The sequence below is a fragment of the Zootoca vivipara genome, chromosome Z (genome assembly GCF_963506605.1).
Source record: "Zootoca vivipara chromosome Z, rZooViv1.1, whole genome shotgun sequence".
Lineage (NCBI taxonomy): Eukaryota > Metazoa > Chordata > Lepidosauria > Squamata > Lacertidae > Zootoca > Zootoca vivipara.
This window is the reverse complement of record NC_083294.1, coordinates 11,310,946-11,453,225: the sequence shown is the minus strand read 5'-3', so window position 1 is coordinate 11,453,225 and position 142,280 is coordinate 11,310,946. Positions and strand designations below refer to the sequence as shown.

The window sequence follows — 142,280 nt, the reverse complement described above, 5'->3', positions numbered from 1 at the left end:
AAATAGGTACCGCTGCGACAGGAAGGTAAATGGTGTTTCCATGCACTCTGGCACTTGTCATGGTGTTCTGTGCGGCAGTAGCGATATAGTCATGCTGGCCACATGACCCGGAAAGCTGTCTGTGGACAAATGCCGGCTTCCTTGGCCTGCAAGGCAAGATGAACGCCGCACCCCATAGTTGCCTTTGACTGGACTTAACTGTCAAGGGGTCCTTTACCTTTACCTATTTTTGAGTAGAACTTGGCTGGATACAACTCTCTGCCTTCCTTTCGTTTGGGATTTGGTAGTCAGTTTGCCAAGGTAAAGTAGGCAAGTATTGTGGTTGGGAATATGGCCTTTTCCACACCACAGTGCATGGGTTTGGGGAGTTTTCTCTCATTCTGAATCCACCATTCTCTAACCCCAGGATTCTTACTGCTTTGCAGGCAGAATTGAGCAGAAGCGCTGAAACCACCCAAGCCCTGGAGGAGACGCGAGGGCAAAGGGAGCATCAACTGCAGCAGGAGGTGGGCTCACTCCTTTGGCACCCCACAGTGGGTGTAGCTGGCCTTGTCTTCAGGATTGGCCATGGCGGGAGGCTGCATCTGAGTTGTCTGCTTACTGGGTGTGACCTTCATCCCAGCCATTCATTATGTTGATATTGAGAGGTCAGATCAGAGCCAATGCAAAGAAATTAGTTCTGGCCCACCACAAATGACTGCAAATCAGGCAGTGATAGGGGACCATTTTGGAGATGGGCAGGTAGTCTCCATAATAGCTGACAATCTAAAATGGATGCTTTTGTCTTGACTTTACGGCCTGGGTTAACTTAACTGTTCCTGGTAACCAGTCATTTCAGTGACTAAGAAAAATCCCCTTCTGATAGAGTCCTCCCCCACCTCTTTGGTTTTGCACCTGCTCCCTGCTGTTTATGAAGTGGGGGTTGTGTTTGGACAGAGCTTTTATCCAAAGCAGTGGCTTTGGGGACCAGGGCTTGTTCTGCTATGAAGCCAGAACTTTTCACCATAGAAATCTGTCACACTTCTTCACGGAGGCTCTGGAGCAATTTTTACCTTTGATCCTTCTTCACCTGTTACATATTCCTCTAGCTCCAGCAGGGTGCTGTAGAAATTAAGTCTGGAAATGGTGGGTTCTTACCCCGCAGATTTAGGAAGATACAGAAGAGGTGTTGATTTACGTTTGGAGGTTCAGCAGAGTTAATGGTACAATCAGGATTAATCAAGACAAAGAGAATTTTGAGGAGAAACAGCTTAGAGAGGGGAAAGGGGTTCCAGATATTTGGGGGTAGGGGGCAGTGTAGGGGAAATAGATGCTTGGGTGAGCTTGTGAGAGGAGTGGGGGGAAACATAAGAACAACCTGCTGGATCAGGCCAGTGGCCCTTCTAGTCCAGCATCCTGTTTCCTTAGTGGCCAACAGATGCCTATGGGAAATCCACAAGCAGGACCCGAGCACAAGAGACCTCCCCCCTCCCATGGCTTCCAGCAACTGGTATTCAGGGACATTACTACCTGCACAGCCATCGGGGCCAGTAGCTATTGTTAGCCCTCTCCACAGGTGCCCTGTGTTGCTTGCATCTCACCCGTGAAAGTGTGAACAGCCTTTTGTCAAAAAGCACCATGTGTTGAGGTGAGATCAGGGGAGGAGGGGACCTTAACTGTTTTAGATCCGAAAGCAAAGACAGGAAATAGCCACAAAAGCTCATTGTGCAAATGTTTCAGCCAGCCTGGTGCCCTCCAGATGTTTCGGACCACAACTTCCATCAGCTCAGCCAGCACATTGGACTTGAAGTCCAAAACATCTGGAGGGCCCCAAGTTGGCAAGGGCTGACATTTGTCCAGTGTCATAGTAGGTAGCATACGTGGTTGTCTGGACACTTCTGCTTGTACATGCTGTTACACCAGATTTTGCACAATAAGGACACCATCTTTGGCTGCCATCCTCCTTTTATAATATAGCACTCCAGCGCCCAGTGTAAAACAGCCCTCGAGTGGTTCCAGTGATGTTAGATTATGATAAACATTCATTTTGGAATGTCTGAAAAGAATGACTGGGAGCTACATCCCATAACTGTCCATGGCCTCCCTTTCCCCCCCTGGTGGCTTAGCTTGTGGATCTGACTGTGCTGTTGAATGAGAAGGACCTGCTTATTGCAGAGAAAGCAGAGGCACTTCTGAAAGCAGAGGAAGAGCTGAAGCACTTAAGGCAAGGTAAGACCCAGCAAAGCTTCATTTACTTGCAGCAAGGAGGGTGATGTGGCTCTCCAAGTGCTGTTGGCCATGAATCTTTTGCTGGGTGTTGTTGGGCTAGTCGTTTCCCTCTCAGCCTAGCCTACCTTGCAGGGCTGTTGTGAGGATAAAATTGGGGGAACAGACTGAATGCTTCTTTGACTGAGTGCTTATTGATTAATGACTGCATCCCACCCTCTCTTCCCTGCCTCTAAACTGGTTTCCCTTTCCTTCTAGACTACGATGCACTTCTGCTGCAGATGGACCAGTTGCAGTCCAGCCTTGAGTTGTGCCAGCACCAGGCCATGGAGACAGAAGCTGCGGCAGAGAAACGGATGAGTGCTTTGCAAGAGCAGCTACAGTACCAGCAGGAGCGCCTCTTAGCCAGCGAGAAGCAAGTAAGCAGCTTCCCCCTCCTTGGGCAGGGCGAGCCCTTAGCCTTTCTAAAAGCAACACTGTGACTTTTCCTCTTGAATGTTCCTCTCTTCAGTGCTAGAACACTGCAGCAGTGGGGAACCTCCAGCCCATGGACCTCCCCATTTAGTACACTGGAGAATTTCAGATTTCAGCCAAACCATAATGTCATTAGGGGGGAAATGGGACACACACACACACACACACACACACACACACACACACACACACACACCAGTCTTGGTCTGCTGTCATCCACCCTCCTACCTACTTCCTTACAATTGGGGACAGGAAGGGCGGGAACAACTCAGTGTCGCCTCCTTAGTTTTTGTGTTGCCTTGGCAGAACTCAACAAAGGCAAAGGTGGAGCCAAAACTAGAATGTGTTGACTGTGGCTCCACCTACTGTGACAGATTTTAAAATCCCAACAATTTTGTTTTCTTTTTTAAAAAAAAACTGACAAGTTTCCAGCCTTATGGATGCAAAGATGCACTTGAGTTTGTGGGCAATGTCTGATGAAATCTCAGAAGCCAGAAGGGTTGCTATGTAAGATTTCCATGCCCTTTATAAATCCTTAACACTTCCCATGATTGTGGAAGCAAAACACATACGTGTATATGCAAAATAAACACAATTTATGCAGGTTTTCGGAATTTGGGTTACCTATCACAGGTGCGCTGCTTCTACCTTAAGCTTTCTTTAATCTGTTTTGGAGGTGCCAGCACAGCCTTTTGACCCATATTGGCTGCTTGTAGCTTGGTGCAGCTATTATTCCTGTGGTTTTGGTGCTTGCTTATCTCTTCTCACCCACCCTGCCCCTTCATATGTGGCCAGGAGAAACCTACTTGTCCCAAGTCTTTTCAGGTTGTACACTAGCTCTCTTTTTGTTGCCTCTCTGATCTTGCTAAATCCAGCCCCTGTTTTTACCTCATGCTAGGCTGCTACTTTAGAACTGACTTCTGCAGCCCTGAAAAAGCATCTGTGTCCCTCTGAAGATGGGGAAACAGAGCCAAACGGGGAGGTGGCTGCCACTGATATTGTCCAGCTCCAGAAGGAAAACAGAGACATGGAACAGCAAATCGCAGAGAAGAACAAGGTGTGGGTTTAACTGTTCATAAGCCTCTCTCCTACTTTCCCCCTGCTTCCGGTTGTTTCTGATATACCTTGGTTGTTGAACAGCTTGACTCCCAAACAAATTGGCTCCCGAACGCCGCAAACCCGGAAGTGAGTGTTCCGGTTTACGAACTTTTTTGGAAGCCAAACATCCAATGTGGCTTCCACAGCTTCCAACTGAGTGCAGGAAGCTCCTGCAGCCAATCGGAAGCCGTGCCTTGGTTTTTGAACAGTTCCGGGAGTCCAAGTCAAAACAATACCACCAGCACCCAGTTTAAAAGGCCATACATAGGTTGTTTAATTAGCCAAAAGCTTGGGAGAAGAAGGATGTTTTTGCCTGGCACCTAAAGATATGTAATGAAGGTGCCAGGCGAGCCTCCCTGGGGAGAGCATCCCAAAAGTGGGGAGCCATTGTGGAAAAGGCTTGATAGTTGAGGTGAAGTGGCTTTTACTGATGGCCAGACTTGTGAACTGACGTTCTCTCCCTACCCTTTCTCCTCTGGTAGACAATAAAGCAGCTGCAGCAGAGGATGGCAGAGCTGAAGAAAACCTTGCAGAAAGAATTGGTGAGTTCAGCTTATGCTGAATGGCAGTCTCTGTCATTATCATAGGGACTAGTTTGGTGTGTGTCACTGTGTGCGCGTGTGCATGCCATGATTTTAGCATGCAAAGGGGGGGGGAGTGCTGAATTTGGTGGCAGAAGTAGAATTCAGTTTCTTGAGGATGTCAATTTCCCCAAATTTTATTGTAAAGACAAGTTTCTAGCACTTATGGGGATGAATATATGCATCGGTAATACTACTGGTGTTTTGGAAGCCTGAGTGGTGACCTGAATTTTCTCAAGTGTTGTTGGGGACTAGCTAGCATAACTGGAACAAATGATCCAAATTAGTGAGCGCTTGCTGTGAATGAGCTGCCCAGTTTGCATAATTTATGGAGGTTACTATAGTCGCCCGGGGGGGGGGGGGGGCGGGCAGAATTTAATAGTGTGGCATATATGCAGCCCCAGCAGGGCCCTTTTGTTTCTTGCTCTCCAGAATGGCCTTGGGGGATGTGAGGCCTGGCTTCAGGAGTGTTGGACATGACGGCTTTGCCTGTCCCTTAAAGCTAGCACTGGCTTTTGCCCTTTTCAGAAAATGCGACCCGATGGTGAGGTCCCTGAAGTCCCCACTGCTGCCTTGACTGTAACAAACAACTCCGATCTGAATGACTCCCGAGAGATAAACTTTGAGTACCTTAAGCATGTGGTGCTAAAATTTATGTCCTGCCGGGAATCAGAGGTAAGAAAAACATGTTTTACTGACAATGCCATTTTAACTTGTCCTCATCCTCCTGCCCCGCCCTCCAGTTTCCTCCCTCTTTATTTTGCTTTTGGCTGTGAATCAACATGCCTCAGGTAATAAGTTCCATGTGACTTCCACTGAAGCTGAATCAAATGTGAAAACATAAGTTCAAATTCAGAATATTTTTGCCTGCCACCTTGATGAAGCATACATACAAAATTAACCACAGTAAGCTAGTACCTCAGGGATCTCAGCTTGGAACACAGAAGTCTAGTCCACTATTTTCTACTATATATTTTGGAATGTGGTTTGTCCATTTGTTCTCTATGGATTCAACCACCTCTCCAAATACCACATTTTTCCGTGTATAAGACACACCTATGTATAAGACTACCCCAATTTTTTAAACCCCAAATAAAGAAATTAAGTTGTTTAGCTTTTTTGGGGTGGGGATGGGGGAGGTCACTTTTGCCAATCGCTCACCTGCCTGCCCGCCACTGCCAATCGCTTGCCACAGCCACTGCCGATTGCACATTTTGCCGCAGCCGATCGTCTGCCCGCTCACCGCCACCAACAGCCCACTTGCCACAGCCGCCAATTGACTGCCCGCCTCGCCACAGCTGGTAATCGCCTGACCAGTTGCCGCAGTTACAGCCAATCACCAGCAGGCCTTGCCGCAGCCACCAATCACCCACCCAATCGCCGCTGCCAATCTCCTGCTTGCTGCTGCCATTAACTGCACATCCCCCTTCTGCATTCACTATCTGTGTATAAGACAACACCCAATTTTTGCCTAATTTTTTAAAAGCAAAAATCATCATCTTATGCATAGAAAAATACAAAACCATCTCCAAACACAGTACAAAGGTTACTGAGGTGGAGGCAGCAGTCCTTGTCAGTATTTGCCATTTCGAATCAAGATGAAGGGTTGAAACATCACTTTGGACTCTGTCCATTTTTTGGCATAGATTCAGTGCCTAACTCAGCAGGAGGGTTCCCAATGTGGGGGCAGTGGACTTTGTCACCATTTAGATGTCATTTTGACTCAAGATGGCAGATCAGATTAAACCTTAATAAGCATTAGGTTCCCCCACAACCCACACAAATTGATTTGAGACCAGGTCATTGTTCTCCAGGTCAGGTCAGAGCCCTGCGTTGCTGTGTGGATATGTTTTTGTGTGTGCACATAGCCCCCAAACTCACAGCAGCACCAGCATTTCCCACTAGTAGACACTAAGAGTGACAAGTATTCTTCTCTAGCTAGTTGGCTGTACCTCTGTGATCAGATCTGTAAGGGGTATACATAACAATCCATTGCGACTCACCAGCTATTGCATTTCAGGCATTCCACCTGATAAAAGCCATGTCTGTGTTGCTAAACTTCTCTCAAGAGGAAGAAAACATGCTCAAGGAAACCTTGGAGTATAAGGTAAGACTTTGCTTGAACTCTTACAAGTTCACTTGGGCATCTTCCGTCATTTGATGACCCCTATATCAAGGGATAGCTTGGATGCGTGAAGCAGGCATTGTGGGTCTATGTGCCAGAAATGGAGCTTTTGTTGCAGTCCTCCCATCACATGTGCTTTGTGAATCTTCTTTTTTGATTTGGGTCTCAGCCACATTGCCATTAGCATTACAGGGTGCATGCATCAAGTATATTTATTTAAGCTCAGTATATATTTAAGTATATTTAAGTTCAGCCCTTTTTCTAATGTGCTTGTGAATTGCTGCTGCTACATGGCAATGGGTCACCTAGTCCTAGGCCATATCAAGGGTATGCAGCTCTTCTTTGCACTTCTATCAACTCCAGAGTTGACTTCTTTCCATGTATACATACATACAGTACACTGTTCAGAAGTCCATGTCCTGGTGCCTCCTCTGTTCTTCCTGGCTGCTGATGGATTCTTGTATCTGTCCTCAAAGACCCATGCTTAATTTTGTCTGTATTGCATTATACTTAGATTGCCTCCCTGTCACTTTTCTGCATTAGCTTCACACCCCAGCCTGGCCTAGTAATAGCTTTTCAACCTATATATCTTTGTGGAATCTTTCAGGGTATCAACTTCTTGCTCCCCATTTTTGTTCTGCTGGGACTTTGCAGATGCATATAGCTTTATTCAGATTTTCCACCCTCATTTGTCCCTAATGTTTAGCTGCTCAGTTAACGGTGTGTCTTTTTTTGTGTCCTTCTGCCAGATGTCGTGGTTTGGGTCAAAACCATCTCCCAGGGGCAGCATCCGACCCTCCATCTCAAGTCCAAGGACTCCGTGGTCGTGAGTGCCCCTCCCTGACCCAAGGATGTGCTGCCTGCCTCCAGCTGCTTTTTTTTCTATGAAAAGGATGCTGCACCCACCAGCTGAGGTGGTGGTGTCTTTATTGCTGTCACCACAGTATTTTTGTACAAGAACTTTGAAAAATTGTTTACAAAGCTGTACTGTAAAAGGAGTGTCCTTTGCTGCAGCCTGACACCCCCTCTCCCTATTCCATCATTTAGTGATAACAAATGGCCCTAGCTTCTGAGGCCTTGTGGAACCCAAGCGGTTGTGTTTCTGGTGGCAGGAATTAGCAGCATGGGGCAGCTTCTGTCACAAACAGAAATCCGAGTGTCGTATGTCGAGGAACAAGTGCATGTGTCTGTGTTGCACTTACATCATTCCAGAAAGTGTAGAAAACCTTGCTGGGGTGGGGTGGGGATGGGGAGCAATTCTGCTCTCAGACTGATAACATCTCCCTTTCTTCTCAGAACTGCTTCACCAAGGCTGACTGAAACTGCTGGTGCATTCACAAACAGCCCCATCTGCTTCAGCCCAGGGCCAGCTTTATTTTTCTTAAAAGAAAAATGATTAAGTGGTCTTCACAAAGCTTTCATGTACTTGCCTTACCTTTCTAGACGAACATAGCAGGTTGCAGAGCAGAAGGAGGGTGGCGGCCTCTCATTTTTAAAGTAAAAACAGTAAGGTGACGAGGTTGCTTTGAGAGAACATTTTCTGTTTCACCTCTAGCTGAATTTGCTTGCAGGGAAGGGGGCGGCGGAGAGCTGCAGGTGCATCAGCCTCTGACATCATATCCTAGCTCCATTTCAGCAGCAACACTAGCAATCCATGTTGCTTCTTTTAACAGATGGGGAGCTCCTCACATAATCACAGTTAATTTTTTTTACACTATTTGAAGGTAGCAGTCAGTTTGGCTCATTAGAAAGAAGAAACGAAGTACATGACCTTGCTTAAGAATTCTTTTTTTCTTTAGTTATTAAACCAAACAAAAAAGCCCTCCACACCCACCCACCCCTATATTTTTTATTAACCAGTCTATGTAAAGATACTGTCTATTCTGTACAGAACATCAACCATGTTAAGAGAGCAGTTTTAATATTTTGCAGTTTTAATATTGCCACTGCATATTGCTAAGCTACAGTATATTTTTGTTTACAAAGTGCTTATTAAGAAGAAAAAATCAGCCATGGTGGAGTTGGTTTTTCTTAGCAAGAGCACAGCGTAAAATTTCTACTGGTTGATACTTTATTGTATTTTCCCAGAGTCACCTTTTTTTAAGGTATTGTAAGGAAACCCTCTTGGGCAGGACTCTATAGTAGCCTTAGTGTTGAATTCTTTTAAGGTATCAGAGCAGGAATGAGGTGTGTATATTCATTCAACGGTAGCAACCAATGCACTTTTTCTCCTTGTACAAAGAAAACACAAACCACCTTTGGAGTGTATGTAGAAAAAAGCTTTTATGGACACTTGGGAAGTCCATTCATTCTGTGTACATATGGACTGTATTATGTAATGGCTTGTAGAGTCCTAATTGTGGTGCAATACATTTTTAATTAAAACTTGAGGCAACTTAATTATCTTCGTGCTTCATGGTATATACTTAACGTAGCATTGGAGGTTCCAAGCCTTGCCTAGGGTTGCTTAATGGAAAAGTTTTTCACTGGGCATGTGGAATTAGTTCTCTCTTCTCTTTTTAAACATAGAAGAGGCAGGCTTTGTCTTCCTGACAATGTGAACAGTCCTCCTGCCATCTGTCTCCCCATTCAGGGTTAAAAACCCCACATCACCTTTCCTGCCAGGTGCCTATTTCAACTGCACTGCTTTACTTATTATCCCTACAGTCCACTTGCAAGTCTATTGTGCAGGTTCCTGAAAAGAATGGACTCCATTCTCAGCTTCACAGTCGAAGCAGCACTTCACCTTCTCAATTTCAAATTAAGAAGGTACTATACAGTACTGTGTTTTCTCTGGGCTGTAATACTTTACAATACAGTAACAGGGCAACCTTAAAGCAGGATTATAAAACCAAGCTGTCTTGCTTTTAACCAACCTCTAATGGCGCCACACTACCCTGCAAGAACAAAGGGTCCTACTTTGTGGGCTTCCTAAAGGCATCTTAGCAGCTGCTATTATGGAAACTAGGCTTTGATCTGCTCTAGGAAGACTTGTACAGTGTGTTATTTTGACAAAAGACTCCTCTGTCTACCACTATCTTTGGGGGGGGGGAGATGGGCAACTAGTTAGCAGCTTGAGATTAGTGTCTGAATGTGGAAAATCTGGATTCTTTTATATATATATATATATATATATATATATATATATATATATATATATATATATAGCAGACTACTGCTGCCTTGCACCTTATCAATATCAATTTCAGCTTCCTCAAACCCAAATGGTGCATGACTGAAATACAAAAGCTAAGCTTCCTAGGCAAGAATGTATGGAGAACTAAGTAACATCCATGGGAAAAAATGAAAGCTCTACCACACAGTAGCAGTAGGTTATTTTTTTAAAAAAACAACAACAACCTGGCAGAGAGAATGTGTGTGGGTGTGCATAATGTATATGTTTGGATGTATAGGCAGAAAAGAGTACAGCCCACTCCCATTAAAATCCATTGCTAATTATTCTCACCATCCAAGAACTTTATTTTGAAAGAGCAGCAGGCACTTTACATGAAACCAACTTCATACTTAGCCCACCAAGTCTCAACTATGTACAAAAAGCTCTCTTGCATAATAAAACCCTTTTCCAACCCCCAAAACATGGTCTTCTCGTTTTGCATCTGACATCACAGCTCCCCACCCCGCCCCATTCGAAAATCCCAAATAATTGTTAAATTTAAATTAATGTCTCACTCACCCACACACACTTGGCTAGAGCAGTAGCTGCTCTGGAAGCAGGTGCTTGCACACAAACGGGCTGCCCCCACTTCCCTTCACAACACACTCCCCTCCCAGCTCCTGCCTTGATAGTCAGAAAACAAGAATACATAAAACTGCCCCACCACCACCACCACCTCTGTTTAAAAGGACACTGTTCCAAGAGAGGGAGGAAGGACACCCTCGCCTGCCACATACACACACAGTATTTCAGTAGATTGTGGTTCCTAGAAGAGTGGACCAAAGTGTCGGTGTAGCCAGTACTTCCTCCTGACTCCAGCAGAGTTCTTGGTTTCTCAATTCCAGAGAACATAAAGTCTTTTAAACAGTTTTTCGTGCAGTCAGGACTCTGACTATGGAGCCTAGGCCACCTACTGCTAATGCCTGCAATTGGAAGAAAAATAAATGTTATTTTATGGGCCAATTCAAATGAGGCAGTGAGTGACCCCAGCAAATGAGGCAGTGAGTGATAAGCATTTGTGCTCACCCAATCTGCAGAACTTCTAAAAAGGTCCACCACCTCGTCATGTAAGACCAGTTAGTTTTATGGGCTGACTAACCAGGCTGTATAAATCTCTCCTGTTTCTTTTTTCGTTTCTTTTTTTTTTTTTGGGTGGGGGGGGGAGAACCAATCAGTTTTCTGCTGACTTTAATGTTGCTTTTTTATGTGGAGTTCACTGATTCCCCCTTATTGTTAGCCCTTTGGCTCTATGAATCACTTTACCCCATGCCCCAGGCCAGGCAATAAGATAGGGAGAATGCTGTGCTTGAATAGACGAGGATGAGAGCTTCTGCTAGTCTTAATTCAGAGTCTTCTGTGTTTGTGGGATGGGGAAACCATAAGCAAGGCTTGCCTCCCTAACCCTAGAGTTGTAATGGCTTTAGGCAGGTGCAGCTTCTTACCCTCAGGTGGCTGAATTTGCTCTTGGAAGCTGTGAGAAACCGCAGCAGAAGGCAGGCTTCATTTCTTTGCACTTACAGCCCTGCAGAGTGGTGCAAGCAATGGTGCACAAGCTAGGCACTGTACCAAACCTCTCTTGGAAACACCTTGCTGCTCTGAGCCTGGCAGGTCACACAGAAACTCTTCTTTCTAAGCTATCTGATTTCACAAACTCCACACTCCCCGTCCCCGCAACATCAGCCCACTTTGGGCATAAGCTGTCGTTTCCATTGGAAACGAAAGCAAGCAGAAACAGGTTTCATGTTGTCATGAGAACACAAAAGTCGTCCGTCCCCAACCCGCCCACTGGTACATCTGCACCTCTTGAGAGGCAAGTATTGAGTATCTCTGCATTGCCAACCCTGGAAGAGTCACTAACAGAAAGGCTGGTACAACATTTATGTCTTTCTTGCCATCAACTCTAATTTTGTATGTTGCATTTTCATCCCTCCATAGTCTACATTTCTCAAGAGCCCCTCCCCTACCTCGCCCCAATCCTCATCCTCTTGCAGGCAAGAGTGTTTTGTACAGGTGGGCGGTGACAGGTCACTGACCCTTCAAAAATAGACCTGACCAGCTGAACCATGTGGAATAGGACCTCCAAGTTGGAAGAGAAATCACCTACCTTTTCATGCCACTGGAGTAGTATTGCACTGCTATTTTCTGTTGGCTTTTCAAATCCTTTATAAATGTACTTCATTAACAAGTCAATACCGTTGCTGTCTAAGGAGTTCACAGCCTGCTCAATCTCACTGCCTCTAAAGGAGGTCAGAACCTTCAGCACCACTTCCTGGGCCCGCTCCTGGAGAGACAGGCAACAAGAGAAGAATAAGACCGCAAATACAACCCAACTGATACCAGCTGTTTCCCAGGAACTCACTTAACAGCAAAGACAGGATCCAGAAACAAGTCTTTTCATATTACCAAAAAACACACTCGATCAGTCTTTCCCAAACAGGTCAATATTGACCTTATGGGGTCAATAGGGCAGTGAATGAAGATCTAGAGATCAAAAAAGGAGGGGTGGAAAATAAAACACATGGGCATGTATAGAGTGCATCTCCCTTGTCAATGAGAAACCACTGTGTTTTATAAGATTGTTCCACAGTACTACAGTATTATCTTTTACATTTTATGATACCTAGTAATGGTGATTAATGACTAATGGATGTTGATTAAAGGAGGAATGCTCAGAACCTTCTCTGACAAAAAAGATACCCTTAGCTTGGTGAACTTTTGATTGACTGCTGTTATATTGGTGGTAGCCACTGTTATTTTTCTAACAAAAAAGGGGCTGGAACTCACCATGAACTTAAAATGGCAATGGTGCCCACCTGAGAGGTGCCAGAACTAAGTTCTGGTGAGATCTGGCTGAAAAAAGCCCTGGTAGTAGCAAGACATTGGGAAGAACCATGCCCCTAATATGTTGGAGCTGTGGCATCAGGAAGGGGTGGAAGACTCCATTTATGAAGATATATGGAGTAGCTTCTTTACTTATACTGCCACAACTAAGCGTAACTGTAACACAATCTCTGGAAAGATGTTCTTGGAGGATTAAAAATGACACTTGTTCTTCCTCTTCAATGAGGATGTCAAGACTTTGGCAATGTGGGATTTGTTTATGTAATACTGACACTCTTGATGGCTTGTGTTGTTTTTTTAAAAAATAAGTCCAATACAAAAAAAGGGTGCCCTCACTAGTGGGAGACAGCCACCTACATTCTAGTGTTTGTACCCAGAAGGTCTCCAGATTCTAAGCATTTCTGATTATCACGACAATGACCGCCTCCAGGATTCAACTTACCTTTGCTGCATGGTTCTTTGTGTTGACAGGAGAATTCTGTAAAGCCGCGTGGAAAGCTCTGAGCATATCACCTGTGCAGCCACGTAAGTCAAGGAACTAAAGCAATTAAGCTGACCCACACAACACCCACAAAACCAGCACCCTGTACCAGGCCTGGAAATTTAACCAGGGTCTCTCAGCACTTGCTGCACAGTGCCACATTAGCTAGACCCAATGACATCAATTTGGGCACTGGCCAACCCTGAGGAAACCCAACCATTGCCAGGCAGCCTACAATTCCATCTAGTAAAGGAAATGCTGACGACCTGGCTTCTGCCACTACAATCCCTAATTCACCAGTTACAGAACCGAGCATCTGTTGAGTGCGTGTGAGGCAGGCAAAGATGCCCCACAAGGTACTTCACTTATCAAGCAAATAAAGGAAAAACATTGAAGCTGGAACCAGTCTTCCAAAATTAGAACTTGCTCCCCTCTCCCATGCGATGAACACTATTTAGTGCCTTTCATTTTTTGTTGCCCTGAAATTACTCCACAAGGAATCCATTAGAATCTCCTTCACACAAAGCATCACTGATTGCAAGGAAGGCCTCCTCCCATGCCAAGGTCAATCTCCTCTACACTTATTAAAAGAAAGTGCTCACATTGTAGTTGACAGGAAACCCTTTATCATCCAAAGCAGAAGTGACAGCCATCGGATCAGGGAAACCTGATGTCTCAGACATGCTTGGAACTTATCAGTATAACTCTCCCATTATTACAACAAATCTGATTTTGTTAATCTTTCTCCTTAAAGCTTCTTTAAAATGATAATAATAGTATGTTCCACTTATGCGGCTGCCAGGATACCGAGGAATCAGAAAAGACACCAAGGGAACAGTAGACAAAAAGGCTGCATTTATTATTAAATTTCCACAAACATACTAAAAATTAAAAGTTCCCCTTATTTATTTATGGTTGTCTTTACTTTACTTAGCTGAAATCAGTGAAGACTGAACTCACAGCAGCAGTGAGCTGGTGTTACCAGTGGCTGCAAGGCATTTAAACCAGGGGTCCCCAAACTTTTCTGGCTTCGGGCTGGAAGGCGGGGGAGCGCACAGCCGTGTATGCCCATGCGCAAGCGCAAACGCTATTTCTGGCACACTCCCGACCTGGAAAGCACCGAAAATAGCTTGTGTGCATGTGCAGAAGCCTCCTCCGACCCAGAAGTACACCGGAAACGATGCTTGCGCATGTGCACAAGCTATTTCCGTAGCTTTTCCGGGTTGGAAGTGGGTAGCCGCGCCGGTAAGAGTGGGCGGTGGGGGTCCCCAGGGGCCGCATAAAAGAGCCTCGCGAGCAGTATGTGGCCCCCCAGGCCGTAGTCTGGGGACCCCTGATTTAAACCCATACAAAGTTCAAACCTTTCACTAAAATGAATTAGGGCTGCTAAACTTGCAAAGACCCGTCTACACATACACAAACACATGTTTACACCACATACACAAAAAAAGAAATAAATAGCCTGCAACCAGTCTCATGGCTGGCACACGTATAAGAGGACTTCCAGCCTTGACACCAGTGAGCAAGTAGCAGCCTACATACCGGTAGCAACTAAGGCTATATTTTTTTGCCTCTCAGGGAAGTAGCCTCAAATGTCCTTTCAGCTAAATGGTGGTGGGAGATGGACTAGAGTGCACACACACACACTTTCCTCAAATATACCAAGCACCCCACATGAACACCACATACCCAAATTTAAAACTAGCTATAAGAAATTGAAGACTGCTCAACCTTCTTAGTTGGTCTTAGGCTTCTAACTAGAACATTTGCAGCTAGACAGTAGCAAGAAGGTGAAGTGATTTCTTCAATATGCATGAGGCAGTTGCTAAGGTGAGTCCCACTCCCTACCTATACAGTCTTCTCAACTACCTGATACCTGTTTCTTCTCAACACTCTTTTAACCAACACAGGATCTTTCAAATTTTCTTGTACTCACAAAAACAAGTAAAGCTACCATAGAAACATTTTGAGTAAGGTGCTAAAGGTCAGGTTTCAGATCACCAGTTTGGAAGATTAAACTCAAGTTTTTAAAATAGCAAATACACAACCGTACTCCTCGGCACCACAGTTCTAATTTACTGTCACATCCCAGTACACAGGCCAGTTTTGCTGTGAGACCAGGAATTCCTTCAATCCAATCACCAAAGTTATACACTGCAAATGAATTTGCAGGCAAGGGTGGAAAGGAAAACCTCTGGTTACAGTAAGTGGTAAAGAAATTTTTGTACAGACTAAATGAGACAGACATCCAAATACGCTAGCAGCACAGAAAAAGCCTGTGTGACCTATGCATGTTACATAATTCAAATTTAAAAGACATTGACCTCTTGATAAAAGCAACAATCTGGGTTATGTCCCTCGGAGGTTGGCAGCAGAGTTATTCTGATCATCTTTATACCAGTTTAACTCTATTCATTCAGCGAAAAGTTGCAGAAAACAGCAGGGAGTGGAATACTCTTTTCCTGCATGTCTCTCAATGGTTTGATTTAATTCACCAGTAATGGTGATTTCACAACTTGGCAAATCCTGGAAGAACAGCACCCAAAATGTCTTGTTTCATTCACTAAGGGATGAAGACTAGACCCTAAAGCACCCACAACACTCACTTAGTGTTAGAAACTCAAGATATATAAACTAGGCACCAAATGGGTCCTTAAACCAAGGTTTCTGTCTCCAAAACGGAATGTCTAGTTGCCATTTTTGGGCAAGACATCTTGAAAAGTCTTATTTTCCAGTTTTGGACGGACTATGATTATCAGTTAAACATCTGGCTAGTTCAGAGGACAACCTTGAGCTAGGTTAAAAGCTTTGAGAAGTTAAAGAAGAAAAGTCACTTGATCCAGGGACAGTCCACATTTGTATTGGCCTATTCCTACCTCTTTTCTTAATGATGATATGGACCATTCATAATGTAAGAATATTCTTCACAACTGTGAGCAGGGCAGTGGGATGGGCAGTGGGGTGGGGTAAATGAAGACAAGCTACAACAATTAATTATAACATTGTTCACTGCTTCAGCTCAGGCTGCACAGAAAAAGCATTTTGGTTCCTGAAATTCATTCTGATTGTGCAGATAAAATATAACTGATAGAATTCTACAGGATGTGGTATTGGTGTGTGAAAACAGTCAAGAGCCAATGATCCCACGGCATGCACTTCCAGGTGGTGGAGATGTCAGGTCGCAAGTGGCCAAGAGCCAGGTGCAAAATGCAGCTGGCCAATTTCAAACACTACAAAACTACCCTCACGTGCAGCAAACCCATGTTTTTCAAACTTCACACCTCTACATGGAATACCTTCTAAGCAGATCTGTCTGTAAAAGAACCCCATTCATATCTGGTGAAGAATACATTTGCATTGCAGATACGTAATCCTAAAGGTTACTGCACTGTAACCCTGCACTGCATCACTGTAGCCTCACACAAACCTAAGGCTGTACAGTCATACCTCATGATACGTCCACTTCATGTTGCGTCTTTTCAGGTTACGGACGAACCCGGAAGTTTCAAACTTTCAAAGCATCTCATCTTGAGAATCTCAAAGCATTTAACACTTCTGTTCATAATTCTGCCATTGTGAGTCACATCCCCTTCATCTCATAATGCTTATACAGTGGTACCTCGGATTACAGACGCTTCAGGTTACAAACTCCACTATCCCAGAAATAGTACCTCGGGTTAAGAACTTTGCTTCAGGATGAGAACAGAAATCGCGCGACGGCGGCAGAGGGAGGCCCCATTAGCTAAAGTGGTACCTCAGGTTAAGAACAGTTTCAGGTTAAGAACGGACCTCCAGAACGAATTAAGTTCTTAATCCGAGGTACCACTGTATTGTTTATTTTAATTCCTGAATCTATGGGGTTATTCTTACTGGAAAGATACACATGCCAACTACTGATAGCAAAAGCAAGCAAGCGGCTAGGACAAACCCAGCAGCAAATATACTGCTTGAACCCACGAAAGAGCTATTGATTCTGTAACATGCGGCCTTTCCTGTCCTTTGTAGTGCATCAGCTGTCACTGGCCTCCTTGGAATATTACTGACAGTACAAGGTCACACTTTAAATACATTATTTCAGTCTCTCAGCAAGCACTGTCCAAGACAGAGCTGCATCAATTCAGCTCTGGTTACATTTCCACATCCTTTTTTTGGAGCAAAAGCACACACTCATATTTTAACATATTTCTTTCTCTCCTGGAAATGACAGAAGCAATAGCTTCCTGACCTGTTGGTCTCTTAACTGGACTTTCTGCTCCTCATCCCAGAAAGCACAGGCTCCCATTTCACCATTAGACACAGGCAGGGCCACATTTGCCAATTCCGGCTGGCACAAACAAGCCCGCCCCTGTCACCAGCACCCTTCAGAGATCCAGTAAGGCAAGTGCCTTCTTGCCAAACCTGATTCCATGCATGACGGAAGCATGCCTCACGACCCTTACGCATGTTTTTAATTGCTTACACACTGTAGAAAGCCGCGGGGTAGGGCTAACCTCATACCACGGTGACCTGCCCTGCAACGTCACCTGGTCTCTACACACTCATAACCCTTCCCCAACAGAGCATATTCAGATGCACACACACCCATTTTTCAGACAGTGTTTCTGCAGGTATTTGCAGCTCCTCAGATCACTCACACAATTTGCCAGACCCAAGCTGCCTCTCCTTGTAATGACTAGACATGAATGGCTACAATCAGCAACCCTACAAGTACTGTAAAGCAACTTCCAGAAGGCTACAGGCACTAAGGACCAACCCTTAAGACAGTTCCTTCACTAGAGGCTGCTTCACCCTACCCTTGGCAATTTTCAAATGCCAGTTCCATCCATCCCCCTCCCTTTTCAACCTCTGACTTCTTAAAAAAGGATGAGCAGACCCTCTGATGGAAGCAAACATGGTTATTATGAAGTCCATTACTGTACTAGGACTCCCTCTCCCCACTAAATGAAAACATAGGAAGCTAAGGGTTGTGCACAACTAAGTTCTGCTCAGACCACTGAAATGAATGAACCAAGAGTGACATGCACATCAATTTCAATGGGTGTAGGACTAACACTGGATACAACTCTAGATATCTTATTAGACAAAAGGAGAGACAGTGTTCGGATGTGAAGCAAATTCTGACAGGATAGGCCAATTCCAAAAGGGGACAGTCAGAGATGAGGTGTTTAGGAGAATGAATACATTCTCAAGGCTTTCCAGAGTTTCACAGTAGGGTAAATGGCTAACTATGCACTTGCCTGATCTTGCAAAGTCTACATTCCTCCTCAGTGATAGTTGCTCAGAGAGAGAGATTGATAAGCAGTGAAGTGGGCGGAAATATTCTAGGGAGGGGGGAGAAATAGAAGAATGGTGCCTTCTCCATAAGAGCAGCTACAAGAAGAAATTCAACCAACTCCTTAGAATCTATCAGGGAAGGAAAGATCAGGCAAAGGAGGACAGTCTAATACAGTGGCCTTCAAACACTCAGTACCCATTACTGAGTCCATTATTCCCTGTACTGTCCACACTGACTTGCAGCAGATATCCAGGATTTCAAACTGGGTTCTGTCCTAGTCCTACCTGGAGATGTCAGGGGGAAAATATCGGACACTTTGCATGTAAACCAAAGACTCTACCACTGAGCTACAGTCCTTCCCCTATATGGTAAAAAAATGAGGTGCCCCCTCAATTCACATTGCACTTAAAGGAGAATCCCTGTTCTGGGTAAAATTGATGTTTTTTCACAGATTAATACAAAGACAATGGGAAGGAGGAAGAGAAGAAGTGGGAAAGATGAAAGCCCCCAGGCACATGGGGAGAAAAGGGTTTAAAAGAATGCCCCACGAAATACAGCAGGGAGGAGAATGGAGATGAGAAGCAATGGCCCATATGGGAGAAGAGGCGGAAAGGTGGGCAGCAGAGAAATGCCCCAATGCACACTGGGGAGAGGAGTAGTGGGAAATGAAGGCATTGAGGCACACAGAGACAAAAGTGGGCAAAAACAAAGGGATCTCCAAAAAAGTAAGGGTGTGGGGGGGATAGGGGGAGGTTGAAGAGAAGCAATGCCTAAGGCACACGGGGGGGGGGGAGTAAGGCAGCTTCTTACGTTCCTTTTTTATTTAGCAGTCCTTGCTCAAACAACAGAACATTAACTTTGCATGCAGAAGGGCCCTAACTGGATCCTCAACAGCATCCCCAGGTAAGGATGGGAGAGATCCCCCTGCCTCAAACCCTATTAGAGAGCTGCTGCCAGTCCGTGTGGACAACACTGAACTAGGCAGACTGACGGTCTGACTCTGCATTAGGCAGCTTCCTGTGCTTCTATTTAAAAGCATATTTTTATTCAGCACCAACATTTCACTTTATCTCTAATGGGGGTGGACCACAGCTGAGAGGCACAGCACATGCTTTGCTCGCGAAAGGTCTCCAGTTCAATCCCCAACGGCATTTCTAGGGAGGGTTGGAAGACTGGAAGACAGACAGACAGACAGACACACACACACACCACCCGGCTGCCTGAAACCCTGGAAGGGAGCCTTTGCCAGTCGACATCGAGGGGCCTCCGGGGTCGCTTGGGCCGAGAAAGGATATTGCCGCAGCGCCGCCTCCACCTCCGGGCCGGCTCCTCCCTCCGCCTCCGCCGCGCCGGCCCCGCTCCCCGCATCGGCGCCGTCGGGCTCTTCCACGAAGCGGTTCTCGTCGAACTGATCGATGTCGAGGCGGCGGAAGCGCGAGGAGAGCGAGCTCCGCGCCATAGCTGAGCCGGATGGCAGCCGGGCACTCTCCCGAGGCGCCGCCGCCACAGCCACGCACGCCGCCGATGCTACACTTCCCTCCTCAGGACAGCACTGGCCGGAAAAGGAAACCCCACCCGCCCGCCTTGCCAGGGCGAGGGCGGGGCTGACTGACAGGCGCTGCCAACCCATCCCCTGGGCGGGGCCTTGCCTGCGGCGAGGGCGAAGGGCGGGAAAGAGCGAGGAGTCGAAGCTGCCGTTCGGTCTGTGTCGCTCCGCCTCCAGCCGGTCCTACCCACCTCCCCGCTCGGAGCAGCTCTTTCTCGCTCTCGCCCCCTTCCCTTCGATTTGGGATTCGAATTAAACGTGCACCTTTTAAATAAAGATGCGTATGCGTGTCCGCGGCCTCAGTTCATATACCACAGGCATGTCCAACAGGTTGATCGTGATCTATTGGTAGATCACTGGATGGCTGCGGTAGATCACTGGTAGATCATTGGCTTCCCGCAAAGAAGCTGAACAACTGTGGCTCCCCTAAAAAAAGCTCAACATTTTACCCTGGAAAACCATTTTATCCCTGAAACAACTCAACAACTTTGACCCTCCCCTCCCCCAAATGGGCCTTCCTCCTTCCTGAAAAAAGCTCAACAACTTTGACCTGGAAAAGGTGGTAGATCACTGCCAGTTTTTAACTCTGTGAGTAGATCGCAGTCTCTTGGGAGTTGGCGGTTTTGTTAACTTGCCTAATCTCTGCTCATGCACACGAAAGCTCATACCAAAATAAAAACTTAGTTGGTCTTTAAGGTGCTACTGAAGGAATTTTTTTTATTTTACTGCAGAAATGGCAGCTTCGCGGATTATACATGGGCTGTGTCCAGCTGGGTTTGACTCGAGGAAACTCTTGGCCCTCCAGATGTTTTGGCCTACAACTCCCATGATTCCTAGTTAACAGGACCAGTGGTGGGGGAAGATGGGAATTGTAGTCCAAAACATCTGGAGGGCCGAAGTTTGGGGATGCCTGCCCAAAAAGAAAAGTGCCCAACCTGGTGATGAAAAATTAAACAATGCAAGGAGAGAGCTGCAGCCCAATATAGGAGGAAATGTGGTAAGGGTTATTTAAATGAATTCCAATCTTCAGGGTTTGAGGAGCTGCATCCAAGGGTACTAAAAGAGCTTGCGGGTGTAATCTCAGTGTAATCTCTCTATAATCTTTGAGAACTCTTGGAGAACAGGTGAGGTCCCTGCAGACTGGACAGCAAATGTTGTCTCAATCTTCAAAAAGCAGGGGAAATAAGTCCCAGGTACTGTAACTGCCAACCGGTCAGCTTGACGTCAATACCAGGAAAGGTCCTACAATAGATAATTAATTATACAGTGGAACCTCGTTGAGTGTCCAGGATCCATTCCAGAGCCCCAGACACTCAATGAAAGAGACGCTCCAAAGAGCATTGATCTGCACGTGTGTGTGGAGCAGTTTAGCGCTTCTGCGCATGTGCGAAGCAGCAAACCCAGAAGTAACCCATTCCAGTACTTCCGGGTTTGCCTTGGATGTCTGCCAAAATGGACAATCGAGGGGAAGGATGTTCACAGAGGTATGACTGTACTGTACGGTCAATCTGTGAGCACGTAGAAAAAGGTGCTGTGATTACTAAGACACAGCATGAGTTTCTCAAAACAACTCATGTGATACAAATCTGTTTTTTATATATACAGTGGACCCTCTAGTTATGTACCACTCTGGATATGTAACTTTTGGGTTACGAATGCAGCAAACTCGGAAGTGAATACTTCTGGGTTTCGCCGTGTGCACAGGCACAGAAGCACTCCGAGTGCCACACATGTGTGCAGAAGCGCTCTATTGTGCCGCGCACGTGTGCAGAAGCAGCACCTCTGCCTACGGACTTTTCATGTTACGGATGGACCCCTGGAATGAATTTAATTCATATCCGGAGGGTCCACTGTAGTTACAAGCTTGGTGGTTCATGGGGATGTTGTGAACATAGTTTATATTGATTTCAGTAAGTGTTTTGACAATGTCCCCCATTATAGTCTTGTGAAGCTGGTAAAATGTGGACTGTACAAGGTAACTGTTAGGTGTATTTGTAACTGGTTGTTTGACTGAAACCAAAGAATGTTCACTGACATTTCCTCATCATCCTGGAAAAAATGTGTTAAATGGAGTTCTGCAGGGTTCTGTCCTGGGCCCATTCTTTTTCAACATCTTTATAAACAACCTTAAGAAAGGCTTTTAAATAAATTTTAAAATATATTGACACAGGAAATAGGATTAAAACAGCAGTCCACAATGCAGAGCAGGGTTCTACTGTTAAGAAGCTATGTATAAGCACATAGCCATGTATCCTTGTTACCAGGATCAATATCTCATCACTGTCTCATATACTGAATTGTTCACTTAAGCGGAAGTCATAGATATTTTCCACAGCTATTAGCTCATCAGTGTTGATGAGAGGCAAGCTGTGAAGTACAGCAGAGAAGCAAAAGGTCACACACATAAATAGTAGGCAGTGGTCAAGGCAACTATAAAAAACTGACTTGCGAGAGAGGAGTTGGTCCATCTGCAAAAATAGCTTGACCACATTTGTAGAATTAGTGGATTTGGTGGAGCTAAGGTAACTTTCTCATTTCAAAAAGATTTGTAAAAGTGATATAAAGTAAATATTTATACTGTGTGCTTGAATACTTGTATCTTGGTTGAATTTGAATGTGATACTAATGTGATACCAGGAAGGGCTATTAACAAGGAGAAAGTTTGAAATCCAAAAAGTGTGGGCATTCTTCAGTGAGAGCAAAAAGCACACCACATTATTGAAACAAAAGCAAACTCCAGCAAACAGGTGTTTCTACCAAATGTTTTAGACAAGCTCTCCAAATGAAAGCAACCCAGTTGTATTCTGGTGCCTGGAAGCAAACATTTCGGTGTATCAGAAATACCTGATTAAAAGGCAGTGTCAAGGGAACAGTTTATTTACTAGGTAACAGTACCAGCCACACTCCAAAGCTGAAATTTACATCAGGTGACAATAGGGCCCCGCACTTATACGGGACAGATGAACTGACATTAATGCAACTAATGCCTGTCTTAAGCATGCATGATGCAAGTCTCATTACCTTTCAGTAGTTCAACTCATTCAACTATATCACAACTTACAGTTTTGTAACCCCTAAAGGTTTTTAATTATATGGCCCACAGAAAGGTCTGACTTGGTTGCATAATATTACCACTGTACATATTACGCAACCAAGTCAGATGCTTTTGTGGGCCATCTAATTTAAAACATCTAGGAACACAAATGCGTGGAAATCATTTAGCTGAGGAAAAAGAAGTCCAGTATTAGCAGAATCCAAACATTCTATCAATCAAACTCGAACTCTGTTGTTGTTGCATTAGGGAATAGAATTGATTAGACCTATGCAATGCTAGCAGGGCCTTACAAAGTCTTATCAGGAAGGGTTATAGTTTGGCCCAAATGTGTACAGATGTGCTGACTGCTTGAGCTTCCAGAGTTCAAAACAATGTGTTTATGAGACCAGGTACTTGGTAAAACCATAACCACACATGTGAGATTTCTTTGTGAAAAGAAGGTGGGGAGAATGAAAAGACATGAATTCACATCAACAATGTAGGGCTTTATTGTGAATGCTTAACCTAGAGACTAAGTTATGACTTTATTAAAAAGACAAAGTATCTGAGAAAAATCAGAACAATTATTTCACTGTACAAATTCGTTTACCTGTACGAGGCTTTGCATTTTAGTTTAAATCCTAAAAAAATAAAGCAACGGGTGGAGGGAGATCAAGGGCAGCCATTAACACCATTTATTTATGCTGACTTGAAACAAAATATAAACCAGGACATTTTTTTACATCTTGGAAATGTACTCACTAGCAGGGCTTGGACAGTCCCATCATGCACACCAAATACAACTTTGCTGCTGAAATTTTTAAGAGCTTATTAATAAAAATAGCCCCCCCCCAAAGTCAACCCCTCTGAATGAAAGATCAGACTAGTTCTGATGATTTGCTGTTTAGATTTATTTCTTTAAAGGAAATTTAATGTCCCTATTAAGTACTACAAAACAGGTAGGTAGGTAGGTAGGTGGGTGGGTGCTCAGAGACATTTCATAAGCTGGCAAGTAAGGTAGTGTAGGGATAAGAGGAGGGAGAGAGATTTAAATATGCATCCCTATTGACAATATACAACACATTTAGATAATTTAAGAATATAAAAGGCAAGAGGCAGCATTTCAGCAGCAAAGTGCTAAAAGGGTATGTCACAAAAGAAAAGGGCAAAGCCACATCTCAGAGGAAATACGGTGTGGTTGTTCTTGGGGGGATCACACGTTCTGAGTCTGGAACTGCACGGAAGAGCTTTGGTTCCCTTGTATTTACATCTTTAAATACCATGATTGAGGCAATATTTCCACAGCGGTAGCAGTAGTTCGGAGCAGACCACACTGTGACCAACTTCTCATCAAACATAAATTTATAACCTTCGTGCACCAGCTGGTGGGCTCGGCAGATGAGCTTTAAGTTGTTGATATGGACAAACTAAGGTGTAAACAAAAAATAAAAAAGGAAGGAAGTTAAGGAAAATATTTACGGTAAAAATGTTGGAGGTAGTGTGTGTGTGTGTGTGTGCGCGCGCACGCACGCACACACACATTCTATTCCACTGACAAGGAGCCATGGCAACACTTTAGAAGCCCAGCACAAAGACACAGAGCAGAAGGAGGCGATGGTCTTTCTCTTGGCCAAATACTAAAGTCTCCTTTCAGATACTCTCTTGTTCTCTCCCCTTGAACTCTCAGTTTCTCCTTAAGTGGCACCCGTCCTGTGGAATGCCCTCCCACCAGATGTCAAAGAGGAAAACAACTATCAGACTTTTAGAGGACATCTGAAGGCAGCCCTGTTTAGCGAAGTTTTTAATATTTAAAAAATTATTGTATTTTAATATTTCTGCTGGAAGCGGCCCAGAGTGGCTGGGGAAACCCAGCCAGATGGGCGGGGCAGAAATAATGAATGAATGAATGAATGAATGAATAAATAAATAAATAAATAAATAAATATTATTATGAGAGTTGATGCTTCTAAAATGTGATCCTGAAAGCCGAACACAATCTTTTAAGAATATGTTAACCAAACCATCTGAAGAAGTGTGCATGCACACAAAAGCTCATACTAATAACAAACTTAGTTGGTCTCTAAGGCGCTACTGGAAGGAATTTATTTATTTATTTTGTTTTAACCAAACCAGGCAGAGGTGACACAGCACTAAGGCATTTTCCATATGAAATTACATGAAGTGCACCCATTTTGATTACTGTAGCCGGACATCCTACACCAGTGTCGTATTTTCCAATAAAATGTCCCCAAACACAAGATTTACACTATATAGCAGTGTGTTGGAAGAGAACCTAGAAGATCAGAGTTTGAATACCCACTCAGCCATGAAGCTCACTGGGTGCCTTTGGGTGGGTCACAGCCTCTCACCTTAATCTACCTCATAGGGTTGTGGTGGGGATTAAATCAGGAGGGGGAGAACCACATATGTCAGTTACCTTGACCTCTTTGGAGAACAGGTGGGATATAATAAAAATAATAGTACTATTAGCACTTGTACCCCGGAAACATGAATAAGATGGAATGGGCACGCCCAGTCTTAACTTGTCTCATGCAAGTAACAGGATATCAAATGCAACGGTTGTGTGAACCAAAAACAGAATCATAAAACAAAACTGTTCCCAAAACGCAAGCCTATTCTCTGAGGCAAACACAGTCTTAAACTCCCCATCATTTCTCTTTCTCAGGCAATACTTTGATTGCAAGCCAGAATCACAGCTAGAGACATGGTTGTTAAACTGGGTTTTCTTACCTCATTTGTGACTTTTGCCCCAAACAGCCAGCCTGCACCTCGGGGACTTATGGCCCAGGTGTCCACATCTTCTGGGTCAGACCAAACAAGGTCACAAAAAGCTCCTTTGTGTGGGATCTCTTGGTTGCGCTCGATGGTCCGAATCTGGTCCAGTGTTTTTATGTCTGGAGACAGGCCCCCATGTACACAGAGGATTTGCTCATCTATTAACTTGAAGTAAAAAAAGACAGGAGGTAAAGATTTATTAGGACCACAATCCTGAAATTAAGAAAAAACCTTTGGTGAATGTATAATTAGAGAAATAGAGACAGAAAGTCACGTTGTTCACTTAAAAGAAACCCTTACCGCTGCTACTGTGAGCATGTCAAAAACTTTGGTGCAGTATCTCCAGGCATTAGCATTACCATATTTGGTTTGGCATTCATCTATTGGAGAAAGAAGCAGGGCAAAGAGGTGAAGAGAATAACGTTTAAGTGATTATAATTTCTCAGACTAACTAAACTAGACGGGTTGTAGGATCAACAGTGGAGATAGGAGCTCCCATGTTGACTGAAAACCCAGCATTATCTGTTCAGCTAATCAGTTATTTAATTTGGGTTGCCTCCAAAATTCATTATAATCACAATAACCTTATAAAACAGATTTAACTACTTTAAAGGTTTTATCCTAACTGGTTCACATTTCTTGAATAACTTGAAAAAATGTGTGATCATGGAGAAAGAAATGCCCAATGAGCAGATGAACATGGTTTTTACATCAATTGTAAGACTGTGACAGATATTTCTTTTTCAAAAAGTAAATTGAAGAGTATTGCATGCCCAGCATCACTCAGCGTGCCCAACAAACAACCTGCTCCATTTCGAGTCCAATACTCCATATTCTTCCTTCACACACACAGCTATAGATACAGGTCCAATCAGTTGTCCATATCAAAGACACAACATATTTTTTAAGCACTGTTCCGTTCCGTCCCCCAAGAATCCTGGGAACTATAGTTTACTCCTCAGAACAGCAATTCTTAGCAGCCTTAACAAACAACAGTTCCCAGGGTTCTTTGGGTGTGTGGATGCACTTCAAAATATATTGTGAGGAAAATTAACATAGAATCTCTATTTCTAGATCTTAGCACTATGCATCACTCCAAAATTCTAAGGACAGCTTCCTACATTATAAAGCAGAAGCTTATACTTGTTTTAATGACAAACCCCTTGTTCACAAGGCCTCTAAAAATGTTCCAAACTCTACAGGAAGGGTCAGGGACTTTTTCAGCCCAAGGAATGTATTCATACCTGGCAAAGTTGCAGGGGCCACATGCCAGTGATGGGTGGAATCAGAGGCAAAAGTAGGTGAAGCAATTAAGGTTGTTTGTTTGTTTGTTTACTTTTGTATAGGAGGCTAGTTTCTGCACACATTAACTTATCCCTCTCTAGCCTCCATCCAGGCAAGCAAGAGTTATTGTTAGCGTTAAAGGGCAGGCAAAAAGACTCAATAAGGATGTGAAGCAGGGAAGGTGAGCTGGATGGCCTGGGATGAGTCTTAAGGTCCAAACATGAGAAGCTTGGAGGCCACATCTGGCCCCTGAGCCAGAAGCTCAACACCCTTGTTCTACAGCTTTTAAGAAAACAAGCCAACTCATCACAGGCTTATGTTGATTATAATTGCGAAATTGAAGGTAGGGTAGGAAGAGAACTTACCATAAAATCCATATACTTGAGTTATCTGTCTGCTCTCATGATTCCCACGTAAAAGTGTGATGCGATCAGGCCATTTTGCTTTTAGGGCAAGAAGATAGGTAAACGTCTCAAGGCTATAATAGCCTCTGTCTACAAAGTCACCCTGAAAAGTTAAAACAACGTTTCACTATACTGCATGACATGAGACACTCAGGCTGCAATGTTACATGCACTTGAACTCTGAGGCACTTGTATTGGACTAAACATGCACAGGACTGGACTGCTGGCCTCTGCTTCCGAAAGTATATGTTATATACTGTATATCTATACATACACATACACACACATACATACATATACATACAGTGGATGCTCAGGTTGCGTACGTGATCCGTGCGGGAGGCACTTTCGCAACCTGCAGCGCCGCATCTGCGCATGCACGGGTCACGCTTCTGCGCATGCACAAAGCACGATTTATCACTTCTGCGCATGTGCGAGCACCGAAACCCAGAAGTAACCCATTCCGGTACTTTTGGGTTTGGCGTGGTTGCGCAATCCGAAAACGTGCAGACTGTGTGTGTGTGAGACTGTTTATCCACACTTTGTCTTTAAGGTCCCAGGGCACAACACAGGCACATAATTATACAATTAAAGAAAAAAGAAAAGGGGAATAGTAAAACAGCTTACATTCTATTATAAAAACAAGTAATCCCCTTTAGAGGAGTCAGTAGACCAGGTACTGTTTTTAAACTGGGGCAGCCCCCAAATTGTAAAATTTCCTCCCCAATAGGGCTGGGCAATATCTGGTTTTCAGCATTGTGATGTATCAGCAGCTAAATACTGTGATACTGTATAATAATATATCACAATGTCTAAAATGTATCTTGGCTGCTTCTTCCTCCCCACCTTAGGCGAGGAAGAAGCAGCTGAGATACATTGCCCAGCCCTACAGATGAGCAAGCCCCGATACCACTTCAGCTCACGTGGGGCGTAGGGGCTTCCTCAAAGGCACACGCAGGCAGGCAGAACAAGGGGGAAGACACAAGCAAGCACACAGAGAAAGAGAGAAAGGGAAAGCAGACACACAAAGGTGGGGTGGGGAGAAAGAAAAAAAGCAGGAAACTCGGGAAAGAAGAAGCTTTAAGTGGTGCAAGGTTTATTTATTTATTTTCTAAACTCAGAATAACCCCATGGGAGAATACCGATCCCAGCACCTACCAGCCTGCCTAGAAGCGAAATTTATGGCGGTGGCGCCAGAGGAAAGCTCCCAGTCTATGGCTGCTCTGTGGTTTGCTGCCCCCTGCAGGAGGCAGGGGAGAGCTGATCTGGCAGAACAACAGACAAAAGCGTTCTGGCTTTGCTTCATAAGGTTTATCATCGGGGCAAATATTTTGAACCAGCTGTCATGTAGATTTCAAACTGGTTTTCAACGATCTATCACAAAACCTCCCAGGCCTATTCCCCAGAGAGGTGCATTTGACTTCTTCACTATGAAGTTTTCAGCGAGTAAAGGTAAAGGGACCCCTGACCATTAGGTCCAGTCGTGACCGACTCTGGGGTTGCGCGCTCATCTCGCATTATTGGCCGAGGGAGCCTGCGTACAGCTTCCAGGTCATGTGGCCAGCATGACAAAGCCACTTCTGGTGAACCAGAGCAGAACATGGAAACACCGTTTACCTTCCCGCTGTAGCAGTACCTATTTATCTACTTGCACTTTGACGTGCTTTCGAACTGCTAGGTTGGCAGGAGCTGGGACCAAGCAACGGGAGCTCACCCCGTCACGGGGATTCGAACCGCTGACCTTCTGATCAGCAAGCCCTAGGCTCTGTGGTTTAACCCACAGCGCCACCTGCGCCAGTGAGTGCTGAACACTTATTTACCTTGGTGTTTGACAACTGAAATGTGCATTTTTGGATCTGGTTCCATTTCTGTGACCCCAATCTGTTTTAACTGTTTTTAATTCTGAATTTTAGCTTGCTGTCCTGGGACCTGCTGGTGAAGGGTGGGCAATGAATTTAAATAATGAATGATAACAGGGGGTGACAACGATTGAATCTAGGGCAGTAGTTCTCAAAGGGTGTGGTGCGCCACACTGGTGTGGCAGGAAAACTGAAGGACAATCAAACACCTAGACATTTCAGTGTTGTGTAGCATAGTATAGTTAGTATAGTATGAAAATATTTTATTTTAGTTGCAGGGTATGGATAGGTATCTTTTCAAAGCAAGAGCAAGAGCATCAAGTGATACTGAGGACAATCCTAACTGACCCCGTTTTCCCGAAAATAAGATATCCCCATAAAATAAGCCGTGGCAGGATTTCTAAGCAATATAAGCCATACCCCGCAAATAAGACATAGTGATAGGCACAGTTCTGGAGGCCGCCAAGGAAGAGGCTAGGCTGGACATGTAATAAAAAAATAAGACATCCCCTGAAAATAAGCCACCGTGTGTGTGTGTGTGTGTGTGTGTGTGTGTGTGTGTGTGTTTTAAGGAAAAATAAATATAAGACAGTGTCTTATTTTCGGAGAAACACAGTGAGATCCATAATCGGGCTGGAGAATAGTACTGACTATTCTTTCACAGTTCTCCTTGACATATTGTTGTGAACAGGGATTTTCAACTCTTACAAATATGAAAGATCATAAAAGAGAAAGGATTCTCTGTGCTGATGAGATGAGAGTTTGTCTCAAATTACACCTAATATAAATAAGATTACCCAGCAAAAGATTACCTCTCAATGAGTTTGTTTACATACTTAAGGTACTATGAGTCTCGTTTATAATTATATTTTGGGAGTGGTTCATGTTCTTATGTAGCTGCGTTGTTTTATACTTTCTGGATATCCTGTGATCATATTATGAAGTACTGTAGTTGTGTTCTATGTTAGAAACCAGGCACTGCTAGGAGTTATTTCTTTTTGTTTTCCAATATATTTCTTATCAATAAAAAAGATCTGTGTGGCATGAGCAAATTTTAATTATGATTCAGGACCTTTGATGCATTAAGCATGTGCTCTAACCCTGAGCTATGGCCCTTCCCAAGTTCCAGGATCATGACTGTTAAAAAACTGTACTTGCAGAAAACCACAAACTCTGCCCTTCTACTATGGCTCATATAAAATACATTTCAAATATTCTGTTCAGATTCAGAACCTTTCCTATCTCAAGTAACAGATTCATGCAAAGTAGGAATTCACACAAGAATGAAAGCTGCATCAATAATAATAAGATACCCCCTCACAAACAAATCTCTTTCTCATTGCCCTGAAAAGAATTTGAACCATTTTCTACTTCTACCAGTTTTGCACAGCGCTGAGCAAAGGTTTGAAATTTCAGGAACGTGAGCAATCAAGCACTTCAATTCAAGCCTTCATTAATTAGATTATATTTTCTGAGGCGGTAAGGGGGGAAAAAGCAGAGGCGAGACACAGGAAGCAAGGAAACAGGACCAAAATTAAAACATACACACAGCCCCCTGCTTTATCAAGTCACGGATGTACTACATTAAAAAACCTGCTAGTTATTTTTTGAATTTAATTTGTACATACCATAAATATATAGTTTGTGTCAGGAACCTGACCTCCAGTTCTGAACAATTCACATAAATCATAAAACTGGAACACAAAAACAAAATGAAGGAAGGTTTGTATCATTAATATTCTGTGCTAAACCAAGAGGATAACAAATTCAACAAAGAATGGCATAACTTTATAGAATGTATTAAGGAACACTGTAAAAATTGTAAAAACTTTAGCAGGATTGATATAGCACTTGTAATTTGAAACAACAAAGGAGAAAATGAAGTATAATAACTTGGATAAATGTAACTAGATGCAGTTAAAAAAGGAAGATAAATTATGGAAGCCAAGGGAGGGGTGGGGGAAGTCAGGGGGTTCAGGAAACCACATAAAGGTATTGATATGGACTATGGCTTAATGTAAACAAGTGCGTATGTAAAAAAAATTGGTTTTTTTGAAACTCTGAAAATAATTTTTTTAATAAAAATTCTGTGTTAAACCCTAATGACTTAAAACTCCCCCAAAATTTTGAAACTTTGTTTTTTTAAAAAAAAAACAGGTGGTTCTGAAAGGCATCTGAAAAAGACACAGGCTGGACAGACATAGGTGTGTTAAGGGATGTTCAAATGTTAGAATCCCACATTCAAACAACTAAAACGCTACTACTTGCTTGATCCTGGGGTTACCTAAACTATTTGATGCTGAATCAGTGCAAGGCAGACAACATCCGAACTATTCCTGATAAATATTCTGTGTTCTGTTTTAATTATGGGCCTTGGTACTCCTTTCAAAAACGAGTATTTGTTTTGTGGTTTCAATGGTGCGTTGGGAGGAAATAAGTACAGTATTCCACGCATCACTAAGTGATGCTCTCCCTATCATGCCCTCTCTCGACCAACATTTAGTTCTTGCAAAGTACACCTAGACTATCACTTCTAAAGTACTGCAAATGCACCACTCACAATGAAATACTGCCATAACTTTGTAGCACAGCATCAGTGCAAGAACTCAGTTTCTCTGTTTTTTTAATCTTGCAATGCAAGTCATAAGAAGCGCCATTGGTTTTATTACAAGAGAGCTGATCTAAAGGAAGCCTTTGATTTAATCCTGCAAGCTTCCTCTGGGCACAATGTCCATAACCTTTGAACAGAATTCCTTCTGTATTAGTGGCTTCAGGGATAATACTCCTGTTAATGTTAAGCAGTTCAGTTAACTGCAGTCTAAAGGGCAAGAACCAAAACCAATGAAACTTATGTAGCCTGGTTATTCAGAAAATGATTCAAGGAGTAGACTCAGATGGAATCTACACACATATAAAAAAAACGCTGTGAAAATACTTCTTAAAAAAGTTTTGAAAAATATATTGAATTTGCCATAGCTCACCATTGCCATCTACTGTCTTTACAACACACTTAAAATATTTCATTCGCAGCTATATAGCTGAGTCCCCATTCTGCAAAGCTACTTGTTTGGAGGTATAAAAAGGTATAAAAAGGGGAGGGATATTATGTTGCATTGCTGTTTCCATGTCCCCCTAGCGAATACTTGCACATTCTTTTACAATGCAAAAGATTGTTTGCAAGTGTCAATCCTTTATTATTGGAGGGTGTAGCATCAAAGGAACAGTCCATATTAACTCCACCTGTCCATGTATGTCGCCACAGACTGTAACTGGTGTAGACACTGGCTGCACATTAGATTCTTCTAGAAGAAGGTCACAGACGTAGTCACACAAGCGCTACAAAGAGAGAGTGAATTTTGGTCATTAATACAAGATTTCTCTGCATTATGGTCATCACAATGGCACATAGCCAGCTAACAAAGTGTATGAACATGTCAAACCGGAAACTGGTGAAAGGGTCAGCTTTGTAAACATGTACATTGAAGTTACTAACACACAGGAACTTTAAGCAGCTGTCTATAGACAACTGTGTTGTTGCTGTTGTTTTTCTTTAGTCATTTAGTCATGTCCCGACTCTTTGTCACCCCATGGACCAGAGCATGCCAGGCACTCCTGTCTTCCACTGCCTCCCGCAGTTTGGTCAAACTCATGTTAGTAGCTTGGAGAACACTGTCCAACTAACTAGACAACTGTAGTTTGTAAATAAAAAACTTCTACAAAACTGTCCTTCCAGTTTACCTGGTGGAAACTCTTACTTCCTCTAGGACATTAGGTGACACATCTCAGCAGTTAATCCAACTGTGATTTTATTTCCTGTTAATTAAAGGCTTCTGTTTTGTGTAAGAGCCAGTTATCCCAGATTTTATCTACTTTTCTCAGAACTCTCCAATTTCAATAGGTGGCAGAAGAAAGATAACAGTACTGTAGATGAAACATAAATTGACCTCTCAAAAACAATCAGGAAATCAAATGAAAAGGTTCCAAGAACTCGGGCCAGGAAGGAGATTAATTATGAATTCTTCAAACTGTTTTTTGCTTAAGGTAATGAGACAAATTCCAATTGAAATGATTTTCAAATCAAGGACACGGCCCTGTTTCGTTTATTCTTCATCAGCTATAGTTTCATGGTCAAAGTGTACTGTGTTTGACAGTACAGTACCCTCAAAAACAATGGCTTCACAATATGGGAACAGTGTTTCCGTGATAGTCCAAAATAAAATCCACAGCTATTTTATATCTTTCTACCAATATGCCCTGCTCCAATGCAAATCTGTCAAGGAACCCTGAGAAGAGTTTTCTTAGAGCACAGTATGTTAGCTTAGCATTTTTGCTACCGTAAAGTGGATAAGAGAAGGTATCACGAAAGAAAGAAAAAATGCACCCTACTCAAAGTACCCAACACAAGGGGATCACACAAAGACTTAACACACACACACACACACACACACACACACACACACACACACAACCTAATCCCAAGCAGCAAACATAAAACACAATATTAACTACAAGCCCATTTCCTGGAGTTGGCTGCCAGGCAACCTGCCACCAAACTCCCACACAAAGAAAAAGGAACCTACACATCCCTGTCAGTCACTGCCTTGATACTCTGAAGATGAGGAGGGGGACAGTTTGCAGCTTCTCAGCTAATCCCATCAGAGGAAATATTTTTGAAGAGGTAATGTTGACTGGTGACGCTTTCTACACAGAGAAAATAAAAGCGTCAACTGCTTCAGAATCCTTTTATCAATTGATGAAAGGAGCAAGAGTCCCTTACTGCTCTCCACTAAGCTTTGGGTCTTTCTAAAGTAACTTACATCTAAATAAATCTCACTGAGCAAAGAGATATAGGACTGTACCAAAAATATTGATTAGACTGAAGAGTTGGAAGGTACCCCCAAGGGTCATCTACTTCAACCCCCTGCAATGGAAGAACACGCAGATGGCCCATATGGGGATCAAACCCACAACCTTGGCATTATCAGCACCACAATCTAGACCAGTGATGGCGAACCTATGACACGCGAGTCAGACGTGACACGCAGAGCCCTCACTGCTGGCACGCGCCCCATTGGCCCATTTGCTCTGTTGTTGTTGGTTCCCCCCATTTGTTATCCCGCTCCTCTGCGGATCCTTTTTTTTGTTGTTGTTGCTGGTAGCCAGATTGGTTTTTTAACCCGTTCTGTGCTGGGTTTTTTTGTGCTTTGGCAGACTATGTTGGTGCTGTGTGTTAGTTCCAGCGAAGGTATTATTCGTCATTTATTTCTGTTCTCTCCCCCCACAAAAAAGCGCAGCAGCTTTGGGGTACCCCCCCAAAAAAAGCAAAGCAACTTTTGCACCCCCCTAAAAAAACCTCCAAAACTTTGGTCAGCAGCTCCCCCCAAAAAGCTCAACAACTCTGGGCACTTTGTGATAAATAAGGGTTTTTTGGTTTGGTTTGGTTAAATAATTAGTTTTGGGTTTATTAAATACAGTTATACGGTATATTACAATTATACATTTTTGTTATTTAAACTATAAATATCGTGAAATTATGGTTTTTTTCTCGAAGTGACACACCACCCGAGTTATGCTCGGTTTTTTGGCGAATTTTGACACACCAAGCTCAAAAGGTTGCCCATTACTGATCTAGACAACAGAACTAAGTGCCAAATAGCATAGTTTGGTAGCTAGAGGTAGCAAGAGCTGGGGATGGGGAATGTTTCCTGGATGGGGAAGAGGTTCCTGGATGCCACCCGCCATCCACACATCCAATGCTCTGAACTGATGGGAGCTGTAGTCCAGCATCATCTGGAGGGCCAAAAATAACCCACCCTTTGGCCAACAGCTGAGGAGAACTGGGAACTGGGTTCCAGTTTACTTGCAGTTGAAGAAGGGGCAAAAAGCAATTGAAAAAACTCTGGTGTGACCACTCAGGAGAATCAACCTTAGCTTCTTGATGTGGCAAAAATAATTGACAAAGCAGGAAAGGCTCATACTATAGGGCCAGCTATATGCAAATGAGTACTTGGTGAGTCTGCAGCTAAGGAAATCAACACTGTACAGTGGTATCTCAGTTTACAAACGTAATCCGTTCCAGAAGTCCGTTCTTAAACCAAAACCGTTCTTAAACCGAGGCACGCTTTTCCTAATGAGGCTTCCCACACCGGTGCCCTTCCACCGTTCGGATTCCATTCTTAGACCGAGGTAAAGTTCACAAACCGGGACACTACTTCCGGTTTTGCGGAGTTCGTAAACCGAATTGTTCATAAACAGGACTGTTATTAAACCTAGGTACCACTGTACCTCTTTTGAACAACACTGTGAAACGAAGCATATATGATACGTCTGATTATATAAAACAGACACTCATTTGAAGGGTCCAGACTTACAGCGATTCTTTGAGTTACGTGATGAAGTATGACTTTTTCTGATGGATTCAAAATTTCCATGTGATCAGTTTAACAACTTTGCACAGTTGTGTATGGTAGACAACTTAGCAGATGGTTTCATGTGAACACTCTTAACACAAGCTTCCAAGGTAGTGATGTGAATATTTTTTACGTTGAAGGTAAGATTGAGGCAATGATTTTAAAAGTATAGTTATGGGCAAGCTGAGAAGATGGTAGCCTCACCAATATTCCAACACTGGAGACATTTCTGGAGGCTACTGACAAATAATTGATACCAGAAGTAAAATATTATACCACTGAGCACCTGCATGATTTAGTGACTAGCTTCAGAGATTACTTCTCTGTATCAAATCCTGAAAACTCATGGCCATGGAATCCTTTTGAATGTGATGTACACCTACATCTTCTTCACCAAATCTTTATTAGGCATTACAAGTATAAGGTAAAGGTAAAGGGACCCCTGACCATTAGGTCCAGTCGTGACCGACTCTGGGGTTGCGCGCTCATCTCGCATTATTGGCCAAGGGAGCCGCCGTATAGCTTCCAGGTCATGCATGACAAAGCCGCTTCTGGCGAACCAGAGCAGCACACAGAAACGTCGTTTACCTTCCCGCTGTAGCGGTTCCTATTTATCTACTTGCATTTTGACGTGCTTTCGAACTGCTAGGTTGGCAGGAGCTGGGACCAAGCAACGGGAGCTCACCCCGTCACAGGGATTCGAACCGCCGACCTGATCAGCAAGCCCTAGGCTCAGTGGTTTAACCCATCATAAAACATGATGTACAACTAACAACTGTATCAGCAGAAGAGCAAGATCCACTTGTTGACATGACTTGTGAGGATTACAATCATTTTTCAAAGAATGTAGACTGGACCAATTCTGGGTGAAGGTTTTTGCTGATTATAAGGAGTAGGTTGAAAAAGCTTTGAAACATCTAGAAATTAGCTTGTTGAACTAGATTTGAGAATAAAAGTAGGCAATATTGAACTGAATGTGGAAGGAAATTTTGGGGGCCAAAAGAGGCATGATTTCTCCCATCACATTTAGGTTTAGTGTTTTGTTGGGAGCCGCCCCAAGTGGCTGGGGCAACCAAGCCAGATGAGCGGCAAGGAAGCAAGCAAGCAAATAAAATTAAGGTTTAGTAGCTGCTAGACATGTCAAATTTGTTCACTTGTACTATTGTTGTTGTTTAGTCATTTAGTCGTGTCCGACTCGTTGTGACCCCATGGACCATAGCACGTCACTTGTACTATACAGTACGTTAATAAAATAAAATTGTCTCCCCCCCCATAACTAAGTCTTTCTCATTTTTTGTTGTAATATCACAAATTTTACGGTTATTTTTAAGTATACCTAAAATGATTTGCTTATTTTTTTTAAAGTGCTTTGGACAGGTAACTACCATAGTTATCAAAAAAATTCAAAAGTAGGGGGTCCATGGCTTGGCTTTTTAAAAAATAGGGGTCCCCAGTAAATAGCTAATTGGGGAGCCACTGATTAAAGCGTTTCAGCGGGTGCCCGTGTTGCCGCTATGCGCTTGGGGGGGGGGGGCTTACGTGAAAGCGGAAGCTCAAGGAGAGCCCTTCGTGGAGAGGGGGAAGGGGTCTCCACCCGCCCCCTGCCCCTCCTAGGGCCCAGCCTCCCCTCCTCCTCTTACCTTGAGGTCATTCTCGGGCAGATACTTGCAAAGCCGCGCAATCTCCACATACTTGTCCAAGTCCAGGGGCGCCATTTTGGGAGGGCAGCTTTATCGGGGGAGAAGGTGGGAGGTAGGAAAAGAGAAAAAAGAGAGAGAAAGAGAGAGAGAGAAGAGGGGGAGGGTGCGAGGTAAGAGAGAGAGGGGACTGGAAGCGAGGACGCGGCACTTCCTGATGGTGAAGCGGGAAACCCACTCCCTCGAATTTCCGGATGGAAAAGGGCGAATGTCCCTTAAAATAAACAAGTAAATAAGCGAAAGCCAAAAGTAAGAAGGACGCAAGAACGCCTCCTTTTCTCTTCCTCTCTCTCCCTCCCCTCCCACGGCGGGAGGGAAGCCAGACCGGAAACGAGGAGACCCACTTCCGCCGGAGGTTCGAAACTCGACGTCGGGTGACTGATTTCCGGTATGGTTGGAGACGACTACCGGCCTCTTCCTCCTACAGCGCTCTGAGGTGCATCTCAACCCCATTGCATTCTGGGATTCGTAGTCTGGCGCAAAACCAATGGCTCAACGCCACAGGGAAGCCGGCCCTGCTTTGGGACAGACCAGGAGGGGCTTGAGAGGGAAGGAAATGAGGCTTTTTTGCAGTCGCTCTCCAGGCAAAAAACAATCGATAGCCTTTTAAGCTATGGAGAGAGGTTATTGTTTTTGTTTGTTACTCTGTTGTGTATTTTTGTGTATTTATACTGTGAACAGCTCTGTGATCCTCGACTGGCTTGTGTGATGAAATGGGAAGAGATCTGCACATGCTCAGAAACGCTCTCACGTGGCCCTATCTCTTTTTTTAAAAAAAATAAGCGGGGAGAAAGGTATGCTGCACCGCAGAATGAATTGAGGAGAGAGAATATGCAATTTAAAAGTGTGCAGCAGCGGGGGGGGGGGGGTGTTACCGTGAAGCGCTGTCCGCTTGCACAGTAGCCACGCTGAGGGCGGAGCTGCTGGTCGTCTAGCAACGGACCCGGGGGCGGGGCGTCGGCTTTTTTTGATCTCGCTCCTCTCCCTCGGCCTGCATCCATGGGGCCGGAGCCGGGCTCACGGACGGCGCTGCTGGAGCTGAAGCCGGGAGGAAACCCGGAGGAAGGCAACTGGTGCGTTCTCGAGGCGGGGCATCAGTGCACGTGGGATGCAATATGAGGGAGTTGACGTGCAAAGTAAAACAGGGTGCGGGGAGGAGGTCAGTGCTGAACTGAGGCGTGGGCCCCCTGGATCCGCTTCAGCCTAGCTGGAAGGGGAAGCCATCGATCAGGGAGCTCTCCCTCCTGTGTCCCCCAGCAGAGGGGAATAGCCTAATGCAAAGGGAGTATTAACTTGCGGAAGGTGACATGCAATATGCAGTCAAACTCTGCCTGCGGCCAGAGGCTTAAATTAATAATAGCCCTTCCTTTACAAGGTTCTGCCTTCGATTTTTACTCCTGCCTCCAATTTTGCTTTCCTAGGTTGAATCTTAGACCGTAGGCTCCGCGAGGCAGGGCCCTGATCTCCTGCAGCCCTGTCAAATGGTCTGCATGCATCAGTGAGAATTCTTGCATTACTAATGAAAATGAATAAGTAAATACTTAAAAAAAGAAAGAATCGTTGTGTTTTGTAAAATAATCCAATAAAAGGGGGAAGACAACACCTACAATGTTCTAATGCTGCTTTTGACAGGTTTTTATATCAATTGTATTGCCATGTTTATTTTATATCTCATCTTTTATTCCAAGCTGCTCAAGGTGGCCCTCATAGTTCTCCTTCTTCCCGCTTTATGCTCAAAACAACCCTGTGAGGTAGGTTAGGCTGAGAGTGAAGTGGCTGACTCTAGGACACCCAGTGAGCTTCATGGCTAAGTGCAGATTTGGAATCTGGTTTCCCAGACCCCTAGTCCAACACTCTAACCACAACACCACACTTACATTTTGAATTGTAGTGTGGGGTATGGATCTTGTTTATCACTGTACGGAGTGGCAGCTCTAGTAATTTATTTATTGGTAGTATTACCTTATGGTTGTGTTGCAGCTCTTTCTTTTGGAATATGCAAACCTCAGTAAAGAACTAAATTTTAAAAAAGTTGTGCACATCAACCTCCCCCAACTGGTGCCCTCCAGATGATTTAAAGAACAATTCTTGTTATCCTCAAAAGAACATGACTGTACATCAGATTGCAGAAATCTGGTGTACCAGAGGGTGGGGATGCTATCCTGTATACTACTGTATATTACTGTATATTCCTGCGTATAAGACTACTTTTTAACCCAGGAAAATCTTCTCAAAAGTCGGGGGTCGTCTTATACGCCGCGTCGTATTTCTTATATGGCGAGTATATCCCAAATTCTATACAGTAGTTCCTCTACTTACGAATTTAATGTGTTCCGAATGCACATTCGTAAGTAGAAAAAAATTGTAAGTTGAATCCCATAGGAATGCATTGGGAGAAAAAAATTGTAAGTCGAAGCAACCCAATCTAAAAATTCGTAAGTAGAAAACATCCTATCTAAACTGCATCCAAGATGCCGAACGGAGCTCCATTCGTAAGTAGAAACATTTGTAAGTAGAGTTATTCGTAAGTAGAGGTTCCACTGTATTTTAACTGGAAAAGTTGGGGGTCGTCTTATACTCCCAGTCGTCTTATATGCCGGAATATACAGTATTTATTCATTTGCCTATTATAGTTATATCCCAGTTTCTCCCAAGTTGGGATTCAACATTTTGAAGCAGCATTATAAAATACAAAGTAATAAAAAACAAACTAGTTAGGAACAATAGTTTAAAATACATCAGAGCACATTTTGAGCCAGTAATTGAAATCCTGTTTGTCTTGACAAACAGCATCTCCTGGTCAGCATCTCCTGTACCTTAAGTTCCCAAAGGCCTTAGCCTGCTGGTGGAAGGATAACAAGGAGGGAGCTCATCTGACCTCTCTTGGGAGGGAATCCTATATAGGGGAGCAGCCACAGAAGGGACTCTCCTGTCACCAACCAAATGGGCTTCTGGTGTTGACAGAACAGAGAGAAGACAGTCTATGCCAAGAAGGTGCATTTCAGATCTTTTGGATGACAATGACTATGTTAGCTGGAGCTGTAGTCCCAAATACAGTGGTACCTCGGGTTTCAAACGCTTTGGGTTACAAACTCCACGAACCCGGAAGTAGTACCTTGGGTTGAGAACTTTGCCCCGGGATGAGAATGGAAATTGCGCACCGGCACCGGGAGGCCCTATCAGCAAAAGTGTGCCTCAGTTAAGAATGGTTTTGGGTTAAGAATGGACCTCCGGAATGAATGAAGTTCATAACCTGAGGTACCTGGAGGGCATCCATTTGGCAAACACTGCATAGCCTCTTCTGGTATGTGACCTCATGTAGGTAAAACAGCACCATCCACCCACAACAGGCTTGGAAGAGCTTGAAGTTTTTCAAAAGTTTAAAACTAACTTTTTTGAGGGGAGGGGGGGGGAGTGATTGGACCCAGATAAGGCAAAACAGCTCACTTAGGGCGAAATGTACACACTGAGCAAGGAATAATGACTGGCTTCTGAGAAGCAGGGAAGAGAAAAATTGGTGGTGGAATGGAGTATCCTGGAAGAGAGGCTGTCTGGCAGGGTCCATACTGCAGCATTTTGTTTCACTCCCCTCTTGTATCAATAAGGTTAGGGTATTCACAGTATATTGCACATACACCCTCAATCATCCATAGAACAGCCCAGCAAGGTTACCCAGCCTTGTTCTAACCCCATGTCGTAGATGGAGAGGCTGAGAGTGACTTCCCTGAGACTCTCTGACTGAGTTCATAGCCCTGGGTTACCCTGGCTCCCAGCTCATCCTAGTAGCTGCTACTCCATTTATTCATGTTTGTTTGGTGGTGTTTACTCCTGGGTAAGTGTGCATAGATAGCATTGCAGGCTTAAAGAGACATGCTCCATCTTCTGCTCCACATGGAACAGCAGCCTTGCTGAGATCCCTTTTTGCTTATTTCTCCATGCCAGGTATGCCCTTCTCCCACCTGGGGACAGTCCCTGTGCCCGTGTGGGGCAAAACTCCTTGTACCTACCACCTGCAGAGCCAGGCAGCAGGAAAGGGAAAGTCATCCTTGTCGGGGGAGCAGACCCAAGTGGCAGTTTTGCCGACTGCTACGTCATGGATCTTGGTAAGGGCTAGAGTGTCATTAGAGCAGGAAGGAAGCATATGATATGTGGCAGAATTCAGCTTCCCAAGCAAACTGCTTTTGTTTTTTGTTTGTAAAAAAAGCAAGTTTCTGGTCCTCATGGCTGCAATGCAGTAATTTTAGAACCTGGATTCATGGGGTTCTTTCTCCCTCTTTAGATGATGATCTGTATTACTTCACCAGGTTTCCAAATGTGGTAAAGGAGCCCTGTGGCATTTTGGTGCCCTGGACTTCTTCCAAAAAGCTCCGCCCTGATGGTGCCATTGCCATAGGGAAAGAGACCACGGGCCAAACTTGGCTCACCAGTCCACTCCATTTGGCCCACCACCCTTTAGGTGCCCACCCACCCTTTAGGTAAAGGTAAAGGGACCCCTGACTGTTAGGTCCAGTTGCGGACGACTCAGGGGTTATGGCGCTCATCTCGCTTTAGTGGCCGAGGGAGCTGGGGTACAGCTTCTGGGTCTTGTGGCCAGCATGACTAAGCCGCTTCTGTCGAACCACCGGAGCCATACCTATTTATCTATTTGCACTTGATGTGCTTTCAAACTGCTAGGTTGGCAGGAGCTGGGACCGAGCAACGGGAGCTCACCCCGTCGCGGGGATTCAAATCACCGACCTTCTGATCGGCAAGCCCTAGGCTCTGTGGTTTAACCCACAGCGCCACCCTTTACCTGACAGCAATTGCAGAGAGTGCTGCTGCTTTTAGGTCCTGCTTGTGGGCTTTACATTGGGGCATCTTGCTGGCCTCTGAGCAGGGGCAGACTTTGGCAATATTTGGTAATATGGTGCACTGAGTTATGACAAAATTTGGCACACCAAAATGGACCATCTAAATTTGGCTCTCCCTCTTTTGGCGCCCTATGTATGGGAAGCACCCACACTGCCCGAAATCAGGCACTGCTGTGAGAACAGGATGCTGGACTAGATGAGCCCCCTTTGGCCTGATCCTACTACATAGCTGCCAAGTTATCCCTTTTTTTAAGGGATATTCCATTATGCTGAATAGGCTTCCTCGCGAGAAAAGGGAAAACTTGGCAGCTATGTCCTACTATCGGGCTCTTACGTGTCTTTCTGGCTCCCAGATGCACACTGCTGGATGGCACCTGCCTGGAGGGGTCTTTTGCCGCGGTATGAGCATGCCACCTTCATTCCCACAAGCTGGCCCACGAGCCTCTGGGTGTTTGGAGGAGCCAGTGAAACTGGGAATAGGAATTGTGTGCAAGTTCTGGACCTCCGTGAGTATTAGTTATTTCCATTTTATTTTATTACTTCTTGGAGGTTTTTTTAAAAAGATTTCAAACATGCAGCTGTCCAATTTCTAAATTTATTCATATCCAATATTTGCATCCCACTATCCCACCAAGGAGCTCAGAGCAGCAAATATAGCTCTCCTGAGAATGCTTATCCTCACAACCACCCAGTAAGTAAGCTAGGAGAGAGTGATTGGTCCAAGATCACTTGGCCTTAGTCAGGGGGTTGAACCCTAGTTTCTCAGGACTTCGTCTAACAATCTTACCACTACACCACACTGGCTATCTGTTAGGTGATGAAAATAACAATACAGTAAAACTTATTTCAGAGTGGTAGCTGAGTTAGCATACTGCAGCAAAAACAACAGTGTCTTGTATCACCGTCTATATCTAATAAATTTATTGTGGCATCAGCTTTTGCACATTACAATCTGGCTTCTTTAGATGCATGAAGTATTATCCTGAGTTACTGCACTGGTGGAATTGTGAGAGCAGAAGGAAATAATATGTGGAGGTGGTTATAATTGTGTTTTAATAGTGGCCATTGACAGACACACAAAATGGTTGTTTATAACATCCTAACATCCAAGCCTTTGGTCAGCAAACTGGCACATGTAATTTGATTTTAAAACCCCAAAATGTTTCAGTTCAGTCCCTAACTTATAGCACTAAATCTCTTGAGGAACTACAGTTCAGTAGTTTCAAGTTCTAGTTTCTCTTTGACATTCCTTTGAATCAAAGTACCACTAAACTAGCCTTGCATTTAAGCACTTGCCTGGTAACCAAAGGGGACTAGGAATTGCATTTCTTTCTTACACATGTGACGTGTAATTCGCACCCACCCCCATTTTCTGTGCCTGTAATTTACTTGTGTGCAATCCCCAATTTTTCAATATTGTAGCTTACAAATATTTTTGTTTTCCACATTAGAAGCTGGAACTTGGATGAGCCCTAAGGTGATCGGCACTCCACCATCCCCTCGGACTTATCATACATCCTCAGCAGTGATTGGGGACCGTTTATATGTATTTGGAGGAGGCGATAAAGGAGTGGATCCAGTCAAAGACCAGCAGCTTCACATCTTTGACTCTGGTAAGCTTCCTCTGCTCTTGTGCAGATATTTCCCAAACCAAAGGTTTAGCTGATTCAGCAGCAGATGGAGCAAAGTAGGAGTTAAATCCTGTTAGTCCTACTTAGAGAAAATCCAACGAAATGGATAGACATGACTAATGTAGGCCTTTTAATTGCAATGGGTCTACTCTTACGTAAAACATAGCTAAATGCAACCCTAAGTGTGGGAAGCAGGGAGCAAAGCCCTTGAGGTACCATAGCTGTTGCTTCATCTTAATACATTTCTCTCTCGCCACCTGTAGCCACTCTGACATGGCTGCAACCAGAAGTTCGGGGTGACCCTCCTGCTCCCCGACATGGCCATGCCGTGGTGGCTGTCAAAAACAGACTCTACATACATGGCGGATTGGCTGGTGATACCTTTTTTGATGATCTCTTCTGCTTTGATACAAGTAAGTACTCAGTGCAAACTTGCTGGAAAGGAATTCTTATCTTCCCACCTTGCCTTAAAAAAAAAAAGCATAGATCTTTAGCTTTTAGAAGCTACACATTATAAAGCCTTAAAGGCTAAGAATGTGAGAAATACTGTAGGATCCTGATTACAGTTTCCACCTGCAGGCTGTGTTACTACAGAATTGTGGTACAGCCTTAAGAGGTGGTGTGGGGTAGTGGGTAGTGTTTGACAAGATCCAGAAAGATGGATGAGTGGCAGATGAAAATGATAGACTATGCAGATTTAGCTAGACTGACTTGCAAGATCCGCGACCAAGGAGAGACAAGGTTCCAAAAAGACTGGAGTAAATATGTGGACTACATGGAGAAAAACTGTAGAACTTTAAAAACACTTGCAGGATTGAAATAAATCCTACGAACTAACTGAAAAAATGACAATAAGGAACTGCAAAAAAGGAGTTAACAAGAAAACCGCATGAAGGGAGGGAGGGAAGTCACAGCTCGGCAGAGCAAGGCGAAAGAGGGAAATTTAAGATGTATTGTATAAAAGATTTGTTTTTTCTTTGTTTTGTTTTTTGTTAAAATTGAATAAAAATTATTTGGGGGGAAAAAGACAAGATCCAGAAAGATGAGGAATCAGGTCCCCACTCAGGTGGTTGGAGGGTGGATGGCAGTTAATGGATTGAGGTTGAATCCTGACAAGACAGAAGTACTGTTCTTGGGGGACAAGGGGCGGGCTGGTGTGGAGGACTTCCTGGTCCTGAATGGGGTTACTGTGCCCCTGAAGGACCAGGTGTGCAGCCTGGGAGTCATTTTGGACTCACAGCTGTCCATGGAGGCACAGGTCAACTCTCTATCCAGGGCAGCTGTCTACCAGCTCCATCTGGTACGCAGGCTGAAACCCTACCTGCCCACGGACTGTCTCGCCAGAGTAGTGCATGCTCTAGGTATTTCCCGCTTGGACTACTGCAATGCGCTCTACGTGGGGCTACCTGTGAAGGAGACCCGGAAACTACAACTAATCCAGAATGCGGCAGCTAGACTGGTGACTGGGGGTGGCCGCCGAGACCACATAACACCGGTCCTGAAAGACCTACATTGGCTCCCAGTACGTTTCCGAGCACAATTCAAATTGTTGGTGCTGACCTTTAAAGCCCTAAATGGCCTCGGCCCAGTATACCTGAAGGAGCGTCTCCTCCCCCATCGTTCTGCCAAACACTGAGGTCCAGTGCCGAGGGCCTTCTGGTGGTTCCCTCACTGCGAGAAGCAAAGCTACAGGGAACCAGGCAGAGGGCCTTCTTGGTAGTGGCACCCACCCTGTGGAACACCCTTCCATCAGATGTCAAAGAGATAAATAACTACCTGACATTTAGAAGGGAAGTTTTTTAAAAAGTGATTATTTAAAATTACAATTTAACAAACAAACAAACGCAAAACTAAACAATCGCAATGTGAATAAATCATAGCAAATATACATTTCTCCTGTTACTTTAACTTTACTTAAATACTTCCCATACTTCTCATTATACAATGTTTTGCTTCCTTTGTTCCACAGGTTTATATTTTGTGTTGTCTTTTCTTTCCTTCTATTTTTTGTTCTTATCAAGCTTATCTTTTGCAAACATCATTCTATTTCTGCTAGCAAAGAGTTGCTTGGATAATATAATTTTAAGTAACTTTTGTATATAACCCATTCTCTTGATACCTTTTGTGTTCAGGGAAGTTTTTTAATGTGTGACATTTTAATGTATTTTAATTTTTTGTTGGAAGCCACCGAGAGTGGCTGGGGAAACCCAGCCAGATGGGCGGGGTACAAATAATAATAATAATCTCACTGGGTGACCTTAGGTTAGGCATAATCTCTCAGTCTAACCTACTGTGCAGGGTTGTGAGGATACAAGGGATGAAAGGGGAGGATAACCGTGTATGCTGCCATAAGTTCCTTTATGGAAAGGCAGACATTAATGTGAAAAATAAATTCTATATCCCATTCAGCCTTTCTTTGATTCCTATTTTCCAGGCATTTCCCATCTGTTTAAGCCATCTCCCCCAATAATATTTGCTGTCATTACAACTAGAAACTTAACTTTGAAGTAACTGTCCCAAACCCTTTACCAAATTCATTTTCCTGTTGCAGAATCACTGGATGTGAATGCAGCCCTCTTATGTTTCAAGCTTAATTTGCTTAAGGCTTAAGCTTTGTACCTGATGAGCACTGATCTGGATTGGTTTAATGTGCTTGCAGCTGAAATGAAGTGGGAGACCCTGTCGGCTACTGGATCTGTACCAGCAGGGCGGGCAGCCCACTCAGCAGCTGTGTTTCAAGGCCATTTGTATATATTTGGTGGAATGGACCCAACAGGAGCACTGGACACAATGTATAAATATCACATAGGTGGGTGTTTCTTATGATGATGTCTTTGGTTAACTTCCATTGGGAACATTATACTGGGGAGTCCTCTTTGCGTATGTGCCATCGCCAGCAATTTTGAGATGGCAGCCCCAGCCATATAACTTCCCTGTATGGCAAAATTGACTTATCTGAAGCTAGTAGTGGGCTGAAGCTGATGGGAGCTGTAATCCAAAACAAAGAGTGCTTATGTGGCCTGTGATTATGTAGCATGACCCCCCCCCCCAGATTATAAATACTGTCACCACATACTAAAGGGAGTAGGAGTAGAACAGGCATCCCCAAACTTCGGCCCTCCAGATGTTTTGGACTACAATTCCCATCTTCCCTGACCACTGGTCCTGTTAGCTAGGGATCATTGGAGTTGTAGGCCAAAACATCTGGAGGGCCGCAGTTTGGGGATGCCTGGAGTAGAAGATCAGAGGTAGAGCTCACCTGTTGCATGAAAAAGGTCCCAGGCTCAGTCCCTTGAGTGTGCAGTTTTTAACAAGATGGAGAGGGAGGAGCATCAGGGAACAGGTGATATTGAAACAGATCTGCTTGCAACCCTGAAAAGCTGTGGTCAATTCAGAGTAGGCACACCTGGGCTATGTGTGCAAAAGAAATCTGATATGGAATAAGGCAGCTTCATGTTTATCAAGAGCATCTATAGCTCAGTGAAAGAGCAGGTGTTTTGCATGCAGAAGGGTCCCAGGTTTAATCCCAAATCTCCAGTTAAAAGGATCTTTTGCAGCAGGTGATAGGAAAGGGGCTTCTCTCTCCTCTCTCACTAGTGGAAACCTTGAGGAGCTGCTCTCAGTCAGTATTAGGCAGTAGTGGGCTAGATCAGGAACAATAATAATTTAATAATTTAGTAGTAGTAAATTAGTAGTAGGTGGGTGTTTCTTATGATGATGTCTTTGGTTAACTTCCATTGGGAACATTATACTGGGGAGTCCTCTTTGCGTACTACATAATAGTAATTTTATTATTTTTACCCAACACATCTAAACTTGTGGCTCTGCAATATGTTGCTGAACCCCCGCCCTTGGCCATGCTGGTTGGAGCTGATGAAAGTTAGGAATCCAGCAGCAGCTGCCAGGCCATGAGTTTCTTACTCCTGGTCTAGATGGGAATAGTTTGAAAGGTGCCCAAGAGCCACTAGGTGTTTCAGTGTTCCACAACACCCACAAGGCCTTTCTGGTCTAAATAGCCCCATACTGTTCTCAGTCAGGAGCCTGCAAACAGGAATTGTGTGAAACTGCAGTCTCCCCTTTTTGATTCCCAACAACTGGTTTGCCATATTCTCCATGAATCTTTCTTTGCTTTTAAAACCATACAAGCTGGCAGCCACCACTATTCCCATGTATGTCACTTAAAATGTTAAGAGGGAAGAGATCCCCAATATTTTCACTCCCTGTGTAGAAGCTTCAGGTCTAATTTTCCAGCTCTTTAAGATTGACGAATAGTGATGTTTTAATTTATAAGCAGCTGCTGCAATTCCTCGCTCCTTTTTTGCATAGTTTTCTATTTGTTTTTTAACTGCAGAAAAGGGACATTGGACAAAGTTGGAGTTTAAAACTCCTGTGCCTTCTGCTCGTCTGGACCAGTCTATGTGTGTTGTTCCGTGGAAAGTGTCTTCCAATGAGGACAGCAACAGGAAGGAAGGAGCTAGAGGCTCTAATGGAGACAATCTATCTCAAGGCTGCCCAGATGAACATTTGTGCTTAGTGTTTGGTGGAATGGATATTAAAGGGGAAATCTACAAAGACACTGCTGTAACTCTTCTTAAGTAAAATGTTTTAAATAAATGTAGTTGTTTAATAATCTAAATCTGCCACCCTCCTTGTAATGCAAGACAATCCACATTTTGTGTCAGAGGACTACAAATGAAGTGTGTGTGCATTTTTCTGCCTCTTGAAAGTTTCAGTGTGTCCAATGGCTGGAATGGCTGGGAAAGGAATACCAGTGAGTTGGCCTCCTTTAATGTAATCATTTCCTTAAATCAAATTTGGGTGGTTGACTGCTTCGTAGTAGTACATGGAAGTGAAATAAGACCCTCAGAAAATGAAATTGTAGTTTCTACAGGTTAAAGGTAAAGGTACCCCTGACCATTAGGTCCAGTCACGGATGACTAGGGTTGTGGCGCTCACCTCGCTCTATAGGCCAAGGGAGCCAGCGTTTGTCCAGACAGCTTCCGGGTCATGTGGCCAGCATAACTAAGCTGCTTCTGGCAAACCAGAGCAGTGCACAGAAACACAGTTTACCTTCCCGCCAGAGTGGTACTTATTTATCTACTTGCACTTTGACGTGCTTTTGGTGGGCAGGAGCTAGGTCTGAACAATGGGAGCTCACCCCGTCACGGGGATTTGAGCAGCCAACCTTCTGACTGGTAAGCCCAAGAGGCTCAGTGGTTTAGAACACAGTGCCACCCACATCCCTAGTTTCTACAGGTACTGAACCCCAAATAGTGCTCTCCTGCCAACAATGGGATGAATCAGGATGTGTTAGATGAAGCTAGTAAGAATTCGTGCTGGAGGATTCAGGATTGGACAATTTCCCATATAACAGATTTACTGCACATAAACAGTTCAGTACAGATAGGCAAGTACCATTAACTCCTAAGGGCACACAGCTTTTGCAAATGGGCAGCAGATTGCAATTAACACACAGGTTATTGGCTAAGTGGTTTCATTGCATTAGCTTATGTTGACAAAAGAGCCAGACAGCTTGAATATTAAATAAGCAACACATCATGGCTCTCGCACAGTTAGTTATGGCAACTAAAACAGTAGGTGGGCTGCTTTTTGTGTGATCAAGCAAACAAACTTCAGAGTTGAGCAGCTGATAAAGCTAGGGATTAAGTTATCCAAAATCATCTCCCTTGTGTACTTGGTCCAGCCTTTCTTAGCTTCTCTCTTGTATATTTCTGAGCCTGAAATTACTTAAATTATTCAGAGATCCAGCTTGATATATTCTGACCTGGCACAATAATGCACATCACTTTTAATCTAGAAACAAAAGTTGTAAACATTAAGGACCACTAGATGACCCTGAGGGTATCTTCCAACTGTACAATTCTAATTCTAATGTTACAGTGGCTCGTCCACATATGCCAAGTCATCACCCAATTGCCTGCTACCAACTAGCAGACATGCATGGGAATAATTCTTTGTCCAATTGTATTCTGCTCTGAGGAAGGTGGTGTCTGAGGGGTTCAGACCAAGAAGCATGCAGACAGAACCACAGCTCTGGTCCTGGTGTGTTCTTGGTTGCTATAAATATTTGTGTTACAAAGATCAAATAGACCCAGATCCAGTGTAAGTAACAAATTTATTGTTGTCACTTGGAGGGTAGAAAAGTTCTCCACATAACACACACAACCCAACTTGTTAAATAGAATGGTTTCAATACTTCACCCGCTCCCTTGTCAGGTTGCCCACCCCCCTGCTGGACATTTATCAACTGCTAACGAAAAGCAGTATACAGCCACTTTTGGGCTAGCATTTCCAACTCCACTCAATGTGAAGATTCTGATCACATTCCAAATCTAGAGTTCAAATAGTTTAAACAAAAGTTCAAAGTCCAATATTTACAGCATCAACATCTAGGAAACTGAGGTCTACAATTCATCCTTATCTCCTCCTGCTGCTTCTTCCTCAGTAGGGGGTGGGCCTGCGCTACCATATAACTTGCCCACAATTGGTTGCACCACCTCTTCCAGTTCCTTCTTTTGGGCTTTGAATTCCTCGATGTCACTATCTTGGTGACTCTCTAGCCACTCAATCTTCTCCTCTACAGCCTTCTCTATTGTTTCTTTGTCTTCAGATGACAACTTGCCACCGAGCTTCTCCTTATCTCCAATCTGGTTTTTCAGTGAGTAGGCATAACTTTCCAGCTCATTCCTAGCATCGATCCGTTCTTTCAGCTTTTTGTCTTCCTCAGCAAACTTTTCTGCATCATTGACCATCCTCTCAATTTCTTCTGGAGTAAGACGATTCTGGTCATTGGTGATGGTGATCTTATTTTTGTTGCCTGTGCCCTTGTCCTCAGCCGTAACACGAAGGATTCCGTTCACATCTATTTCAAAGGTAACTTCAATCTGAGGGACGCCACGGGGAGCAGGAGGGATTCCAGTCAGATCGAAAGTTCCCAAGAGATGATTATCCTTTGTAAGAGGACGTTCTCCTGCGGGGGGAAAATTTCATTTCACATGAAGTCGCTCAGATTATACTCTGGTAATCATGCAAGTACAATATTATTGTTGTTTTTTAAAGGCGTCTCACTTGTGTTTCTATTAAATGTGGAAACATGCATTGCAAAATTAAGCCGTGTTGGAGTCACCTTTTACTCTTTAATGCCCAGAAGACAGAATACTGTAAAAGTTTCCAAGCCAAATGGTGTTGGTCGGCCACTTACCTTCATAAACCTTAATTGTCACAGTTGGCTGGTTATCTGAAGCTGTGGAGAAGATCTGTGATTTCTTAGTGGGGACAACAGTGTTCCTTGGGATAAGTTTGGTCATTACTCCACCAACAGTCTCAATGCCCAAGGTCAGAGGACACACATCAAGCAGCACCAGATCCCCTAAGAATGAAAAGGAGGTTTTAAGCGATGAAGCACCACCATAATTTATCTAGCTGTAGTGACAAAATTGACAGCCAGCAAAGACAAAGATCTTCCATTCCAAACAGTTATGAGGCTGACTGGAAGCTTTTCACTTGTACAGGCTACTCTGCCCAACACCTCATGCAGCATTTAAGTCACTCAGACTTACCAGTATCTTGATCCCCAGAGAGTACGCCAGCCTGCACAGCAGCACCATAAGCTACAGCTTCATCAGGGTTGATTCCACGAGAGGGTTCCTTGCCATTGAAAAATTCTTTCACAAGCTGCTGTATTTTGGGGATACGAGTAGAGCCACCAACAAGCACAATTTCATCAATGTCAGACTTCTTTAGATCTGCATCCTCTAGGACTTTCTGGACAGGTTTCATGGTGGAACGGAAGAGATCCTACAAGCAGAATTTAAAATCACTTAATTGATGTGGAAAGGCAATCACAGAACAAGGCCACAAGATGATAAAGTCACCAAATTATCAGATACATCCCGCCCCCAATATGCCCATGTGTGATGCTATTTGAGATCAGATGGGCCTACTCTTAACATCTCATTTGTCTTTAACAGGAGAATCCACAAAGATCAGTCATTGCTAAGAGGACAAGCAATTTTGACTCAAGCCATTAGGAAACCAATTTATTCTCTGCTGTTGGTGCAGTTTGACCAGCATAGTGTCTTGGGAGTGGGATAACGTTTCACACAGGAGGGCACCACCTTACTTTTCTCATGACACGCATGTACTACATGTAAATATTATGTTAATATAATTAACTTCTCTCTCCCAATTTTATGTTTTGTGTACAGCAATTGCTCCAAATAGTAGAGCCATTTTATTAGAGACAACCCATTTTAAAAATCAAGATACCTACCATGTTCAGTTCTTCAAATTTTGCTCTTGTCAAGGTTTCAGAGAAGTCTTCTCCTTCAAAGAAGGATTCAATTTCAATTCTAGATTGGTGTTGAGAAGAAAGTGCTCTTTTGGCCTTTTCAACTTCTCGGCGAAGCTTCTGAACAGCTCTGTTGTCCTTCCGAACATCCTTTCCAGTTTTCTTCTTGTAGAGCTTGATGAAGTGTTCCATTACACGCTGGTCAAAGTCTTCCCCACCCAGGTGAGTGTCTCCATTGGTTGCCACAACTTCAAAGACACCATTATCAATTGTGAGGAGGGAGACATCAAAAGTTCCACCACCCAAGTCAAAGACAAGGATGTTCTTCTCGCCCTCCCTCTTGTCTAGGCCATAAGCAATAGCAGCAGCAGTCCTGTAAGAAAGAGCAACTCGTTAGTTTGGTAAATGAGAAAGGTAAATGTGAGAAAAGCCCGCACAAACCCCAAATACTGTCAGAAGACCATTAAAACCCTACTTACGGCTCATTGATTATTCTCATGACATTCAGCCCCGCAATAGTACCAGCATCCTTTGTAGCCTGACGCTGGGCATCGTTGAAGTAAGCTGGCACAGTGACAACAGCATGGGTGACCTGGAGAAGAATGAGAATATTTCTGATAGCTGTTTCCAAATTAACATCTAATATACCGTAGGTTTTTTTTTGGGGGGGAGGGAGCCCGATTGTCTAGAATGCACCTTTCAAGACTATTTAGAGGAGTGGATTGCCTGTCGCCCTCTAGATGCTGCTGGGCTCTCATCAGCCCCATTCAGCATTGTCAACTGTCAGGGATATTGGAAATTGGAATTCAAACACATCCAGAAGGCTACAGATTGGCCTTCTCAGCTTGGAGAACAATTCTACACACCCACACCCACCCATTTTATGTCCCACACCCATTTTATGTTCCGGGGAACCAAGAAGGCATGGACTCCTCATTTACAAGCAGCCAGGCCTGCTAGGAGACATCAAAACTCAGTGGTAGAGCACTTGCATTGCATGCAGAATAGTACATGTTCAATCCAGTTTAGAATGATCTCTAGATCAGAAAGGCATCTCAGACCTGCTTTTAGCTAGAGTAAGCAGTAAAGGATTATTAGACCAACCACTGGCCAGTCTCCATACACAGTAGATTCATGAAGGCTCCCCTCAGCGCCTATTCTATTTGCTTGTGTGCTTCAGCTGAAACATCATCTTACCTTCTTTCCCAAGTAGGCCTCAGCAGTCTCCTTCATTTTAGTCAGAACCATTGCTGAAATTTCTTCTGGGGCAAAGGTCTTCATTTGGCCACCTCCAATATCAACCTGAATATGGGGCTTGGACTTCTTTTCAATGACCTGTAAAGACAGGGACAAGTGGACATGGTTACAAACCAAAAGCACCACATCTACAATATTAATATTATGCTGGATTTAAAGAGGTTCCGTTGAGGAAGCAGCAAGACCAAACAACCTGCCCATCAGGTTGCCAGATGCAGAATAACCCATGCTTGGACGCTGGTATCTTGAGCAGAGTGAAAGCAGAGCCATAGGTTGTGTAGACTGGAGAAAAACTTCATACATAGCTTAGTGACCTAGTGTCTCTAGGACAGTGATAAGGTTGGGGACAGGCTGGGTTCAAATTTCACACCAAAAGGTGTTCAATGTACTTTATAAACCATAACATAAAAGGCACAAAATGAGTACCTTGAAAGGTAGGTATTTTATATCCTGCTGCACAGAAGGATCATTCCATGTTCTACCAATGAGGCGCTTGGCATCAAATACAGTATTCTCAGGGTTTGAAGTCAGCTGGTTCTTTGCTGCATCACCTATAAGACGTTCCCCCTCTGGTGTGAAGGCCACATAGGAGGGTGTGATTCTGTTACCCTGGTCATTAGCAATTATCTCCACACGCCCATTCTTGAACACACCAACACTGTAAAAGAGAATGGAAGCTACTTTTTAAAATACAGTCATACCTCATGTTACGTCTGCTGCAGGTTACGTCTTTTCGGGTTGCGCTCCACCTCAAACCCGGAAGTACCGGAATGGGTTACTTCCAGGTTCAGCGTGCACGCATGTGCAGAAGCACTAAATTGGGCTTTGTGCATAAGCGCCGAATCACAACCCGCGCGTGCGCATGGGTTGCAAACGTGCATCCTGCATGGGATCCACTGTATATGTATTATTTAAAGCCTTCTGGGTGGTTCACAAAATATAGGTAAAGGTAAAGGGACCCCTGACCATTAGGTCCAGTCATGACCGACTCTGGGGTTGCGGTGCTCATCTCGCTGAGGGAGCCGGTGTACAGCTTCCAGGTCATGTGGCCAGCATGACTAAGGTGCTTCTGGCGAACCAGAGCAGCGCACGGAAACGCCGTTTACCTTCCCGCTGGAGCGGTACCTATTTATCTACTTGCACTTTGACGTGCTTTCGAACTGCTAGGTTGGCAGGAGTAGGGACCAAGCAACGGGAGCAACGGGTTTAACCCACAGCGCCACCCGCGTCCCGTCACAAAATATAACACACCTAAAATACAGTACATTAAAATGCATTAACACAACCAAGGAAAAATGAACACCAACATTAAAAAAAACAGTATTTACATAAAACCAACACCAAACAGGATAAAATCAAGCACATCGAGCCAAAAATCTGATCCCTATGAAGAGGTGCAGCAAGCAAGCTAGTTGTATCCTCTGGGCTAAACAGAGGATGTTTCTGGCCAGTACTCAAGCTTTAAATATACTGAATCAAAACAGTTTGAGTTGAATAGCTATTGTATTGTTACTCCCCTGACTTGTACCAAGTGCATTAAAATAGCAGTACAATACAATTTGTTTGCTTACACTAGTGCAGAATCACGGTTCAACACTGCATCAAATCTTGGCCATATTTTGGTGCAGTGGCCATAAGCTATTTAAGACATCCAGAAGCCAGTCAATCAAATAGGCACCCTTCTTTTACTTACCAAGAATATGTGGTTCCCAGATCAATTCCAACCACAGTCCCCACATCTTCCTTTTTGTCATCGTCATCAGCAGCAAATACACTGCCAATGAGCAACAGGCAGACAAGCGCACACTTCATTCTGCCCTTGTACCAAGTATTCACAATCAGAGAGAAAAAAACCCTGTAATAAGTAAAATCAATCATCAATGGCAATACTATGAGCAAAAAGACAATACCTTGAGGCCCGTTTAATGGAAATGGGGGCAGATTTAGAGTATTACTGCTCCCACACATCCTTAGCAAAGGCTGGGAGAGCCAATCAGGACTAAAGGCTACCAAGACCCACAGCCTGCAAACATGCAGGCAGCTCAAAGAAAACACCCCACCCCAAATCCTATACAAAGGAGGGCCAGGAAACTTTTCTGTTTAAGGAAAAACCAGCAAAGGGGTTAAGAAAATTTGTAGCTGTCCTGATACTTAAACATGAATGTGAACCCACACACTCTGCTAAATTCTACAGACATCCATTGAGAAAAATCATGTGGAAAGGCAGTATGTAAAAACTGCAAAACCTAACACATCAAAAAAAAGGCTACCAACCTCTTAACATTAGTTCAGACAATCCCAACATTAAAGGCAAAGAGTAAGTTGATAATCCAGTGCCAGAGATACCCTGCTCCCCCCTCCCATTTTTTGGTAAATGGAGTCACTGTAAAACGAGTAGCCTCAAATCACATAATTAACATTGTTCACTGCAACCACAGCTGTTTTGCCTTCACCAATCTAATAAGGAAACCATCATAAAAAGTGTGAGAAGGGAGTAGTCGCTTTCCCCATCACCAGGAACCCAGCCATTACCATTTACACCAAACCGATAGATTATCAATATACAAAACCAACACCATATGGACACATCTAACAAGTTTTGCTTTTTGCATAAATCCCCTCTCCCCGATAAGAAGCAAGGGGGAACGAAAAAGAATACCCCACACAAACATCTGTTCCTATTCTGAGATATAAACCCCTTTTATTCATTAATGCATGCCAAATACTGTAATCATTGCAATCGCCACCCCACCACCACCAAGGGGGGAATATGGATCTGGCAGGAAATGGGAATAAAAATGGCGCGCTTTGGACCGTGAGCCGCAATAGGTTTTTTCTCAATGGGAACCTGGATAAATGAGAACGAAGTGGCATTCTGAGGGCAAGGGGGACCCCACAAGGCCCGATAGATTTGAAGAAGCCGCCCTCCCCTTCTCGTTAGGCCCCGGCTCCCACCTCCTCCTCCGCTCAAGCACTAGGCCACCCCGAGCCTTACCTGTATTAGATAACAGGCCCTCGCGGTCGCCTCACGCGCTATCCGACGAACACAACAACCGGAACTGTGATTTTCTCACTCAAAGCTCACCGCTCTGGCCCAGATGTCCCCCTCGGCTGTTATATACCTTCCCGTGGCCTTGCGTGGAGTCCCACTATTGGCCCATTTTCTCTTGCTGGAGCCTCCCGATTGGTCGCTTGCCACCAAGCTGGCCGGAGCCGATAGGTCCGCTCCGTCCGTGACGTTAGGCCCCCGTAGCGCACCGCTCCGTCTGGTTGTGACGCTTTCCTTCCCCACCCCTTCTCTTTCCTCTCGGCCGTCCTCGAGCCTCATTGGGCCGTTCTACCGGTGTCGCGGTCCAATCAAGGGCTGCTGCATGAGCCAAGCGGATCGAGCTCATTGGCTGGAATGGGCGTCATGTTGAAAAATCTCTAGGCAGGGAGGGATGGCTCTTTCTGGAAGTTTCTATGGTTACGAGGCCTAGCAGCATGTTATAGAAAAGGAATGGGTTGCTGCGACTATGGCTGCCACAATGTCTCCGTAGGCAGTACTGAAGGCTGCTTTGCACTGGTTAAAGTGTCAAACTAGGACTAGATCCTGAAGCTGAGGCTCCAATACTTTAGCCACCTCATGAGAAGAGAAGACTCCCTGGAAAAGACCCAACAACAAAGGACGGGGGGAGATGCCAGCTGGTATATTCTGTAGGCCACACAGCTCACAGGCTGAGGATAGACGCATCATTCTGCTTCAGCCTATGTTGGAATTACGTTGGAACCTCGTTTTCCTCCTTGAGTTTCCCAGACAAATTTTGTTGTTGTTGTTGTTGTTTAGTCGTTTAGCTGTGTCCGACTCTTCGTGACCCCATGGACTAGAGCACGCCAGGCACTCCCGTCTTCCACTGCCTCCCGCAGTTTGGTCAGACTTATGTTCGTAGCTTCGAGAACACTGTCCAACCATCTCGTCCTCTGTTGTCCCCTTCTCCTAGTGCCCTCCATCTTTCCCAGCATCAGGGTCTTTTCCAGGGAGTCTCCTCTTCTCATGAGGTAGCCAAAGTATTGGAGCCTCAGCTTCAGGCTCTGTCCTTCCAGTGAGCACTCAGGGCTGATTTCCTTAAGAATGGATAGGTTTGATCTTTTTGCAGTCCATGGGACTCTCAAAAGTCTCCTCCAGCACCCAGACAAAATATGGAGTATATAATTAAGCAGACAAACTGTGTTATATGGTGTCATAACACAGTTCATTCCATGTAGGAGAAAACGGGGAGGCTAAATACAGACTCTTCAACCCAAGTAGTTAATGGTACTAGTAAGACAGTAGATTTGCCCTACAACAATACTAGCACCATTCCCTTGTAACCAACAGACTGCTGCTGTTTTTTGTTGGTGTTATAAGAATTTTGAGGTCATATATATATATATAATAATTGTTCATAAAACATGTACATGAATGTACAGAAACATGTCTGAAGCAGCACAGGAAAACAGGCCTGACTGACACCATTTTGACTCTCTCTGACCAGGTGTTCCTCTGCAAGGAAGAAGTGGGGTGGGGGGAACCTTCTCATTGTCTCAGGTATCTGAAGAAGTGTGCATGCACACGAAAGCTCATACCAAAATAAAAACTTAGTTGGTCTTTAAGGTGCTACTGAAGGAATTTTTTTATTTTACTTCGATCCAGACCAACACGGCTACCTACCTGTAATCAGGAATTAAAGTGATAACCCTGGCATCCTGATACCTGAGTGCCAGACAAAAGGGTGTGATTAACTTGGCTGGGAAACAGGGAAATGTAAATATCTCTCAATTTTGTTGATTAGGTTTTGGGGGCAGGGGGCAGGGTCCAGACTGCTCATATTACTGCCACCAGACCTCCCCGTTCATGATGTACCTATGATGAATCTAGGGAGAGCGGTCTTGGGCTACACCCCTTCTGTGACATATGGATGATGCTTCTGGGGGGTGGGCTGAAACCAATTTCAATTTTCTTTTTAAGGGCAAGACACCTCTGTTTGGGGTCCCTTCCTTGTTCTCCTGCGTGAGAGGAAGGACCCTGTTGCAACAGCGAAATAAAAGTGCCTTGCTTCGTACGTCCTGGTTTGGTCTCTGTTATTTGGTGGGCAGGAGACGCTTAAATTCGTCTGTTTGCCTGGATCCTTGGGCTCTCCCTGTGTCAGGATCCATTTCTCTGGGTTCATAGGAACCAGCTTACATTTTACTTCAGTTGGGTTCCAGCAATTTCCACATGCCTGCAAATTCAGGTTCCACGATCAACAGTGATTGGGAGGCTTCCAGCAACAGTTGCAGTACTTGGGACTTTCTGATTAGAGAAAAGGCCAGGAAGAGGTGATAGGTTTATGTTGAACGTGTGAAGGAAAAACTTAAACTCGTAGTAGCAGAGTTTCCAAAAATAGACCAGAGGCAATATTTTATCCAGCAGAGCTTGTGCTGAAGGCAAATGAGCATAATGGTCACAAATCCAAATACTGTACATTCAATATTGGCACAGTCCATAAAAATCCAGTTGCAACATTCACAAAAACTTAAAAACTTAAGACTAAACCTAACACTAAGCATTCTATGTACAGAACACGACACCAGAAGGAAGAGAGAGAGAGAGACACACACACAGAGAGTATAGTCAGCATGACCTTAATTGGAAGAGAGAATAGAACTAGTTCCCAGAAGGTATAACCCAAACAATTATTAACCCTTCTGCTTGCTTCTCACACAGAGTAGCTTCTAGAATCCTCGTGTATTAAAAAGAATAGGAAAGATTTCTATACATCAGATCTATACTTTCTGCACTAAGAAATGCAAACTGACAGTTTATAACATTATGCATGGCATGTAGAAAGTGAATAGAGAGTGCTTTTCTCCGTTTCTTGTAATGCCAGAATTTGTGGGCATCCGATGAAGCTGAATGTTGGAAGATTCAGGAAATAAAAGAAATTGACTTCTTTCTTATGGAACTCACTCCCACATGCGGCAGTGATGGCCACCAACTTAAATGGCTTATTAGACAATTTCATGGAGGAAAAGGCTATCCATGGCATGATGGACATTCTCTGCTTCTAGTTCTTAATTCCAGTTGCTGGAAACGGCAGAAGGGGAGAGTGCTTGGAAACGGCAGAAGGGGAGAGTGCTCCTGTGCTCAGGTCCTGCTTGAAGGTTTCCCATTGAGGCATCTGGTTGGCCACTGTGAGAAGGGGGTGCTGGACTAAATTAGCCACTTGGCTGATCTAGCAAGCTCTTCTTATGTTTTTACTTTTCACCAGAATACTACAAACAGACCTGTTCCCCATCCCACCCAAAATGGACTTATTGCAATAAGAAAAGTGACAGGAAAATTAAATGGAAAGTGTGGGCTTACATTTGCTTGACTCAGTGTTGCTTAGTGTCCCTGCAAATAAATCAAAATGCATGTTCAATAAATAGCCTAGATCAGGCATAGGCAAACTCGGCCCTCCAGATGTTTTGGGACTACAATTCCCATAATCCCTAGCTAACAGGACCAGTGGTAAGGGATGGTGGGAATTGTAGTCCCAAAACATCTGGAGGGCCAAGTTTGCCTTTGCCAGGCCTAGGTTGTTTAACCTGCCTGCAAACTTCCAAATCAATGTGAGTGCTCAATTAACAGGTTGTCTGAAAGTGGCATAACTGTTCATGAGAATGGCAGCCTCATAAAAACAGTGCAATAGCTTGAAGGTATAAGGTGTTGGGAAATATTCAAAATTGCATAAGCTTTCGTGACTAGGAAAAAAAACCAACTTGCAATTTCCCCCTTAGTCACAGGAGTAGCAACTCCAGTTGTAGGCGTGCCCCTGCTTCTGACATTAATTTATGCAAAAGAAAAACTCTTCAAACCATGATATCAAGTACTAGCTTGACTGGGTCCATATTTGCTGGCAACAAACTGTTTTTATGGGTAAGATAATCTTTCTGCTTTATGTCACTGCATAGAGGTAGATAAGACAAGGAAGATGATCCTCCACACACACACACATGCAGTAGTCACAGATGATTTTTTTACACAAAGCATTCACAGGCACGTCCAAAGTCCGTTTTGGAGGCCAAATTCAGCCCCCGGCCAGTTTTATCCAGCCCCTGGGGCAGTTTATTCATTGGGGTCAAATCCTTAAAAAAAGCTCAACAACTTCAATCTTTTAAAAAGCTCAGCAACTTTGGGGTAGAATCGGGGGGGGGGGGAGGTTGGCCCTCACGCATGTTCACTTCATCAAATCTGGCCCTCTTTGAAAAAAATTTTGGGCACCCCTGGCATATAATGTCCAGCTGAGAGTCCCCATGAGAAAAACAGACATAACCATCCACTGAAAGGATATTGTTTAGGTAGAGCGTTTGAATCTTAAACACACTTAGTTTTGGACACTGTAGGTGGTATCCAATTACGGTCGCTTTGCTCTTTGTTTATTTGCACAAAATTTGTGGGGAGGTTAGACAACAGTCACACCATCTTTTCTAGAATATCCATTCTGATTGTTTGCATAAAGGCTGCCTCAAGCAATTATTATCCGTCACTTTCCAGTCCATTTTCCTGTCACTTATTATAAAAATTCTGATGGGATGGGGGAAGCAGGTTTGTTGCACAAAAGCACCAAATCAACTTCAGTTGCACAACCTGGATTTAAGGCTAGTGTGGTGCAGTGGTTAGAGTGTTGAATTAGGACCTGGTAGACCAGGGTTCAAATCCCCCTCAGCCATGAAGCTCACTGGGTGACCTTGGGCTATTCACTTTCTCTTAGCTTAACCTACCTCACAGCATTGTTGTGAGAATAGAACAAGGAGTGGGGAAACCATGTATGCCACTTTGAGCTCCTTAAAGAAAAAGTGGAATATAAATCAAATAAATATACAGTATAAATTTGCCAGTATGTGATTGCATCCCACCTGAAAACAGCAACCGTCTGGAAGCCTAAGCCATCCTCAGAGTAAACCTATTGAAGTCAGTGGACATTGATTTCAATTGGTCTTTTCTGACTTAAGTCGAATACCACCCAGTGGGAGTGGGACTAATACCTGAATAAATGTACATAGTATGAGTCACCCCACCGTTTCATAGTGTTGCACCATATCCTGCCATTCAACTTCCTAGCATTCATCCAGGATGAGGATCAGGGAGCTGTCCTAGGGTTACTTGAGCACAGACTTCCTCAACTTCCTCAGCTGCCTTCAGGAAGAACCTGTGAAGCCTGTGAAGCCTGTATACATATAAAATATAACAAGACCTGTACCAAGAGGATTATATGACTCTAAGATTCTATAATTATATGATTATAAGAGAGGTTAAATTCAGCTTAACGCCACTAATGTGCACATCTTCCTCCTAGCTCAGTGATGGCGAACCTGTGACACGCGTGTCAGACGTGACACGCAGAGCCCTCACTGTTGGTTTTCCCCCATTCGTTCTCCCGCTCCTCCTACAGCTTGTCTCTGCTAGAGCTTGTCTCCGCTGTTAAAACCCGGATCCTTTGTTGTTGTTGTTGTTGTTGTTGTTGTTGTTTCTGGTAGCCAGAGATTGGTTTTTAACCCTTTCTGTGCTGTTTTTTTCTGGCACTTTGGCAGACTATGATTGGGTGTAACAGTGTTCATTTTTTAACCCGTTCTGTGCTGGGTTTTTTGGTGCTGCATGTTAGTGCCAGCAAAGGTATTATTCGTCATTTATTTCTGTTCTCTCCCCCCCCCCCAAAAGCAGCTTTGGGGCACCTCCCCCCAAAAAGCAAAGCAACTTTTGCACCCCCCCCAAAAAACCCTCCAAAACTTTGGTTAGCAGCTCCCCCCAAAAAGCTCAACAGCTCTGGGCACTTTGTGATAAAGAAGGGTTTTTTGGTTTGGTTTGGTTAAATAATTAGTTTTTGGTTTATTAAATACAGTTATATATTACAGTTATACATTTTTGTTATTTAAACTAAAAATATCGTGAAATTATGGTTTTTTTTATCGAAGTGACACACCACCCGAGTTATGCTTGGTTTTTTGGCGAATTTTGACACACCAAGCTCAAAAGGTTGCCCATCACTGTCCTAGCTGCTGCTGTTAACTCTCTGCAGGATAAAACAGAGGTGATTCTACCTTTGAAAAAAACAACAGTGTATATACATATATAATTAAATAGGTTTAACAGTCATTCCATCTTCCCAAGGCATAAGTGTAACCAGAATTTATGGGGGGCAGGGAGGCTTCACGTTGGAGGGGGAGAGAACCTCATTTAATTATTTGTATTGTTTTACTTGATCTGCGGGGGCAGCTGCCCCCTGCCCCCTCTTGGATGCACCCAAGACCAAGGAATCCTGAGAGCTACAGTTCTGCAGTGACAGGGATCTTTAATGGAGATGTATCGGTATTCTCACAAACTACAATTCCCATAATTCGCTGGAAGAAAGCATGACGGTTAAAACATGTATAAGCCTGATGTGTCACTATGCAGTCCTCATACAAATTACTTCTGCTCAACAGGATACGAGAGTTACGCTCTATTCCGGGGTCCCACACACTACTGTCATTCAAGGGGAAATCAGAGCTGCAAACAACAGCTGGATGTTGCAATTTAACACCAAACTACTGGCTGTTGTGAAATGTGCCATGTGGTACAGTGGTACCTCGGTTTATGAACACAATTGGTTCTGGAAGTCTGTTCATAAACTGAAGCGTTCATAAACTGAAGCGAACTACCCCATTGGAAGTAATGGGAAGTTAATTAATCCGTTCCAGATGGGTCCGCAGCGTTCATAAACCGAAAATTCATAAATCAAGGTGTTCATAAACCGAGGTTCCACTGTAATTCCTTCTGTGAACAGATTTGTTGCTTAACAATAAAAACGCATGAGACAAACCATGGTATCCAGACCAAAGTCCCCCTTAGTCTAGCATCCTGCATTCCCACAGTGGCTACCCAGATATATATGGGGAGCCCAGAAGGCGAATATGGGCACAACATATTCCTGCTGTTTTCCAGCATGTCTCCCTGATTATTTAACTTATATGCAGAATTCATCATGCGAAAAAAGGCTGGACTGGATGAATCCCAAGCCGGAATTAAGATTGTCGGAAGAAATATCAACAACCTCAGATATGCTGATGACACAACCTTGATGGCAGAAAGTGAGGAGGAATTAAATAACCTTTTAATGAGGGTGAAAGAGGAGAGTGCAAGATATGGTCTGAAGCTCAACATCAAAAAAAAACTAAGATCATGGCCACTGGTCCCATCACCTCCTGGCAAATAGAAGGGGAAGAAATGGAGGCAGTGAGAGATTTTACTTTCTTGGGTTCCATGATCACTGCAGATGGTGACAGCAGTCACGAAATTAAAAGACGCCTGCTTCGCGGGAGAAAAGCAATGACAAACCTAGACAGCATCTTTAAAAGCAGAGACATCACCTTGCCAACAAAAGTCCGTATAGTTAAAGCTATGGTTTTCCCAGTAGTGATTTATGGAAGTGAGAGCTGGACCATAAAGAAGGCTGATCGCCGAAGAATTGATGCTTTTGAATGATGGTGCTGGAGGAGAGACTCTTGAGAGTTCCATGGACTGCAAGAAGATCAAACCTATCCATTCTTAAGGAAATCAGCCCTGAGTGCTCACTGGAAGGACAGATCCTGAAGCTGGCCACCTCATGAGAAGAGAAGACTCCCTGGAAAAGACCCTGATGTTGGGAAAGATTGCGGGCACAATGAGAAGGGGACGACAGAGGACGAGATGGTTGGACAGTGTTCTTGAAGCTACGAACATGAGTCTGACCAAACTGTGGGAGGCAGTGGAAGACAGGAGTGCCTGGCATGCTCTGGTCCATGTGGTCACAAAGAGTTGGACACAACTAAACGACTAAACAATAATTCATATGCATATCTGAACCCTTGCTTTAAACTTTCAAAGGAGCCTTCCTTGCCAATTTGATGCCTTCCAGATGCTCTGAACTACAACTCCCATCAGCCTCAGACAGTATGACAGCCAGTTGTCCAACAAAACCTTGGGGAAGGCACCTAGTGGTCAAAGCCTGTTTTAAGAAATCCCAGTCAGATAATGTGACTGGGTAATTATTTTGGGCAAGGGGAAAGTTGATTTGGGGTAAGAAAGAGAGAATGGGATGGGAGGTTCTGGGTACCATCTGCTCTGGTCCCACCCACCACTATTGCCAGCTCTGTAGATTACAGCCCCAAATGGGAAAAGGGGTGTGTACACAATCCCTCTCTAACACACCATGTTATATCTCCAGCCTTATGGCTAGTGCCACTGAAAGGCCTTAATGATACTACAAACACAATAACTGCAGAACCAATTCAGATTAATGAGCTTTGCTCTTCTTTGCCTGGAAAGAAAACTTGTTCTACACAGACTTTAAACTACCTGTTTGATGTGTGCAGAACTCTGTGAATACATCACAAAATAATTATTTTTCACTCAGGCATATGGTGCCGAGCCTCAGAGCTGAGGACGCAGTACTGTACTGTATGCTTATTTTTCTGTCAGTTGTATTTCAAAGTGCTAGCCCCTCCTACCAGCCCAACATCTTCAAAAGCCAGGACTGAAGCCAAGAGAGAAAATGTGCCTTTGCAGGCACTAATAAAATGCTACTGTATATAAAGCAAGTATCAAGATGGGAGCTGTTGAGGGGTGGGTGTTGGGGTCCACTAATTGAGCCCAAGCTGCCTTGGTCACTGAAAAGCCAACAAATGCCATAGACAGAGGAGATTGCCATAATCACTTGTTTATTCAGCTGACTAAAAAAGAAGGCGAGCCACACTCACTAGTGTGATGGTGAAGCTGCACCAAACAGCCTTTGTTCATACTTTTGATAGGCACCCCCTCTTCTTTTCTCCCTTTCGAGGTTCCTTGCGCTGATCGAAACAGGACACCCTGCCTGGAGACCTTGAAGGGGAGAGTTGCCTGGCAGGGAGGTTTTCCTGATAATCCCCTAGCAACGTTATCTGGTCTTCACTTGTTTGTGGCTCATCCTCCTAAATTCTAAAGCAGGCAGTTTTTTTACATAAGCAAAATGGCATCAGTTAGTTAGGCTAACCAAAAAAACAGGACAAGAACAGGCCTCTGTGGCTTTTCCTGAGACCCCCTCAGGGAGATGTTCTGTAATTTAGAACACTAAAATAGTAGCACAGCATCCCCCTATCCTAAATATGGTACAGCCCCCTCTAACCAACCCCCTTATTTATAGCATGTGTTTCAATTCTATTAAGATTTAGCTGTTTCCCCGCCTTCGGGGCGTGGCGTCCCTCCCCTTCTCCTTTGAGTGACTTGCGCTCGCAAAGCTGCAGCTGCAGCTTCCGCCGCCACTGCCACCTGCTGGCTACGCAAGTGGTGAGCACCCTTCCTCCCCTCTCCCAGGACTACAGTATTTTTCCCAGCCACTCCAGGGCGCTCCCCTCTATCCCGCATGCGCAGTCTCTGGCTCGGGAAGCGAGAGGGAGAGGGAAGGAGCGTCTTGGTGTGGCGGCGGCGGCGGCGGCCCTGCTGGAAGTACCTCGCGCGGGGCGGCGGGCCCGGAGAGACCGAGACGGCGGCGGCGGCGGCGGCGGCGGCGGCCTCGCCTCACAGGTTGGTCCCCTTAGGCTGGGGAAGGCCCGTACCAGGCCGCCCCCCCTCCTCTCAGTAGTCCTGTCCCCTCTCTCGCCCTCGCACCGCCAGGCCCTGCCGTGAGGGGGCTGCCCGAGGTGGGGCTGGTGGAGTTGGTGGGGGAGAAGAGAGGCACACAATGGGTGCAGAGTCCGGCCTGAGCAAAAGAAGGGGCGGGCCTGGTCTAGCTTACACCCGTCTGCGACGACGGCGGCAGCCCACCCCGCCCCGATCTCAGCCTTATACCGAGCCCAACTAAGCTCAGTGTTGTCTGCACTGGCTGGCAGTAGCTCTGCGGGGTTTTGGAGACGCCGCTGGGGGGTTGAACACGGGACCTTCTGCACGCGAGGCGGGTGCACTGCCACTAAGCGAACGACCCCTAAAGCCCCGCCGTGTCGTTTTCCTCTTCGCTGTTCCGCACGCCCCATATTTCGCTTTGGCATCCCTTTACGTTCTCCCTCCCCCCCCTACACTCCTCCCTTCAGCCTAAATTCAGGATACTCCTGTCACACCCCAACCCCACCCCAGTCTTTTGCATTGCCTTCTTTACAGCTTGCACATGACCGCCTATTCTCTCTCTCCCCCCAATCATATTTTGCGTTGGCTTCCCGTCCTCTCACCTAGCCTACCCCCTCTCCCCTTTCAGCCGAAAATCAAGGTGTTCCTATCCCACCTCGTGATTGTCAGCTTCCCCACCCCGCCCCCAATTTCGCAAGGACAGCAGCCCCCTGCCCTTGCCTCTTTTTTCAGCCCATGCACGTCTTATTCCTTACCCTTTCAGTGTCTGGTCAAACTATTCACACCATTGACATTGGATTCTACCCCCCCCAAAAAAAGTCTACAGCCCCTTTAGCTTAAACACAGGCTATTCTTTCCTCACTTTGTCAGTTCTTACCACTGTTGCACTGACACACATACACCCTGCTTTCCTTACAATTTGCATTTGCTTACCCCATCCTTTCAACTTCTGATCAGGTTACACCCTGACCTATATGCACTGACACCCCCCCCCCCTTGCACTTACAGTATCTTAGAAGTAATTTAGCTTACATACAGTATGTCCTTCCTCTGCCACAAGTTACGCTTCCCTCCTCCATATTTTTGTATTGACACCACCTCCTTTCCCTCTCAGCCCTTACAACCAACACCTTATTTTGTGGTCTTGTTGTCGTTGAACTCCAGTTCTCACCAACCCCTAGCCAACTGTACTGGTGGTGAGTGATGATGAGAGTTGTAGTCCAAGAACATCTGGAGGGCCATAGGTTCCTCCTCCCTGCGAAGAATCTGCCTCAGGCTATCACACAGTCTAGTGTCCCAGCATCCTGTTCTCACAGTGTTCTCCCTCAGTTTAATTCTCAGGTCTGAGCATTCCTTCCCTTCCTTATGTGTTTATAGTTTTCATCTACAGTATCTTAACTAACTTATCCTACTCTTTGTGCCTCCACCCCCACTTTAGCCTAAAGTCAGAATATTTCTTTTCTCTTTGCCAGTTAGGATTGTCTCCTGCTGTGTTGTTCTATGACAGGAATCCCCAAACTGCGGCCCTCCAGATGTTTTGGCCTACAACTCCCATGATATATAGCTAACAGGACCAGTGGTCGGGGAAGATGGGAATTGTAGTCCAAAACACCTGGAGGGCCAAAGTTTGGGGATGCCTGTTCTATGACATCTTTCCCTCCTCTTCTTGTTGAAGAAAAGGAATTTTCCTCCAACCTTCAAACTTGTAAGGCTCTGAAGAAAAAGTGTAGGGTAGAAGAGTCCTCCAAATTGGTGGGTGGTGGTAGTGATGGGGGCTGCTGGAGGGAGGGAGAGAATGTGTTCTTAATGTCTAGCACAAAATGTGCTGCTGGGGGCTTATTCTTGGGGCATTTCCAGTTTAAAATATCTCTGGTAATAAAGCTTGAAGCATTTCCCCCCAAAAGAGAAATTCTGCCAGAGATACTAGAGTTTCTTCCCATCTGAGATGACAGTAGTTTGGCATAGATGGGGTCATGGTCTGGCTCAGAATCAAGCAGGTTCACAAAATCAGTCTCTGATAGGTTCAGAGTGGACGGAAGGAAGTATTGCTTCACAATGTGTGTGTAATTAATGTAAGGAATTCAGGACCACAGCATGTGTTGGGTGATTGGCAACCTCTGGCTTAGATAGCTTTATTTCTAAAATCATGGAAGATAAATCTGTGGATGAGGCAAGTGCTATAGTTCAGTGGCAAACACTATGTTTGAATGCAGGGCACCCCAGTTCAATCGCCAGCAGATCATATTGGGGAGAGGACAGGACATGCTGACTGAGATGTTCAAGAGCTGCTGCCAGCCAGAGCAGGTAGTATTATGCTTGATGGGCCAATGACCAGACTCTGTTTTAAAGGTAAAGGGACCCCTAACCATTAGGTCTAGTTGTGGACAACTCTGGGGATGCGGCGCTCATCTCGCTTTATTGGCCGAGGGAGCTGGCATACAGCTTCCGGGTCACGTGGCCAGCATGACTAAGCCGCTTCTGACGAACCAGAGCAGCAGACGGAAACGCCGCTTACCTTCCCGCTGGAGCGGTACCTATTTATCTACTTGCACTTTGTGCTTTTGAACTGTTAGGTTTGCAGGAAGAGGGACGGAGCAACAGGAGCTCACCCCATCACGGGGTTTTAGGTAGCTTCAAATGATCAAAGCCATTATACTTCCATGGAGCCTCTGTGTTCAAAGGCAGTGTGTCCTTAAATACTAGATGGCTGTGTGTTAGGTGGCTACAAGTTGGCAGCAGTGTTGGACAGTCTTGGACATATAAACTAATTATCCCATCCCAATAGTGAAATTATCCCATCCTGTTTGCAGGCAGTAAAATGAGGAGGTACCATTTTGCCAAAACTTATGAGGGGTGGAGAGGAGGGAGGAGCAGTTATCCAAGAGTTTATTGTGGGCATGAGTTCTCGTTTGAAGCACCATGGCTTCTTTTTTGATTTGCAAGCAAATTCATTTTATTTATCCTGTTTATATCCCAACCTTCCACCTGAGGGAGTCCAGCTCTGCTGGCAGACTAGCCATCATTTTGCAACCCCTACATTACCCTGGGTGTTGCATTGTTTCAGGGTATTGGTGGTGGTGAGTAGCAGAGTCTGTTTGAAGAAAGAGCTCTATTTTGGGTGTCAAAATGGTTCTTTTTGTGGGAGAAAGCAAACAGGAAATTTATCAGATAAAACATATTCTATGTTCTACAGTTCCACAAGAGTGTTATGGAGGTTTGTTTTGCATATTTCTGGTATGCTAAGCAGTGGGAAAAATTGGTCTCCAAGAAGAAAGGGGCAAACCTCACGTGTGTGCTTATTAGACAAAGGAGGCAGTGGGGTAGAGGGAAGGATCGCTTGCTGTTTTAAAGTGGCGACTAGTTTGTTCATATGAAAGTGATTTTGAGAATTCACCCATGACATACAAACATTGTTAGACATGGGAGATGATGTCAAAAGGTAACATGATAAGCTGCCATCTAGCATTGTTTATACTGACTGGCAGCAGTTCTCCCAAGAATTCAGGGCGGGTTCTCTCCCAGACCTACCCGAAGATGCCAGGGATTGAACCCGAGACCTTCTGCATGCAAAGCAGGTGTTCTGCTACTGAGCCACAGCCCCTCTGGAGAGTCCCAGGTTGGCAAATTCTGCTTATGTAGGATTTCCTGACCGTCTCTCATCCTAGCACTGAACTTCAGCTTTGCTTCGGCAAGGTGGTTGCTTTATATGCCTTCAGACACAGCCCCAGGGACTTTAGGAGAAAGGTGAACACCTGGGTCTGAGTGATCTTAAATGGGAATATAGCTGTCTTTCTACTTTAAAAAATCATGTCAAGATTTGGATTTTTTTGTTCATTACTCTGTTTAGTAATGTGTCAAGTTGTGTAGTAGAGATGATACAGAGAAAGGTAACGTGGATGATGATCTTCTGCCTTATTTGGAGGAACTGGCGCAGGCCACAAAGGAGGTATTAAATTATATTAACCATTACTGTGTTCTGGGTGGTAAGAATTTATTACATATTGCAAAGTTACTGCACCATCTTCCCCAGAGGCTGATTAGCCATCCTTTATCTGCTCACACATAAAATTTGAGAGAGAACAAATTTATGATTATGCTACTATTCTCTAGTTACATACCTTGTTCTCTTTGAATAGAATGGAAATGATACTATTCACTGTGGATTTATGATTTTCATCCTGTAAAAATCATATTAGATATATTTGTAGCAATGTGGCCTCTTTCTGTCTGTTGATGGTTGAAGACAGGTTTGTAACTATGGTAGCTACTTACTTGCTTGGTCTCATATGGTAACAACTCATGCAGGTTACAAGGTATGGAATATTTGTTCTGCTGCCTGGAACACTGCTTCATATGTGGTGGGATTGCTGCATAGTTCAGAGCTTCTGGACCCATACTTTTTCATTTAAATCAAAGCATTGAGCTTCACCTGGATTGAATCCATGGTGCCTGTGCAGCACAATTTTTTTTTCTGCTGAAACATTCAAAGGGATGCTGCTCTTGTTGCCCACAAAGGCACTCTCAGTACTCGAAGTTCATTGCTAGAACAGATGGATATAAAATGAAATAAACAAATTACTTTACTTTCCCTCAGAAACTTGTTTCACATTTTCCTCCTTTGCTTTTACATGCAGTTGAGCCAGGAGCAGCTGAACAAACTTTACCTGATACATTTTCATTGCAGCAGCATAAACAGTTGTCCATTTAAAACTTACATGTGTGTGTGGGAAACAGAACATAACTTCACAACTATCCAGTATATTGAACATTCCTACCTTCAAACTAGCTTTACAAATATATCCTCAGTTATTAACCTAAAAATGCCATACTAAACATGTTTACTTAGATCTAAGTTTCACTTGAGTTCAGTGGGATTCACCTGTAGGTAAGGGTACAGAATTGCAGCCTTAAAATTTTACATGGCCTGCCAGCCAGAACTATGAAAGCCATGTGTGACTAAAAGGGAAAGGGAACCTACCTTTGATGCTATCTCCATTATCACCTCACATATCACCAGACCCAGGCTGGAGCTCCAATCCTTGGAGCATGGTACCAACTCGGTCATCATGCATAAACCTCTTGGGTTTATGCTTCTTTCAGCAGCCACATTGTTAGCGGCCTCCCATTGGAAGTCCAAATCAACTCCTTCCCAAGAGAAGTTGCTAGTAAAAGTATGGGACATTGCACTGTCAAAACATCTGACACATAAGTGGAAAGTCCTTAACTGTTCATTAAAAAGAGTCTTTATTTCACATGGTTTTTCTCCTATGTTAATCAAACAGCCCACTAAACCCCCTGTTTTATGGATAAACATGTGGAGAGGCTTTATTGAGAACTGAATTGACTCACCCCCCCTTTTAAAATATGCGATAGTTGAATGCTGTACATATTGTATTCTCAGTTGCTTTCAGGTTTTCCTCCCCAGTGTACAGTGGTACCTTGGCTCCTGAACAAATCAGCTCCCAAACACCGCAAACCTGGAAGTGAGTGTTCTGGTTTGTGAATGTTTTTCGGAAGCCGAACGTCACTGGCACTGCTTCCGCTGCTTCTACTGCTTCTACTTGAGTGCAGGAAGCTCCTGCAGCAAATTGGAAGCCACACCTTGGTTTTCGAATGGTTTTGGGGGTCGAATGGACTCCTGGAATGGATTAAGTTCAAGAACCAAGGTACCACTGTATCTCTTAAAAAATAATAATTCTGCATGCATTTGTATTGTTTACACTTAAAAGTTTTCCTGTATTTTATTGTATTTTCTCTCTCTCTCCCCAGGATGAGCTTAAATTATCCAGTTGAATTCAATGGATTTTAATTTGACTGTATTACACCCTATTATTGCATCCTGTTTTTAAGTGTTTTTCTGCTTTCATTCTTACTCTAACCATACGGAAATGTACAGAATCCTGAGCTGGGAATCCTGCAGGCCTGGGAAAATATTTTTCAGGTTCCTATGCATGGTGTCAGAAGAAAATATTTAGACATCTTCTGTGCTGGAAGATGGATATCTGTTTTCTTGAGTGGTGCTAGCAAAGAGTCTAGATGCCCAGGATCTTCTTGGCCCTGCATAGTGGACACTAGCATCTTACTGTGACTATGCGGTCTATTGATGGTATGTTTTTGTTGCTGTTTTATGGGTTATTGTTTGGCAGTTGAAGTTGTATCCAATTAAGTTCTACCCACAGTAGATGCATTGAGATTAATATACCTACATTAGTTTATCAGTATATTAATTTCAGTGGGTCTGCTCTAAGTAGATCCAACATCAGAATCATAGAATTGTAGAGTTGGAATGGACCATGAGGGTAATCTAATCCAGCTCTCTGCAATGCAGGAATCTTTGCCCATTGTGGGGCTAGAACTCACAACCATGAGATTAAGAGTCTCATGCTTTACCAACTGAGTGATTATTATTAGTATACTGGATGCAACCTGGTTTGTGTGTGTGTGTTCAATGCTTTGTGCTTTACAACTTGGTAAGTCACTTGGAGATACTTTATATGTCAAGATACTAGTAATACCAGAACATAAGAAGAATCTGCTGGATCAGGCCAGTGGCCTATCCAGTGCAGCATCCTGTTTTCACAGTGGCTCAACAGATTGCTCTGGGAAACTTGCAAGCTGCACTTCAGTGCAGCATCCCTCTACTTACCGAGGTAGAACATAGCCATCATGGCTAATCCTCTTTTAAAGGATTAATCATACTATCCCTGCTCAGGATTCTGACTGCATTGCCAGACATCCTCTGCACTTTAGTATAGGACAATTGCAAGTGGCTCAGTATAGAAATAGTAAACCTTGCCAATGGGCAAACTGCCAACAGGGCTAATGGAGGGGGAAATGGGGTTCATAGGAGCGAGCATCAAAGTTCAAGGTGAACTATGCAGATTGGGTGCCTGTGAGATTCTGTCCAGCCCTGGCAACCACCCTACAAAAGCAAGCCCACTGACCTTCATCAATCTGGGTGTTTATAAATGTCAGTTCATGCATGTATTTCACCCTTGCAAATAAGTCTGCACAACTTACTAGTCAGCCTGCTGCCATATACCTGTATTAGTCATTGGTGCAAGCTTACAGTATAGAAGCACCAACTCCATTCCTGTTTGCCAGTGTTCTCCCTACCTTGTTTTTCTCATGGCAGTTCCTTGATGCTGCAGATAACCTGATTTTTAAGCTTAATGTATTTAACAGGCTAGTATTTGGGTGGTGCTGGTTTAATAAGGAAGCTTTCTTTTACTCAGGTGACTGCTTTGGGTAGGACCCAATCCCAAATAAATCTTTTAAAAAAATGTTTAAAGTGTTTTTAGTTACGGTACTATGGATATCAAGCTTATCCAACAAAGTTCTAATGAACCTACCGGTAGATCAGTCTTTTCCATTGACTTCAGTGGATCTGTTCTGAGTAGAACTAACATGGAATAGCACCGTAGAAAGTAGAAGCTATTTTTCATAAATGATTTCAGCTGTAACAGGAGTAGGGGATTGTTTCAGGTTCGTCTTAAATATTTTTGATATAGATGGATTAGTATTGACACTGCTTTGCCTTGGTTTGCTTTGTATTTGATGTGACCATTTCTGCATTGGTAAGTAAATCTTTTACAGTATTGACTGCTATGGCCATGTTAACACAAAGCAGAAGGCTTTCCAGGAGTTGGGGGAACATAGCTTTTGGAGGGTTTTCTTAAGGGGAAAGGGGTGGGAGGAAGAATAATAATGGTAACAGCCTGCTGGATCAGGCCAATGGCCTATCCAACCCAGCATCCTGTTCTCAAGTGGCAAATCAGTTGCAAGCAGGACCCAATTATAAGAGCACTCTCCCCTCCTGTGGTTTCTAGCAAATGGGATTCAGAAATATTTTTGTCTAAGCCTTTATCTGTCACAGTTCTAAAAATTCACTCCCTCTGTGGAGGGACCAATAAATTATAACCCTAGAATGGGGTGATAGAGAGAATCAAGTTTGATTGGGTGGGCATTACCAAGGGCAGATCGGAGTTAGCCCCCACTCTATAGTGTGCCTTATTGGACCCTTTAGTTTATCATATGTAAGGGAGCAGCTCCCATTCATTCCCTAAGTTAAGCGCTGAGCTTTGAAGACACTTGCGCCTCCCCCCCCCCCCAGGATAGGAGGCTTAGCCCTCACTACCAGCTTTTTCTTCCATGTCCTGCAGTATATCCCTTTAATACTCATCCCTGACTATAGCCAAGTTTTAAATGCATTTGCCCATATCCTCCCACCTATATTCCCCCACCCCACTCCTTCTGTTTTCCCCATTGTTCCCTTATAAGATAGGCAGGGACTGTATTTTTTTGCCTATGAAAGTTTGTAAGGTACCATATATGTAGGTGACACTGAATATATTATAAGTAATAAGCACCCTCTCTTTCCACATGCCCACCTGGCACAGTAATGGCTGGGTTTTTTTGCTGAAAATTTTATATCAATTAGCACAAGCTTTTAAAAGCAGCTCCTCTTGGACTGCAGGATCAACCAAGTCCTGTGTGGGCTGCTCCATTGTATGTCCAGCATGCCTCATACAGCCTAGAGCATGGGTAGGCAAACTAAGGCCCGGGTGCCGGATCCGGCTCAATCGCCTTCTAAATCCGGCCCACGGACGGTCTGGGAATCAGTGTGTTTTTACATGAGTAGAATGTGTCCTTTTATTTAAAATGCATCTCTGGGTTATTTGTGGGGCTTAGGAACTCATTCATTCCTACCCCCCCAGAATATAGTTCCAGCCCGCCCCAGAAGGTCTGAGGGTCAGTGGACCGGCCCCCTGCTGAAAAAGTTTGCTGACCCCTGGCCTAGAGGCTGAGAAAGCCTGACAGGCTTGAATTATCTCATTTAGCTTTGTTTTTTTTAGCGATCTTTGATCTGTAAATGCAGAAAAGCCTTTTCCCTCCTCTTTTGATGTCATTTTGTACCAAGCTGTCAAAATGAATAGATTTTGAGTGCTTTGAGGTGTGACCAGTGCTATATTGTTGTCTGTTTTCAGCATTTGTCAAGCTCCACATTTCTTTGGTTTTGTCATATTGCAAGGAGGGCATCTCCTGATTTTTATTTTTATTTTAAATCCTTCATCCACTGGTGTTTGGGGCCAGTTTGAGTTTGATGAGATATTTGCAGTTCCAATACTCATGTGACCTTTCTGATGTGGTAGCCATGCCTTTTACTATTTTAAACCCAGAATCTGTACTTGCGTGTTTAAGGTGAAAACTGGAGTGGAATATCAGAACTGGTACTTGGGAGCTTATCGGAATCCATGTGCCTAAATGCCAATGACTGCTGGTGTTCTATAGTTTCTTATGTCTTCATAGAATTTAAACTGTTGATTATAGTGAATTGAAAATAGTTGTGCTGGTTCATATCTTCTTGCATGAGCAGCTGTAATGCCTCTGCAAAACCAGCATTACAGTGTGCAGTAAAATGTATAAATAAATGCTTGAAGTTATTCAGTGATTTTCTACTGGAAGTGGGACATAAATCTTAATAAATCTGTGCCAAGAGTTCAGTCCCAATGGAATGTTAGCTTAGCTGTTGCAGAGTGACTTTCTTAAAGTGACCCCACATGTGGAAAACACATCGGAATGGCAGGCTCAAATGATTAATTTTTTTACCAGGATGATACTGCAAATGAGATCCTAGGTTCCTAATAGATGACAGCTCCAGGGCTTATTCCCGAGGGTAATACCATTTATAATAATTTTTGGTTACTTACTGTGAATCTGTGAAAGGTAGCCAATGTGATACCTTCTAGATATTGTTGGACTACAACTCTTATCATCCCTGTCCATTGGCCAGTGCTTGTTTTGAGGCCGTACACACTGGTATGCCATACCGCCACCTATTTTTTCCTTGCCTGCTACTGCCACTTTTTTCATGGCACCAGGCACAAAGTGCTTTGGCGCAGTCCTTTAATGATTGCCGTAGCGCCTTCCAAGCAGGTGCTTGCTGATAGTAAAAAGGTTGTGGCAGACCCCAAGGTTTGGCGTGACCCTTTTATGACTGTGAAGCACCTTCCTGGAAGATGCTTTGGTGATCATAAAAGGGCCACACCGGGAGGCTGTGCCTGCTGCTGCAGAAAATGGTGGCCACAGCAGGCAAAGGTGCAATTGGGAGAGTTGGGGGTGGGTGCGAGCAGGCAAACAGCAGTGGTATGGGATAGAAATACAGCACTGTCATTGGCCATGCTTGGTCTGCAACAATATATCTAGCGCAGGGGTCAGGAAACTTTTAGCAGGGGGCCGGTCCACTGTCCCTCAGACCTTGTGGGGGGCGGACTATATTTTTTTGGGGGGGTAAATCAATGAACCAATTCCTATGCCCCACAAATAACCCAGAGATGCATATTAAATAAAAGGACACATTGTACTCATGTAAAACACGCTAATTCCTGGACTGTCTGCAGGCCGGATTGAGAAGGCAATTGGGCCGCATCCGGCCCCCGGGCATTAGTTTGCCTACCCATGCTATAGTATAGGGCATCATAATGGCCATCCTTTTTATGCCCCTGGGATCACTTTAGAAAGTAATCTGTAGCACTTAACATATTGTTAGAATGCAATCTCTGATTCTTACATTTGGGACATGTAGCAGGCACCTTATCTTAAGTACAGATTTATTTGCACAATGTAGTGGTTTTCAAACTGTTCTTCAGGAACATGGGACAATTTTTTGAGCTTATTGAAGAGGAACCTCCCTGGAGGTTGGAGGTTTTGAATGTATTGTCCTAGTGCGTCACATAATTGTGCTTGAAATGTTAGTCTACCATACTCTAGTCAAGAAGACTTCAGTGAGGTAATTCTGAAGAAAACTTGTTGAGAACCAAAAGTGGTAGAAATCCATTACACTGTCAGTTGCGAAGAGCAAAAGCTCTTTATGCATGTGGCCTAATGCACTTACGGCCTTGTGGATCGTGTGATTTAAAATAATTAATCTTGGGTTGTCCTTTTGGTGCTGAGGTCGTCTGAGGGTGCTATAGTGCAGGGGGTGGTTGTTTTCGCCTTTTGAACGCAAAATATGAACAATGCAAAAGCAAATTATTACAGATTTTCATGCAGAATTGCCAAATAGATATTTCCCCCCTTTTAGTTGAACTCCTTAACTGTGGTTGTACTATGTTCTTTTTTTAAAAGAATCTGCCAACACATTTCATGCCACTCTCTGTTTAAAAACAAGTGTATAGTCAACTATTTTTCTAGCATAACACAAGTGCAGCATGTAAAACCATTTGTAATATTTGTTTTAGAAACCTGATGAGAGAAGGAACTGCCATGGACTGCAGCGATTATTCTTACTTAGTGAGAGGATTTTCCAGAGCAGACTGTTCTCTCAATATCTACAAAGGCAACAGTGAAAGTGAGACCAAAGAACACAGTCATCTTGACAGGTTTTTTTTAATTCCCCTTGGGCTTCCCATTTCACTGAATTCAAGTATCACTTTTATTCACACAGCCAACTTTTAAACACTTCCAAAACAACATAGGGTTGATGTCTTGTTCTGGTCTGTAACTGGCAGACGTACAGGTGGAGATGGGGAATGGTTTTTTTAAAAAGCTGGGGAGTGGGAGAACGTTTACCTTATGGAGCCCAGGGCTCAGTTTTTTGTCTTTCAAATGCTGAGGCCCCACCAGAAGTGGTCTTACAGTGAGGCAAGGCAGAGGTGGTCATCTCAGATGGGTGAGTTTTGAGCACTTAGAAGGGTTTGGAGTGAAAGACTCCTACCTCATTTGGGGTAGAAAAATAAATCCTTGCTCCCATAAGTTTCAGCGGGGCTTGAACATGAAGATAGTATCCTTTGAAATGAATAATGGCACAGTGGAGCTTTAGCACAATTCCCACACCATTTCAGTGGAGAACCTGTTGTGGTCTTCCCAGTACGTTATCCTGTGTATTTATTGGTGGAGTGGGGCTAGGCAGATTTTGGATTTTCAGCTTCAAGCAGCCAGACATTTTGATCCAGCTGAGGCCCCCAGGATCAAACATGTTTGTACCCACTGTTAGTCCTACTCACTACCTACCCATTGGGAAAAAAATGGACATTTGACTATCTTAGACCCATTAATTTTAGAGGGTCTTCCCTTAGTACAACTCAGTTGGATAGAAAATCAGATCTCACTGCGGGAGGCAGTGGAAGACAGGAGTGCCTGGCGTGCTGTGGTCCATGGGGTCATGAAGAGTCGGACACGACTAAACAACAACAACAAAGACCCATTAATTTTAGAGGGTCTTCTCTTAGTACAACTCAGTTGGATAGAAAATCAGATCTCTTATAGTTGGATGCGGTAAAACATTTCACCTTCTGGTCAGCTTGAAATGTTGTTTTATGTGGCTGGATGATATGTTGGATTTTTGGGGGGTGGGGTGGGGGGTCTTGGTTGAGACAGTGGAGTGTGCACAGTGTCTTACTTTTCTCAAAGGCTAACGCTTCCATGAGGATCATGTAATTACCTGAAAGCCAGCAAGCCATGGCAGCATTGAGCCCATTTTTCTTCTTTCTGCTCTCCCTTGAAGAAAATGCTGAACTGCCTAATTTGTGTACAGTGGCACCTCGGGTTACAAACGTTTTGGGTTACAAACGCTTCAGGTTACAGATTCCGCTAACCTGGAAGAAGTACCTTGGGTTAAGAACTTATCGCATGGTGGCGGTGTGGCAACAGTGGAAGGCCCCATTAGCTAAAGTGGTACCTCAGGTTAAGAACAGCATCAGGTTAAGAACAGACCTCCGGAATGAATTAAGTTCTTAACCAGAGGTACAACTGTAATTATTTCTGAGGTATGTTCAGTTTTGGAGCTGTGTTCCCTGATGTATACTTGCAAAAACTGCTGCTTCATTCCATATATTTCACACTCAACTTGATACTTGGGCTGCTTCAGACTTTCATTTTTATTCTCTTCACTTTTTAATTTCTAGAGAATTCAGGTATTGAATCATCCTGTTGCTGTTGCTGCCTAGATTTGATAAACTGAACATGACAGGCTCCCTAGCTTTTAAGTTAAAGGGGTAAGAGGGTGCTTGGGGTTGGCATATCCCAGTGCCAAATCATGCTAGCCACTGGTGGTCCCAGGTTCATTCAATCAGTGTACCGTGGATTGACTGAACACTTCCTTGTCCATGGATCTCATTCTGTTTCTCCTTCACAGCAAGTCACCCAACATCCTGCTGCCCCCCTTCGAAGATGGTGAAGCTAGACATTCACACATTGGCTCATCACCTCAAGCAGGAACGGCTTTATGTGAACTCCGAAAAGCAGCTGATTCAGAGACTGAATGCTGAGGTGCTGAAGACTGCTGAAAAGCTGTATCGCACGGCATGGATTTCCAAACAGCAGAGGATTAACTTGGACCGGCTAATCATAACTAGGTAACTGCTGGTACATACAGAAATAGAAATTCTAATACCTGAAATTGGACAGTGCTTTATGCACTGAAACACTGCAGAAACCACACATTGCAAATGTAAGCTTTCAAGTTGCACAGAACTTTTGAGCAATCATAAAGAAAACGTAGCTTTGAGCTGAGTCAAAGGGATGCAGTTGGGTGTGTATCTTATAGCCCTCTTGCAACCACTGAGAAGACTTACCTGTGTCTTGAGTTGGTGGCCATCTCTTCATAGATGGAACTTTGAGATCTTAATATTTAGGAGATTCTCTCTAAGGGTGTGTGGGTGTGTGTGTGTCTTTCCATTGACTGTTCACATGACTATTCGTAGACGTTGAGAAATTAAGATTTTGGGTGATCTAAATGGTTTCTATATATATTTCTATTTTTCCTAGTGCTGAAGCTTCACCTGCTGAATGCTGCCAGCATGCCAAGGTCTTGGAGGACACACTGTTCGTGGATGGGTACAAGCAGTTGGGCTTTCAAGAGACAGCCTATGGAGAATTCCTTAACAGGCTGCGCGAAAACCCTCGCCTTATTGCATCGTGCCTGGTTGCTGGAGAGAAGCTCAACCAGGAGAACACACAGAGTGTCATTCACACCGTCTTCACCTCCATCTATGGCAACTGCATTATGCCAGAAGACGAAAGCTACCTCCTCCAAGTCTTGCGCTACTTGATTGAGTTTGAACTCAAGGAAAGTGATAATCCCAGACGGCTCCTAAGGAGAGGCACCTGCGCCTTCAGCATTTTGTTCAAACTCTTTTCCGAGGGGCTCTTTTCAGCCAAGCTCTTCCTCACTGCCACTTTGCATGAGCCCATCATGCAGCTGTTGGTTGAAGATGAAGACCACCTGGAAACCGACCCCAGCAAATTGATTGACCGCTTCTCGCCCACCCAGCAGGAGAAGCTCTTTGGGGAAAAGGGCACAGAAAAGTTCAGGCAGAAAGTTCAGGAGATGGTAGAATCTAACGAGGCCAAGCTGGTGGCCCTGGTGAATAAGTTCATTGGCTACCTCAAGCAGAACACCTACTGCTTCCCACACAGCTTACGGTGGATTGTATCCCAGATGTACAAAACGCTCTCGTGTGTCGACAGGCTTGATGTTGGAGAAGTGAGAGCCATGTGCACGGACCTTCTCTTGACTTGCTTCATTTGTCCTGCCGTGGTCAACCCAGAGCAGTATGGGATTATTTCTGATGCCCCAATCAATGAAGTGGCAAGGTTCAACCTAATGCAGGTATAACAGTCTTCAAAAATATATATTGTCTCTCTCTCTCATCGTGTTGCTATGTTAGTCTGTAGTACCAAGAAAATAGAGAAAGGTGCTGTGTCGTCTAAGAAACAAAGTGTACTTTAAGGTTTCTTGGGGTGGGTTCAGGCATTCTTGATCCTCTTTAGCTCAGAAAGAAGACTTGTAGATGAATGTTGTCAAGAGGAATAGTGCAGTAAAAATGCCAAGGTAATCCAGAAACCTTTGCCCCCCCCCAAATAAAACCCTATACCAACCTGGTGCTATACCTTCCATCAGCATAGTTGTGCTGATAGAAATGGTAACACAGAACACCTGTAGGGCACAGGGGTGGGGAAGGCTGCCCTGCATACTTTTTAAATCCCATCTTTTTCCATCCTTGGTGCTGCATCCACCTTTTCTGCTTGCAACTGGTGAGACCAGTTGTTTGCAGGCAGCCTCTTCAGCCTTCCTGTTAGCTGGTGGTTCACAGTTTTCTCTGGGCAAATGTTATTTTGTGAGCTGTTAACTGTTCTGGACTTCATATGTGGGTCTAGAGGAAAAGCTATGTCAGATGACTAGGAGCCAGAGAAGCAAATGCTACACAAACTTGAGGAAATAACTTTATTTTGCAGTGTAACTCCTTATTTAACAATCACATTCACATACAACATACAACATAAATACAACAGTATAATACAGAAATAAAACATACGGCCAATATATTGCAATATTCCCAATAAAGTAGAAAGTTTCTTTTACTTTACTGTACAAGTAGATGGGTTTCTAACTTTTTCATACGAATGGCAAGGCTGGAGGGGAACTCCCACTGCTTAAAGCCACGCCAGAAGTGTGAAGAATGGCTGTCCTCATTTGTTGCAAGAATTAATGCTTACAAACCCTTAACCTAGGCAAGGGGTCAGCAAAGTTTTTCGGCAGGGGGCCAGTCCACTGTCCCTCATACCTTGTGGTGGGCCGGACTATATTTTTTTGGGGGGGGGGGAATGAATTCCTATGCCCCACAAATGACTCAGAGATGCATTTTAAATAAAAGGACACATTCTACTCATGTAAAAACATGCTGATTCCCGGATCGTCCGCAGGCCGGATTTAGAAGGTGATTGGGCCGGATCTGGCCCCGGGGCCTTCGTTTGCCTATCCATGCCCTAGGCTGCTTTCAGATTCCTACAGTTAGGTTGTTATTCATCAACCCTATATAGACCAGGACAAAAGTAAAATAAATTTTCCAGCTGCCATTATATATATATTTTTAGGGACCCAGGTGCTTGGAGTGGCCTTTCCAGCCCTGCTTATATTGCAGATAACTCAACTGTCATAGTGTGCGTCTTTCTTCTTTGCTTAAAAGAACTGGGACAGCATCCAAGTTGCTTTATTTCATTGCCAGTTGTGCTACCAAGAGTATTTTTCATTTGTTGAGATAAGGTGGTGTTGACTGTTATTTCTCCTAGCACTACCTACCCCTGAGCAATTGAGCTCAAATAACCACTTTATTGTAAAAAGGTGTTTTTTAAAGAGGGATGTGGGTTTTTTGTTTTTTTAAAGAGGGGTTTTACAGTATCCTTTTACAAGGAAAGTGTGTGTATACAGTAGAAGTGATAGGTCGGTGTTTAAAAGACAATATAGCACTAGATCTTTACAAAGAGGATACTTTTAAATACATGCCTGAGCACTGAAAAGCATTTGTTGTTTTGATGTTTTCGTAAGCTAGGAGAGAACAACTTTGGGCAAAATCAAGAGATCCACCAATAGCCCTGCTACTTGGAATACCCTTTGTTACCTTCAGTGAAATTTACATTTTCTGGGTTGTTCCTTGTGGAGAGTTCCTTCGATAGCATAGATCTCTGCTCCCAAGGAATGCCAACCTGCTGTAGCTGGCCCACTAGTTTCAAGGCACTCATTAGATAAGCAGTCTGAACCCTGCAGCTGTCAGAGGCCTGTCCTTTATTTTTGGAGTAGCTGGATGCCCATTGATATAACAGTCTCTGTGTGTTTTCTTCTCCCCCCACCAAGAGTTTCTTGCTTCTTTGCTCATGTGAAGGCCTGCAGTTGAAAAACGAATTGTGCTACAATCTTTACACCTGCTTCAATTGCAGCCTTCTGCTTTGTACTGTAGAATTCAAGGCCTCCTATAGGCACACAAATGGACACTTTTTGATATTGACCTGTTATCTTCCTGCTCCTGCAAGGTCCTTGTCATACTACATTTCCTGTGTGTGAATGCCCTCTGCAGGAGAAGCTGACACCCTGCAGTTCAGCAAGACCTAAAAGACAAACTGGGATTTTGTGTGTTTATATAAAGATGTTTATGGGTTCAGTGCAGGTTGATGGATAGATGCCTGCTTGGTTTTGATGGACTTTTGGTTCATCCCAACTCTAGATGATAAAAGCTGGATGTCATATTTATTGCCAGATGATTGTTCTGTGTTTATGTGAAAACCACACATAAAACACTTGGCTTGGCCATAATCTTTTGGCACCTGTTAAGTATGGATGGAAATAGAATGAACAAGTTTCATTCAGGCTGGGAACTGTGGCTTAGCGGAAAAATTAGTTTGCAAACATTCCAGGTTCCCACAACTGTTCTTGCCACTGAGGACTCAGCTATACATCTGTAAATGAAACATTTTAAGTGGAATGTATAGTGTGACACTAGATGGTGAGCTTTATGGGAAATTCAATGTATTTTTAAAAACGCCTTTATAAAGCATTTTCAGAACAGTTTTTATACGTGTGTAGGTTCCACTTGAGATGAAGCAAAGCTGATATGAGGTAGCCAAAGTTTTTGTAAGGGAAATTGAAGTTCTGTACAGGCATTTTGATGTGGAACTTTTCAATGTAATTGTTTTTAATTTTTGGAAAGAAAATACGGTTGTAATGTCTCAGACATTGTGCAAGCTGAGTATGAATAGTTATTTTTCATCCAGTTTCAACAGAGGGTGGAGGCGGCTTTCTTTCTTTGTGGTAGTATTGCAATCCTGTCTTTAACTTGTTTCCCATTGTTAGGTTGGGAGACTTTTGCAGCAGCTGGCCATGACCAGTTCTGAAGAAGGAGACCCCCGCACAAAGAGTTACCTGGGTAAATTCGACAAAGTAAGAGCCAAAGCTATTGAACTTATATCTCTGTGCATGCCAGTGTTTTTCTCCTTCTGTATACTTTTGGAAAAGGCATCTGCAAATAGACTTTTGTTATGACTGTGAAGAGATTCAAGTGAGCAAATTGCAACCTTAAGAGGAAGTAGCAAATGGCACTTCCCCTCAATAGAATATGTAATGTGCAAGAGCTACTATTAAACGTAAATGAGTAGCAAGGAACCTGTATGAAGAAGTGTGCTTTGGCCTATATTGGTGGTTCTCCCCCTCTTAACTATTAAAAATGTAGACCTGCTTCTATTCTTGCTGCATGTTTAAAATAATAATGTAACAGTTTCAATTTCTTACCTGCCTTTCACCATAAGTGAAGAACTAGTGTAGTGTAGGGGTCAAGAGTGTTGGACTAGGACCTTGGTTTAAATTCCCACACAGCCATATAGCTGACTGGGTGTGATCTTGGGCCAATCACTACCTCTCAGCCCAACCTACATCTCTGGGTTGCTTTGGGGATTAAATGTGGAGATGTAGAATATGGGATATGCCACCTTAAGTTCCTTGGAGAAGAAGGTGGGATATAAATGAAATAAATAAAACAATAAAATAAACAAAGGTCCCAGCGTGGGTTACAGCAATTTAAAATACAATATTAAAATCAGTTTAAAACAAATACAAACAAAATGTCCTAATTTCTCTCTCTCTCTTTCTCTCTGTGTATCTCTATATCTTCCACCCGCTTTGTAGGGGTGTAAAGGTCTCTTTTTGAAGTGCTTGTATTGAAACATTGCCCCCCACCCACCCAATTTTTACCTTGCAGGGTTGTGTGGCTGCATTCTTGGACGTTGTCATTGGCGGACGGGCAGTAGAGACTCCACCCATGTCCTCGGTGAACCTTTTGGAAGGGCTGAGTAGAACTGTGGTTTACATGACCCATAGCCAGCTCACTGGCCTGGTAAATATCCAACTCCTTTTGGGCTGCAGGAGGAGACAAATCAGAGTTTCTGTGGTGGGGGCCTGCTTTGCTGCCTTCTTTTAACACTGCACACATTTTTTAGGTCAGTTTTATGCGGAACGTCATGTCGGGCGACCAGCTGAAGGAGGACCGCATGGCTTTGGAAAACCTGCTGTTAAACTTGCCCCAGAACAAGCCAGGGAAAAGCAGCAGCCTGGAGATGACCCCATACAACACCCCACAGCTATCCCCTGCCACCACACCAGCCAACAAGAAAAATCGGCTGCCTATAGGTGAGGAAGGTCGAGGGTCAGGCTTTTGCATGATAGCTTTTACCAGCTCTGTTTGCGGATGCTTTTCTCTGCCTCTTTTGCTTTAGGACAGTGGAGTCCCCTTGACTAGTGTCAGTCACTTGTGTTTTAAGGTATGCACCAACCTTTTCCAACCCAGAGCCCTCCTGACATGTTGAACTATAACACCCTTCTTCCCTGACCAATAAGATTTATTTCTTAAAGTTTTTTTAAAAAAATAAAAAATTCATTTCTCCAATCCTTTCTTAGTATACCCAATCCAATCCAAATGGCTTTATTATACAGTGGTACCTCTGTTTGCGGACACGATCTGTTCCAGGGTGCTGTTCACACCCCAAAAAGTCTGCAACCAGAGTGGCGCTTCTGCGCATGCACAATGCGCAATAGAGCACTTCTGCACGTGTGCATGCGGCGAAACCTAGAATTAAACACTTCTGGGTTTGCCGCATTCGCAAGCTGAAAAGACGCAACCTGAAGCAGACGCAACCTGAGGTATGACTGTACTTGCCATTGGCCATGACAAATCTGAATCAGAAATGAATACAAGCAAAAGGGATCTCTGCATCTCTCTTACAGTTCACTGCTATATTGTCCAGGGTCTTCTTTCTGATCTTTTTGGCCGCCAAAGCAAAAAGGACAAAATCCATTTATGAATTCCTGCACACAAAATATCTCAGAGTGATGTCAGCAATAAAAATAATTTTAAGGAAAAAATCTCCATATAACACAAGACCCACATGTTGACAAAAAAAAAATTGTTATTCATTATACATGTATTATCAACTTTCTTCAAAAAACTGAGCTCAAAACAACCTATAAAAGCAAATGTTTGAAGTAGATAGAAAACATGAATAAAAGGCAACCTAAAATTCAATAATACGTATTCAGGAGCAAATCCAACACAAACCCACTAAAAATATATGGTTACAGGTAGGTAGCCGTGTTGGTCTGGATCGAAGTAAAATAAAAAAATTCCTTCAGTAGCACCTTAAAGACCAACTAAGTTTTTATTTTGGTATGAGCTTTCGTGTGCATGCACACTTCTTCAGATAAGGTATCTTCAGGTATCTGAAGAAGTGTGCATGCACACGAAAGCTCATACCAAAATAAAAACTTAGTTGGTCTTTAAGGTGCTACTGAAGGAATTTTTTTATTTTACTAAAAATATATGCAGAGAATTAAACTCCAAAGAGTAACAATGTTTTAACTGGGCACCAAAGAACTATTTCATATGTAAAATACCCAATTTCAAATCTAATAGAGATACAGACTGGGGTAAAGATCCACCTAAAATACGTGTTGGAAAAAGGGAGGCCTTCAATAAATTCCAGCAAGACAAACAGGGTGATACCTTTCTTTAGTGTAAGAGGATTGCACTGTCGGGAGCTGATGGGAGTTGCAGTCCAAAACATCTGGAGGAAAGCAGGTTGTGAAAGGCTTGCATATGTACTTGTTTCGTTCCTAAGCAGCAAATGCACATTATTCCAACTCTCTGTTCCTGTTGATTTGCTTACTTAAAAAATGCCTCTCTTCAGCCCATTGATGGCACAGCCTGTCATAGTAAGTGGCCCATTTTTAAATAGGAAATTAAGCATTTTTTGTGGTGGGCTGCATTAATCCTGTTCCTGCTATAAGTTCAAGGCAGCTACATTGTGCAGTTGACAGGAGGGTAGGGGTAAAGTTCAGAATTGCCTACTTGCACAACTTTTACATAATTTATTCCATTGTTGTAAGTTGTTTGAGTTACTTTTGTACAAAAAGCAACTTATAACTTTAAATAATAATAGTCAAGGAGAAGGGCAAAAAACTAAAAGGGGAACTGGATTCCACTTGTTACATCTGCTAGTCATTTAGCAGCTCTTCTGGCTTCTGAGATCTCTTCAGACATGTTTGCAAGTATGTCTTCACAATCATGAAGTATAGTAACTTGCCTTAAAAATTTCTCTATATATACTCAATATGACCATTTCTGCTCCCAATATTGCATTCTTTGGATTTTCTGCGTCCATGCCAAATTGCAGTTGACACACGGCCTTACACAAAGCTGCACTTGAATTGTTGTAAAGCCAAGAACCTCACTGTATTAAATAATGATTGACTCCTCCACCTCACTCCAAATGAGGCATTTGTATTATGTGCTTATTTTACAACTGAAACATGTTTTTTCTCCTCCCAACGGTTTGACATGTGTTTCTTTTTTAACGCTGTCCACTCAGGACAACAGTTGGCAGCCATCACTGCCTGGGATACGTCTGCCACCAACTTGACAGCTCACATAAACCTTGTAACCCCATTTGGTGGGTAACTGAATCCTTCCTCTTTCTCAGTGTTTCTGCAAAGCCATGCTCTTGCCTTGCACGTCTGTGTCCACACCGGCTGCTTTTTTTTAAAAAAAAGAAAGGCATCTTTCTTTTGTTCTGTTCAGAAGCTTGCTTTCTATTTTTAAAGCTTTTATAGCTAGAAAAAGTGTTGGAAAAGTTGGGTCAGCTTTGTGCATGAATGAAACTCTGACTTAGGATCTTGACTGTTAAGATTTTTGCAAGGGGGCGGTGGAAAGGAGTCCGCTGGTTCTGAATATTGGGTCAGAATCCTGCATGGACTTTTTTGTGGTGGGAATTATATTATATGATTTGATAGTCTACATGTGAAGAGATGTAAAAAGAATGTAAAAAATGTTTGTGCAGTGTTCAGATAGTTTGCTAGAGAATAGGCACCTCGCTGAATCAGGCACCCACCTCTGATAATGGAGACATGCTTTCCCTCTGAGAACATGGCTTAATTTCTAGGCATGTAGGTCCCCCAGTGGCAGCTAATCAAGTGAAGCTACCTCAAACACCACAATGGTGTGTATAATGAAGAAATCCGCCACACCTTAAACCTTTGTCCATAACCCAAAGAAGAGTTCAAGCACTCCCTGGGCTGTTGAATTCTTGTGGTCTATCATCCTCATAATTTCCCAAGATCAACATTCCTGGTGACAACCTTCTTTCATGTAAACTCCATTTGTGCCTAGCTGGTTCTGAATCATGTGCATTTTTTCCTTTTAAGTCTTTCTAAATAACAGCAACCTATTCTCTAAGATGCCTTTCTATTATTATTATTATTATTATTAGTAGTAGTAGTAGTAGTAGTAGTAGTAGTATTATCCTCAGCTTTCAAAAACATCCTCAAGTCAGAGTGCTTTGACAAAAATGGTTTAACTTCTCAGTTGTGATGACCAGCTTCCCATTGGGATAGTTTATGCAATTGGCAAATTCAAGTGTTAATGTTGCAGATGGAATGGGGTGGTGTTTTTTCTTCATATTTACATGTCACCCTGTAAAAAAACAACAACCAAACGCCCTGTACCTTGAAAATTGGCATGTGAGGTGGAAGAGTTGAGTCTAACCTTGCAGATGTATTATCTTTCAATAGATAGATACTTTTTAAAAAAATTGAGGGGAATGTTCAAATATATAACTCTCTGCTGCTTGAAATGGTTTTGTTCAAGCAAAAAGAATACCACTTAATTTTGCTGGTCTGTGTAAACATGCCATCTTGCAAGTATTGGAGAGTCACCCTTGTCTGGAACGGAACTCCAGCAGGGATGTAGACTTGAAATTCCATCATGTATTTTGTTCTGTGTTGTGTATGTAGAAGTCTGTCTTAATGTAGTAAACGTTTTGAAAGTTTCTGTGTTTCTGTTTGAAGCATTTTATGCTATATTCCAATATTATGCATTTTATTTTGTGAAAAGAGCTTGATTTCTTTTCTCTTTTTTGGATGGGGGCAGAGGAAACCTAAGATTGGCTGTTTGGGACTCTTTCTGGTGCTATGTCTGCATTTAGATATTACCCAAGATACAGGGCCCTCATTCTAGGTAATGCTGTGGTTTTTGGCATGGAGTTGTTCAAGCAGCTGTCTAAATAGCAGGATCTGAATTGTTGCCAGTACGACTTTTTCCCCTTGCTGTGAGAGGAATGCCCTTTCCTTTCTCATACATTTGCTGCAAGTTGTGAAGAGACACAGGCTATTTCATTACTTGTATCTAGGAACTAATTATCTCTCATTGAGATAACTCCATTAAAGATATTTAACCCTCCCATTTTTATGGGGGATCCTGATGATTTTCTCCCTACCAGCAGTCCAAACACTGGGGGGATATTTCTTCTTTAACCACTGCAAGGCAGCTATTTTCCCCACTAACCTGGTGCCCTCTGGACATTTTACCAGAGAATGTGTTGCACTGGGGCAGAGGAGATGTAACGACAGACACTTTGTCTTTCCAGAGAATAAAGCATGAACAAAAACCAGGGAAGTAGGAGTAACTGAATTCCTACTTAGGCCTCCCTAGTGATTTTACAAAAGGGAGTAGTAAACAATGCAAGAAGAGCTTTCCCCCCCTCTTTGGATGGTTGGACAAGATGCCCCTGTGCCTTGAGTAATTACACAGAAGCAGGGATTTTTCCTCTTGCTCCCTGCAGCACTCAGATGTGGCAAAACCCACCTGCCAGTAAAGCATCTTCTGCACAATTAATGTATAAAGCTTCTGTCCACAGGACTGTTGGAAGATCTATGAGACATATAAACTACCGTGGTTAATGTCTGGTAGCCAGAGGGCAGGTGTACACGTAAGGTTTTCCTTGACCCTTCCTGAAGCCTCATAGTGTGCTGGCTTCATGCTTGCAAGGCAACCCTCCCTTGCACATACTTTTCTTAACAGCTGGAGGGTGGCATCATATAGCACCGCTTAGTGCCAGTCTTTCAAAGCCATTTTTGCCTTTTGCTCAGCATGCTTGTATTAAGCATCACCCTGTTGTATGGATCTTGCATTTGCCTCTTTTTAAAAAGGGTCAAAAATCCTTTATAAAACAATCCCCCTAAAATGTTCCAGCTACCCGAAGCCGGAGCCGATCGAATATTCAAGTGGACCAGCATGCAGACCATGATGGATTCTCCCAGGAAACGATACAAGAAGTTCAACCAGAAGAAGTATTGGTTATTGCTCTCGGGACTGGGCCCCAAATAACTCCAGGAATGATGTCAGAAAATGAGGTATTGACCCAGCGAGGCTTTGAGATCTGTGTAGGTGGTAGGTGCTGTGCAACACAGGATGCTACCTTAAATTCAGATAGTACTAGGTGCTGTGGAACTATGAAAACATTAACTGCTGTTTTCCAACAGCAAACAAGCATCTGTCCCTCCTTGATCCAGCTTTCAGCAAACACGAAGTCGTACTTCCTTCACATATGGGTTTGGTTAACAGCAGTTAGTATACATTGTCTGGACCCACAAACCATGGTCAGCATTACCAATGTTTAGTTTAAGCAAGCCAGTTTCAGAAATTGCACTTTGAAGTTGACTTTAAAAAAGAAGAAGTTCATAATAACTTGTTATTTGAACCCAAAATAAGTTTTGGGTTAAACACAACAATCTGTGGGTAACCAGAAGCAAAAGCTTATGAGCTCCTTCCCTCAGCCATATGAGAGGGCTCATTCATGTCACAGTAAACCATGATTTCATGTGACATCTGAACAGTTGTTGGATGTGGGCTTTCTGGGTGAGGTGCCTATCACTTCTATATTCAGGACAATAAATGTTGAAGGCAGATGAATGGCAACTTGATAATTCACCTCCTCATGTCCCCACCCCCGGTGTGAAGGTGAAGAAGATGTAAAGGATCCTGTGATGTAAATGTTAGATTTATTATGGGCTTCACAAGCACTTGACAAAAACAATGATAGCTCTGTATTTGCCATTGTTAATGAATATATATCCATTATTTCTTAAATATAGACAGGTTAATTTAGTATGTGATTTCTGCTATGTTCTAATGACTCCAAACAAATTGGAGAAGCACTTATGATACCAAATCGCTACGCTACATAAGTTTGATGGCACTAGAAGCCAGAGAGACTCTAAGTTAAAAATTAAAGGTATTTGACATACAATAATTCTTTCTTGACTGTCAATCCATGACCAAAATACTCATCACCCCCCCCCCCCTTTTCCTAGGTTTTAAACATGCAGCTTGCTGACGGAGGGCAAGGAGATGTCCCTGTTGATGAAACCAAACTCCACGGTAAACCTGATAAAACCTTGCGCTTTTCCCTCTGCAGTGATAATCTGGAAGGAATATCTGAAGGTGATGAGTCACTTTGGCCTCTTGTCTGTCAGGCAATATTTAATAGGAGCTTCTGTTCATTGTAGCTGGTGTGTGCTTTGTATCTCAGCCACTGTTGTGAATGCTGTGATATCTGCTCATTCCATTGGCCAATAATGTTTTGGTTGCTGTTGTTTTTGTAAACTTTTTGGTGCAGTTTTCTTTTTGATCACCTTGTGTAATGACTTCTGTTTGGTTCCTGTTTGCATTTACTTGGGCGTATATTTCCTCTTACTGGGTGCGGGGAGATCAAGCTAAATAGCACCATCTCCTTCCAACAGGCCCTTCAAATCGCTCCAATTCTGTGTCATCATTGGACTTGGAGGGGGAATCTGTGTCCGAACTTGGTGCAGGCGGCCCATCAGGGAGCAATGGGGTGGAAGCCCTGCAACTGCTGGAGCATGAGCAAGGTTAGTGCTGACAATGAATACAGCCTAAGGTGTAGCTCGCAGATGCTGAACTCACTGCCTCTTTTGGTTTATGCCTATTTGGTTAGTTTAAAAGATTTTTTAATCCCACTCTTCACACACACAAAAAGTCTTACAAATGCCAATGGCAAAAAAAAATGACTTGCTAATACCAGTGATCAGTTCCTGCTCTCAAATTTATTATAGTCAAACCTTGGTTTTAAAACGTCTCGGCTGCTGAACATCTTGGCTGCCGGATGCCAAAAACCCGGAAGTGAATGTTTCCATTTTTGAACTCGCCTTGGCATGTTCAAATTTCCGAGGCACGTTTCTCAATTTCCCCCGTTGAACTTGCTGACAGCCCTTTGATCCTCGTTTTTGAACATTTTGGAAGTCAAATGGAATGGATAACATTCAAAAACCAAGGTTCCACTGTACAGTATCTAAGAAGACACAGTGCAAAATAAAAGGGGGTGGGAAAGCATTAGGAAAATAAACGAACTTGGAACCTATTCCCGCTATTACTCTAAGAAGCCTAGTGCAGTGTACATTGTCCTCCTCCCCTACCCCCCCCCCAACTCCCCATATTGCAGGACATGATTAAAGAGGAAAACTTAAAGCACAGTTTCAGTATTTGGACAACCTGCACTGACATGAAAAGCCCAGGAAGTAAAGCAGGTGCAAGCTTGTCTTCAGGAAACTGCAATGTTGCAGTAAACCATATTCTGACATGCAGACCAGTCGTGTGTGTGTGCTTACTTCATGATTGTAAACAGAGTGTGCTACTTGTGCCCTTCCTAATACCTTGGGAGCTAGTGGTTTTGATGCATGCCATGGATGGAAGCTTAGAGCTGGCTGCTTCAACTGTGGTCTACTCAAGTGTGGTGAAAGATGGTTTAGATGCTAAAATGGGTTGTCTCTGTAACGGATTGACACAGTTTTGAAATATTTATTCCTACCTGGCTGGAAAAGAGTTAATCCACCTCCAGCCTGACTGACATAACATTCTGATGGGGGCGGGACTGTTCCTAGTTTAAATGGCAGTTGGGAGGGGGCAGGTGGAGAGTAGAGTGTTAGAGAGGGATGCAGGAGCTGTAGTAACAAGTCTGTGTTAAATAAAAGGAAGATATGTGCTTTTAAGAACCAAAGAAACTCATGTTTATAAGTTAAATAATAAAGTTAAATGTGCTTAAACGTTCACTGACTCGGCAGTGTCTCAGTACCTTCAGAGGTGTGACAAAGAGGGGAGAACAAAGCTTTCCTGGGGAAGAGGAAACTGTTTGCTTTTTCTCCTGTCATACAAAGGGCTGGTTAGCGAAGCTGAAGGAGCCACATAGTTGCCTAAGGGAGAGACACACTGTAGCAGTAGGGGTCCATGGGAGGGACTTCCCACTGGTGGCCATAGGTTTCGAACGCAGCGCCTGAGGTACTCTGGAGACAAGTCCAATTTGGACACTCGAGGTTTTCTTCTCCTGTTTATAGAGAAGCACAGGGAGAGCCTCTGATGTTAAAGCAGTGAGGGGGGGATCCCTCACAGTCTCCAACCAAGTTCTACTTGAACCTAGACCCATTGAAATCGATGTTCCTCAGTGAGCTGTGTACATTAGTTTCAGTGTGTCTAACTTTGAGTAACAGTAGCACTGGATACAACCCACTTTCTCTGGATTTCTTCTTTACCTATGCATTGTCCTTCGCTTTCCAGGGGTGATCAAATACAAATAAGGACATTGATCTTGTTTATGTAACTGTTGATTGGAGGGGGGAATTCTGGCAGATGATTTTCCCCTCATCCCTGTGTGATAAGCTATGCCTGCCAAAATTCCTGCTTCTGTCAAAGGTTCAATAAGTCTTCTTTATATGTGGTCATCCTGCCTCATGTTTACCTCAGTTCATCACCTTTAAAAACACAAGCTAAGAAATAATTGTGTAGGGACGCAAAGTGTTTTAACCAATCTCTGATCTTTTTACAATAGCAACCACTCAGGATAACCTTGATGATAAGCTCCGTAAATTTGAGATCCGTGACATGATGGGGTTAACAGATGACAGGGACATCTCTGAGACTGTGAGTGAGACCTGGAGCACTGATGTTCTAGGGAGCGACTTCGATCCAAATATTGACGAGGACCGCTTACAGGAAATCGCAGGTAACCGGTCTGCTGTTTGATGCAAGAAAAACACTGGTGCTTCTGCAAAGCAGTGAAGTGCCTGCACTCTGTATTTGGATGTGTGTTTTGAAACAGGTACCCAAAAAGAGCACACTGCATAAATGTTGCCTTGCTTTAAGGTTGAAACTATACATTTAACAGTGGTACCTCGGTTTGCAACCGCAATCCGTTCCGCGGAGTCGGTCTCTCCCCGAATCGGTCGCTCACCGAAGGCACGCTTGTGCGCGAAGTGCCGATAGAGTGCTTCTGCGCACGCGCTGCACAGATCACTTCCGTGCATCCCGAGCGCCGTGGAACCCAGATGTAAACACTTCCGGGTCTGCAGTGGTTGGAAACCAAAGCGGTCGCAAATGGAGGTAGTCGCAAACCGAGTTTTGACTGTACTTAAGTCAGGAAATATCTTGCAACTGTTCAGAGTTAGGAAACACCTTTTAACAAATCATGATCAGCAAGTTGAGAACAAATCTTGGCTACAGATCATGGCTTCTGGGGAGCAAAGCAAAATTATGATCTCGTCCAGATATAACATCAGTTTAGGGATTGCATTTTCTTCCCTCCCAGCGCTAGCAGGGAGGAGCAGAGGAGCCCATTTAAAGCATCTTCATGCAATTTACAGACTGGGTTAAAGGATTCTCTGCATGGAGTGCTTTACCACAGTTCCTCAGAAGGTTGTTTTGCCTCACAGTGCTAAATGTATGATGCATGGTCTTGACAGCACCTGATATAGTAACATGGTTACAGCTACTCAAGCTTAGACAGGATGTGCTTGGATGGAAGAACCAATAGAGGGCTGCATATACATTGCCCTTAGCATTCTATAGGAAGAGCAGGGTGTAATTGTAATAAGCAGGAGCACATTGTGCAGTCAATTCCATTGCCAGTGGCCCACTTCCACCCCACAGATGGAACCATGCAATTTGAGTAATCTACATGAAATGTGGGTAACTCATGTGGACATCCAGTAAAGCTGAATGCTGAAGAATCAGAACTGATAAAAGAAAGTTTTTCCTCATGCACTGCAGAGTTAAACTTTGGAACTAATTCTCACAGAAGCAGTGAAGCCCACCAACTTGGATGATGTTAAAGAGGATTAGACAAATCCATGGAGGAGAGGGCTGTAAATGGCTGCTAGCCATGATGGCTATATTCTGCCTCCACAGTTGGAGGCAGTAATACTTCTGAATTCCAGTTAGCTGGAAACAGCAGGAGGGGAGAGTGCTCTTGTGCTTGGATCCTCCTTGCAAGTTTCCGACAGGCATCTGGCTTGCCACTGTGAGACCGGGATGCTGTGCTAGATGGGCCATTTGCCTGATCCAGCAGGGCACTTCTTAACATTCTTAAAAGATTGTAAGCAACTTAATGTTTTCCAGGTGGATAAGGTTTCTGCCTCTTGCACATTCACTACTGGACAGCCGGGAAATGGATGCTTTCTGAGCTAACATGAGGGATAATGGGTAGATGTAATTGCCTTTGGGTACCTCCCTGCTGTTAACAATTTGGGGGTTGCTTCCTCAGGTGCCGCAGCTGAGAATATGCTGGGAAGCTTGCTGTGTTTGCCTGGTTCAGGATCAGTGCTTTTTGACCCCTGCACAGGCTCAACCATCTCGGAAACCACCAGTGAAGCTTGGAGCGTTGAAGTGCTACCAAGTGATTCAGGTTAGACTCCTCAGTTTTAAAGATATGTCCCACACAAGCAGGGCTGTAATTATGAAGGAATGGTACCTTCTGGTTTCTTTGGTTAAGGAAACTTGAACTTCATTTCCATATTGAACTTCCCTTCTCTGTTGAACTTCTTACTGGAGACTTAAGAAAAAAAATCAGCAGGCTTTTAAACTGATTTTCTGATTTTATAGTTTTAACTCATTTTTAGTCTTATTGTGGGTCTCCTGTACACTGCTTAGGGACAAATGTGCCAAAACAGTATAAATAATAAAATAAATTATCCTTTCCTACCTTCCAATCCTTTTCATTTCTGGCAGATTCTGTCCAGCTAAGTTCCACTTAGAGTAGACCCATAGAGATTAACAAAGCTAAGATGGTCACACCCAGCCGTTTCAATGGGTCTACTCTGAGTAAGAATAATGTTAGACATGGTCCCTTGTCATTAACTTTTAACACTCTCTGTGACGTTTCTCTATCTCTTATTGGACCTTGTTTCCAATTATATTCTTGCCCATGGCCTCTGTTCCTTCGACTCTTACCACACTCAGCTGCTGGAGGTCTTTTGCTTCCTTAAACATTTCTGTGCACTCTCCTTTGTGCCTGGAACTCTTTCCCAGAGGTGGACACAGAACCTTTTCTCTTTGTCTTCATTCCTTGAAAGCCACTTTAATTAATTTAAACCTTAAGCTTCAAGGGTGGCGGCACCTGTGCTTTGGAACTCCCTCCCATGCACATTAAGGGACCCAGGTGGCGCTGTGGTTAAATCACTGAGCCTAGGGCTTGCTGATCAGAAGGTCGGCGGTTCGAATCCCTGTGACGGGGTGAGCTCCCGTTGCTTGGTCCCAGCTCCTGCCAACCTAGCAGTTCGAAAGCACGTCAAAATGCAAGTAGATAAATAGGAACCGCTACAGAGGGAAGGTAAGCAGCGTTTCCATGTGCTGCTCTGGTTTGCCAGAAGCGGCTTTGTCATGCTGGCCACATGACCTGGAAGCTGTACGCCGGCTCCATCGGCCAATAAAGAGAGATGAGTGCCGCAACCCCAGAGTCGGTCACGACTGGACCTAATGGTCAGGGGTCCCTTTACCTTTACCTTTTACCCATGCACATTAGGCAGGCATACCTTCATTGTACTGTTTTCGGTGCCTGCTAAAACCTTTTTTGTTCCAGCAATCCTGCCCAGGCCCGTGATTTTAGTAGGTATGCGCCAAAATTACTGATTTTTTACTGTATTTTTTAATGTAGCCTGTTGATATTTGCTTTTATTGATATTTAAAATTAACACTTGAGACTGTCTTGTACTCTGCTCAGAGGTCTATTGTTCTAGTAAGTAGGATTATAAATTTTGTTAAATGAAATAAGCACATGGAGCTGCAGGTGCCTCCATCCATTTCCGCCCCCCCCCCATTAGATCTGTAAGCTCTTCCCAGGCAGGGACCTGTCTGCTGCCTATGAAATTCTGTAATGTGCTTTTTCCTTTGGGTGCTATATTACCGTAATAAATATTATGCAGTACAGCTAATTTATTAATCTCCTTCTAAAACACTGTCCGAAGGTGATTTACACACAACATAAAAAACAATAAAAATACAAATACATTTAAAACAAGGCTAAAATAATGACAAGTGGACACTCATAGTAAACGATCGTTTATTCACCTGGGGAAGTCCATCAGAACAAAAATAACTTCTGTTATTTCTGGAAAGGACAGAATGTGGGTGCTTTTTATTCCACGGAATGGGGCAGCCACACTAAAAACCCTGCTCTGCGTTACTGTGGAATGAGCTTTTGAGATCTTTATAACTTGCAGGAGAGATTCTCCTGCGGACTGCAGTGATCTGTGGGTGTATAAGGGATATGGCAGTGTTTTAAGTAACCTGGTCTCAAGCTGTGTAGGGATGGATGGGTTAGTACCAACACCTGAACTTGGCTTGGTAGCAAATAGACACCCAGTGCAAATCCCACAAGCAAGGTGTTATATGCTGCTGATAGTTTCCCCCCACAAGCACACAAGCCACCTTGTTCTACATTAGCTGTAGCCTCCAGATCAACCCCAAGGAGTAGCCACAAAGAGAGTACACCGTGAGGTTACCAATGCATGGACAACTGTAGTCAACTAGTACAAGTAGTGCCTTTTCTCACCAGTTAACTCACCCATGCACACACTTTCTGTTTCTTTATGGTGGAGGAAGATATCCTTTGTTGGGTTGCTCCTCTCACTCATTCAAATGAGGCAACCTAGAAGCCTTCCACAGAAGAGTAGCTTTCCCTGGTCTTCCATTCTGCCTACTCACCCATGCAAATGTTTCCTTAATTCTCTACACAAACCTTGTATTTTTTGGGGCCGTGGATTGATCCCAAACTATTTTCCTTATGCACCACTTGAAAACTGCTGAGAGTCTAAGTGATTTTTCTTGTTGATTTTTATTCCTGTTGTAGCGATTGTAATGCACTGTGGTAGATTCCACCTGATTTTTAATTGCATATGTATTGCTTCTTTTGTTCTTACGTATTTTGAATTCCATAGAATCAAATTGTCATATAGTAAAAGACCAATACAGAAGAAATAAAAGTGGCAATAAATCAGTATGAATATTTAATGTGGACATGCCATGGACCACCTGAATGAAGCTTGCGGACCACTGGCAATGCACATACCAAAATTTGGGAATCCTTGCTCTGGGGAATTCTGAGGTTCTTCAGTGAGGAGATTTTCCACAATGGGGAGATTATTAACACCACGGGAGCTTTTCTGAAAGGCAGCTTGCCTGCTACTGTAGATCTCCAACATGCACAGCTGCAAGGAGCCCTGTTTAGGGAAGCTTTTAATCTTTAAGAAATTAGTGTATTTTAATATTTCCGTTGGAAACCCAGCCAGGTGGGCGGGGTATAAATAATAAATTATTATTATTATTATTATTATTATTATTATTATTATTATTAAAGGAAGGGTGATGAGTACATTATGGAGCAGCCCTTCCCCAAGCTGATGCTCTCCAGATGTTGTTGGATACCCTGGACTCTTGACTATGGTGTTTGCAGCTGATGCCCCCAAACACCTGGAGGGCCACATATTCGCCTTCCCTGTTCTAAGGGGTTCATGTGGGGGTGATAATAAGGCCAAGAGATCCAGGTCAATGTACCATGTGAATTGAACATGACTCTGTGGCATCTGCACTGGGGTTCCAACTTAGCAGTTTGGGAAGCGTTCACGGAAGGTAGGAAGTTTGTGAAAACTGGATGTAAAATTACAAGACTACAGTATCTAGAAGGTGACCTGTGTGTTGTATTTCTCTCCACCCACAATTTAGAGGCCCCAGATCTAAAGCAAGAGGAGAGGCTGCAGGAGCTTGAGAGCTGCTCTGGGGTGGGGAGCACCTCTGATGATACAGATGTGAGGGAGGTCAGTTCCCGCCCCAGCACACCAGGCCTCAGTGTCGTATCAGGTGAGACTTCACACATTATGTGAACAGTTGAAGCTGTGCTATGTCTAATGAGACTGCTTGTCTGCCTAACCTGGTATTGTCTACCCTGAATGGCAGCTGCCGTCCAAGATCTCAGACAGGCAAGTTCCTTAGCCCTGCTGCTGGAGATGACAGGGATTTGACAACTGGCGAAGTGACCTTAGCTCAGGGGTCAGCAAACTTTTTCAGCAGGGGGCCGGTCCACTGTCCCTCAGACCTTGGGGGGGGGGCGGAGTATATTTTGAAGAAAAATATGAACAAATTCCTATGTCCCACAAATAACCCAGAGATGCATTTAAAATAAAAGGACACATTCTACTCATGTAAAAAATGCTGATTCCAGGACCGTCCGTGGGCCGGATTTAGAAGGCGATTGGGCCGCATCCGGCCCCCGGGTCTTAGTTTTGGGACCCCTACCTTAGCTCATATGGCCAGAGCATGCACTTTGCATGTGAAAAGATCCCAGGTTCAATCAATAGTATCTCTAGTCAAAAGGGTTAGGGAGCAGGTGAAAAGGAGGGAAGCATTCTTGGCCTGTGAGACTGGAGAGCCACTGCCAATCAGAGATGGATCAATATGATCTGGGATGAAAAGCACTTTCCTGTGTTCCTTTTTGTGTGTCTCTTGTGTGTTTGTGGCATCTTTGTAAAACTTGTACAGTATATGAGATTGTCATCCATAAGAAGGCCAAGTCCTTTTTCAGTGTATGGTCTAGCTTCTCAAAATTGCTTCTCTCCTCTTGGCTCCATGCTAAGATGGCTCTTGTGAGAGTTGTTTTGCTGCCTCCCCACAAATGGCAGCCTTTCAAAGCCAGACAAATACTCACCACCATCAGAAGAATTTTAGCTGGTCTAAGATTCCTGACAGGGTTAGTGTCTGAGTAAAGGAAAAGTCAATAAACACTGCAGGAGGGTGGTCTGTCTGTGTGTGTGTTTCTTGCTGAGAAGAGGAGGAGAGTTCCTGCTCTAAGTGGTGAGAGTTGGCAGAGGGGTGTGGAGGTTGATAACATGGTATGAAGGCAAGGAAATGCAATTATATATTCCTCCTCAAAGTTTTAATTGGGGGTGAGAATTAAAGACAGAATGATATTGTCGTCATTCTGCTTTCTGGACTAGTCAAATTCCCATAGAATAATTGAAGCAGGAGGAGTTCATAATCCAGCTGTAAAATGAAGGAGGGGAAATTGCATGGCTTGGATTGCTTCCTCAAGATTACAGGGTTTGGTCTTGCTGGACAGGGTTCTAGATGTGGAGAGCAGAAGGAGGCTCTTGGCCTATAAATCTCATGCACTCATTGCTGGAATGGATATCCACTGCAATGGCCTAGTTACTATTGTGCTGAATGTCTTCAGACTTGGTGGCTTCCCTTTCAGCGAGGTCTCTTGTTCTCTCCTAAGGCATTAGCGCAACCTCTGAAGACATCCCAAACAAGATTGAGGACCTCCGATCCGAGTGTAGCTCTGACTTTGGCGGGAAGGATTCAGTAACCAGCCCCGACATGGACGAAACAGCTCATGGTAAGGGGACCCCACGGGTGAGTTTCCTGGCAGCTTAAACGTCAATCCTGAAAGCATTTGAATTTACCAGATGGAGGGTGATGACATTCCTGATAGGGATGAACCCCCTGCTGGAGGCAGTCAAGGTCTTCAGATTATTGTGTCATCCTGTCTCTCCAGACTGGCCTTTCATGTTGCTAGGGATAGTTGGGTCTTCACATCTCTCCCTGTGTATGGAGGGAAACGCTTGTCTGAGTACTTGTTTTTTCGTGGATTTTTCTTTCTGTGTACAATCTCAGTCCTCTCTTTACTTTCTGCTCTTCCTTGGTTGTTTCTGAATGAGTCTTGCATGTTTTCCCCTGCCTGCCTCCCCCACCCTCCAGCACCATCACACCTTCCATTTTGTTTTCCGTTATACACTTATCTGGTTTTCAACATTGCGGTATATCACCAGTTAAACATTGCAATTTAGTGATATATCACAATGTCTGAAACATGGAACTATGTAGGGTGGAGCAGGGGAAATTGGGCAGAGCAGCAGTCATGGAGATTAATAGTATGTGCTATGTGCACTGCGGATTCTCCTCCCAGAGGCAGGTGAGCCCTCGTGTTTGGAGGGTGAACTCCTTCCACTCCTCCCTAGACAGAGGGAGAAGGAAGAGTCAGACAGAATTGTAGAGTTGGAGGGGACCCTGAGGATCATCTAGTTCAACCCCCTGCAATGCAGCAATATCCAGCTATGCAGGAATATGCAGCTGCCCCATATGGGGATTGAACCTGCAACCTTGGTGTTATCAGCATCAGACTTTAACCAACAGAACTATCCAGCCCAGCTGTGATTCCTGCATCAGGTAGAGACACCATGGTTATAGGGGGGCACCGAGGCTGGGAGTGGGAGTGTTCTGCCATTGGAGGGGAAAGGGAGCAGAAAGGGCAGGCAGGCAGCCAGCCACCAGAGGACTCACAGTTATTCTGCCCCTTGTAGTTTTGAAGGTTGTGCTTTGCAATACATAATAATAATAATAATAATAATAATAATAATAATAATAATAATAATATATTTTTACCCAGCCCATCTGGCTGGGTTTCCCCAAGCGCACTGGGCGGCTTCCAACAGAAAAATAAAATAAAATAGTCTATTAAACATTAAAAGCCTCAATCATTGAGGGCAGCTCAATCATTCTGTAATGGTTCTCATGATGTGATGCACAAACCAATGTTGGACGATATATCGATACATCGTCCAGCCCTAACACACACCTTTAGTTTTTCATTGTGTCCCCCCCCCCTGCTGTTCTTGTAAAGGGGAGTGTGTAATAGGGGATTTGACCCAGTTTTTTCAGGCACCTCGCAATTCTCTAAATCACAACCTTCCTCTTCATTTCAGAACAGATGGGGTAGACACCTTCTGTTGTTAATGAAACAGAAAGGAAACTAATTGTTAAAGTGTCTAAAGCAAAGTGGAAAAGCTTGATTTATGGTGGACAAGAAAGATTAAAATGGACGATAGGAACTCGTATTTGAAAAACATTTAATGCTTTTTTGTTTCCTGCCATTAAAGAACTGGTGAAACTGAAAGTCAAATGGCCATATTAGCTGTGAGAAAGGAATTTGCTTTGAGATGACATAGTCACAACTGTGATTTTAAAGGGAAAACATTAAGGTGGATTAATAACATTAAAAGCTTCCAGTATGGAAAAGGTAGTTTTGTTTCAAACAGTGACTGTTGGTATTGTTAAACAGTTAATGACTGAACTATTAAAAATGATCAGATCAATGTTTGATGAAGATGAAGAAAATGAGCCAGAGGATTATGAGGTGGAAAATGGAAAGAGGGAATACCCAGAGGTTACAATCGCTTGCAGTTCTGTATGGGAAGGAGTTTGGCAGGGGCTACCTTTGAGTTTCTGCCTAATGTCTTGTGGTGTGTATGAGTGTTTTCATTCCTAGTGCCGAGTTCCTGTGGGTTCTCCTTAACTGCTTGGGGGTTGAGATGTTCTTCTGCTCTGACAATCAGTCTGGAGAGACAGGATGACTCCGCCTGGAGTGGACATGAGACCCAGCAGGGGGAGTCATCCCTATCAGGAATGTTGCCCTCCCTCACCCAAATCTGGAAACTGAAATTCACTGTAAGAAAAAAAAAATCTCTTGTGGCCGCCATGTGCTGAAGTAGAAACCCAAAATTCTCTGATGAGTAATGGAGATGCCAAGTTTAAAGGAGGAGCATGTCACTCTTACCCAGAGGTCTGAGCAGATTACTTGTAGGGAGGACTTCTTGAAGCCAGGCCATCCTTGCATTAGGGCTTTCAAAGCAAGAGTCAATGAAGGTGATTATTCAATCTGGCAAGATTACCCCCACCAGGAATGAGGAAAAGATTGCAACTTGTCCCACGAAGTTGAGAGACGAATAATGTCTGGTAACATTGATTTAAAGCAGGCATCCCCAAACTTTGGCCCTCCAGATGTTTTGGACTACAATTCCCATCACCCCTGACCACTGGTCCTGTTAGCTAGGGATCATGGGAGTTGTAGGCTAAAACATCTGGAGGGCCGCAGTTTTGGGGTGCCTGATTTAAAGTATCCATAGTGAAAGGCAAATGCTTTTGTATGTCAGGGTGCTGTAGGCATGCTGGAGTGGGTGACCTCAGGGGATATCTCTGGCTTCTTAGGGTCTATGCAGCCTGTTAGTGAAGATCCTCCTGGTACTTTCTTAAACCCACTTCTCCATCTTTTAGGAACCAGCCAGGTGGCCTCTACTTTGTCTCACGCAGAATCCTTGCTTGCCATGTTCGATCCCTTGTCTTCTCACGAAGGTAATCCTGCAGCGTGTGGGCCACATGCATGTTAACAGTAGTGTTACTGCATTTGTTCCTCTTTCCATAGCTGCAAAGCTTCCATGTGTTACCTGTAACTGTAAAGGGATGTGAAAGAACAGCGTTGGTGTAATGCTTTGCTTGGTCTGACGCTGGTGTTTTTTCCAGCAGTGGTGAGGCCCAAAGTGCACTATGCAAGACCTTCACACCCCCCGCCAGACCCCCCGATCCTGGAAGGGACCCTAGGAGGCAACGAGGCAAGGCTGCCCAATTTCAGCTCCCACACTGCCATACTCATTGACTCCGAAGCGTTCAGGCAGCGGTATTCCTATCCTGAGAGGCTCGTGCGGAGCAGGAGCTCTGATATAGTGTCATCCGCTCGGAGGCCAATGAGTGACCCTGGTTGGAACAGGCGAGCCGGCAACGAGGAGAGGGAGCTTTCTGTGCTTGGCTGTGTAGGGGGAACTCCTTTGATGACAGCCTCTCAGTCTTCTTCCTCATCTCCTAGCAGAGATTCCTGCAGAGGAGAGGTAAGAGAAGACAAACTAAGCCTCTCAATGGCTTTCTCGAATCAAGGCTTCATAGCTAAGTAATGCATTAAGTTTTACCTCTATCTAAAAGCATTTTGTGTGTATTATGTGTTAGCTTGGTTGCTACCTCAATTCTTTCTTGAGCTAGAACTCCCTTGAACTGGAGCGTAGTTAAACTATGAAACTTGCTTCATGGCCACCAACTTGGATGGCTTTAAAAGGGGATTAGATTAATTCATGGAAGGCAAGGATATCAGTAGTTACTAGCCATGATGGCTATGTTTTGCTTCCACTGTCAGAGGCATGGTTTCTCTGAATACCAGTTTCTGGGAATCCCAGGTTGGCAAAGTGCTGTTGCACTCATATCCAGCTTGAATGCTTCCCACAGGCATCTGCTCAGCCACTGTGAGAACAAGATGCTGAACTAGTTGGGCATTGGCCTGATCCCGCAGACTTAATTTTACAGTCCTTTGTTCTTAACCCCATGCACATTACAGTTTGGTGGGAGTACTGAAAAGCCACAAAATGTAGTGTTGGCTGCAGATTTCTTAAGAATCCCAAGGGTTTATTTCCCATTTGAAGCAAGTTTTTAGTCCTTACAAAGGTTTAAGAAGCAAGCTTCTAGCCCTTATGAATATATGTTTGAAAGTGTGTGACTAATGTGGGATTTCAGTCTCTTGCATAGATCCTTTCTACTTTTCATAAGTAGCTCAAAGCAGAATGCACCAGGCAGAAACTGGTTGGCAATTTTTACATAAGTCACAGAATTCAGTGTTTTAGATTTTGTAGCATAGAGGCCACACTGCCCTGACTTTTAATCTGCTAGTTTTCTCCTGTGGGAAGAGGGGAAAGCTGATGAGGCTGTGAGAGGCTAAACAGTCAGTCACCCTTGACCTCAGAGGAGTGTCCCCCACACACCCATTAGCTTTTGTGATTGAGCAAGTGGGGGGGAAGTCACTAACATCCCTTTTAGTCCTGCATAAAGGGGTGGAAGTGTCCACTTTGCCCCCTCCCTCTCCTGCACACAGAGCAAAGAACTGAACGCTCTAGTCTCTCGGTGGATCAAAGGAGACAGGTTCTTCTTATCAGATGTAGGTCTATGTGTCAACAGCCTCTTTGTATGATTAAAAAGAGATGCACTGTGATTCATGCAGAGGTGGCTGCTACTGCTGCTGCTGCTGCTACTGCTACATGTCTTGAAGCAGTAGGGGGAAGGGTATATTCACAGTTGCCAAAACTCTCAAGCAAGGATGGGAAGCCTGTGGCTGGACTACAGTTCCCACTTTCTCTGGCCATTGACCATGCTGGCTGCTGGGGCTGGTGGAAGTCCAGCGACATCTAGAGGGTCATAGGTCTCCCCTGATCTCAAGTATTGAATTTAAATATGCTAATATTCAATTCATATTTGAATTGATTACTTGGTTTTAAAACCCCATGATTTTTTTTAATATCCTGCTTCTTACCAGCCTCCAACCAGAGTTTAACATTTATTAACATTCAACAGAATCAGATAAGGCAGAATGAAAACAGCAGGTTGGATCTAGTAGTTATTTTAACTTTTCTGCTGAAAAATCAACAGGAAAAGATACTCGTGACTCAAGTTCCATTGATTTCAACTAACTTAAGTCTAGAACAGGACCCAACACATCTCTCCCCAAACAGGTTGAGGATCGCAAAGACAGTGACGATGAGAAGTCTGACCGGAACAAACCATGGTGGAGGAAACGTTTTGTTTCAGCTATGCCCAGAGGTGCGGTTTTGTATCTCACTTCTTAGATAAGTTATGCGTATAATGCCTTATTTCTTTTACTGTGCATTTGTCTAGTGGTAGTGCAGTTCTTGTGGCTTAACTCAGGCCACAACTCAGCTGTGGGTTGAAGACTAGTGTCCTAACATATCACCCTAGATAGGTAGCTAAAAAAATCAGTTTTGGTTATTGGTTTAAAAGCTGGACTTGTGCAAGTTTTCTTTTTAAAAAATTTAAAAAAATGATTTTCAACAGTAATACCATAAGCATATCATAAAAACAAGAACAACGAATGGGGTACATATTATTGGCTTGTCAGTTACAAAAAGTAACAGTAAGGTACATGCATAGTAAGTTCACTGATTAGTTAGTTGGGTGAGGTAGTCCTCTCCATCGACATACATGTGTTGTAGGGGGTTGCAATAACTGTGCTGACTTATGAATGTGATCAATGTTTTTAATGTTGTATACTGCCCTGAGATCTTCAGATAAAGGACAAAATAATTATAATAAAAATAATAAAAATAAGCTAAATGCACATGCCTAAATTTTTATCTCTTTTTGCCTGTCCATTAATAGCTTAGCTGTGTTGGGTCAAGCATTCAGAAAGTGCTAATTCCCATACACATGTGTACCAGAAATGCAAAGTAAGATTTTTCTCCTGTTTTGTACCCAGCAGCTGTCTCCATTCTGGCCATAGCTAAGAGAAAAGAGACTATAGAGCTCAAGATGGAACCTCAGGGTTAGAGCTGCCCTCAAGTGTCAGAAGTGTTAATTTAGGATCCAGAATCAAATTATGATTGATTATAATAGAAATTTCAGAGGAAATGTTTTGCCAAAATGAATGTAGCAGGGCACAGTCCCACCACATGTGGATCAGAGATCCCAGAGCATTGCACCTTCTCCAACAACTTGGGGAATGCTGAAGATTAATTTGGGGAAACTTTAGTGGGGTCCAATGCCACTTAAATATAATTTTCAAGTATTTTATTGTATCATGGCCTCTATTGTTTTTAACAGTGGTCTGGACCACATTTTGTGCCATTGATCCTCTTTGGATCACCAGGCCTAGGTGACTTTTGCACATTTTCAAGTGATCATTGCTCTTCCTTACAGAGAAGAAAATCACCTCAGTAAGTCAGGGAGTCACATTCATATTGAAAAATGGGTTGCCTTTATTTTTTTTTACTGTTTTTAAAAAAATATTTTTAAATGATACAACAACAGCAAAAGCAACAACAAATAAACTTATACCCCACCCATCTGGCCGGGCCTCCCCAGCCACTCTTGGTGGCTTCCAACAGGATATTAAAAACACAATAAAAGATCAAACATTAAAAACCTTACCTAAACAGGGCTGCCTTCAGATGTCTTCTAAAAGTAAGATTGTTTTTTATTACCTTGACATCTGGTGGGAAGGGGTTTCACAGGGCGGGGGCCAGTGCCTGGTTGACAGAGACAAATAAACAATTACAAAAATTCAATGATATATCCAACTAAAGGAAGGGCATGCAAAACCTGAATATATTAAATGGCAGTCATATTTTTCCAAATGGCACAGAGAGCGGTACTTGTCTATCTTAAACTGAACTATATGAAATAAAATCCTACCATACTCAGTCTTCCTGCCCCTTAGATACCTGTAAATTATGTTTTATTTCTTATGCACCTACTAAATTCTGAAGTTTTTTTTTAATCACATAAAGGATATAGTCATTTTTTAAACAATTTCTTTTGCTTTGCTGTAGAGATACTGGCAGTTGACTTTTGCTGAAAGTTCCTTTTAGTCACAAAACAAAACAAAAAAACCTGATTGTCTTGCCCCAAAAACAGCTTGTTCACTTCTTTGCCTGCTGATGCCTTGCTTCAGCTTCCAGTGTTGTTGCAGGAAGACGGGTGGGTTACTTTATATATACCTGTTTACCTATCACCTGGACTTGTGGCAATATCACTCAGAACATTCCTAGAATAAGCTCTCTCTTCATACAGATCACTAAAATTCTTTTTTCTTTTGCACCTCTGGTATTTATTTATTTATTGAATTTATATACCACCCTATACCCGGGGGTCTCAGGGCAGTTCACAGAATTCCTCTCCCTCTCCCTCCTCAAATCCTTTCTCTCATTACCATGGGGTGAAATGTTTTTGGGGGATAATCTTGTGCAAACTGAGCTGTCACAGAAGTTCCTATTTCAAATCAAAATATGCGCCATCTGACTTCTTCTGCCGCAACCCCAGCTCCCATCCCATTTAGGAAAAAAGAGAAGCAGGACAAGGACAAAGAGGACTTTGTGCCTGATAGATACAACTCTCTTCAAGGTTAGTAGTTGCTGCTGAATTTTATAACATGGTTGACTTTAAATAAAGAAGATCCCAAGGACTTTTAATCCTGGTTGAGGGATTCAGATAGGATTTACCTATACAGTGGTCCCTCGACTTACGAATTTAATCCGTTCCGAATGCACGTTCGTAGGTCAAAAAGTTTGTTAGTCGAAAAAAGCGGTTTCCCATAGGAATGCATTGGAAACGGAAAAATTCGTAAGTCGAGTAAACCGCATCTAAAATTTGTAAGTCGAGAAAACCCCATCTAAACCGCAACGGTTTTCCTTTCGGATGTCAAAAAAAATGTAAGTGTGCGGCCATTTTTTTCCCATTCGTAACTCAAAATTTCGTAAGTCGAGTACTTCGTAAGTCAAGGGACCACTGTACTTACTACTTGAGAACACTCAGCTTGGGGCCAGTCTGTAGAACTGCATCACTTCAGGCTGTATATGTGTGTGTTTTTGTGTTTCTCTGCACACAGATGGCTTGTATTAAACCAGGGGTGTGGAACCTGTGGCTGTTCAGATGATGTTGAACTGCAACTCCCATCTATCTATTTAGTGTTTATGTGCCCCACTTTTCAACCAAAAAGGTTCCCAGAGCAACCAACATACAATCAACACAAGACAGTCCCTACCTGCAGGCTTATAATGTAAAAATAAACACAAGGGGAAACTAATAAACAGGACACCACAGATAATATGAAGAGTTTTGAAGTGTTTGAACCAGAAAATGCTGTACTTTAGTCATTTCTTTGCTATAACCACTTTGAATATCTGTAGCTGGAGTCTAAACCTTCTGAACCAGTTTTAAAAAAGGTTCTTTCTTCAAATCTGTGTTTTGGCATGTAGGTTTCACCATCCCACCCCTCCTCCCACCCTTCTCTTCTTCCCCAAACTTATACGGTAAAGGTAAAGGGACCCCTGACCATTAGGTCCAGTCGTGACTGACTCTGGGGTTGCAGCGCTCATCTCGTGTTACTGGCCAAGGGAGCCGGCATACAGCTTCCATGTGGCCAGCATGACAAAGCCGCTTCTGGCGAACCAGAGCAGCACACGGAAACGCCGTTTACCTTCCTGCTGTAGCGGTATCTATTTATCTACTTGCACTTCGACGTGCTTTCAAACTGCTAGGTTGGTAGGAGCTGGGACCGAGCAACCGGAGCTCACCCCATTGTGGGGATTCGAACTGCCGACCTTCTGCTCTGCAAGCCCTAGGCTCTGTGGATTAATCCACAGTGCCACCCGTGTCCCTAAAAACCTATACTGTATACAACACTAATGTCTCATATCAAATGTAACTGATCTGTAGAAAAGACTTTACAACCTGAAAAAAGAGACAATGCATGTACTTTTGTAAACCAAGAAAACCTTTAATAAAAATTACTTTTTTAAAAAACACAACTGTGTTTCTGCAGCCATCTTCCCCACACATCTGATTTGATGGGGAAAGCAAAATGGCTGGGAGAAACCTCCAATGGCACATTTCTGTATTCACACATTCAATCATGTCCGTAGTGGCTGCATGACTTCACCCACCGCATGATGCCTTTGGTATTTAGACTGCCTATTCGAGAGCAACACCCACCCCCATGTTAATTCCTTGCTGCTTCTCTCCACCCCATTTGACATTTTAGATGACTCTGGCCCTAGACTGAGCGCTCAGGCCCAGGCAGCGGAGGACATCCTGGACAAGTACAGGAATGCGATTAAGCGAACCAGCCCCAATGAGGGGGCTGTAGTGACCTATGACAATGCAGGTGAGAGTCTGTTCTGGACCCCAGCTGTCATGGTTTTCAAGCAATGAGGGGAAGAGAATGGCTGCTACCTGCTGCTAATGTGAGAACGCTAACTTTTTTATGCTCATTTGGTGGGCTGGGTTTAGATGCCATCGGAGATGGCGAGAGCATCCATGACTCTGTGCGGGATGACAACTTGCAGAACATATCTGCAGATGACCTTCCGGATTCTGCCAGCCAAGCAGCCCAGCCACAGGATTCGGCTTTTTCTTACAGGTAGCTTGATTCTCTCTCTCTCTCTCTCTCTCTCTCTCTCTCTCTCTCTCTCTCTCTCTCTCTCTGTGTGTGTGTGTGTGTGTGTGTGTGAGAGAGAGAGAGAGAGAGAGAGAGAGAGAGAGAGAGAGAGAGATGTTCACTGCAGTAGGCAAAGGGACTTTGGGAAGATGGCTAGATCCAAACACTGTCTAGGATTCTGTGTTTGGTGGAAACCCTCTGCTTCCAGTGTGGCGGTTAGAGTGTCGGACCAGGACTCAAGAGAGACACCAGTTCAAATCCTCCAGCTCTGCCATGGCCAAGCCCTTGGGGAAGAGTGGCACACTCTCACCCTAACATATCCCACAGGGTGGTTGTGAGGATAAAATGAGAGGGAGGGTGAACCACGTACTCAAAGCAAAGGTGAGGTGTAAATGTAGGAATATTAATAAATGAGCCCAAACACTAAGGCTGTTCGATGTATAGAGGCAGACACAGCAGGCATTTAGCTCTATACTGAATAACATCCCCTGCTTTTGGAAGCTCTGCTTAGAAATTCCCCATTGTGTAACTTGGGAGTGGAAACTGCCTACTGGTTTTCTATGCTCTTCTATCACTATGAAGACAAGTGACTAGAATTGCTCTTTTGGGGATTGGGAGATGCTGTGTGGCATCTATCTTCCTCTCCTGGTGTGTTCTTCCAGGGGATTTGGGGTTAGACCTTACAAAAATGGGTTACAACAAATGGCTCATAATATAAACTTACTTCCTGTTGGGAAAGGGAGGACGGGGGGAGAGCAGATTCGTATTAGACAATGAGCATTTCCACGTGAGGCGCTAGAGTCCACCACCGCCTCTCTCTTTTTTTTGGGACCCACTGAAATAAAATATATTGATTTTGGTGTTTATATGAAAATTCAAGGCAGAAATGAATATTTTCTCTCTGCCCCTCCCAGAGATGCAAAGAAGAAACTGCGGCTTGCTCTCTGTTCAGCAGATTCTGTGGCCTTCCCTATGTTGTCCCACTCAACGCGGAACGGCCTTCCAGATCATACAGACCCTGAAGGTAAAATACCTCTCTTGACTTTCAGACTTCTGGTATAGCTACAACCACACTTAAAGCAAGAAGCACACTTGATACATGACACCACTTAGAAATGTGTAAAATTGCTGGAAATTCTGACACACACACCCCCGGAGAAAAAGTGGAAAATTGAGAAATTTTACTCTGTTTATTGGATACCTTAACCACCCTTCATCATAAAGCCTCGGGGCTTAAGTTATACAATGCTTAGGGCTATATTTTAGTGTTAGTTAATCTCTTTACTGTGGTCAATGAACCAGTGTTCTCTAATGCTAGTCCTACTCAGAGTTGAAACAAAGGACATAATTTTTTTTAAACAATTTATTGATGGTTCGTAAATGAATACAAATACAATAACTATTAAACACTTACCCAGCAGTAAGGACATAACTAACAAATCCTTTGACTTTAGTGTGCCTGCTCTGAGTAGAACTAACATTGGATATATAACCCTTATCAAAGTCAAACTTATTTTACTTCTTTGACACACAGTTTGTCACTTAGAACAGGGGTTGGTAACATGAGATTTCCGCAGTGGGCTGTTTGGCATTACTGAACCAGATATCCCATCAGCAACCTGACCAAGTCACCTGCTGGTAACTAGGCAGAGCATTCTTCTCCAACCTGGTGCCGCTCAGAAATTTTGGACTACAACTGCCATCAGCCCCAGCAAGCATGATCAATTGGGGATAATGGGAGTTTTAATCCAGCAACAGGTTGGGGAAGGCTGATAGAACGTGTGTATGTGTGTGCTAGTTTGAAACGTAGACTAGGAAGTGCGTGAGAGAAAGCAAAGTGTTGCCAAATATAGAGTCTATCTTGTGCCCTGGAAGATGGCAGGGAGGACAGCAGGGGGGAATCCCAGAGGGCTGCAACTTGGGGGGTATTACCACAATGCTCCTTTACTCACTCAGTTTTTCCCCCCTTTCCACCATCTTGATCAGACAATGAAATTGTATGCTTCCTAAAAGTCCAGCTAGCCGAAGCCATCAACCTTCAGGACAAGAACCTGATGGCTCAGATCCAGGAGACCATGCGTTGTGTTGGCCGCTTTGACAACAGGACCTGCTGCAAGCTGCTGGCCTCAATTGCTGAGGATTACAGGTAAATCCCTTACCTTCCATAAGAACACAAGAAGAGCCCTGCTGGATCAGGCCCATCTAATACAGCAGTGGCCAGTCAGATGCCCCCAGGAAGTCCACAAGGGCAGCATTTTGTCTGCCTCTCGCTCATATAAATTTGGAGTAGAATTATGCCGTCACTTCTCATGGGGCATGTGCTTTGAAGCCACCCTAAACAGCTTGGAGCACCTCCCCCAGACTTGCACTTTCCAGATGTCATTCAGTTGTGCAACCCCTTTCTTCCCACCCGCCCCCAAATCCCAGGAAAAGGGCTCCCTATATTGCCTACCTGACGCAGTGCCGCCAGGGTCTACAGACCACCCAGGCCCACCTGGAAAGGCTGCTGCAGAGAGTGCTGCGAGACAAAGAAGTGGCCAACCGATACTTCACCACGGTGTGCGTGCGGCTGTTGCTGGAGAGCAAAGAGTCAAAGATAAGGGCGTTCATTCAAGGTAAGCCACTCCCGGCATTGTGCACAAGAGATGAAGTGGTATGTATGCAGTGTAGGGCCAGGCACACTTTGGTTCAAAGATTTACTAGGTGACGTTGGGCTATTGGCTGTACCTTAGTGAATGGTCCAAGATGTATTAAGATAAAAGGGGTGAGGGGAAAACTCCTGATTGGAGGAAGAGTGGGGCAGAAATAAAATTTATTTTATTCGGCCATTGGGGAAACCTTGACTGCAGTTGGTTGAGCTGCTATGATCTCACAGAAGGGACTTCTGGTCCCACTCTGTGACATCAAGCCACTTGACGTTCTAAGGTAGGCAGAGGAACCAGTCATGGAATAGGAAGCAGCAGGCCCATGTGCTACATATTGCTGGTCTTGGTTCTTGTGCAGATCCAGTTAAACATTTCTCCCTTGGAAGTGCTCTTGGCCAGCTCTTCTTTGCAACGTGTGCAGGTTCCTTGCGTAGGGAATAGTGGTGCACATGCACTGCCAAGTTCAAATGTCATGGCTTTCCTGGAGGAGAACACATGGGGATGGTAATTTTGGGGCAGCTTCTAATATTTCCTATGTTCTGTGTGAGGAGAGAGGGTGTGCTTCTCCCTCCCCAGCCTTACGATTTCCTCCCTTTTGCTTTGTTGCCAAAGATTTCCAGAAGCTGACGGCAGCGGATGACAAAACTGCCCAAGTTGAGGACTTCCTCCAGTTTCTCTATGGTGTAATGGCCCAGGATGTCATCTGGCAGAACGCCAGTGAGGAGCAGCTCCAGGATGCCCAGCTGGCAATTGAGCGCAGCGTCATGAACCGCATCTTCAAACTGGCCTTCTACCCTAACCAGGATGGAGACATCCTGCGTGACCAGTGAGTGGGACGTGGCTGGTTTTCTTCAGGCTTGAGCAATAATGGCAGCAGAGGGCGAGCCACAACCACCTTTCCTTGTGTGCTTCCTCTACTTCTGTGCAGGCCCAAGTTTGCTTCTGGTTGTAGCTTTTTCAAATACCCTAATTCTGTTCCCTTCTGACCCATTGCTTTCTTTGCAAGAAATGAGTGTTCAATTTGCACACTTGTTCTGAACTTGGGGGTTTAGTTAGGGCTTTTATTTGCCAGCCTGAGGTCTACATTTAGTCTGGGAAACCTTTCCAAGGCTGCATGCAAGTGGTGGGTGGGGCAAGTGGGCAGAACAATGGGTGTAAATCCTATCTTTGTACAGTAGGCTCGTTTTTTACTCACACACCCTTATCCACCCTTCATTTAAAGGCATTATTAGAGTTCAAGGACACATTTCAGCCAGGCAAAAGCACTCACAGGGGGTGAGTGGAGGGTGTGGCCTGGGAAGAAGGGGTGTGGCTTGGGAAGAGTTCCAAGGGGCAGATGGAGAGGCCTGAAGGGCTGCACTGGGCCCTCAAGCCTGAGGTTCCCCACCCCTTCTGTATTGGGCCCAATCTACCCCTCCCCTCCCCCCTATATAGCCTGTCCCTAGAGGCAACAAGAGAGAAAATGAGGGCTTGAGATTCTGGGAGAGTGGCAGCCTTGCCAATGCTTGGTCTCTTCTGTGCCAAAATAAATGTGGATATTCTGATTCGTCTCTGAAGCTAGCTGATTGGTTTTTTAATGGCAAGTTCTTGCATCCTTCTTCAGTAACCTCAAAATGTTACTTTCACTGAGGCATTATGTTTAAATGCAATTAGTTGCTTAAGTCATGCAAGTTTTTGGGTTGACAGCCCAGACTCTTTCTGCTGCAAGGAACTGAAAGTTGCATAAGTAAGCCCCCTGCTACCTAACAGTGCTCGCTATGGAGAATCCCAGATTGTGTCATCTATATTGCTTAAATTGTTTGGTTCTCCCCCCTCCCCGCTTTGTTTCTAGGCTTCTTTATGATCACATACAGAGGTTATCTAAAGTGGTGACTGCGAACCATAAAGCACTTCAGATTCCTGAGGTAAGTCCTTGGTGTTGCATGGCACCTGAGAGTAAGACTTTGTCTGAACTGTACCACTTGTGACTGAAGATGGCAACTCATGATGTGGACTGTCGCTGTAGTATGGGGGCGGGGGATTGAATTTTGCACACACACACCCAGTTTGGATATGCTGGAGTTGGGAGAAGGAATAACTCTTCTCCCTAAACATTCAAATTGATTGTTTGGAAGCGATTTTCCTGTATGGTTGAAAGTTTGGCCATGTGGCTGTAGCTCAATGACAGAGCACCTGCTTTGCATTCAGAAGGTCCCAAGTTCAATCCTTAGCACCTTCAGGAAGGACTGAGAGAAACTTCTTGTCTGAAGCACTGGAGAGCCACTGCTGCCAGTCAGTGTAGGCAGTCCTAAGCTAGAGGCCGTGCTGTGTGCTTTAATGTCATTCCCTTTCTAGGCTTGGGGATCAGATTAGCCTGAAAAGCACCCAATAACTCACCAATTCAGTCAGAACTAATACATGAAAGGGTTTGCACCACTTGATATTTGCTGGTACAAGTTTTTCTCCTCACCATAGTGAGGTCTGGAAGCAGTAGTAACCATCCTGTGGCTCTGGCTTTTCTAAGTGCATCCAGTCCTTTTAGGCTCAATGGATAAGTAGTCCCAACAAGCCCACATGCCCCATTCTTATTTGGCAGCATGTGGAAGCTTCCTTGCCTTTTGTGTGCTGGCTCTCTACAAAATCTTCATTGTTTCGCACTAAAAAACCAAAAAGATCAGTGGTTAGAATCAGTGGAGTTTTGAAAGTTTCAGTCTGCCATCTTTATTCAAAACGGGGCTCTGATTGTTTCCAATCGTGGGCGAACACTTGCTCCTGGATCTCGGGAATGATCACGCAGAATCTGTTTACGATCCAAATACAAAGCAAACAGGAAATTTTTCAAAATACGTAGAAGGTGTTAGTTCTCAAGCATTTGGAACACATGACACGCAGGTTCTAGTTATAATATTTCCAGCAACCCAGTAAGATAAGTCAGTGTTAGTATTTCCCAAATGCAGACCGAGGCTCCAAGGGAGAGCGAGTGTGCCTTGTTTGAAGCCTCCTAGTGAGTTCACAGCCAAGGTGAGATTTGAACTGGGGACCTTCTAATCCATAGCTTGGCCTTTTAACCATTACGCTACACCAATCATAGGTATTTTAATAAACTTGCATATTTACCATGTTCTGTATATGTACATATTGCTGGATGCAAGGGGTTAATCGTGTTTGTATGTAGACATTTTCTCACCTTCCCTTTTCTAAACACTGCACTGTATTGGGCTGGTTGGGCTAGAAGCAAGTCTTCTCCTTTCCTTGCAGGTCTACCTCCGCGAAGCACCATGGCCATCAGCACAGTCTGAGATCCGCACCATCAGCGCCTACAAGACCCCCCGGGACAAGCTGCAGTGTGTCTTGCGGATGTGCTCCACCATCATGAATCTGCTGAGCCTGGCAAACGAAGATTCTGTTCCTGGGGCAGACGACTTTGTCCCTGTTCTCGTCTTTGTTCTCATAAAGGTAGGTATGGCTGATGTCTCCACACAAGAGCCTTGTGCCTTGTTCATGAAACAACTCAGACTGCAGATCATTTTTTAGTACATTATTATAGTACATGAAATATTCTCTTCAGGTGTCATCATTTTTTAAAAGTGAACCAGCATGGTTCCTGCCTGCTCTGCTCTTTATTTGCACTGGGGGAGTATTCAAGAGACATGGCTGAGAGTAACACAGTTCATCCTCCTGCCCCTGTCTCCCACCTGCCATTTTGCTACACCTGTGGGCTAGGCTTCAAGCCTGTGGCAAAAAGGGACATTTGTTCTCCCAACTGCAAGGGGCAGGTCTGTGCCCAAGAGAGATGGCTTTCCACACCCAAGAACCATGCAAAGGTCATGGGGGCTATTGGGCACTCAGAAGAAAATATCCAGTAGGTATGGAGCAAGATATACTGTTTTAGGCTAGTCTCCAGTCCAGTCCAGATGGCTATAATAATAGAATTGTATTTTTGGAAGGGATTCTCAAGGGTCATCTAGTCCAACCCTCTGCAATGCAGGAATCTCAACTTTTAAAGAAACCCCCCAAAAAACTTACAATTCCCAGCACAAACTACTGTTCCTATTATTCTTGGTTGTGGGGGGTGCTTTACATCAGGCCCTCCACCTGTTTTGGGACTACAACTCCCATCACCACTAGCTAACAGGATCAGTGGTCAGAGATGATGGGAATTGTAGTCCCAAAACAGCTGGAGGGCTGAGTTTGGGGGTGCCTGCTTTACATGTATGCTTGTGCCTTACCTGCTTCTGGCTGGTTCAACTGCTGTGCCAGCTATTATCCAGTAGCTGGACCAGGCCTTCGGAGAGGGGTGCGTCATTGGTGAAAAGAGTATCCAACAAGCAGAGTGCCTCCACCTGCTGCTTCACTTAACCCTGCCTTGGCAGCAGCCGCAAAGTGGCTTGTATGGCTTAAAGTCCTTTGACTTCTTCCAGGCCAGAGGTGTGACTCCTCTGTACCCTTTTCTCATGAGATGGTTCAATTAGGGGGTGGAGGCCCTGCCCCTCCTGTACTTCATGGTGTGTGGTCCCGTCTCCACCCTTTGGCTCTCAGCTAAACCCCAACAAACCACCTCTCTCTTTCTCTAAGCATTAGGAGAGAGATGGGGCGCGGGGGAGGGGGTGATCAGCCCTTTCAGTGCCCCTTCGTTCCCCTTTGTTGGCTAACACTATCTTCTGGGAGAGAGGGACACAGTTCCTCCCAGCATATCCTACCCTACATATTATTATTCTTTTGAGTGGTGGGAAAGAAATGAGGTTGTAATCTAGGTTGCAAGCAGAATAATATTGGAGGTGGTGGAGGGAGAGAATTGGGGTAGGGAGTCTTCCTGCATTTTGTGGGGGAGGGTGTATCCTACTGGTAGCTACTGCCTCCCCCTGTAGTAGGGTGGTTGGAAGGGGGCTAAATGCCTCAGCCACTTAAGATATCCTTGTTCATGGGGGCCCACCCCAATCCTTCTGGCCCCCTGCACTTTGCTGCTGCTGCTGCCAAGGAACCAAACACCACCACCTTCCTCCTCGGAAGGCAGGTGCCTTCCTCATTATTTCTTCAGGTGGCAGTGTTCAGAGTTCAGTTGTATTTTAAATGGTATTTTTGCCTGCCTTCCAAGCTGTTATAACCGGGGGAGGGGGGGGCTAGCATGGTGCCCTCAATATGTTGTTGGACTTGAACCCCCATCATATATGATGGTTATTAACTGCTTGATGCCAAAATAGGCTTCTAAGCAGCTTACAAGTATAAAAACCCATTGCACGAATGTTAAAATATACATATTCTTACTTAAAATATGCAACAAACAATACCATTAAAACAACAGTAATTAAAACAGGAGACTCAGGTGTGCCTTCAAAAGCAGACGGGATGCCTGTGCAGATGGGGACCTCTCATATTTCAGCAGGGTGGGCTTTCCATAACATAGGCACCATGGTGGGGGGAAAATTATGCTGGCTAGGGCTGATGGGAGTTGGAGTCCAATGATCTCTGGAGACAACAGGCCTGCTAACCATGACATACATCTTCTCCTCTCTGCAGGCCAATCCGCCCTGCTTGTTGTCCACTGTCCAGTACATCAGCAGTTTCTACGCCAACTGTTTAACTGGAGAAGAATCCTACTGGTGGATGCAGTTTACAGCGGCAGTTGAGTTCATTAAAACGATAGACGAGCGCAAGTAAACAAAACCCAGCCAGCATCTCTGCTGAGAACCAAATGGCTCACAGAGGAGGACCTTTATGAATGTATGACGCCTGGTCTCTGCCCATCAGGCTACAGGAAAGCAAAGAGAGAAAACCTCCATGTGGAAACACTGTACTGTAAAGGAGTTCCAAGCATTTTCAAACGAACCTTTACTAATTGGACTAATTCCAGCAGGGTGGTTTGAGGTATTATTTTGGTTGTGTGTTTCTCCTTTTCTTTTTAAATCCTCTATCCCATAGAAGCTAGCACTGTGTCAAATCATAATAAAAAATAAAAGGGACCACATGTTAAACTATCCTGGAATCTCCAGGCATTTTTTCTGCTGCCACATCCACCATGTTACATCTTTTTTTTTCTAACAGTTTAATTAGAACTTTTTTTAAAAAAACTTTGTGAGTGGCAAGAATAAAGGTAAGCACTTTCTAATTATCTTTATTTACACGGGTGCATTTGTCTTGTTGAGAGGGAAGGCACCAGCCACAGAGGAGGAGTTTGCAGCAAGTGAAGGGGTCAAACTTGAATCATGAAAGAGCAATGTATTTATTGTAATGTAAATGCTTACCAAATGGTATACTAAAACTGGAAGATATTCATATGGCCTTTATCATAATTAGCATTTTCTTTCTAATTTTGGACAGGGCATTAGTTATTCATCTGTTGTACAAAAGAGGTGATGTTTAAGGGTTTATAGGGGGAAGTGGGCTTGCTTGAAGAGGATTTTCAATATAAGCGAAAGAAGAGGATTTTCAATATAAGCGAAAGAAGAGGATTTTCAATATAAGCGAAAGAAGAAAACATCAATAACCTTATGTTTGTTTTGTTTTTGTTTTCCTTCGGAAATACTGTGTATACTGTACAAATCCGAAATGGAACTTTCCCCCTACGAAACCAGAATCTGTAATATATATTTTGATTATTCGTATTAAAAACATACATCAAGGATTTGGGTGAAAATCTTTGTGTGTCTTTTGGCTTGTCATTCTCTTTGCTGTTTGTAGTTTTAAACTGGTTGTATCTAGGATAGCACTCCTTTCTTTTTTCAATAAGGAAAACACAAATATATAGGGGAGTTATTATACAAATTATGGGGCTGTGTGTGTGTGTGTGTGTGCGTAAAAGCAGTTGGTTGAGGACTAGGCATAATCTCTGGCTGTCTTGGAGATGTGGGGAGGGGGGAAGCAGAGAAGAAAATGGGGAATTGGGGTTGGGGGGAGGTGGAATGGAGTATCCAGGATGAAGGCCAGGCTGGCTGGCTGGCTCCCTGTACAGCAGGACTCCACAGATCATTTCTTATTTATATAGTGCTATCTTTCTACAAAGACGGGGCATGTCCCCGTCCCAAGGAGCTTACAATTTAAACGTAGATACAAAGTGATATAAGAGAGGAAGTGTTCCTAATCAGGGAGAAAAATAAGTAACTGTGGGTGTTTTGCTTGTACATTAAAAGGTAAAGGGACCCCTGACCATTAGGTCCAGTCGTGACCGACTCTGGGGTTGCGTGCTCATCTTGCATTACTGGCCGAGGGAGCCGGCGTATAGCTTCCAGGTCCATTACATAATTATAAATGGACTACGATAACCCCACCCTTCCCCAGTGTAACCTTAGCCTGGGGAGCCTGTGATTTTCCAGATGTTGGGACTCCCAACTCCCATTGGCCCCAGGCAAGGATGGCCATCAACCAAGGATGGTGGGAGTCAAGAGTCCAGCAACAGCTGGAGGGTCACAAGTGAGCATATAAACATGCCCCAGAGTTTACAGAGCAACAGAGCTGTGTTTTCTTTGACATAGCAAGCTCAGCTCGGACCCTGCTTTAGGCACTCTCACCACAACACTTCCGCCTGTGGGTTTGATCAAACTTGTTGCTACGTATGTTCATGTTGGGGGAAGGTGCTGAAGTGTTGTTTTCCTCTTGAGTTTTACAAGATAAAATATGATGGGTTTTACAATCAAGGGGTTGTCTCTCAGTGGTAGAGCATCTATTTTGCATGCAGGAACTCCCAGGTTCAAACCCCAATGGCATCCAGGTAGGGCTGGAGAGACTCCTGTGTCCAAAACAGTATGGTTGCTTCCAGTCAGTGTAGGCAATACTGAGCTAGATGGACCGAAAGGGTTCTCAGTTTCATGTATACTGATTAGCAGCACCTCTCCAGGGTTTCAAGCAGAGGTCTTTGTCATTATCTGACCCCCCTTTCTGGACAGTATAGGAGAGGGTTTGCGAATCTGCTGCTCTTTCAATGCTGTTTGACTCCAACTCCCATCATCCCTGATCCTTAGCCATGCCAACTGGGACTGATGGGAGTTGGTGTCTAACAGTAGGAAGACCAGGAGTTCCCCACTTTACTGCACTCAGAGGCAGAGAGCAGGGTTGCTTTGTGTGTGATGGCCCAATTGCCACCCATACCTTGTTTTCTGGGAACAAAATTCTTAACAGGTTCTTCAACTCTTGTGGATAAATGTACGTTGGGTTAGTTTCTGGTGAGCCGCTGTTTCGTTTCCGCTTTAAAAACAGAAGCACGAACAATGAGGGCTTAAAAGACAGAAGCATTGATGTCTTTTTCAATCGGCACATTTGAATTTAATCCAACCTAGTTTTTGGAATGGAATGGTGACTGCAACAGTTGCTCAGAATGCAAAAAGTTTGCCGCGTTCCACAAGAGCCCTCAGGGAGGCTGTGCAGTTAAATCACTGGTGTCTGGCACAGAATTGAACATGCTGAAAAGCTTTAAAAATAAAAAAGCAAGTTTCTAGCCCTTGCAATGGGAAAATAAAGAGAGCTTGCTCTCACCAGATATTTGAAGATGAGTTTGTATGCCTGCTTCAGTCGTCATCCTTATCAGCTGCCTGCTCTATGAGTGGTACCACCCAGAGGGGAATCCTACAGTAGAGTCAGAATCTGTGTGTTTGTCTGCCATGGTATTGGTAAGAAAATGTTGCAGTGTATCCTCAATATCTCTTTCTGTTCAGCCAGGCACCTCTCTTTCTAACATGCCATTCTGTTCCCTAGGCTCTTGTTTCCTACTTAACCGCTGTCACTCAACATTCTATTGTTACTGAGCATGCCCAGTTTTAATCAGGCTGCTTTGTTTTTTGGGGTGGTGGTGGTGGTGGTGTCCTTTTTATTTTAAGGCACTATTTGTCTTCTACAGACCTCGTAGATACCTCACTTTTCTTTTCCTCAATGGCTCCGTTTGGTCATTAGAATATTACTTCTGTATAAAATGTCACATTTTTGTCCCTAAGGCATTGGAAGGGGAGGAAGCAATTCTTTGCACAAGAGCCAGATTCACCCTTGGCCAGAAGTGGGTGGGAGTAGTGTCCCTCTCTCACCCCCCCCCTGCAATGCATACAGTTTCCCCTCCTCAATTCCTGCAGATCAGCTTAGGAAAGCAGCTGCCTCTTGGGGGATTTTCCCCTTCTCCTGTCACTTGCACATATTTCTAGGTGAGATTCAATTGCATACTGGCACTGCAAACTCCAGATAGTGCAAGAAGTCTTGCACGACCCACTTCTCTTTCTCAACAAAGATTTGACTTTCTGCAATAAGGAAGAAGCGATTGGAAAATGCATAGTAAAGTGTGGGATCCTTGCTTTGATTCAGCATCATCCAACCTCCCCACAGACAAATCAGACTAAATGCTCATTTAAATGGCTAATGTAATTTACCTGTGAACACTTGATAAGCATATAGTCTCTGGAGGCACCCTCCCTCTCTTGGGGTTGCATCAGTGATGTTCCCTGCACACTCGCACACCTCTTCCTCCCCTCTTAACAACACACATACCTCAGCTGCTGACACTGCCATGGGACACTTTCCATGATCTCAGGGTTCCAGCATTATTGAAACTTACACTGGACTACAAGAGAAAAGGAAGGTGTTTTTTCTGAAATCCCTATACATACTTGGCAAAGGCCTGGGCATACAGTATTACCTGTGTATGCCTTGAGTGACATCTAGTGGCCAAGTTTCTGTACTACCCTAGGGCTCCCCATTTGGTATGATGGCTTGACCTCTCTGACCTTAGGTGCTGTTAAGAGCATAATAGAATCTTCTGGATTAGGCCAATGGCCCATCTAGTCCAGCATCCTGTTCTCACAGGGGCCAGCCAGACTCCCTAATGGGAAGCCCACAAGCTGGACCCAAGCACATGAGCATCTCCCTTCCTGAAAATAGTATTCAGAAGCATAAAGCCTCCCAACTATGAAGGCAGAGGATAGCCATTGTGGCTTGTAGCCATTTATAGTGTTATCATCCATGAATTTGTCCAACCTGATTTTAAGGCCTTCCAAATTGGTGGCTGTTACTGCTGATGTCAGTTACTTATATATCACTGCCTCCTGGGGTTGTGAGTTTCATCATTTAACTATGCCCTGCTTGAATAAGTCTGAATCTTTCAACATTGGATGTTCCTGAATTCTAGCATTATGAAAGAGGGAGGAATAAAACTTTCTCTTATTCACTTTCTCCATCTTATACATCATTGGATGAACTTCTATCATGTCCCCTCTTTTCTCGCCTTTTTTCCTCGCCGCAACTTTTCCTCCTATGAGAGCCACTCCCCGCCTCCCACCCCAGATCATTTTGGTTTTCCTTTTCTGAACCTTTCCCAACTCTGCAAGATCCTTTTGGAGTAAGGCAGGCAGAATACACAGTATTGCAAATGCAGTTTTGCAGTTGTATATCAACATTATGATATTGGCAGCTACAGTATATCTCCAAGTCCTCTTCTAATGGTGTCTAGCATGGAGTTCGCCTTTTTCACAGTTGCTGCACACTGGGTCAACAGTTTCATCAAGCTATTGACTACACTCCTAAGGTCTCGTTCCTGATCAGTTTGCCAGTTCAGCCTCCAATGTTTCTACATTCACTGGTGATCTGTGAAAGAGTTCCATACTGGGTATTTTCCTTATTTTTGGTTGTTCAAAACTGCGGGGGATGTCTCTCTCTCTCTCTCTCTCTCTCTCTCTCTCTCTCTCTCTCTCTCTCTCTCTCTCTCTCTGTGTGTGTGTGTGTGTGTGTGTGTGTGTGGTGTATGATTTGTCATTTCAGCTAATCCCGGGCAGTTGACCTTAGTGCACCTGGCAAAGCATTTTGCAAAATGCTGGGCCTGAGTCGTGCCAATCTCCTCCGCCATGCCAGCTCTCCCCACTGCCTCCACTCCTGCCGTAAAGTCCCTGCCGTGTGATTGACCTTGAATCTCATTCGCTCGCTGCCGGCATTTTTCATCCCCTGGAAGATGGCGTTTGGGGACCTTTCCATCATTAAGTGGATTTACAGCAATTTCCTTATGTGTTTTCTCCAAGGGATTGTGTTATGAGAGGCACATTAAATCTCCATTAATACCTCATTATCCCACAGATAAGATTACCATGATAATGAGGCAGAAATTCTAATTGTCTCACTTCTTATTGTGCCTTTCATTAAATCATATACCTGGAAGCGTGAACAGGAGGAGGGGTGTTCTTGAGCCAACAGGCCCCTGGGAATGCCTACAAACACACATATGTACACACCGCTCCAGGTGTTTTTTGGGGGGTGGGGAATCTGCACAGAGGGGCATTCCCATAGAGCACTAGTGGATTCTCTGGGATCAATTCCTTAACGGTTTAAGAACCGTTACATACGTAAACTACCTGTTTATGTATTCAAGGGCCAGGGCCAGCAAGACCATTGGGCATAGGGAGGCAACTGCCTCAGGTGGCAGAAGTTGAGGGGACAGCAGCAGCAGCAGCTCCTTGACTTCCTTCTGTAGGAGGGCAGGAGCTGGAGTGCCCTGTGTCAGCAGCCCTCATGTGGGCTGGGGGATTCTGCTATTGCTATCCTGATGACGGTATTGAAGTTTGAGTTAGCTCTCAGTAGAGTCACCATCTGAAATGGGAGCGGGTGGGCACCATATTGTCCTTTCCCTCAGGCTGCACAATGTCTGGGGCCAGCTCTGCTGAGGATTGCTGACCATTCAAGTGTAATAAGAGTTAAGAGCCCTCCCAGACATCCTTTTCATTGTGCATTCATGATGATCTGTGCTTGTGATGGTATTGGAGTGATCCCACTTTTGAAATTCCTTGCTCCTCCTGCAAAAGTTCCAGGTTGGGCAACCTGCTTCGTTTCCAGTCGGCGCACATCGTGTTAACATCCTGCTGAAATCCTGTAATTTTTCATACCACTAATGTTCTGGCTTGTATTTTTTCATTCTGCTTTTGCTGTACCACGGAGCAAGAGTTGCCCTGCAAGCGGCAGTAATGCAATACAGTAATATTAGGGATGCAGGTGGTGCTGTGGTCTAAACCACTGAGCTTAGGGCTTGCCGATCAGAAGGTCGGCGGTTCGAATTGCTGTGACAGTGTGAGCTCCTGTTGCTCGGTCCCAGCTCCTGCTAACCTAGCAGTTTGAAAGCACGCCAGTGCAAGTAGATAAATAGGTACTGCTGTGGCGGGAAGGTAAACAGCATTTCCATGTGCTCTGGTTTCCGTCATGGTGTTCCTTTGCGCCAGAAGTGGTTTAGTCATGCTGGCCACATGACCCGGAAAGCTGTCTGCGGACAAACGCCGGCTCCTTTGGCCTGAAAGCGAGATGAGCGCCGCAACCCCATAGTCGCTTTTAACTGGACTTAACTGTCCAGGGGTCCTTTACCTTTTACCTTTTTACCTTACAGTAACATTGGCAGAGCACTGCAGAACTACTGATAAAGTAGAATGATGCATTGATGGTCCAACACGAATCCACCATAAATGCACTATGTAGCAAAAACATCCCCAGTCTAAAATGTCTATAGGTCTGCTGTGAAGTTTGGTTCCATGACACTTGAGATTTTGCCATGCTCCCCACAAGACCTGCTAGATTTAGTCAGCCTCTGCCGACAAGCTTCCAGATTTATCAGTGTTCTACCCACCCCAGGTTTCTCTCATCTGCTTTGCGCCACCTATCAGATTTGTATCCAACTTGTACTCAGACCCATTGAAATCAATGGATCTGAGTTAGTCATCTCTATTCATTCCAATGGGTCTAGTCTGAGTCGGACTAATGTTGGATGCAGCCCATAGTATTTATTTCAAGGTGGATATTACACTTGTTCTCATTTTTCCTAAGAAGAGAGAGCAATTGGGGTGGGGGCTTCAAGTTGCTTTGCCATTAGGACCCTGGCCCTGGGCCACAGGGTTGGCAACTTGTTTTTTTAAAAAAACAGCTCCTGCTCCTGTGCCTTGAGCTTTGCTGCCAAGGTCTTAGGCTGATTATGTTACTTTCTAGCTTGGAAATTATGCCGCATGGCAGGGAATATTGGCTGCTTACTTTTAAAAGTATTGTTTCTTTCTGATCATGGCAGAGGTGCTCCCCACCCCACCCCCAAAAGGTCTTATTGACTAAGCACAGAAACAGAACACAGAAAAGATGGCAGGCTTGAAGACAGGTAGAGTCCAAGCTCGATGGAGTTCTGCTGGCTGCGATAGAGCAAATGTGTTGTATGCAGGAGGTCCCGGGTTCAAACCTAGGCATCTCCAGGTAGGGCTAGGAAGGCTCCCTTCCTGAAACCCTGGAAAGGTGCTCCCATGCAGTGCTAAGCTAAAGAGACGGATGGTGTATGTCAGGGGTCAGCAAACCTTTTCAGCAGGGGGCCGGTCCACTGTCCCTCAGACCTTGTGGGGGGCCGGATTATAGTTTGAAAAAAATGAACGAATTCCTATGGCCCACAAATAACCCAGAGATGCATTTTAAATAAAAGGACACATTCTACCCATGTAAAAACATGCTGATTCCTGGACTGTCCGCGGGCTGGATATAGAAGTTGATTGGGCCGCATCCAGCCCCTGGGCCTTAGTTTGGGGACCCCTGGTGTATGTACAAGGCAGTTTCCTATATTCTTACACACCCCACATGCCCCTCTGGTAAAAAGGAATTTTAAGAGTCCTTTGAAAAGAATCCTTCTCTGCCAGTCAGAGATTGCATTGCTGGGCTGGATGGACCAATGGTTTGAAATCAACACAAAGCAAATTTGTTAAATATTCAACAAGAATCCCTATTCCCTGAAATTTGTTTTGTTTGCACCCCAAGATCAGGGAGCAGGGGGATAATTCCAGCTTCTCAAAGACACAGTAAAACACAGGTGGCTTTATATGACACTACTGTACTGTGCCTTCAAAAGCAGCAAACCAGGCTGGTATTCAACTGGTGCAGCCACTGCTTGCATTGAAGTGACATGATTGCATGTTACTGCTTGATGTCCTTTTGACATTTGGTTATTTGTAAATTATTGTACGTATGTGTGTGTGTGAACATATCATATATCATATCAAATCATATCATATCATCACCTACTTTATTATAGATTTTGTTTCGGTTACATTGCAAGCGACTAATATGGCAGCCTAATTCTTTTCTTTTAAAAATACTCCCCCCCCCTAATTTATTCATTTCATCACATTCCATTTATGGATCACTTCCTACAAAACATCTCGGAGCAATCTAACATTAAAAACACCAGCAATTATAGATATAGATTAGATATTTAAAAACAAATCAATTTTGTCATTAAAAACCATTTAAAATCCAGTACAGATGCAGCCTGGGATTTATTATTAAAAACAATAATCCTGAACCTTGTTTATTAAATATTGTGAGAAAGCTTCCCTTGTTGAATTCCTGTCTGTTCCACCCGAAAGGGATGGAACTGGGAAGAAGGGTTGATTGTTAACCACTTTGGGAACTGTAGCTTTGTGAGAACAGGGGTCTCCTAACAACTCACAGCATCCTTAACAAACCCCCTTTCCCATAATTCTTTGTGGGGAGCCATGACTGTTTAAAGTGGCGTCATAGTGCTTTGAATGCATGGTGCGAATGTGGCCACAACGCTTGCCAAACGGCTTTGGCGGATGATCAGCCTGACCGTTCTTCGTTCCTTCACAGAAGCTGCACCGCCCCTGCCCTGCAGACTTTGGCAGGTGCTCTGATTGACAGTGACAGCTCCAGAGCCGGCGGGAGGGAGCAACGGTGGTGTTGAGGTCGGCCATTATTCACAGCCACCCTGCCGAAAGCTCCCCATTGGCCTAATAATGAGACCTGCCATTAATGGCTCGTCCCCCCATGGCTGAGGCAGCTACAATGGCGGAGCCCTTGCTGGGCCAATGACTAAACTCAGGGCAGGACAGCTTGACCCCAGGACATCTTCCAGAGCCCTGGGGTTCAACAGGCTGCTAGGAATGTCGGCCCAGAGCCAAAACCAGGAGGGTGGAAATAGCTTTGAAGAAACAGACATGTTCAAAGTCCTCATCCCATACCAGCCTATGTGCAAAATGTTTAGCGTGGCCCAACTTTTCAAAAGTCTTGGCATCGCAGGCTGAATGGCTCTGTTCTTGTTCAGACCAGGGCTTTGTTTTTTTGGAAGGGCAGAGAGTTTTCATTTTGAAATGCTTAAGAACATTAAGGGCTGGAGCTCAGGTCCAAATCCCATTTTATTTTAATTGCAAAAGCAAAAAACAACAACACAAAACACAAAACCCAGTTTATTTTAGATGTTGATATATAAACCATTGTATGTAACGAATGGAAAAATTCATAACTGTTATGAGACTGTTATGAGACATGTAGCTTTGCATGTTCAATCCCAGGCCGCTGTGGATAGGACTGGGAATGTCCTATCCATCTGAAACTCTGGAGAGCCTGAACAATATTGAGCTGGAAGCACCAACAGCCTGACTCTGTTTAAAGCCTAATCCTGTTTAAATATACAGGACCCAGGTGGCGCTGTGGGTTAAACCACTGAGCCTAGGGCTTGCTGATGAGAAGGTCGGCGGTTCGAATCCCTGTGACGGGGTGAGCTCCTGTTGCTCGGTCCCAGCTCCTGCCAACCTAGCAGTTCGAAAGCACGTCAAAGTGCAAGTAGATAAATAGGAACCGCTACAGCGGGAAGATAAACAGCGTTTCCGTGCGCTGCTCTGGTTCGCCAGAAGCGGTTTTGTCTTGCTGGCCACATGACCTGGAAGCTATACGCCAGCTCCCTCGGCCAATAATGCGAGATGAGCCCGCAACCCGAGTCGGTCACGACTGGACCTAATGGTCAGGGGTCCCTTTACCTTTACTTTACTCTTTTTTCAAAACCACAAGGACTAGAATCTTACTTATTTATAGCAGACAGGATCATAGCTCTGTAGTAGAGCATCTCTGGGGGAGTGGGAAAAGTCTCACTGAGCTAGCAGGAGCCACTGCACTGTCTTCCACTAGCAAAAAAAGGTAAAAGGACCCCTGGACGGTTAAGTCCAGTCAAATTTGACTATGGGATGCAGTGCTCGTCTCCGCTTTCAGGCCGAGGGAGCTGGCGTTCGTCCGCAGACAGCTTTTCCGGGTCATGTGGCCAGCATGACTATACCGCTTCTGGCACAACAGGACACCGTGACAGAAGTCAGAGGCTGGTTGAGCCCAGCCTGTAGTCTTTGAAGTTCACCACCCTAACCCACTGCTGGATTTCAGATACAGTGTCTGGAATGCTCCGCACAGTTCTTTTCACTTCATATTGGAAAGGATATTGTAAAATTGGAAGATGTTCAAGAAAGGGCAACCCAAATGGTCAAGGGTTGGAGCAGCTCCCCTGTGAGGAAAGGTTACAGCATTTGGGGCTTTTAAACTTGTTTTTAACCTGCCAACCTAGCAGTTCGAAAGCACGTCAAAATGCAAGTAGATAAATAGGAACCGCTACAGCGGGAAGGTAAACGGCGTTTCCATGTGCTGCTCTGGTTTGCCAGAAGCGGCTTTGTCATGCTGGCCACATGACCTGGAAGCTATACGCTGGTTCCCTCGGCCAATAATGCGAGATGAGCGCGCAACCCCAGAGTCGGTCACGACTGGACCTAATGGTCAGGGGTCCCTTTACCTCCCTTTAACTTGTGGAAAAGGCAAATAAGAGGTGACAATGACATTATGCAAGTTTCTAAGACAATGCACTAGAACCTGGGGACATCCAATGATGGTATTGGAAGATTCAGGGTTTTTTTTTGGGGGGGGGGATTCTTCACAAAGTACATAGTTAAGCTATGGAACTCCCTCCCACAGGAGGCAGTGATGGCCGTCAATTTGGATGGCCTATAAAGAGGATTAAACAAATTCATGGAGGACAAGGGTACCAATGGCTACTAGCCACAGCCAGTGGCGGAGCTTCATGCTCCGGCACCGGGGGGCGGAGAGCAGGCGGGGACGGGGCTGGTGTGATGGCACCCCACTGGGATCGTGCTGCGGGGGTGGTGCGTCCCCCCCCCCCGCACTCCTCTTCCTCCGCCAGCGCCACAGTGACTATACTGTGCCTCCATAGTCAGAGGTAGTACTGCTTTTGAATGTCACTTGCTGGATATTACAGGTGGGTGAGAGCTCTTGTGCCCAGTCAATTGTGGGCTGCCCATTGGGGCATCTGATGAGAACCCTGTGAGAATATGATGCTGGACTAGATGGGCCATTGGTCTCACCCTGCAGGCTCTTCTTAACATTCTTATGTTCCATCCCCACTACTGCACCCAAATCCATGGCTGCACCTGTCCAACGCAGGTGTAGCTTGACAGATCCTTCTCTTCTTCCTTCTGCTTCTTCCCTGCCAGCCACGCAGCCACTTAACCAAATCGCATGCAGATTCATTGGGTTGGGGTTAATCAACATTCATTCATGTTTCCAAGTTTAAATGGAGCATTTGTTTAATTATGTGCAAGTAGCAATACATTCTGGCCATTATCTAAATCACTATTTTATTTCCTGGATGTGGTTTCATAATGCCCAGCTTTCACACTCCAGCCTCTGCATCATTAACAGAGAAGAGTTAATGAATATAAAAGCATAAAGGCTAATTACACTTTAATTTACAATCATGATCTCATTTTGGGACTGGAGAAAATCTGTTTTGAAAAACAGCTTCTTCCTTTTTTTTTTTAAAAAAAAGAACGACCCAGTTTTAAAGACCTGGTATTGAGGACAGGAAGATGTTTGGATCCCCACCAAATTGGAATGCAGGGAAGAGGCAAGAGCTAAGTGGTAGAGCACCTGCTTGGCATGCAGAAGGTCCCAGGTTTAATCCTCTGCATCTCCAGGTAGGACTGGGATAAGATACTCTATCTAAAACCCCAGAGTCGCTGCCAGTCAGTGTAGACAATACTGAGCTAGATGGACTAACATTGGTCCAACTCAGTGTATGACATCTTTCTGTGTCCTCTACATTTCGGAACTATGCAGACTACAATATTACTTTATTTTTAGGGAAATGCGCCACAGCTCAGTGGTGGAACACCTGCTTTTCATGAAGAAGGTCCCAGGTTCAATCCCCAATGGTATCTCCAGGTAGGGATGTGAGAGAACCCTGCGTGAAACCCTGGAGAGCTGCTGCCAGCCAATGTAGAAAACTTAGCATAATAGAATCATAGAATTGTAGGGGTGGAAGGGACCCTGAAGATCATCTAGTCCAACCCCCTCCAATGCAGGAATATGTACCTTTCCTTAATATCTAATCACTTGGCTCTTGTTGAAAGGGTCTGGGCATGAGGGACTGAGATGAGTGATCCAAGGGTGAAAGCAGAGCGTTCCAGACTTTCCATGTTGGGGGCACACTTTTAGAGAGGCATCCTTTCGCGACACAGTAATTCAGTTTTACTAACAAACAACGGTTAAACTGGTAACCCTCTTTCAGTCCCAGGAGGAGGGTGGCAAGTGTTTGGGTGACACACCTACACGCTGCAGCTGACACACTACTAATGTGTCGCAACAAACAGTTTGGAAAGCTCTGAGGAAAAGTAAGGTAATGTTTATTTTCATGCAGGTTTTTTTAGTCAAAAGGCTGGTTGATGAAACAATGGGGCAGAAATATGTGCAGTTTCTCATTTTGCTGCACCTTCAGAGTTTTCTAAGACAAGCTTAGGAAGAACTTCCTGACAGTAAGAGCTGTTCGACAGTGGAATTTGCTGCCAAGGAGTGTGGTGGAGTCTCCTTCTTTGGAGGTCTTTAAGCAGAGGCTTGACAGCCATATGTCAAGAATGCTTTGATGGTGCTTCCTGCTTGGCAGGGGGTTGGACAGGATGGCCCTTGTGGTCTCTTCCAACTCTATGATTCTATAATATATGATTCTATGATTCTAAGGTCCTGGCCCTCCAGTACGGTGACACTGGACTCCAGCTCCCATCAGCCTCAGCCAGCATGACCAATGGCCAGGGGTGTTGGGAGTCATGGCCCTCATTTTTAAAACCAAACTCCCTGAGAAAGTCAGTGTGGTATAGTGGTGAGGAGACCAGGGTTCAAATCCCTACTCAGCCATGAAGCTCACTGTGTGTGAACTTGGGCCGCTGAAGCTAATCTACCTCACAGGGTTGTTGTTGTTGGGGTTAATTGGGGAGAGGGACAGCCATTCTGTGTTTGCCACCTTGAGCTCCTTGGAGGAAAAAATGTGAGCTATATATGCAATAAATAAATAAATTTTACTTTTTGCAACAATGTGCAAAGTGAAGCATGAAAAGGTAAAGGACCCCTGACTGTTAAGTCCAGTCACAGACGACTCTGGGATTGCGGCACTCATCTCGCTTTACTGGCTGAGGGAGCCAACGTTTGTCCGGAGACAGTTTTTCCAGGTCATGTGGCCAGCATGACTGAGCCTTTTCTGGCGAAACCAGAGCAGCGCACGGAAACGCCGTTTACCTTCCCGCCAGAGTGGTACCTGTATATCTACTTGCACTTTTTGGTGTGCTTTCAAACTGCTAGGTGGGCAGGAGCTGGGACTGAGCAACGGGAGCCCAGCCCACCCTGTCGTGGGGATTCAAACTGCCGACTTTCTGATTGGCAAGCCCAAGAGGCTCAGTGGTTTAGGCCACCTGTGTCCCTGAAACATAAAGGTAAAGTTAAAGGGACCCCTGACCGTTAGGTCCAGTCACAAACGACTCTGGGATTGTGGCGCTCATCTCGCTTTACTGGCCAAGGGAGCCGGAGTACAGCTTCCAGGTCATGTGGCCAACATGACTAAGCTGCTTCTGGCGAACCAGAGCAGCACACGGAAACACCGTTTACCTTCCCGCCGGAAAGCAAGACCTATTTATCTACTTGCACTTTCACGTGCTTTTGAACTGCTAGGTGGGCAGGAGCTGGGACCGAACAACGGGAGCCCTGAAACGTACCTCTTGCTTAAAACCCACACATTTGTGAATTTTGCAGTGCAGATTTCCATCCAAATCACACAAGAAATGTGTGTGTGATGGGAGGGGAGGCATCAAAATGCTTATCTTAGTGAAAATACCATACCTACTCCAAGATGCTTCAGGGAGTTTTGAAGAAAGTAGACTTGATATGAGGCCTAGTTTACCCCTGGAACAGGAAAGACCCTGTTATATGAAAATTTGGGGTTGGCTTTTACAGCCCAACTCCCCCAAGGGACACAGAATCCCCTATGTCCATTATTGTTCAGAGAAGAATTGGGTGGAAGCAGGAACCTGTAGAAGAAAAGCAAGGAAGATCTTTATTTTCTGTTGTAACAGCATCCCCCCCACCCACCACTTGCAAGTTGTGTGACAGCTTCTAAAGGCTTTAGAAATTGCCCAACCCCTTAGCCAATGACCGCCAAAGAATTTGAGAGTGTAGCTTGCCTATACATGATAATGCTTGCTAATTGCCTTATCCTGGCCAGTCTTTTGGAATGGGGAATACTCTGGTTCCTGAAACCATTGTCCCAGACCTATGAGAAGTCCATCACTTAACAGGACCTTGAAGGATTTTGCAAGTGAACAGAAGAACTACAGTCATACCTTGGATTACGGCCGCTTCAGGTTGCGTGTTTTCAGGTTGCGTACCGTGCTGAACCCGGAAGTCCCAGAACGGGTTACTTCCAGGTTTTGGCGCTAGCGCATGCGCAGAAGCACTAAATCACGACCCACACATGTGCAGATGCGGTGTTGCAGGTTGCGAATGCTGCAGATTGCGAACATGCCTCCCAGATCACGTTCACAACCTGAGCATCCACTGTATTGGGAAAGGTTTTTCCAGTATACTTTCTTCTACTGCAGAGGAAATATTTGGGGTCATTAAGAGAGTCAAGATGGCTTCGGGATAGCTCTGTGTACTAAAATAAAATGTCTATTTTTTTCAGGGAATATTTCCTAATTTCGAAGGATTGGTTTTCTGTGGAATGTGGCCTGTTATGTGTGTGCATGTTAAAATTGTTATAACACTCCCTCCCTCTGGGGCTATAATTTTAACTAAAATTGTTGTCCCACTATACATCCTGGTATCCACTCTTCCCAGATGTTGCAGCTGGATGGTTTTATGTAAACCTGAGGAGGGACTTGTATGACAGGTCTCTTAAGACTATTCACAAGTGAAGCAGTACACATAGGGCCATAGGCAGACATCGGAGCCTGTAACATACAAATATAACACATACGTAACAGAGACAAGAATGAATTAAATTCCTTTGAAAATTCTTTTGAACTATTCCATCAGGCTAAAGCGGAGTGAGAGACAAAACCATGTGGGGTCTCCACAACCAACAGATCAGCCTCTTTTGTCTCCTCTCCTTGAACCCATCCCACACCATCTGACTGTTATAAAAAACTCAAAGTTTTTAGTGACTGAGCCCCCCCTCCTTCCTCACCCCCCTTTTCCTTTTGTGTCATGTAATTTTTATTGCAACCCTGAGGACAGGGTGATCATGTCACTGATATTTGCAAGCCACTCTTGGAAACTTTTTCAGCTTTAGCTTTATGCAATGCAATGCAATGCAATACATTGCAGAAGCCCCCTCTGGTTTGGGGTGGAGGGCTTACCTTCTGGTGGTCTCCATGACTCCATGTTGAGTCAACATAAGTTTAATAACTTTCAAAGAGCCCTGAAGCTAGGTCAGGCCAAAAACGCCCCTCTAGTCCAGCATCCTGCTTTCACAGTGGTCAAGTAGATGCCTCTGGGGAACTCACAAGCGGGACCTGAGTGCAAGAGCGCTCTCTCTGCTTGTGGTTCCCAGCAACTGGTATTTAGAACCCATGAATCTCTCTATATAATAATAATAATAATAATAATAATAATAATAATAATAATAATAATTTATTATTTATACCCCGCCCATCTGGCCGGGTTCCCCCAGCCACTCTGGGCGGCTTCCAACAAAACATTAAAATACAGAAATCAAACATTAAAAGCTTCCCTAAACAGGGCTGCCTTGAGATGCCTTCTAAAGGTCTGGTAATTGTTGTTCTCTTTGACCTCTGGTGGGAGGGCATTCCACAGGGTGGGTGCCACTACCGAGAAGGCCCTCTGCCTAGTTCCTTGAAACTTGGCTTCTCGTAGTGAGGGAACCGCCAGAAGGCCCTCGGCGCTGGACCTCAGTGTCCGGGCAGAACAATGGGGGTGCAGACGCTTCTTCAGGTATACTGAATACTCTATTCTGCTATTAAAACCACCCAAGGCTGAGACCCCCACATATTTTAAAGCATATTACTCCATGCAAAGAATCCTGGGAACTGTAGTTTGTTAAGGGTGCTAAGAATTTAGCTCTGTGCTGGGTAAACTACAGGTTCCAGGAGTCTTTGCATGCAGTAACGTGCTTTAAATGTGCTTTAAATGTTTGCTGGTCATCACTGCCTCTTTTGTGAGTGGATCCCATGGTTTAACTATGTGTTTGTGTGAAGAAGGCACTTTCTTGTGCCCACTAGCACTCTGTGGCCTCTAGATGGCACGAGCGAGCTATTTTTAATCCTACTTGAAGCCAATGATTTGGAAAGGGGAGTCTTCTGCAGGGCACCAACCATAGGAAAAGAAAGCAATTTAGGGTTGCTGTATTTTAAAAAAGTGAAAATCCGGAAGTGAAAAAGTTGTTGAGCTTTTTTATATATATTGGCCAAAATCTAGACTTCTGACATGGGTTACCGGACGTACATTTGCTGACCTGGGAGAAGTGTATGCTTGTTCTAGCGCTGTGCTAGCAAGCAAGAGGTGAAACACACACGAGCAGCAAAAAGCAAGAGATTCCAAAAATTTCAGGCTCACTGAAACTTACTGGGACAATGTACGTGAATCACGATACTTAGTTCTAATCTAGGTTGGGCTTGCGCACTAAAGCAAGAGTTATTGGTCTACCACAAATGGGCGGTTTGTTCCTGGTAGGCTCCTCCCTGCTAACTGAGTGAAAGCAAGCATCACGTATCAGAAGTGGCTGCACCTGCTTTGCTTGCCAAAGGTCCTAGGTTCAATCTCTGGCATCTCCAGCTAGGGCTGGGGAAGACCTGCTTTCTGAAACCCTGGAGCGCTGTTCCCTGTCAGTGTGAACAATACTGAGCTTGGTGGAGCAATGTCCTGACTCATATGAGGCAACTTTCTATACTATTTAAAACTAGCTCTGTATTCAGGACCATATGGACTAGAACCTTACTCACACAGCCTTGAGGGCTGAACACCTGAGCTAAGGAACAAAACAAAACACTAGCCTGAGATTCTGAAGAACACTGCATTCTGTAGCATTGAGCACTCGTGTCAAGCAAATGCTGCGGCACTCAAAGATGCTGAAGGTTATTCTTATTGTATGTGCTATTGTTATCAGAATGTGGTTATGTATTTGTGGCTTTATTGCTTTCCCCCTTTATTTGTGCACCTTTCTGAGAGCCTTTTTGGCTGCAAAATGGGGTAAGAATATTTTAAGTCACTTTAAGTCATGAAAGTAAGTATTTATGCCTGCTTTGGAGGAGGTTGGACTAGATAGCCCTCTGGGACACTTCCATCTCTACAATTCCATAATTCTGTAAGTTAAGGATGATGCCAGTGAGTTAAGGCACAAACATGCCAGGCTGCTTGTGCTCTCTAGAGACTCCAGGCATCCCCAAACTGCGTCCCCTCCAGATGTTTGGGCCTACAACCCCCATGATCCCTAGCTAACAGGACCTGTGGTCGGGGAAGATGGGAATTGTAGTCCAAAACATCTGGAGGGCCGAAGTTTGGGGATGCCTGATATACACCATACAAATAAAGCACACACACCTCTCCAAAGTTTGTTAATGGGTGCTGGGAACTGTAGTTCTATGAGGGGTGAACTGCAGTTCACAGGATTCTTTTGGGGTACAGAGAAATGTGCTTTAAATGTATTGTGTGTACAATGCCTCACACCCTCTTTGTCTCTGGCAGGAGTCTGCGCGTCCTTCCTCTTTCCAGAGCCGATGGCTCAAAGTGGCCGGCCAGCCATCTGCCTAGGTTGAATTTCAAAAGCTCAGCATTTGCACCGGCCTCCGGAGACTCCACCGAACACATTTCGCAAGCGTGTGTCTCCTCTTGACTAATGTGCTGAGTCCAGCGATGGAAGCCTGGCCTGCTCCCCAGGGGGATCGTTCCCCAAACTTCCTGAACGCTGAGACACACTTTTCTCTCTCTCATAAAACTGAAACAATGCAAAAGTTGGGGGTGGGGATGGCATCTACGGTAGGAACATAGGCAGCTGCCTTATATCGAGCCAGACTATTGGTCCATTTAGCTCAGTATTGTTGACACTGACTGGCAGCAGCCTTCCGGGATTTCAGGCAGGAGTCACTTGGTCACAACCCTACCAGGAGATGTCATTTGGTATTGAACCTAGAGCCTCTGCACACAAAGCAGGGGCTTTGCAACTGAGCTACCGGTACTGCCCTTCCCCATAATGAGGTAGCCATGCCTATTATTTCTGGTGGGCCTACTCTGAGTAGGACCAGCACTGGCTAAAACTCATAAATACCACCACCCAGTGCTCCCCCCCCTAAAAAATATATTTAGGGGTACTCTCATTTTGACTCAAGAAAATCACCATTTTGTAGTTCAAATAGGGAAAGATAAATACAGTAAATGGACAAAAGTATAAAGGTTCACAAAATGTTAGGGGTATGCGTACCCCCAGAAAAAAAGCACTGCCACTATCAACAAAATATGAAAGATGAGGAGTTGCATCCAGTGCTAGAGCCATTCCGAGCAGACCCATTGGAAACAATGAACATGGCTAACTTTGATACATACACACTGAGAGCCAGTGTGGTGTAGTGGTTAAGAGTGGTAGACTCGTAATCTGGTGAACTGTGTTCGCTTCCCCGCTCCTCCACATGCAGCTGCTGGGTGACCTTGGGCTAGTCACACTTCTTTGAAGTCTCTCAGCCTCACTCACCTCACAGAGTGTTTGTTGTGGGGGAGGAAGGGAAAGGAGAATGTTAGTCGCTTTGAGACTCCTTAGGGTAGTGATAAAGTGGGATATCAAATCCAAACTCTTCTCCTTCTTCTTCCATTTCAAGGGGTCTACTCTGAGTAGAACCTGGCTGGAGACAACCCATGATCTCATATATATATATATATATATATATATATATATATATATATATATATATATATATAATGTCTATGTAAGAACAAGTACCTGAGTTGCTCTCATGGTCTCTGCTGTAGGATGACTGTGGCATCCAGCCAGGTGGGGCAGGAGAAGGTCCACCGCTCTGTGTCTTTGGCCACCTCTTTGTGCCTGTAAATTGTGGTACTTAACTAGCCAGCCAAGGCCATTATAAACTGGGCTAACCAGTTCAGCAGCCTTTTCTACTAGATTCATCTGAACCTCACTAGATCTGGACCACGGGCCTGGCAAAGACCCACAGGTATAATCTAGACTGCTCCCCACAACAATATATCTTGGAAAGTTGTTTGTTCACCGTGTGTTTGGATACAGTACTTCTTACAATATCGTTACCAAATTTTGCATGAAAGTTCCTGACGGAGCAGTTTTCCTACTATGTTTGGACACGGTTTTGAATCAAAATGGCAGACTTAAGCTTTCAAAATGTCACCATTTTTTAATTGCGGATTTCAAAACTGCAGTTTGATTAACTGATTGCAGTGATTTTGGGGGGGTTTCTTTGAATTCTGGAGCAATGACAGGTATTTGGCATACATACATACATACATACATACATACACACATACACGATACAGTACATGCATTCATAAGTGGTGCAGAAAATAAACTTTGCACATGTAGGTGAGGCTTATTATTTGGATGGGTGAAGCAGGTTCAGGTGCAAAGCCCTAGTGAACAGCACTGGCTCATAAATTTACACCTCAAGCACGTCCTTTTCTTGAGTCCTGTGTTTTGCCCATGTCTCCATATTGATGTGTGAGAGGTTCTCCTCATCCCCTCGAAGAACCTCTAGACAGTTTGTCATCTGGCCTGTCACTCGGTGACGGGGCTGTGTCTCGCTAATGAACACATCAAGCCGCCTGAGTGTTTGTGCTGCCTAATTGAAAGAGCTCACAATTGGGAATTTTTTAAAAAAATGTGGCTTAGATGACAACACTTGGGACGAAGGGGGAGAGCTGTGCCCTCCGCAAGCGAGATAAATTATAAATAAAATGACCATGTGTAGCACTGTGACTTTTAATCAATTTGTTGATTAGATTCATGATTTAAAAACAAAACAAAGCAAAAACAAACTCTTTAATTGACTAAAAATATGTCTCCAATTAGATCGGACAGAACTGCAGTTGATTACGGGTTCCAGATGTTGTTAGGAGACCTCTATTCCCCTCCCAGATCTACAGTTCCCAGGGTACTTTAACTATAAATCCCTCCTCTCAGAGAACTCTGAGAATTGTAGCTCTGCGATGGGGAAATGATGGTTGCCTGACACCGCTCAGCACCCTTAACAAACTAGAGCTCCCTGGATATTTTGGGGGAAGCCATGACTATTTAAAGTGGTACGATACGGTGGCGCTGTGGGTTAAACCACAGAGCTTAGAGCTTGCCGATCAGAAGATCGGCGGTTCGAATCCCTGCGATGGGGTGAGCTCCTGTTGCTCAGTCCCAGCCCCTGCCAACCTACCAGTTCGAAAGCACCTCAAAGTGCAAGTAGATAAATAGGTACCGCTACAGCGGGAAGGTAAACAGTGTTTCCGTGCGCTGCTCTGGTTCGTCAGAAGCGACTTTGTCATGCTGGCTATACGCCGGCTCCCTCGGCCAGTAAAGCGAGATGAGCACCACAACCCCAGAGTCGGTCATGACTGGACCTAATGGTCAGGGGTCCCTTTACTTTACCTTACAGATAGGACCCTAGTTTGCATTCTACAGGTTGTGGGGACCCCATGCTCTTGGTTCTTTTGGAAATAATTTCCCTCCCACAAAAGCTGCTTCTAATGCAGTGGAGAGGAGGGGGAGAGTATAAAAGAGCCTTGAGTTCAGTCAGTGCGATGGGATTTGTAGTCCAAAATTTCTATAAGGTGCTAGGTTAGTGAAGGCTGGTGAGGCATTTCAAATTGTGGCCTCCTTGGGAGTCCTTATCTCTGGGCAAGGTTCCATAACTCATTTCCTTGTTCCATGCACCATGTATGGAGAATACAAACCAGCCATGGTTCTCCCTACAACCTCATGTCCCATATTGTAGTGGGATGTTTTAGGCCACTTCGAACAGTCATGGATAATTCTTGGAGCTGTCATTTGTTAACGGCAGTGAGCTGTTAGGAGATCCAGATTCCTTTCCCAGGGCTAAAAGTAATCCCCAGAGTTATCTGGGAAGAGGGATCGGTTGTTAAACCACTCTGGGAATGGGATCTGAGTGAGGGGAGCAGGGGTCTCCAAAAACGCTCAGTGCTTTAACAAACTGCAGCTCCCAGAATTCTTGGGTGGAAGCCATGACCGTTTAAAGTGGCACCGTAGTGCTTTAAACGTATGGAGTGAATGTGGACTTAAACTCACTGTAGTTGATCGCCTCCTGGTTCTCTCCCTCACTCTCGCTCCACCCTCAAACGCCTCCCACCCCCATCTATGTGCTGGGCCAAGCTGAGGACAGCTTCAAAGACGTTAACCAGCTTTTCAATTTTTCATCACTGCTCATGGTAACCATACCTTCAACTTGCTGCCTCCCTCAGGCTAACCCACCCAGCCTGCTGTCCGTTCTTTGGAATATTAATAATTCCTGCGCCAGTCTGCTCAGCGCGGCCCCTTCCCATTGGCTGACACCGGGCAGAGCAGCCGTTGGGTTCATTAGAAGTCCTGATGATCACAAGCCAGGCAGAAAACCACCTGCACCGCCAGCCTGTCAGCAAGGAGAGCGAAGGCAGCACAGACCAGCTGCTTGCGGAGCCTCGAGAAAGTAACATATTTTTGCTCCTCGTCCATCGGAACTGCACACTGGGCCTATGACGCTGTGTCTTCTACTTTAGTTTGATGGCCAGGAATGTTAGTACTGTGCTGCAGAGTGCACACATACACCCATACATTTAAACAAAATAAAAAAATTCCTTCCAGCAGCACCGTAGAGACCAACTAAGTTTGTCATTGGTATGAGCTTTCGTGTGCATGCACACTTCTTCAGATACGAAAGCTCATACCAATGACAAACTTAGTTGGTTTCTAAGGTGCTGCTGGAAGGAATTTTTTAATTTTGTTTCGACTATGTCAGACCAACACGGCTACCTACCTGTAACCATACATTTAAAATACAGGCTCCACTTACCAAGATTCCTGGGAACTGTAGTTTTTAAGGTGCTGGGAAACTACAGTTCCCAGTATTTTTGGGGGTGTAACAATGTGCTTTAAATGTAGGATGAGTTTGCAAGCACAGCAGGGCTATGTTAAACATGGCAGACTGCCTGCTTTGCATTGGAGCAATCAATGTGAGGTTGGTTAGACTGAGGGACAGTAACTGGCCCAGAGTCACACCCAGCAAGTTTCATGGTGGAGTGAGCATTTGAATCCCGGTCTCCCAAATCATAGTGCAGCACTCTAACCACTACAACACACTGACTCCCAACTCTACAATATCTTTTTTAAAGATGGGGATGACCAGAACTGCATGCAGTATTCCAAGTATGGTTGCTCATCAGATTTACTAACAGGTGTTTCAATATTGGCATTTATATTTTTGATCCCACTCCTAATGATCTTTAGTGTGGATTTTACTTTCCCCCTGCACCGCCATCATGCAAACTGTGTCAACATCTTTCAACTTTTTTCTATGGGAGAAATCAAGAGATGATGATGATAATAATAATAATAATAATAATAATAATAATAATAATAATAATAATAATAAATTATTATTTATACCCCTCCCATCTGGCCGGGTTCCCCCAGCCACTCTGGGCGGCTTCCAACAAAATACAGAAATCCATCAAACATTAAAAGCTTCCCTAAACACGGCTGCCTTGAGATGCCTTCTAAAGGTCTGGTAATTGTTGTTCTCTTTGACCTCTGGTGGGAGGGCATTCCACAGGGTGGGTGCCACTACTGAGAAGGCCCTCTGCCTGGTTCCCTGTAACTTTGCTTCTCGTAGCGAGGGAACCGCCAGAAGGCCCTCGGAGCTGGACCTCAGCGTCCGGGCTGAACGGTGGGGGTGGAGACGCTCCTTCAGGTATACTGGACCGATGCCGTTTAGGGCTTTAAAGGTCAGCACCAACACTTTGAATTGTGCTCGGAAATGTACTGAGAACACTCAGCCCATAAAAATTGGCAGAATTACAAATTTCCTTTAATTTGTGTGTGCTTCCTCACCCCCCCCTTCTTCTCCATCCTCATATTTGCTAACTTCATTGTGCAGTTATTCAGGGAAGACTGCCTCACCATGATGTTCTGCATATTGTGATTGTAAGCTGGATTGATTCCTTACTGCCTATGTAAAAATTTCTCTGTAGTGTTACGATCTTCCTGAGAGGGCTATAAAATATAATGCGGGAAAAAATGTTTAATAAAATGTAGAGCATCAAAAAACAGTGCCTGAATTATGCAAGGAGAGGTTGAAGGGATTCCCATCACTAACAGGGTTAAACAGAGTCAAGCTCACTCTCTGCGCTGCCTGAGGCTGGGATTCTGCCTAGGACAAGTGCCAACTGGGTAGGGTGTTGGGGAGGACCAGTAAGGAGGACATGGTGGCAGATGCCCAGTGGAACTTGTAAGGCAGAAAACAGGGACCACCACAATAGTGGGAGCCAGAGCCAATAACAGGTGGAGCTGGATGTAGGTAAGCTACACTGCTGAGTCAGTGCAGCATAGTGGTTAGAGTGCTGGTCTAAGTCCTGGGAGGACAGGGTTCAAATTCCCTCTCGGCCATGAAGCTCACTGGGTGTTCCTGAGCCAGTGCCTCTCCGCCTGACCGCAGGGTTGTTTTGGGCATTAAATGAGGAGAGGAGAATAACGTATGCTGCTTCAAGCTCCTTGGAGAAAAAGGAGGGGTTTAAATGTAACTAATCAGTAAAAGTACAGTGGAACCTCGGTTTATGAACACCTCGGTTTACGAATTTTCGGTTTACGAATGCCGCCTGACCCATCTGGAACGGATTAATTCACTTTCCATTACTTTCAATGGGAAAGTTCGCTTCAG

General features: G+C 44.3%; 6 protein-coding genes across 17 annotated transcripts in view; 3 read left to right on the top strand and 3 right to left on the bottom strand.

The window, feature by feature from the left end:
* Positions 1-10,079, top strand: part of GOLGA1 (golgin A1) — a 39,252-nt gene extending 29,173 nt beyond the window's left edge. For all 8 annotated transcript variants that reach the window (XM_035112863.2, XM_035112859.2, XM_060270529.1 and 5 more), the window contains 8 exons: positions 426-506; positions 2,106-2,208; positions 2,464-2,624; positions 3,578-3,736; positions 4,260-4,319; positions 4,887-5,033; positions 6,379-6,465; positions 7,233-10,079. In XM_035112863.2, the coding sequence (XP_034968754.1) occupies positions 426-506; positions 2,106-2,208; positions 2,464-2,624; positions 3,578-3,736; positions 4,260-4,319; positions 4,887-5,033; positions 6,379-6,465; positions 7,233-7,313 (879 nt within the window). In that variant the 3' untranslated portion in view covers positions 7,314-10,079. The remainder of the gene's footprint in view (positions 1-425; positions 507-2,105; positions 2,209-2,463; positions 2,625-3,577; positions 3,737-4,259; positions 4,320-4,886; positions 5,034-6,378; positions 6,466-7,232) is intronic.
* On the bottom strand, positions 9,937-19,802 carry ARPC5L (actin related protein 2/3 complex subunit 5 like). The gene is made up of 4 exons (XM_035112872.2): positions 19,551-19,802; positions 12,942-13,014; positions 11,763-11,939; positions 9,937-10,581 (listed from the first exon to the last, which is right to left on the bottom strand). The coding sequence occupies exons 1-4, from the start codon at positions 19,712-19,714 to the stop codon at positions 10,519-10,521; spliced, it is 477 nt and encodes a 158-aa protein (XP_034968763.1). The 5' UTR covers positions 19,715-19,802; the 3' UTR covers positions 9,937-10,518.
* A 3,526-nt stretch (positions 19,803-23,328) lies between these two features.
* PPP6C (protein phosphatase 6 catalytic subunit) lies at positions 23,329-37,641 on the bottom strand. The gene is made up of 7 exons (XM_035113197.2): positions 37,229-37,641; positions 32,419-32,514; positions 30,807-30,872; positions 27,281-27,422; positions 25,932-26,011; positions 25,587-25,796; positions 23,329-24,262 (listed from the first exon to the last, which is right to left on the bottom strand). The coding sequence occupies exons 1-7, from the start codon at positions 37,301-37,303 to the stop codon at positions 24,014-24,016; spliced, it is 918 nt and encodes a 305-aa protein (XP_034969088.1). The 5' UTR covers positions 37,304-37,641; the 3' UTR covers positions 23,329-24,013.
* Positions 37,642-38,142: 501 nt separating this feature from the next.
* On the top strand, positions 38,143-48,402 carry RABEPK (Rab9 effector protein with kelch motifs). The gene is made up of 7 exons (XM_035112874.2): positions 38,143-38,358; positions 41,228-41,388; positions 42,489-42,641; positions 43,587-43,748; positions 44,030-44,179; positions 46,426-46,575; positions 48,118-48,402. Exons 1-7 carry the CDS (start codon positions 38,285-38,287, stop codon positions 48,363-48,365), a joined length of 1,098 nt encoding a protein of 365 aa, XP_034968765.1. The 5' UTR covers positions 38,143-38,284; the 3' UTR covers positions 48,366-48,402.
* Positions 48,403-49,883: 1,481 nt separating this feature from the next.
* HSPA5 (heat shock protein family A (Hsp70) member 5) lies at positions 49,884-56,449 on the bottom strand. The gene is made up of 9 exons (XM_035112873.2): positions 56,330-56,449; positions 55,028-55,189; positions 53,761-53,992; positions 53,275-53,412; positions 52,557-52,669; positions 52,060-52,450; positions 51,347-51,584; positions 50,989-51,156; positions 49,884-50,757 (listed from the first exon to the last, which is right to left on the bottom strand). The coding sequence occupies exons 2-9, from the start codon at positions 55,144-55,146 to the stop codon at positions 50,192-50,194; spliced, it is 1,965 nt and encodes a 654-aa protein (XP_034968764.1). The 5' UTR covers positions 55,147-55,189; positions 56,330-56,449; the 3' UTR covers positions 49,884-50,191.
* A 9,336-nt stretch (positions 56,450-65,785) lies between these two features.
* GAPVD1 (GTPase activating protein and VPS9 domains 1) lies at positions 65,786-118,927 on the top strand. Of its 5 annotated transcripts, none has more exons than XM_060270353.1 (26): positions 65,786-65,893; positions 79,065-79,284; positions 79,697-80,540; positions 83,556-83,642; positions 84,457-84,591; positions 84,695-84,884; positions 89,776-89,936; positions 90,897-91,026; positions 91,326-91,454; positions 93,425-93,598; positions 95,135-95,275; positions 98,590-98,724; positions 100,139-100,258; positions 102,973-103,050; positions 103,219-103,580; positions 105,243-105,330; positions 107,566-107,646; positions 109,286-109,408; positions 109,534-109,663; positions 110,596-110,705; positions 111,668-111,827; positions 112,109-112,296; positions 112,939-113,152; positions 114,158-114,230; positions 115,564-115,761; positions 117,823-118,927. In XM_060270353.1, exons 2-26 carry the CDS (start codon positions 79,100-79,102, stop codon positions 117,961-117,963), a joined length of 4,377 nt encoding a protein of 1,458 aa, XP_060126336.1. In that variant the 5' UTR covers positions 65,786-65,893; positions 79,065-79,099; the 3' UTR covers positions 117,964-118,927. The 5 variants fall into 5 exon arrangements, with proteins under 5 accessions (XP_060126336.1, XP_060126337.1, XP_060126335.1 ...); XM_060270354.1 differs by lacking the exon at positions 65,786-65,893 and adding an exon at positions 66,942-68,233; XM_060270352.1 differs by lacking the exon at positions 65,786-65,893 and adding an exon at positions 76,219-77,279 and having other exon boundaries at positions 90,897-90,963.
* The last annotated feature ends 23,353 nt before the right edge of the window (positions 118,928-142,280 follow it).

Bases quoted from the DNA above. Each gene is read 5' to 3' on its own strand.
- GAPVD1 (XM_060270350.1), top strand. From the start codon at position 77,177: ATGAGAGAAGGAACTGCCATGGACTGCAGCGATTATTCTTACTTAGTG. The intron at 105,331-107,565 runs GTGCGGTTTTGT...CCGCAACCCCAG, and splicing joins TGTTTCAGCTATGCCCAGAG to CTCCCATCCCATTTAGGAAA. The intron at 113,153-114,157 runs GTGAGTGGGACG...CTTTGTTTCTAG, and splicing joins GGAGACATCCTGCGTGACCA to GCTTCTTTATGATCACATAC.
- PPP6C (XM_035113197.2), bottom strand. From the start codon at position 37,303: ATGGCGCCCCTGGACTTGGACAAGTATGTGGAGATTGCGCGGCTTTGC. The intron at 32,515-37,228 runs GTAAGAGGAGGA...CTCTCTTTGTAG, and splicing joins TGCCCGAGAATGACCTCAAG to CGCTTGTGTGACTACGTCTG. The intron at 27,423-30,806 runs GTATGTACAAAT...TTAACTTTTCAG, and splicing joins ACACAAACTATATATTTATG to GGTGACTTTGTAGACAGAGG.
- RABEPK (XM_035112874.2), top strand. From the start codon at position 38,285: ATGGGGCCGGAGCCGGGCTCACGGACGGCGCTGCTGGAGCTGAAGCCG. The intron at 44,180-46,425 runs GTAAGTACTCAG...ATGTGCTTGCAG, and splicing joins TCTCTTCTGCTTTGATACAA to CTGAAATGAAGTGGGAGACC. The intron at 46,576-48,117 runs GTGGGTGTTTCT...TTTTAACTGCAG, and splicing joins AATGTATAAATATCACATAG to AAAAGGGACATTGGACAAAG.
- HSPA5 (XM_035112873.2), bottom strand. From the start codon at position 55,146: ATGAAGTGTGCGCTTGTCTGCCTGTTGCTCATTGGCAGTGTATTTGCT. The intron at 53,413-53,760 runs GTACTCATTTTG...CTGTCTTTACAG, and splicing joins TAAAATACCTACCTTTCAAG to GTCATTGAAAAGAAGTCCAA. The intron at 51,157-51,346 runs GTAAGTCTGAGT...TTTCATTCTTAG, and splicing joins CTCTGGGGATCAAGATACTG to GGGATCTGGTGCTGCTTGAT.
- ARPC5L (XM_035112872.2), bottom strand. From the start codon at position 19,714: ATGGCGCGGAGCTCGCTCTCCTCGCGCTTCCGCCGCCTCGACATCGAT. The intron at 13,015-19,550 runs ATATCCTTTCTC...ACGTGGCTGCAC, and splicing joins GTGGAGGCGGCGCTGCGGCA to AGGTGATATGCTCAGAGCTT. The intron at 11,940-12,941 runs GTAAGTTGAATC...CTGTCTCTCCAG, and splicing joins CAAAGAACCATGCAGCAAAG to GAGCGGGCCCAGGAAGTGGT.